Source organism: Salvia splendens, chromosome 14 (assembly GCF_004379255.2).
Source record: "Salvia splendens isolate huo1 chromosome 14, SspV2, whole genome shotgun sequence".
Lineage (NCBI taxonomy): Eukaryota > Viridiplantae > Streptophyta > Magnoliopsida > Lamiales > Lamiaceae > Salvia > Salvia splendens.
In genome coordinates, this window is record NC_056045.1 from 311,173 (window position 1) to 450,746 (window position 139,574).

At 38.2% G+C, this 139,574-nt stretch overlaps 16 protein-coding genes and 3 long non-coding RNA genes across 25 annotated transcripts; 11 read left to right on the forward strand and 8 right to left on the reverse strand.

Moving 5' to 3' along the window:
- Positions 1-3,974: 3,974 nt before the first annotated feature.
- On the reverse strand, positions 3,975-5,265 carry LOC121764940 (60S ribosomal protein L21-1-like). The gene is made up of 2 exons (XM_042160975.1): positions 4,965-5,265; positions 3,975-4,391 (listed from the first exon to the last, which is right to left on the reverse strand). Exons 1-2 carry the CDS (start codon positions 5,199-5,201, stop codon positions 4,134-4,136), a joined length of 495 nt encoding a protein of 164 aa, XP_042016909.1. The 5' UTR covers positions 5,202-5,265; the 3' UTR covers positions 3,975-4,133.
- Positions 5,266-5,692: 427 nt separating this feature from the next.
- LOC121764939 (glutamate receptor 3.3-like) lies at positions 5,693-10,362 on the reverse strand. 4 transcript variants are annotated; one of them, XM_042160971.1, is made up of 8 exons: positions 10,213-10,362; positions 10,008-10,090; positions 9,285-9,556; positions 7,875-9,217; positions 7,512-7,789; positions 7,402-7,433; positions 6,893-7,299; positions 5,693-6,295 (listed from the first exon to the last, which is right to left on the reverse strand). In XM_042160971.1, exons 3-8 carry the CDS (start codon positions 9,553-9,555, stop codon positions 5,840-5,842), a joined length of 2,787 nt encoding a protein of 928 aa, XP_042016905.1. In that variant the 5' UTR covers position 9,556; positions 10,008-10,090; positions 10,213-10,362; the 3' UTR covers positions 5,693-5,839. The 4 variants fall into 4 exon arrangements, with proteins under 4 accessions (XP_042016905.1, XP_042016907.1, XP_042016908.1 ...); XM_042160973.1 differs by having other exon boundaries at positions 10,238-10,256; XM_042160974.1 differs by lacking the exon at positions 10,008-10,090 and having other exon boundaries at positions 10,213-10,336.
- Positions 10,363-14,168: 3,806 nt separating this feature from the next.
- LOC121765741 (probable protein phosphatase 2C 27) lies at positions 14,169-16,913 on the forward strand. Its single transcript, XM_042161952.1, has 4 exons — positions 14,169-14,796; positions 15,169-15,363; positions 15,933-16,138; positions 16,216-16,913. The coding sequence occupies exons 1-4, from the start codon at positions 14,605-14,607 to the stop codon at positions 16,772-16,774; spliced, it is 1,152 nt and encodes a 383-aa protein (XP_042017886.1). The 5' UTR covers positions 14,169-14,604; the 3' UTR covers positions 16,775-16,913.
- Positions 16,914-17,087: 174 nt separating this feature from the next.
- LOC121763372 (protein seele-like) lies at positions 17,088-20,420 on the reverse strand. Its single transcript, XM_042159380.1, has 9 exons — positions 20,262-20,420; positions 20,144-20,170; positions 19,630-19,709; positions 19,464-19,536; positions 19,227-19,281; positions 17,764-17,815; positions 17,611-17,635; positions 17,417-17,508; positions 17,088-17,324 (listed from the first exon to the last, which is right to left on the reverse strand). Exons 1-9 carry the CDS (start codon positions 20,364-20,366, stop codon positions 17,276-17,278), a joined length of 558 nt encoding a protein of 185 aa, XP_042015314.1. The 5' UTR covers positions 20,367-20,420; the 3' UTR covers positions 17,088-17,275.
- A 1,416-nt stretch (positions 20,421-21,836) lies between these two features.
- On the forward strand, positions 21,837-24,750 carry LOC121765167 (F-box/kelch-repeat protein At5g42350-like). Of its 2 annotated transcripts, XM_042161214.1 has the most exons (3): positions 21,837-22,025; positions 22,527-22,568; positions 22,789-24,750. In XM_042161214.1, the coding sequence occupies exon 3, from the start codon at positions 22,885-22,887 to the stop codon at positions 24,589-24,591; it is 1,707 nt and encodes a 568-aa protein (XP_042017148.1). In that variant the 5' UTR covers positions 21,837-22,025; positions 22,527-22,568; positions 22,789-22,884; the 3' UTR covers positions 24,592-24,750. The 2 variants fall into 2 exon arrangements, with proteins under 2 accessions (XP_042017148.1, XP_042017147.1); XM_042161213.1 differs by lacking the exon at positions 22,527-22,568.
- Positions 24,751-24,774: 24 nt separating this feature from the next.
- LOC121765166 (U-box domain-containing protein 44-like) lies at positions 24,775-28,757 on the reverse strand. Its single transcript, XM_042161212.1, has 3 exons — positions 28,417-28,757; positions 26,906-27,466; positions 24,775-26,813 (listed from the first exon to the last, which is right to left on the reverse strand). Exons 2-3 carry the CDS (start codon positions 27,458-27,460, stop codon positions 24,927-24,929), a joined length of 2,442 nt encoding a protein of 813 aa, XP_042017146.1. The 5' UTR covers positions 27,461-27,466; positions 28,417-28,757; the 3' UTR covers positions 24,775-24,926.
- Positions 28,758-31,559: 2,802 nt separating this feature from the next.
- LOC121765086 (epidermal growth factor receptor substrate 15-like 1) lies at positions 31,560-39,751 on the reverse strand. The gene is made up of 13 exons (XM_042161134.1): positions 39,383-39,751; positions 37,338-38,601; positions 36,455-36,670; positions 36,157-36,377; positions 35,661-35,735; positions 35,462-35,533; positions 35,269-35,367; positions 34,526-34,597; positions 34,312-34,426; positions 33,382-33,450; positions 32,910-33,204; positions 32,726-32,801; positions 31,560-32,438 (listed from the first exon to the last, which is right to left on the reverse strand). The coding sequence occupies exons 1-13, from the start codon at positions 39,515-39,517 to the stop codon at positions 32,037-32,039; spliced, it is 3,111 nt and encodes a 1,036-aa protein (XP_042017068.1). The 5' UTR covers positions 39,518-39,751; the 3' UTR covers positions 31,560-32,036.
- A 4,831-nt stretch (positions 39,752-44,582) lies between these two features.
- On the forward strand, positions 44,583-52,587 carry LOC121765570. The gene is made up of 6 exons (XM_042161770.1): positions 44,583-44,662; positions 44,882-44,962; positions 46,773-46,853; positions 48,664-48,744; positions 50,555-50,635; positions 52,446-52,587. The coding sequence occupies exons 1-6, from the start codon at positions 44,583-44,585 to the stop codon at positions 52,585-52,587; spliced, it is 546 nt and encodes a 181-aa protein (XP_042017704.1).
- A 4,402-nt stretch (positions 52,588-56,989) lies between these two features.
- Positions 56,990-65,897, forward strand: LOC121764937 (Fanconi anemia group J protein homolog). Its single transcript, XM_042160969.1, has 28 exons — positions 56,990-57,433; positions 57,580-57,649; positions 57,743-57,818; positions 58,750-58,814; positions 58,889-58,933; positions 59,022-59,122; positions 59,199-59,340; positions 59,725-59,786; positions 59,860-59,933; positions 60,017-60,087; positions 60,196-60,283; positions 60,377-60,449; positions 60,524-60,625; positions 61,346-61,442; positions 61,529-61,622; positions 61,704-61,787; positions 61,876-62,032; positions 62,145-62,341; positions 62,607-62,651; positions 62,864-62,892; positions 62,970-63,091; positions 63,216-63,263; positions 63,365-63,489; positions 63,576-63,895; positions 64,114-64,942; positions 65,032-65,106; positions 65,324-65,443; positions 65,515-65,897. Exons 1-28 carry the CDS (start codon positions 57,040-57,042, stop codon positions 65,536-65,538), a joined length of 3,729 nt encoding a protein of 1,242 aa, XP_042016903.1. The 5' UTR covers positions 56,990-57,039; the 3' UTR covers positions 65,539-65,897.
- A 528-nt stretch (positions 65,898-66,425) lies between these two features.
- Positions 66,426-67,718, reverse strand: LOC121764952. Its single transcript, XR_006042667.1, has 3 exons — positions 67,637-67,718; positions 66,659-67,526; positions 66,426-66,585 (listed from the first exon to the last, which is right to left on the reverse strand). It is a non-coding gene; the product is annotated as an uncharacterized LOC121764952 (long non-coding RNA).
- Positions 67,719-68,701: 983 nt separating this feature from the next.
- LOC121763750 (HMG1/2-like protein) lies at positions 68,702-70,364 on the forward strand. The gene is made up of 7 exons (XM_042159827.1): positions 68,702-68,856; positions 69,334-69,426; positions 69,546-69,603; positions 69,673-69,717; positions 69,806-69,886; positions 69,975-70,058; positions 70,154-70,364. Exons 1-7 carry the CDS (start codon positions 68,810-68,812, stop codon positions 70,178-70,180), a joined length of 435 nt encoding a protein of 144 aa, XP_042015761.1. The 5' UTR covers positions 68,702-68,809; the 3' UTR covers positions 70,181-70,364.
- A 1,401-nt stretch (positions 70,365-71,765) lies between these two features.
- Positions 71,766-76,329, forward strand: LOC121764790 (cat eye syndrome critical region protein 2 homolog). Its single transcript, XM_042160815.1, has 9 exons — positions 71,766-72,447; positions 73,235-73,274; positions 73,349-73,427; positions 73,560-73,605; positions 73,695-73,793; positions 74,464-74,532; positions 74,615-74,963; positions 75,058-75,212; positions 75,391-76,329. The coding sequence occupies exons 1-9, from the start codon at positions 72,019-72,021 to the stop codon at positions 76,057-76,059; spliced, it is 1,935 nt and encodes a 644-aa protein (XP_042016749.1). The 5' UTR covers positions 71,766-72,018; the 3' UTR covers positions 76,060-76,329.
- A 2,913-nt stretch (positions 76,330-79,242) lies between these two features.
- LOC121765317 (probable serine/threonine-protein kinase PBL21) lies at positions 79,243-82,812 on the forward strand. Its single transcript, XM_042161411.1, has 7 exons — positions 79,243-79,980; positions 80,065-80,197; positions 80,307-80,342; positions 80,490-80,677; positions 80,946-81,135; positions 81,748-82,133; positions 82,310-82,812. The coding sequence occupies exons 2-7, from the start codon at positions 80,116-80,118 to the stop codon at positions 82,601-82,603; spliced, it is 1,176 nt and encodes a 391-aa protein (XP_042017345.1). The 5' UTR covers positions 79,243-79,980; positions 80,065-80,115; the 3' UTR covers positions 82,604-82,812.
- A 2,082-nt stretch (positions 82,813-84,894) lies between these two features.
- LOC121765875 (catalase isozyme 1) lies at positions 84,895-88,163 on the forward strand. Its single transcript, XM_042162156.1, has 8 exons — positions 84,895-85,021; positions 85,325-85,421; positions 85,820-86,097; positions 86,274-87,050; positions 87,305-87,394; positions 87,608-87,675; positions 87,765-87,858; positions 87,950-88,163. The coding sequence occupies exons 1-8, from the start codon at positions 85,007-85,009 to the stop codon at positions 88,007-88,009; spliced, it is 1,479 nt and encodes a 492-aa protein (XP_042018090.1). The 5' UTR covers positions 84,895-85,006; the 3' UTR covers positions 88,010-88,163.
- A 6,166-nt stretch (positions 88,164-94,329) lies between these two features.
- LOC121765044 (cyclin-B2-3-like) lies at positions 94,330-97,479 on the forward strand. Its single transcript, XM_042161088.1, has 12 exons — positions 94,330-94,502; positions 94,595-94,679; positions 94,825-94,960; positions 95,070-95,126; positions 95,235-95,283; positions 95,637-95,798; positions 95,883-96,026; positions 96,237-96,326; positions 96,420-96,641; positions 96,726-96,824; positions 96,905-97,083; positions 97,176-97,479. The coding sequence occupies exons 2-12, from the start codon at positions 94,616-94,618 to the stop codon at positions 97,318-97,320; spliced, it is 1,347 nt and encodes a 448-aa protein (XP_042017022.1). The 5' UTR covers positions 94,330-94,502; positions 94,595-94,615; the 3' UTR covers positions 97,321-97,479.
- An 82-nt stretch (positions 97,480-97,561) lies between these two features.
- Positions 97,562-98,584, reverse strand: LOC121765045 (1,4-alpha-glucan-branching enzyme, chloroplastic/amyloplastic-like). Its single transcript, XM_042161089.1, has 5 exons — positions 98,441-98,584; positions 98,265-98,336; positions 98,100-98,158; positions 97,851-97,958; positions 97,562-97,782 (listed from the first exon to the last, which is right to left on the reverse strand). Exons 3-5 carry the CDS (start codon positions 98,139-98,141, stop codon positions 97,657-97,659), a joined length of 276 nt encoding a protein of 91 aa, XP_042017023.1. The 5' UTR covers positions 98,142-98,158; positions 98,265-98,336; positions 98,441-98,584; the 3' UTR covers positions 97,562-97,656.
- Positions 98,585-98,819: 235 nt separating this feature from the next.
- Positions 98,820-100,894, reverse strand: LOC121765047. Its single transcript, XR_006042710.1, has 6 exons — positions 100,681-100,894; positions 100,534-100,596; positions 99,640-100,234; positions 99,426-99,533; positions 99,221-99,335; positions 98,820-99,146 (listed from the first exon to the last, which is right to left on the reverse strand). It is a non-coding gene; the product is annotated as an uncharacterized LOC121765047 (long non-coding RNA).
- A 1,637-nt stretch (positions 100,895-102,531) lies between these two features.
- Positions 102,532-105,812, forward strand: LOC121765043 (DEAD-box ATP-dependent RNA helicase 38-like). 3 transcript variants are annotated; one of them, XM_042161087.1, is made up of 9 exons: positions 102,532-102,654; positions 102,740-102,899; positions 102,988-103,281; positions 103,544-103,771; positions 103,869-103,934; positions 104,373-104,789; positions 104,905-105,016; positions 105,350-105,435; positions 105,539-105,812. In XM_042161087.1, exons 2-9 carry the CDS (start codon positions 102,756-102,758, stop codon positions 105,599-105,601), a joined length of 1,410 nt encoding a protein of 469 aa, XP_042017021.1. In that variant the 5' UTR covers positions 102,532-102,654; positions 102,740-102,755; the 3' UTR covers positions 105,602-105,812. The 3 variants fall into 3 exon arrangements, with proteins under 3 accessions (XP_042017021.1, XP_042017020.1, XP_042017019.1); XM_042161086.1 differs by having other exon boundaries at positions 102,544-102,654; positions 102,736-102,899; XM_042161085.1 differs by having other exon boundaries at positions 102,553-102,654; positions 102,750-102,899.
- A 22,073-nt stretch (positions 105,813-127,885) lies between these two features.
- LOC121764943 lies at positions 127,886-128,538 on the forward strand. Its single transcript, XR_006042665.1, has 2 exons — positions 127,886-128,265; positions 128,349-128,538. It is a non-coding gene; the product is annotated as an uncharacterized LOC121764943 (long non-coding RNA).
- The last annotated feature ends 11,036 nt before the right edge of the window (positions 128,539-139,574 follow it).

Below are 139,574 nucleotides of genomic sequence, written 5' to 3' on the forward strand. Positions count from 1 at the left end.
TGAGAGGTGAAGAGTTGGTGAGACAGTGATAGTGCACTTCCCCTGCACAGGTGCTAATTCCCCATTGGCTGTTTGGACATATCGTTTGTGGATTGGGTAATTTCAAGGAAATCCGACTCATCAAAGGACATGGTGTCGGTTGCCCCACAGTCAAAGATCCAGTAATAGTCTTTGGGTCCTATGTTAGAGGATGAAGAGTACGCAAGGGCTTGAAGTGTTTGCACAAGTAATTGAGGGCTGGAATTCAAAAATTTGGGTTTTGTTTTCAGAATTTTCGAGACTTGGGGATGTTATTTGGGTCTTTTGGACAAATGCGGGTTTTTTGTATAATATTTCGGACAATTGGGGTGAGTTAGCAAATTTCTGAAATTGCTTAGGTGGCTTTGACATTTTCAGAATTTTTTTTTTAGGGGGGAGGGGTTTTGTAAGAAATGTTTTGAGTGGAGTCGGATCTGGGAGAGTGTATAAGTTTGGGGGGTTTTTTGCAAAGTGTGGAGGGGGTTTTTAGAAAATCCCACACAAGACTCTTCATCAGCGGCTCTTCCCCCACATTGCTTTCTTCTTGTCCCAAATTTATTTCTCCACCGCTGCCTCCGACGCTGCTTCAGGAGCAGCCGCTGCCTCTGCTTCAGCCGTCGTCGCTGCTCTAGCCGCTGCTGCCGCCGCTTCAGACGGATGTTGCTCACCCGGAGACGCTGCTTCAGCCATCGCCGGCGCTGCTTCAGATGGATTCTGCTGCCGATGTCAACGCCGACTGATGTTGCTGTTTTCACCGCCGTCGTCGACGACGCTGCTGTCTATGACGGGTGGAGCTGCAGACACGTTACTCCTTCGGCTGTTCGCCTGTGTTGCAGCAGTCCATTTCGATCCTTCGCCGAGGTTCTTCGGTAGGAAGAAATTTTGGCTTTGGTTTGTGTTGGATTTGTACAAATCAATTAGATTTGAGATTGTCTCGATCAACAGCTCGAGAGTGGATATTTTGTTTACCTCCATTTGAGGTTTTTTATTGGTTTCCTACTCTGATACCATCTTAAAGATGGTAATCGAGAGAGGCATAACAAGATTGGTAAGGCATATTAGAAGATAGAAGTAGAGATATATTTCTTATGCAAATGTTTGTTGTTTTTGAACTACTCATCCCCCTAATATTTATAGGGATATTGAGACTCTTCAAATACATACTTGGAACTCTACTTTGCTAGGAACAATACAACATTGAATGTACTTTAGGAACTTCCACAATAATAAGTAGTGGGCGAGCCATTTATGTTTTGTATTTCCAACAGCACGAATGATTAACATGCGTCAAATTAATGCATATCATTATTACAAGTTTGTCCAACGAACTACATGCTTCAACCAATCGAAAGAAATTGCGTAAAAAATTCGGGCTGGGACTTCTATTCATTGAATAAAGGTTCAACTCTAGACGTTTTATATTTACAAGTGTTGAGAAAGGCTCCTCTTTTTATTCATTCAGGTATATACAATGGTATGAGATTACACGCCTAAATAGGCAAGGAGATTATGTATATATGGTATGATTTTAATATGATTTACCCTAGCAATAAATCAGGAAAGAATCACTCTACATTGATTTCACAATCTTCTCATAATCTTCGCATGATTCTTGCTGATTTCTAACACTCCCCCTCAAGTTGAACTATGGGATCTCCTATTTTCAACTTGCCCAATACTTCACTGAAGCTTCTTGCATCCACTGCCTTCGTAAGAATATCTGCCAACTGATCTCTTGAACGAACAAATGGAAGATCTATCACCTTTGCTTCTATATTCTCCTTGATGAAATGACGGTCCACCTCAACGTGTTTCGTCCGATCATGTTGTACTGGATTCTCAGATATGCTTATCGCTGCTTTGTTGTCACAAAAGAGTCTGCACGACTTGTTTGGCATCAAATCAAGTTCTGTCATTAACTTCTTTATCCATAGGATTTCTGTCAATCCACTCTTGATCCCATGGAACTCTGCTTTTGCACTTGACAAAGCCACCACCTTTTGCTTCTTGCTTCGCCATGTCACAAGATTACCTCCCACGAAGGTAAAGTACCCTGCGGTAGATCTTCGGTCATTTGGATTCCCTGCCCAATCTGCATCGGTGAATCCGTGTACTGCTAAGTTCCCATGATTCTCGAACAATATCCCATGTCCTGGAGTTCCCTTCAAGTAGCGCACAATTCTCAATGCTGCTTCCCAATGATCGGCTTGAGGTTTATGCATGAATTGACTCACTATTCCCACAGCATATGCAATATCCGGCCTCGTGTGAGAAAGATAGATAAGTTTACCCACCAATCGTTGATATCTTGTTTGGTGCGTAAGCTCTGCCCCTTCGGTGTCAGACGAAGACCATCACCTGCTGTGACAAAGGAGTCGGTGAGTACCGAAACATCATAAATCAGAGGAGACTATACAAGTTTTTGGGGGGTTTGAACCCCCAATTCGAAGGGACAAGAAGAGATATCCTCAAGGAAAGCCCAACCCCTCCAGTAGATGTCGCGTATGGCTGGGAGAAAAGGGAAGCCATGCGACTCAAAATAATGCTGTCGGCGAACCCCGATCCAACCGCCGCAACAAATGGAGTAGGGCTGGGATTTGGAGCCCGAAACACACGAATCCAGACCCAGCAGGCCCAGCAGCCGCCGATCCGCTCCGGATAACACCACGTCGCCACCAACAACCGCCGCGGAGTAACCAAGACCGACAAAACTAAGCTATGGTGCTCAAACTGTGGTATGAACAAACACACCCGGGAAACTTGCTTTAAATTGGTTGGTTTCCCGGATTGGTCGGAGGAGAATCAAAAGGGAAAAGCCAATTCAGATTATTTAGCTAAAAACGAAAAGAGAGTTAAATTTTAAGACTGGAAGTGTACGATTCAATCAGTTATTTAATCTTGGCATGATTTTATTTTAAGAAACAACTATCTACTTTGGCTATGCTAAATATGTATTAATCAAATTTGACTGATTAGTCAGATTTTAAATTCATATAATGTAGTTTGAGAACAAAAGATAACAAACTTAATGTAAAAGATCAAAAAGTTTTTTAGAGCAAATATAAATGACTACTTTTGGACTTTAGTCTATAAATTATAATACTTAGTGTTTATAATTAAAAGTGGATATTTTTGGACATATTTATTTGTTATTAAATTTTTAGATTATGATTGTCTAATTTTAATCAATGGTTTTTATTTACTATTTTTGATGCATAATAATTTAATGTAGTAGCAAACTTTTAAGGGAATATAATGGTGCATGGTGAGATACTAGTTTTTATTACTCTACTACAATTTAGTACTTTTTCTAATTTTAATTCTAATGATACGTTACTTGTTCATGTATATTGTTGTGAAAGAATAGAGCAAATTGTGTAATCGAGATAAACAGAAACATAAAGAAACACAGAATTTACATTGTTCATCAATATTGTGTGGATACATCCATGACAGGAAACGGAGGACATACTGTATTCCATATTGTTTTCTGATTACAGAGTTGTAGGCACACAGTAGACGGGCTAGACCCAATATAACAATTAAGTCCTAAAACAGAAACATAGCACAGCGAGACCCCATTTGGCTAGCGGCAAACTATTAAAACTACTCAAAATGATTGGTTTGAAGCTTAGACAAGAGAAGATGCCAAAGTACATTAATACTTGAAGAAAAGGGGGGATCTGTTAATTGAGTTAGGGTTTTACCTGGTTTTATCACATATTCAGTAGTATGTCTGTTAATTTCTGTTAATGACTTAATGTTAGTAATAATCATATTGAGTTTCTTTTTTCCACTTTTCATTTCATTGAATTGGGAAAAAATTAATATAAAAACATGATATTGTACTCCAAGATTTGACAAAGATTTTAATACGTAAATGAGAAGTAGAACAATAGACTTAGCATAGGTATAGTTGTTGAATGTGAATATGGCGCCTTCTGTAGCGAGATGAATGATTTAAACAAAACAGTGATTATATGAAGAAATATAAATTCAGACATCAAAATCCCAATTTAAGAGAAATGCAAGCACAGCCAAAATTGGTCTAAAAGAAAAAAAGGGCACACAAGTTAACTGCAAAAAGGAAAATAACAAAACATGGTGAGGCTTGTTTAGTAACCACCCTTGAGATCGTTAACGACATCGTACGGAATGGGAGTGACGGTCTCTAGTGTAGCACCCTCGACCATGAAACCGGGCTTGGGTCCCTCCGGCTGCCTCTTGGTGCTGATGATCTTGCCCTGAGCCTTGGCCTCAGCCTTCAACTTGTCGTTCCTCTTTATCCTCTCCTGGATCTCCTCATGGCACCTCGAGGGTTGGACGTGCTCCACACGAACATGGATCCTCTTCCGGATGATCCTGTTTCCAACCTTTACCACAAAACAACACACTAAATTTTAACCCGAAATACGGAAACAAGCTTAAAAACATACAAGAAAATCACCAATTAGAAATACTAATATAACTATATATTCGTGGAGTATATGTTTAAACCAACTAACAAAGCCCCAATTAGCCGAATTAGGATATACAATGTTCAAAAGAGATTCAGTTTCAAACCTAATCTATTAATATAAATTAACATAAAATTCTAGTAATTGCAGAAATTAGAATTCACCATGGAAACACCATTTAGGAAAACAACTATAGCACAAATTTATCATTGCTTAAACATACATGAGTATGATTCATGGAGTATATCACAAACTTGTTTAAACCAATTAACACATTCCTAGTTAGCCGAATTCAAAATAGATTCAGTTTCAAAGCTCGTTCTATTAATCTATTAGGATTAATATAAATCTCAACATAAAATTCTAATTGCTTAAATTGTCAATTCATTCTATGACTATCATTAGCAAAACCGATAAATCAAAAAACAAAACTACTGGAGTATGCCCAAAAATGCAGATCATTCAAAAAGAAAAAGCAGCATAGTATACCTGTTTGTTGACTTCGACGCCGACGGCGCGCTTGGTGACGTTCCAGACGTGACCGGTGCGGCCATGGTAAAACTTGTGGGGCATACCCTTGTGGATAGATCCGTTTACCTTGACGTCGACATAATCGCCGATTTTGAAGATCCGAAGGTAGGTAGTGAGATGAGTAGGACCTTTCTTCCTGAAGGCGCGGGAGAAGGAATCTCTGGTGCGCGACCTCAAACCGTGACCCGCCGGCATTTTGCTATTTCTCTCAGAAATGAAATGCAATTGGAGTCGACAGCGGCGGAGATATATTAGGGTTTTTACACTTTATGCTATTCCAATGGGCTATGGGCCTTTTCTTTTAGGGCCTTGTGGCCATTCCATATAAATATACTTACAATATAAAAATATTAAATACTTTATGTGTTAGTACTATTTAAAACACAAATATAGGGAGATCGATCAAAGTATAATTAATATTAAGTGCATAATTAGAGAACAAATCTCAGTTATTTGATCAAAATGATTTAGTTCATTATATGGGCGTTTTAGTTTACGATATGAATTTGAAAACAACGAGTAAACCAAAACAATTTCCACTAAATTCGCATTTTAATTCACTATAATTACGCTTTTGTTCACTCCTTCGCGTAGTGAACTAAATTCGTGATCTCTAGTTATGTATTTAAGTAGTGATTTCCCTAACTCTAAACTTTGTCTCATTAAATTGGTGAGCTACAAAATCATTAATACAATGAAATAAATAGTTGTAAACTATATGCCTCTATAGTATATACAATTTCCAGTATTTGAAATTATTCATATACTCACAACACTTCTCATATATAAGCTTCAACATTGATGAGCATAAATAAAATCACGTGTTCATTTTTTTAACTCTTTGTGTTGAAGCTGTTTCTGTTGGAATCCCTCTGATCCCTTTCGCTTTGGTTGTTCTCCGACAACGACATCTCCAGCTTTCTCCGTTTCCGATCGCGTCGGGATATATCCTCCTTCTCATCAATCAACGACAGCAACGTTTGGATGCGTTTGGAGCGCGAGCTGCTGCCCTCCGACGAAGTGAGCTCGTCCCTGGCAGCTTGACGGTACCTGTTGATGATCTGGATAAAGTAGACGACGAGCGCAAGGAAGCACGCGATACCACATAGTAGATAGAGGCCCCAAAAGCTCTTTAGATGAAGCCGGTCCGATTCCAGCTCCGTGTTATCCGAGCTGCACGTGCTTGTCGTCAGCCACTTGTCGTGGATCCGTTGAAGGTCCCCGTTCTCGGATAGGGTTAGGATCGCGGTTGATAGGTCAATGGCCAGAGGAGAGTCTCGTGGAAATGCCTAGATAAATATGAAAGTTAATGCAGAACTGGTAGAAACGTATGGGAATGATTAAACTGGTAAAAAAAAGAACTCAACTAATTGAGAACTTAAAGAGTATAAACACTCGATGCAAAATTATATATTCAAAGTCTGTCTTTTAAGTTCAACAATGAAAGCAAAAGAAAATCCTAAACTTATGGAAAATAACTAAAAATGAAAATAAGCAAAAACGGAAAATCTAATTTTGTAGAAGGAAATACAATCCCTCCTAATATTTTCAATCTACTAATTCTATTAACTAGGAAATAGATAAAACCTAAATAATAACTTGCTTAGCCTCCAAGTCATATATTCTAGAACTGCATCAAAAGTTGTTAAGATTAATGATGTTTCCGTAGACGGTGCAACGGGCTCGACCTAGACGGTGTAGATGGATTTTACAACGAGAAATTCGGGTTGTAAATCCATTTACCAATGAAATTATGCAATTTTAATAGTACTACTTTCTTGGTCGAGGTAGGTTTCAGTCATAAAATCGTCACTCTAACGAGATGAAATCATGCAAAAATAAATCATATTTAAAAGTGATGCAAAAGGAAATTAGATGTTACTCACAAATCCCCAGCCACTTTTGGTGAACTCTTGGCCAATAATCCTGAACTGGCACTGGCTTGCCAAGAAAAGTTCTATGTACGGCCGTTCATCGACAATAGCAGCAACGCCTCCTTTCTTGGGGCCGCGTTTAAGAGCCATCGCATACTCTTCCGGTGATCCGAGAGGCCTAAGCCTCGACTTGGGTATGCCAATCCCTTCGCTCAGATAATGCTCCGCGAAAGAGCCCACTTGGTACCCAATAGGGTCGTCCCCGTCCCTCAAACTATCAATCCCTTTGATCGGAGAGTAGAGCTGCTGTACTGTGAGTATGGACGTCAAGCTCGCAGTATAGCTTGAGTTGATGATCAGAACCACAAAGAGCCATATGATCAGCACTGCACGCCCGAGGGTGCTCACCGTTGTCTCCCCTGTTTTCGATGAAAGGATATAGAATTTAGTGTTTGAACATAAGAAGCAATGTGAGTTGAGTTCTAATTTAGGAAACTGATTATGGGTATATGCCTACTCACTGTGAGCAAAAAACAGAGTTGAGAGGCTGAACCTGCAACGAAAAAAAGAAACGGGTGTTAGGTCGATCGATAGTCTGATTTCGTCGTACATTCTTGTGAGAAAAGCTTACCAGAAGATGGTTATTAGCTGCTGCTTTGGCGTCCCTCGGAACTCATCATTCATCCGATGCTCCAAAATCCACACGACGATGCCAATGAAGACAAAGAACGCTGCACTAACCGCCCACAGTTGAGGCGAAAACGGCCTCAAGAAAGCCCAAGCGCCCGTGTTCCGTTTGCTAACCGAGGCCACCACCACAAGTCCAGATGCAGCATACGGCTGAGTGAAGTCCGCAGTTTTTGTCCGGTTTGTTGTGATTGCAATGTCTCCAACCACGCCATCGAAGAACTATCACAAGAAAGCACGATTTAAGACGCTCGATGCCAGCCTACATACATAGTACTATATGATTATATGAATTCAAGTAACTTACTCCCGTGGTGATCAATTTCACGAGCTCATTGTAACTCGGATTTTCGATGCCATTTCCATAGGGGACGAACTGATATGGGACGGCATATGGCAGCAAGTTTACAGCAGCTGTGAACACATCTATGCAGAAGCCTTTCGAGTTATTGGTGCCTTGGACTTGAGACACGAACTCTTTGTAACCAACTCGTCGTGGCACGCCAATCCTCAGTTGCTTCCCGTTGTTCGGGAACACCCAACCACGGGGCGTCCTTATGGATTCCCCCGGCCAAAGCACGCTCTTTAGCTGATTACTCGAAGTAGACCGGTTGGGAGGGTGCGTATATAGAGCTTCGGGAGCCTTAGTTGATAGTCCTGAGTAGTTAGACCAGTAACCAACCCGATGGAGACCAGTCCCAACGACGTTTATAACTTCGTATGCAGGAAGAACGAGGGTCCTGTCGTCGGTAAACTTGACTCGTCCCGTTAGACCTACAAAGTCACTCTCCATCAAAGTCTTAAGAAGGAGAGGACCCCCGTCGAAAATGACCATTTTGTCGAGATGCAATTTACTCCCTTGAGTCGAAAGCAGGTTCGAATCATTAGAAAACGAGATACGCCCTCCTTGATCGAAGAACGAGTCGATAGCATGAGCAAGCAACCAAGCAGCATCGTAAGCATACAGACCGTACGTGCTTAGGCCCAACGAGCCACCGGTCACCTTGTTCCACCGTGCTGAAAAAGCCTGTTTCCTCTCCGAATCCGGAGTGTATTGCCGTAGAAAGATCACTCCTTGCAGAATTTCCATCATGCCTGCAGATTGAAAAGGCGAAGCAGAATCCACGGCAGACGCAAGCCAATCCGTGGCGATCCAGACGTAGCCATCGTCCATCATCCCAAGATAGTGCGCCACAGAGAACACCGTGAATCCAGTAGGCGGATATGTATGCAGGACGATGACACGAGACTCTGTCAGCGCAACTTTCACGAGTATATCCATGATGTCGCTCCGGCTCACAATCCCGGGAGGAATCCCTGCTTTGTAGGAAACCCGACAGCGCCTAGCTGCAAGGGCATCATCCAGAGCAGACAACCCGTTTCTCCCGTAGTCATCATCAAGAAACACAACAATCACTTCCTTCCAACCATAGTTTTCGACTATCTCAGCCACAGCAGTCATCTGATGCAGATCACTCTGCGTTGCCCTAACGAAGTAGGGGAACTGGAGATTCGAGAGAGTCGGGTCTGTCACAGAGAACGACACAAAGGGCGTTGTCAGCTCGTTACCAACGTGCAGGATAGTATGCGCAACCACAGAAGATTGAGGGCCGATCACTGCAAGAATGTCGGTCTCCATAAACCGTAAAGCTGCACAAAGAAGATAGATTTGTAAGACTATGACATAAAAGATAAGGTTGGGGAGATGAAGGGATACCTTCAACCAAGCCAAGAAAGCCACTGCAGTTGGAGTTTCGAAAGATGACATTGAATTTGGAGCCTTTAAGCACGCTCGAGTTGGCATTGATATCTTTGACAGCCTCTTCAAGGGCGAGCTTAGCCACTCTCCCAATCGTTGAATCGAAAGTGAATATCGCTCCAACGTTCACAACAACCGGTCTTGAAGAAGTATTCACACTCAAGCCATCGGATGACACTCCAATTCCTAGAGAGAGTGTCGAAAGCAAAACAATCCAGAACACACTCATCCTACAAACACACACACACACACTATGATCACTTCTCAATTCCAGAAATGCTCACATATCCCCAGCAAGAATCACTTCAATCAATTATAACCAAAACACCCAGTGTCTCTCCAACAAACTCATCACCTTTAGCACTTGAAATCCCCTTTCAATTTTTTACAAAACACACACACACACACACACACAATGAGGGATGATCAATCAATTAGGCAACTTTACAGATTCCCAGCAAGAATGAGTTCCAAGATTTATAACCAAAACCCTCAAAATCATAGTAGCTAATTAGAGAAAAGAGGGTATCCAAATCCAGCACCTTTAACAGTGGAAATGCACACAGACAACAAATTGCTGAATGTTACAGAGACATTTAGAAATGTACAACAAGAACTAAAGCTAAGAAGAGAAAACAAAAAAGTAAAGAAAAAAAACAGATTCTGAGCTAAGAAGCATACCTTGGAGCACCAAGATTGCAACTTTGGCAAAAATTATACTAGGAAAAGTAGTTAAGAAGCTTCATATTCCATATGATGCTTCTCTGGGAGTTTTGGAGAAGTGCAGTGAAGAAGCCATCAAAGATAATACCACCCATCAACCAACTATACAAATTAAAAAAAAAAAAACAGAAACAGTGCATCATATGGGTCATGAAAAACTCACCCATGTCCAAGGAAATGGAAATCACCTGAACCATGACCGTGGATTTCTAGTGATTTCTTTTTTTCTTTTATTCAAGATTGGGTTTTTGGGCTGTTCACGTTTTATAACCTTTTATGCAATAAAATTATATTGCACCGATGACGAACTTGAGTATAATGGAAATGGGCTTTCAAGAATTTGTTGAATTAATTATAACAGCCGTGTAAAACGTTTTGGATTTTATTGAAAGTTGGAAGGAAATAAGTTTTGTGGTGGGGACATGCTTGTAGTAATGATAATGATACGAAAATTGTTTTTTTTTTGATGAAATTATGCTATTTTCCAGCAAAAAATAATCATTGAGGGGGTGGAAAAAGTCGTGATTACTCAATTAATTATACAGCAGTATGTGTTAACAATGAACATCCAATAATTTTCTTCTTTACAATTATATGGAGTAACAGAAAACATAAAAAATGAGTATTTTTTTCAAATACTTTTTAAGTTGCTTCAGATTAAATATAGAGACAAAGTTACGTGTTAAATATTTGTGTGATTGTAGAGGGTACAATAATATGTTGGGGAAATGAATGTTAAGAATTAGAATTTGGAACTATATTTCCGACTAATTACTTGACTACTTGAGTACTAGTTGGTGTATGGTAGAGAAATTATTGTGTTAATTTCAATAAAGTAATCAAAATTTGGCTTGAATACTATTGTTTTCAAAATATGGTGTATCTGTTTCTAAAGTTTCAACCATGGTGCCAAAAACGTGCAAAAAAAAAAGAATTATCAATTATGAGGCCAACAATTTTGTATCGCTTACATAGTTTTGAAAGGGCAAAAAGAGTCGATTCGCGTCATTTTTCGCAATAAATTAAGAGTAACATGAAATTAAAGTTGAAAATATAGAGCTGAAAAAGCATTTATTTCGAAACTTATTAATTTAAGTCGGTTACATATATTTCTATGCTATAAACAATTTGCATATATATATATTATATATACCTCAACCTTGCGTATTGGTTTCACCTTCAATATGATATACTCCACTGCCTACTTTTTACTTACTACTCCACTTCCCTCTTAATTAACTAGCATTGGCTCATTTTAATTATATATTACTTATATAGGATAGGATTATGATAGTATGATATTTAATTTGAAGGAGCATTCTTTTCCTCAATACCTAAAAACGTCAGCAGAACCCACCCTTTAGTTTTATTTTATTTCATTTCATTTCACATGTCCCTTCAGTATATTGTTAACAATAGTAATACCAAAAAAATGATATCTTTATTCTTTCAATATCATAACGAGACAACGATGTATTACGCGATTTTGCAAGTGTTATAAAACTTTAAGTGATCATTATCAATCCATAGCTCATCAAACTTTAATCTATTATGAATATTAAAAAAACCAAAGTATGAAGTAGGAGCAGGGACGGAGATAGCGTTGGCTAAACCACCGCTCAAGCGGGGGCTTCGCCGGAGCCGGAACCATTTATATTTACCAAAGACTTAATCTTTTTGTTGTATTTTGGGATTAGAGAAAGAATAAAACTGCATCGGCGAAGAAGAAACATAAAAATGCAGATGAGAATATCTTTTACCAGAGTAGGGAGGAGGAAGAAGAAGAAGAAGATGATGCGGCGCACGTTTTTATGTTTGGATCAATTGGGCCTTTCTTAAATGGGTTTTGACTTTTGATAAATTTTATCAAATGACCCAATTTAAATGGAGTAAATAATTTGGTTCATTAACTTGTTACTATTCGAAAAGTTAATGAACTAGTTTGGTTCTGAGACTAATTACTTTATTTTATTAAAATAATTAGTACATGACATTATTTAATTAATGCCTTATTATATTTAATTGTATTCACCTAAATTATACACTAGTATATACATAACATCAAATTAAAAATAGTTATTTGAATACTATTTGAAATACATAACATCAAATTAAAGACCAAATAACAAAATTACAACAACTAAATTAGTTTTTATTCTAATACCTCTTTTTATAAATGTATTTCGATCTAATACCTCATTACTCTTAATTTTTGATTCCTCAACATTTATGATTGTTTTCATATTTCAAACAACATAGGAGTATCAGATTTTTCTAATTTGATTGCATATTATTAATTTTTGGTTTGTTTGATTTATTACAAATCTATAGGAATAACAAATTGAATTAAATAAATATAATAAATATATATTACATTCAATTTTTTATAATATTATTATTTTATTAAATTTTAGCACCGGCTAATTTGTATTTCTGGTTCCGTCCCTGAGTAGGAGCTAGTAACATTTATCTCTTACTATTATTTTTTAAGATAAAGATGTCCACTATCAACTCGGTGACCATTCCATATACACTTTGAAGGGTAAAGTAAAACAACTTAGTCTAATAATTTAAAATTACACCATACACAATAAAAACTATAATAATAATAATAATAATAATAATAATAATAATAATAATAATAATAATAATAATAATAATAATAATAATTTGATAACCCGATTCACAATTTCCATATTACTCGAGCGGAGAATGATATGCTACATACCTTATGTGGGCTCTTTATGTGAGCATCACTTTCATTTGACGCACGAGTTTTTTTTAAATTAGAAATTGCAATAACATTTTTTATGTATTAGAATCGAACGGAGTATATAAATCGAAACGAACAACGTTGAACATGAGTTAATTGAGAGTGGTGCTCATATAAGCAGCCCACATAAAGTAGATAGCATATGAGTATATCCCTTAAATTCATTTATCACTTATTATTATTATGAATCCGACAGATAGATAACTTTACAAACTCTAATGTTGATAAGGATGGACTATTTAACCTCACCCACACAGCATCCAATCATTCATCGCCATGTGGCAAAGAGAATCCTATGCGCCGCTTTAAGAGCATCTCCAATGACGGCTAGCGGACCGGCTAGCCGATTCCCGGCGCTGGCCGGTCCGCTCGCCGAATCATTGGAGTCGACTAGCGCCAAATCGGCGAAAAAATCGGCGTCTGCTTGCCGATTCTCGGGCGCTGGCCGATCCGCTCGCCGGTCGGCTGGCCGCCATTGCAGGCTCCCGATCGGCCAGCCCAATTTTTTTTTATTTAATTTTCAAAACACTATATATACGCGATTTGCACGTCATTTTCTACACGACCGGCTACAAGGCAAAGAATCCCACGATGATCCTCGAGGCAGTAGCTGATTATCGGCTGTGGATTTGGCATGTATATTTTGGGGCAGCCGGGTCGAACAACGACCTCAACGTACTCAACTCGTCGCCCTCTTCAACGAGCAGTGCCATGGCATCGGTCCGGCCATCAGTTTTGTTACCAGCGGCAACCAGCATGATTTGGGCTACTACTTGGCGGATTTAATTGAAGAGTTGGGGGCGCGTGGGACTACACGGCGGTAGCTTTTTTTTAATTATGTATTTATTTTAATGTACTTTTTTTAATTTAAATAAAATTATTGCATTTTCCCGTATCTGTGTCTTAAGTTTAATTCCGCATTTTGTGTGATTGTAATTTATTTGTTTTTTTATAATTTTGTTTATTGTGGCTAACCTATTGCTTGTCCAGTTGCTTGTCCTGATGATGTGGCAGGAGGAGTTGCTTGTCCTAATGATTTGGCATGATGAGTTTTTAGTGCTAATAATATGGCAGGAGGAGTTTGTGACTGACTTATGACTGACCTATTACCATTGGGGTGCTCTAACGGCCGCCAACGAACTACCCTCACAAAACCGCAAACGGCAGATATATTCCATCATTCCTGGCCGTTGCGCTCTTCCTACCCGCGCAATCCAACGGCTGGGATTCCACCCCACCAACTAACCAACATAAAATTGCCACGTTCCGGTAAAGCGAAAGCCGCTTACCTGCAATCGCCGGTCACCAACCGCAAGAACAAAATCTCTCCTCCATTTCTGAGCTTCCTTTTTCTCTCAATTTTCGCCCAATTTTCATCCTTCTCTTTCCCTTGTCGACCGTACGAATCCATTTTTCCCTTTTTAATTCGTTGAAATCTTCGTTTTTTACTAAATTTTTTCATTCTCTGTGTTTGGGGAAGATGAGTTGATTATTATTTAAGTTGGAGGAATGCATGTATTTGAATCAATTGGATTTTTTGTTTTTCTTATAAAGAGGATTATGCATGATCTATTAGTCTGAAGTTTGCTTTATTGAATTTTGCTTCCAATTTTTGGGGGCATTTTGGATTCTGATCTAATGCTTAATTTAGTTGACGAATTGATACATTTTAACTTAGGAACTTGAAGGTGTGGTTTGAATTGATGAGTGTATTGTGAACGGTTGATGCTCATTATTTAGTCAAAAAGAAGGGTTGATCTTGTTTAATGTCTTGGGAGGAATATGGCTGGTGATAGTGATAATTCTCCTCAATTTAGTGATCTAGGAGGTGTTTGTAGTGAGGATAGTGGTGAGGTTTCTGTGGTGAAAGACGAAACTTTGGAAAATGAGAATGAGTCGAAGCAAATGCTGAATCGTAAACCACCACGCCATTCGATGAACACTGCTGCGTTTGTGTCTCCTGCAAATTTGATGGTAAATACTCATTTCTGTGATCTGATGCAACAGCTACTTTATCATGTGCTTGTGTGTTTACTTATGAAGGATTGTGGCGAGTTATTATGAGTTGACAGATGCCTAATTTAGTCGACATTCCATACTTGGTTCGTATATATTGGTACTTTGGTTTATGGCTGGATATTGTAGTTCTGTATCATGTGTATATAACTGGGATTCGGAGAGGCATCTACGCTTACCTCAACATTAGCAATAACGAGGGTGTGTGGTCGATGTTATGAAGTATGGAATATTTTGATGACTTTCATGTTAAACTCTTCATGAAAAATGTTGGCTATTCGTTTCATGTGTGATGAGTGCTTACATATTCTATGTATCTTTACCTATCAGGATCTTAATCTTGGAGGGATTGGAATGAAATCACCTCCAGAGATAAAATCGAGCTTCCTACCAGTTCTTCGGTCTGGAAGCTGCGCTGAGAAAGGAACGAAGCCATCTATGGAGGATTTACATATCTGCATAGATGACTTGCCTCAGTATTTAGGCGAAGTTGCAGATATCCCTTCGCCTGGAGCTTTTTACGGGGTAAGTGGAAACTGAAATGAAGAGCGTATTAACTAACTTCAGATTGCAGTAAACCCATGGCGGCCTAGAACCTATTGTGTGACATAGACTAGACCGTATGGTTGCTTTAGTATTGAGACAACGATTTGGCATTACATGGACATTTGTTAGGGGAATTACGTGTCGGGTCCATATCATGTATTCATGTGTGTATCGACTATGGCTTGAACTACTATTTGTTTGTTAAGGACAACCTTATTCAGTTTCCCACCTAATTCCAAGTGTCCTTTAGACTGTGGATCATTAGTATGATGCCTTGAGGTTGATTATGTCGTCTTGTCTGTCTCGTCTCGTCTCATCTTGTCTGATCCTCTTAGTTTTATATGATTACTGAGTTCTATATTTCATAGTAGGCATTTGGGATCAGACATGATGTAGTTTCCCCCCTAATTTTAACTATCCTTCTTTAGATTGTGATGTTTGAGTATCTTCGACAGGTGAAGTGCTCTCATGGAGCATTAACACTCTTTTAACCTCTGTTCTTTCAATCTAGGTTTCTTTAATTATTGGTCACATTTTATGCGAAGCAGGTATTTGATGGCCATGGAGGTATAGACGCTGCATTCTTCGTCAGGGAGAAGCTTCTTAAATTCATCGTTGAAGATCCGTTCTTCCCTGTTTGTCTGGAAAAAGCAATCAAGAGCGCGTTCCTCAGAACAGATTATGCATTTTCTGATGATAGTTCCCTCGACATATCGTCTGGCACCACGGTGTTGACTGCGTTCATATCCGGGAGGTAAGATAAACTACCTAGTTCGTGTATGGTTGTGTATAAATCGACTGCAGAGTTGTAAGGTTTTGTTCCATTTGCAGAAAACTGATAGTTGCCAATGCGGGAGATTGTCGAGCTGTGCTGGGCAAACGCGGTAGGGCCATTGAAATCTCGAAAGACCACAAGCCCAACTGCAAATCCGAAAAAATTAGAATCGAGAAGCTAGGCGGAGCTATATACGATGGCTACCTCAACGGCCAGCTTTCCGTGTCGCGCGCCTTGGGCGACTGGCACATGAAAAGGCCGAAAGGGTCGGCCTCTCCATTGAGCGCAGAGCCGGAGCTGCAGGACATGCTGCTTGGGGAAGACGATGAGTTCTTGATCCTAGGGTGTGACGGCCTGTGGGAGGTGATGAGCAGCCAGTGTGCGGTCTCGATGGCCCGGAAAGAGCTGATGCTACACAACGATCCCGAGCAGTGCTCGAGGGAACTGGTCCGGGAAGCGCTGAAACGAGACACGTGTGATAACCTGACTGTCGTTGTTATATGCTTCTCACCCGACCCGCCTCCCCGGATTGAGATCGCCCCCTCCCGAGTGCGGCGGAGTATATCGGCAGAAGGGCTGAATCTTCTAAAGGGAGCTCTGGAAGGCAACTTGTGAGTGAAATGGAGTTTGGGTGATTGATTCATGGGGTTTTAGTTCCTTGGACAATTTCTGCCACTGAAGTGTTGTATTAATGGGATGAGTTTAACCACTATTTTTTTAGCTGGTAAAAGATGATTTCTCCTGTTGTACCTTAGCTTATCGCCATGTTTTCCTAGATCGATCAAATTTATCTTAGTCATCATATATATTTATTGGTTATAAATTTTTTATTGTTATTAATTAAGTTTACTTATTTTATTCACTATAGATTTAATAACATATCCTAAAACAATCAAATCTAAATCTACTTTTATCAAGACTTGAAAAATATAACAAGATAATGATAATATATTTCTTTTCAAGTGTTAAGTGTAAGTGACAGTTAAATTTGATCACATGAATTCAGAACAACAAAGTAAAACAAGGCAATTTGGAGGTGAGAAATTCACAGCCTCTGAAGCCTCGTAGTTTCTTCTACCAAAACGCCCGGTTTCGCAGAGCCACCTCACGCAGTTCCTAGAGTTCTTCGTTGCCGGTTTCATCTTCCATCGTTTCCCTATTGCCACTGATAATAGAGACTGTCAGCTGAAAGTCCGAGCAAAAACATGTATATAGTCGTGTATCATGAAAATATATGATTTGGATATAAAGAATTACCTTGTCTGACTACAATATCTGCCGATGTCTTGGCAGAGGACCCTGCTTACTTCTCCGGCGTTAACAGATCCTTTCTTTATCCTCTCTGAAAGCTGTTTCAGAAAATATGTATGCTATCAGTGAAAAATTTCTTTAAGAAAGGCAGAGAGAACACACGCACATAAGTAGAAAGGGATGTTAGGATAAAGATTCACCTCATCTTCAGTTTCTTCTAGTAACCTATGTAAGAAAAAGAAAAGAAAAAGCAGACATTATTAACCAAGCTTGAGCTTTATGTGATCCCGGACAATGGGAAAATATAAAGATCGTGCCTGACATCCAAACTTTGAACAAGCACATGTCTTTACCTTCCACAGAAAGATGAAATGTCTTTTGAATATGCACGAGCTTCTTGTTTATCTATCATAGAAATATTGAAGAACAAGATATTTGTCAGAAAATTATGGGAACCTTAGTGCTATACTAACAACAAAACTGAAAGAGGGTTATGAAATGCAATTTCAGCCTAGTGAATGATAAGAAACAATGAAGGTTGAATCATGAATATCGAACATCAAGTTGGCTAAATTTCTTCCAAGTAAAGTGCAAGGCCATCACCACGGACCCACATCAAGTAAATATCTCTACTCCTCTCTCCTACTAATTCCTTTAATGCACAAAACTCCACTAAAAACCAAGTCATGTCATGCTCTCATTTTTCTCCATTCTGATAAACCAAGTCAGACTACGTCAATCAAGTTCAATGAGTTTTGGTACCACATAAGTAGTTTGTTTCTGGAGATGACCATAACCAATGATTTGGGGATCTACAATTTAGAATAGATTAGCAGGCTAAAATTTTATGTTCTTGTTCGACAAAACAACTCATATTAAATGAGTTTTCTCTGATTTCTAAATCAAAAGAACAACCATTTTTCTTTAATACGATTCAACTGATTCTTACCATCTATCACATGCATCTCTCTTATTCTTAGTTTTCTGCAGAGTGTCCAAAATATTTCCTAAATCTAATTTGACATCTACTGGCTATGTTGGAACTTGGAAGCATCAATTTGGTTTGTTTCTAGACCAATCATAGTAGTCTGATATGTAAGTTAACATAGTCACAGATTCTCTAATAGCATTCGCATATCCATATGATCTCCAGATGGGATTCCAGTTACCATGCTTGCTTCAAATAAGCAGTCAATCTTTGGCAACAAGTGGTAAAAGTATAACATAATTAAAGTACCATATTTATTTTCCAAGTTCCCAGGCTTTTAGTATATATTCCATGTGGCCTCTGTGCACAGTGAAAGAAAAAAAATGAGAGGAAGGAGAAGGCTTCAGTGGATCACAAAAGATAATAACGCTTTCATTATCGGATTCATAGTAGGACGTAGGTCCTCGACTTAGCATTAAGAAAATGATTATCAGTTCAGTTATTAATCTTGGAGTTCAGAACAGCGTTGACCATGAATCATTCAAGCTAAGCTGAGCATGTATTAATGTATTGTGTGGATCTGGGGTCTGCCCTTTCTATCAATTAAAATAATAACATGACAAAGAACTTTACCAAAAACATACAATCATACATCACAAGTGTTTTACTTTGCTTAGAGGTAAGTTTTTCCAAAGTTTTTTTAAACCTTCTACATAACTGACAAGTTACTACTACTGAAACTCAAATTGTCGGATATCTGGCTAGAGTCTACATGTTCAGCCAGTGTGGAGTGTGGACTTATGCAATTCAAAGACACAGTTACAAAGGCATAATGAGTTGGCAAAATGAATTAAATGTGGATTTGTCAAATGAAGGTTGCGTACATACTGGTCTTAAGGTTATCCCAGTCCTTAACCTTGATCCATTGTCTGCTTGAATCCACCTGCCAGTAAAGCAAACACAAAAATTAACATCAGAGTAATGGCATGACATAATAGACTATCGATTTTACATCTTCCATGAAATCTTAAGATCATTATCAATAAGATCGCACCAAAAGTTTTGGTTTGAATTTGTAGATTATATTGTGGCATTTCAAGAGGAAGGGGAAGAAGGGGTGTGTACCTTCTCCAGAGTATAATCCTGCATGTTTTCGCAGAGTCCATCAAGAAGTTCAACAACTCTCAACTCGCTGACTCTGGGAGAAAAATGAGGAAGCAATAAATTTGAGCATTAGAGACTATACACAAGGAGCCACCATGAATTAGAAGAGCTCCATTACCCATAATACCTGTAATCTATTAGCTTCCCTTGTCGCTGACCTTTAGAGTCCAAACGGTGTCTCATGTCCAAATGGTTTCTCGGTTTTTCCTGCACACAAAACGAATCAGTTTTACATCAAAGCAGTTCCTTGTGAGAACTATCATCGCTGCAAATACAATTTCAAGTGAAATAGCCGATACAACATTGCAAAAACAAAAATGCAGCTACTGTAGCTCTAATCAGCCTCCTAGTAGAGTATTTTTTAATCTAACTTCGAGTTCTTCAATACATCTCCGCACATTGTCACATATGCAACCCTCATCTCAAAAACAACAAATCTATTATGAACAAATTCAACTTTCACACTAACAAGTCACAAAGATTCAGTTGAAAATTCACTATTTTATCCATCCAGCCGTAACATTAACCTCACAACTTCAGTTCTCATAAGTTTAACATTCAGTTACTTGAAACTGAATGCCGCATGATTAGAACCAAATTGAAAACATAACTACTCAGAAAACGATTATGCAGAAACTTACATTTGAGAGTCCGCGCTCCAGCTCCATCTGCAAGACAACAACAACAACACAACAAAATTAACAACCAAAAAAACAACTGAAATTTTTAGATTTAAAGCACAAAAAAAGAGTTACACACAGCAATTGCATTGCAGGCGGCGCATTTATCGTCAATTCCATAAGCTGCAGCTGCGAAAATCGAAATAGTGATTAACAGGACTGAATTCATGTTGAAATTCGCCATTTTTGCTCTGAATTATCTTCTGCCGATTGATCTCTACACTGATTGAATACAAAAATAAAATGCATTAGTGCCACGACATCATATGAGTGTGGTGTTGCATCCAATAAGATCGTGCCACTTGGTAAGTTCTTTTCCTATGTGGGATTAAATAATTCATTTGGATTTGAGGTTCAAATATATGGGCTCGGCCCATATCCATATACGTATCAATGTATAGCCCTTGATTGTAGTATAATTTTATTTTCTAAATATGCTTTAGAAGTACAAATGTGGGGTTAAATACAATGCATTTAATTAGCTTCCAAAATCAACCATATTAAATTATTAATCAAAATTGTAGAAGTTGGGATATCATAGACATATTTTCCTCCTTGACCAAATGAATGGAAGCGTTATGCTCGTGATTATTAGCAATTCAAATTAAACATCATAATTTGAATCGTATTACTAATTAATAAATTGATGATCTCATGATTAAAATATTATAAAATTCAAATATTTGGGGCCATATGTATATAGTACTACTAGTATTTGATTATATAATAGAATGGGCTTTTCCTTATTGACGGCGAGCATCACGCCCTATCATTACACTACACGTGGAGGGAATTATAGTCTACTAATCATAATTTACTCTCTCACTTAGTCAATTAATTACCACTGTATAAAATTCACGAAAAGAGAAAAGGAGGATACAACAAAGTGACAACCCATCATTATTCATTAGTAGAATAGTTGTCACTAATCTAATCAAGTCATTTTTATTTTACAAAATTACATTTGGAAGTTAAAAATTTGTATTGGCTGTGTATTTTATTCATACTAATGTTATTTAGTTAAAGATACTAAATTTTTTCGTCACGTTAATTAGATTGTAAATAGTAGAATATACTTGTAGAATACTATGATTTGTAGTTAAGAAATTTCTATCTTTCATCTAAAAAAAAAGTATTCGAATAGATTTTTAAATCTTTAGAAACAGTCAAACACCACGAACAGAGACTTTTGATTCAAACACTTATAAATGAAACTGTAATGATATTTAAATTTTAAACCAGTGTATATATTTCACTGTAGTCAAATTGCAATAAATTTAAGTGTCAAATACTTTCCTCGCATTTAATTGAATTAATAATTTCCTAATTCCACTTCTAAATACAAAAATCACCATAGAAAGTAGGAGTAATTTAAGCCTTGAGCACCGCACCTAACAAGAAAAGGAGAAAATGGAAAAAAGAAACAAATCAAGAAACCACAAAAGCCAAAACAGAAGAATTGAAGTTGAATAATACATAGATCTTTCACATTATTATATGAATGAATGGAATAAATACAAAAAAATAAGTGTCAATTTCAGCAATCATCATTTGATCTGGTTTGGTCGAGCCATCAATGTCACTTTACTGAAAGTTTTTCATTCCCAACTAACACAATTTAAAATAAAAGAAAATTCCCATCATCTAACATAATGTTTTTTATATTTCTCTTCTTAATTCTGTAATGGACAGTCACTACCATAAATGCTCTATTTTTAATATGCTCAAACTTCAGAAAGATTTGAGCTTTTGCACAGATTGGATCTGAATGGGGGAGACCCTTTTCTTTTCTGACTGAATCTTGAATTGGGCTCTGAAAATTTAGCTCCTTTCAATTTCCAAGGTCTGTTTTTTATTTTTTATTTTTATTTTCCATTTTTCTCTGCTTTCTCTCTCTGTGTTTTTTGAGGTGGTGATGTTGCTGTTTTTCTACTTATTTTCTTGTTCATATTTAAGATGGTTATCTCGTTCTTGATTGCGGTATTGTAGCTCTAATTTTTGTCTCTGTGTATTTTAGTTTGAAATTGGGATAATATCATATGGAGACAAAAAAAATTCTGTTTGGTAGTGGAAACAATTAGGGGCAAATGGCATTTCTACTTTCCAAACTAATTTTTGGTGTTCTTGGACAATTTTCTCAGAACTTTTTTTAACTATTCATATATGGGATATTGTAATTATTTGCATTTTCTTCATCAAACTTAAAATGCACAAAGCCAGTCATGATCAAACTCCCAAGTAGAATTTCATTCATGTTTATTGTCTTAATTCAAACATAGTAGTGCTTGATTTGATCCTAAATTTTGTCTTAGCTCTGTGTAATTCTTGAATTTTAATGTCTCAGTGTCAAAGAAATATCTCTTATCAGCTAATGGATGAAGGAATAGTGAGTTATCTTCTTACTTCAAATAAACTATATTTGCAAGTTCTTGATTCTTGATTATTGATATTCCATCTGGAATCAAAAGTCTGATGCTTTTCAGACTGCAAATCTGTGTCCTGATTATTTTTATGTACATACCACTTTGGTATGTTATTCCTGTTGATGTTCGTATTCCGTTGATCCTTGGAACTGTAGTTAAATGTTATTTCGTGTTGTAATGTAGGTCGATGAACAAGGACGAAACTAGTGGTACCTCGATTGCTTTGAGGTAGACCCCAGGAGAACTTAGTGATCCGGTATTTGACAAAACCGTCTTACAATGGCCTCGGGAGAACTGATTGATCAGGAACGCGAGTCTTTGAGCGTGTCCAAACGTCTAGTTAGAAGTATGAGCCAGAAATGGAAAAGAATGGGAAACAGAAGCGAGGGTTGTGTGGAGGGTGATGCAGCTGGGGTGTCGTTGAGTTGCCTGACTCTCTACGGTAGAGTTGGAGGGTGCAAAGTAGGCGCTGACACGGGCGAAGAATTTGGGGAGACAGGGTGTAGGAGGTGGTCGAGTGGGAGTGATGAAGGAAAGGGATACATTGCAATGTGTGGAAACGAGGAAGCAACAGTCGATTGCTTTTCATATGGTAGGAAAGAGAAGCTGTGGAGGAAGAACAACCGGAGGCTCTTGAAATCTCAAGAGAGGGATAGCTTGAACGCTCACCTCCCGGACGATGTTCTGGAGATGTGCTTGGTTAGGCTCCCGTTGAGAAGTCTCATGAACGCGCGTCTTGTCTGCAAGAAGTGGAGGAGCTTGACAACGACTCGTAGGTTCATGCAGACGAGGAGGGAGTGCTCGTTCGAGAGTCCGTGGTTGTTTCTGTTTGGCATTGTTAAAGACGGATTCTGTATGGGAGAGGTGCACGCGTTGGATGTTTCCCTAAAGGAATGGCACAAGATCGATTCGCCTGCTCTCAAGGGGAGGTTTCTGTTCTCTGTCTCGAGTATCCTCGACAATATTTACATAGTTGGGGGTCGTTCGAGCCTCGCCAATTCCGGTAGGGTGGATCGCAGCTCGTTCAAGACACATAGGAGCGTGATATTGTTCAACCCGTTAAGTAAATCATCCCGTAAAGTTGCGTCCATGAACCACCCTCGTTCATCTCCGGTTCTCGGGATCTCGGAGGTTAAACCGAATTGTTTGATAATCAGAAACCAGGTAGCTCAGCCGGAGAGACGTTTCCACAGGTCGAGAGTTGGTGGTGTGTCGGATGTTTACGAGGATCCTCACCGGCTTTCAGTTAGACGCCAGACGAGGAGCTCTCAAGACGAAAATGAGAGCTCCGCGTCATTCCACAGTGTCAAGCCGCACGTACAGCAAAAGCTGGAGAATGTTCGGCGCAGTAAAGAAGGTCGAAAATTTGTTCTCATCGCCGTAGGGGGTCTCGGATCGTGGGACGAGCCGCTCGATTCGGGTGAGATCTACGACCCTGCTTCAAATAAATGGACCGATATCCCAAGAATCCCTCTAGACTTCGGTTTGGCTTGCTCCGGCGTCGTTTGCAACGGGATCTTCTATGTCTACTCGGAAAGCGACCGGCTCGCCGGGTACGACATCGAGCGGGGATACTGGATCAGGATTCAGACGACCCTGACTCCGTCCCGCGTACACGAGTACACTCCGAAGCTTGTCTCGTGCAAGGGCCGCCTCCTTATGCTCTCCGTATCGTGGTGCGAGGGCGACGGGCAGATCGGGAGGAGGAACAAGGCGATTCGGAAGCTTTGGGAGCTCGATCTCGCGAACCATTCTTGGAAGGCGGTCTCCGTGCACCCGGACGCTCCAATGGACTGGAATGCTGCGTTCGTGGCCGATGAAGATCTCGTCTTCGGAGTCGAGATGTTCAAGATTTTCGGGCAGGTTCTCGAGTTTGTGACAATGTTCGATGGCAACGGCTGGAACCACGTCTCGAGGAACCACGCGGCCCGTGACATCGACGCTTCGTCGTGCATGACCAAATCGATGGCTGTGCTGCGCTTGTAACTCAGGTAAATTTGAAGAAATGAATCGTGGCTGAATCATTCTTTCTGATGAGATTGCTAGTTTTTGTCACAAGTTTTCTCTTTTTTTTTTATTGTTTTTTGTGTTTGTATTATTGTACAAGGATGTAAGTTGGTCCTAATGTAATTTGTCCACACATCATTGAATGTTTACTACACATCAAGATAATAAATCCAAAAAATTAGTGCATAATCATTGATTCAGGATTTGTAACCATAATACAACAATGAATTATTTCCAAAAAGGGGAAGAAAAAAGAGAAGGGAAAAAATGTTTAAACAATGATACAAAAAAAAAGAAAAAAAAAGTTACAGTATCTACTTGTTTGCAAAGATTCCTGAGAAGTTCGGGATCTTGTCTACACGCCTCAATGCGCGCTCGGCGATCTGTCGGGTCAGGTAGTCTCCGTGTTGGAACGCGTCCACGAGCGCTGAGCAGACGTTGGGACTGTCCGATACTTCGCTGGTGATCTCGTTGTTTCTCAGCAGTCGCTCCACTGCCCAGACGGCCCTCCTTCTCAGGCTGTCCGTCCGTTTCTCGACCAGCACGTCGAGTATAGGCTTCACTCCTTCCACGTCGAGCAACGCCTGCACGCCATTGTCTATGTCAACCTCGTCATCCAACAGGGTGCACAGAGCTGCGAGCGATGCCTCGACCACGTTCTCGTTGGTGTGGTCGAGCAGCGCGGCGAGCTTGTCCACGGCCTGCCCTTCCAGGATGCAGAACGTCTCTCTCAACGAGCACGTGCCGCGGTGGACCTTGCAGAGCCCGGTGATGATCGGAGGCTTGCTCATGCAGGAGAAGATCGTGGCACAGAAGCCGGGAGGGGCAAACTCCGGCAGCCTCGTCAAGTTCTTCGTCTCTTGCGATAGGTTTTCCAACGCCATAGCCGATACCATCTGCACGTTGTCGAGGCCGTTCATTTGGAGGAGGTCGATGAAGAGGGCGGCGAGGTTGTGCTCGCGGCAGAGCGGGCGGGCGGCACCGGACTCATCAGATAGGGCGAATGTGATCCTTGATAGAACCTTGACGAGCCCTTCAAGATACGGAGTCATGAACCGGCTCCCTCTGGTCTCCCCTTGCCGGATCCTTGTTACTCTCGAGATGAAGAGCTCGAACGCACCCTCGGCCAGCATCCGCCTCGTAAGGCCGGCATCTCTCTCCGGGAGATCGGCTAGTAGTCCGACCGCTGCTGCCTGCTCCTCGGTTATCCCTACGTTCTCCGACGTCACCCTGATCAGGCTCCCGAGTGTCCCAGACGCGCCGTGCAAGCAGTCGGCCAGCTCCTGCCCCATGTGCGGCGAGAGGTTCCGAAGAAGCTTGATCGGTGCGAGCCTCAGATCTCGCTGAGGCGTCTCGACAAACTGTACCAAGCTCATGATAGCACCGGAGCTTTTGATGGCGGAGACAACGCTATGCACGGTGGAGGGCGATGCAGTGAGGCCGACGAGCACTTCGAGGAGCTTGCACCCGATCGCAGGGCCAGTGTTGCTGATGAGATGTAGGAGGTTATGAATGACCTCCTCCGACACGAGACTCTGGTGGTCTGGTCCAACCTCGATCGAGTCAAAATGGTAGCCCGAGTTCACCACATTTGCAAGAATCGTAGCCGAAATCTCCTTCAGCCGCATCGGAAGCTGCTTGACCCCGACAGTGAAGAGATCCTGAACGAGGGGCGGAAGGATATCCGCCTCGATCAGAACCTTCGCGCTTGTGTCATCCGACGAGATCTGGTTCAGAGCCTTCAACGCGGCCTCCCTCGACTTCACATCATTACTCTTCATCAGATTGATCAGCGAGAAACCGGCTGTCCTGGCCACGAACACCTTCACCTCGTTGTCCAGCACCAGCTCACCGAGCAATGCTGCCATCGACAGTTTGGTTTCCACAGATCCTTCGAGTAGCAGGTGCAGAAGGGGCTGCAATCTGCCGCATTCGGCCATCTGTCGCACGTTGTTCTCACAACGAGCGAGGTTTTCTAGTGTCTGTTCAGCCTTTTCGACTGTCAAGACGTCTTCCGAGTTGCTGCTAGCCATACCTACCAAAATGAGAATAGCTCCATTAATAGATCCAATCTTCTCACATAGCCTCTCTGATTTAGAGAGCTCATACAGCAAAGCAACAGCTTCTTCTCTCTCTTTCGACTGCTCGTGAGATAGGAACTTCACCACTGTTCTTACCGTGTCACCTTCCGCAGTTATATCCTGCAAAACCACGACACTATGAGCGATGCGAGCTAACAGAAAACCAACCGAGGCAGGCAACTAAAAATGCACAAGTATCAACCTTCGACAACCTTATTATCATCGTTGTCCTCCACCACAATCTGAATCGTTTCCAGAGCTTTGCTCCGGACCCTCTGACTGCTGCTCTTCAGCATGTCAACAATCATGGGTATCAGCTCTTCGTGGCGGATCATGTGCTTGTTCAAGTGGCTTTTCAGGCAGAGGCCCTGGATGAATTTCAGAGCCTGTATGATATCACTCTCCGGGGTCGACAGGGATAAGGATCTACGAGCCATGTCGACCTGAGCTGCCTCGCTCCTTGCATTCCATTCCTCAATTGTGTTCCTCAATGATATGCTCGGATTCAGTTCAGTGCTTCTCAACTCCCTCAGCGTTAACGGGCACACCATCTTCCTGCTGTTCTCCCTGCACTCCTTGAACCATTTCTCAATGGCCTCTCTCTCGAATGTCTGCCCGTTTTCCAAGGTCACGGGATCCCGCATCACCTGCTTCGTCAAGGGGCATATAAACGCATCATAGATCGGTTCCAGATATAACCTGTCAAAATGGTGGCTGTCGTCTGATTGAACACCCTTCTCGTAGCTGACGTACCAGTTCCCGTCCATAGAACCCTAGAAAGAGGAAACAAGATCATCAACACAACAAACAAGCCATTTTCAATTTCATTACATCAATTTTCCAATCTAGACAACGCGTTCGTAGCTCATATCCTGTCTGCAAAACTCATTATCGGGTTTATACCCACGAAAATTATGTAAAGAGGCATGTAGGAGCCATAGAAAATCCCACATCAAGTTAAACTCAAAACTGAACAATATATGCAGATTTACATAAAACAAAACAATCTGTTACACATGATGCAAATGAAGGTCCTAAAATCAAGCCTCTTCAACTTTATGACATGCTCTCACTTCGATTTTCAATCCAAAAAATGCATCCCTAGTTCCTATTCCGGCTAGGATATTTGTAGGGGAGCTCGTGATCGTGCTTTAGATCATCCCCGAATTCCAAATACAAGACATGAAGCAAATTCTACTAATAACAAACCTAAGTTTTCATCTACAACATCTAGTACAACTCTCAAGGTGAAGATTTGATGAAAAGCCACTTCACATTACATCCTTTCACTTCGATTTTCAGTTCATAGTCTGGATCCGGCCACGTTTAGACAACAAGAAAATATCACCTACAAAGAGCAAAACAAGTCCTAGAAAGAAAAACCTAAGCTTTCATCTAAATAAATCTAGTACTACTAATTTACTAACTTGCAGGCTGAAGAGTGAAGATGCTTACAAACAACTGTGATCACACAATTGCTAATTCTCAGCTTCTAACACCAATTCAAAGAAAAATTGCAAGAATTCTCAATCCACTCCACCTAAACAAGCTGAAATTGAGACCTAAACCCTAGAGAGATCGAGCAACAACCCAACCACAAATGCTCAAAATCAAGAAACTCCCAGTTCAATAAAATAAAATTACCCCAGAAAGCTCCACAATCCTAGAACACTCAATCAGCATCCAAAAAGCTAAACATTGCAATAGAGGGTATATCGATTACCTCAAATAGAAAATGTCAAGAACACAACTTGGTGGTGGATGGGGCAGAAAAACTCCAAATGGGTGTCCGAGAAAATCCAACCAAATTGCAAAAAATCAAAACTTTGGACTCCTTGAATCATGGGGGAAGTAGCGGAGATGGGGAAAGAGAGTGTGACAAATATTAAGGGGAAAAATGAAAGGAAGGAAACAAGAAAGAACGTTTTGTTGGAGAACTATACTACTATGATGTGTTGACTGAGAAATGAGAAGTCAATTATTCGCAGCTGCTGCATTTTTTTAGAAAGCAGAAACATAGAGCTCTGTGTTTGTGAGTGTCAAATTTTGGAGTTCACGAGAATAGAATTTTGTGGTCGGAATCAGTTATGCGTTTCTTTTCGAGGGAAAATTAGTTGTCTTCGTTTATGTGTTCTTTACTAAATTTGGATAGAATAATGCTATACGGCCACATTATGGCCAGCCATAAATTAAGTAAATAATAAAAAAAATTGATTTTTTTTTCAAATTTTTGGTTTAATACTATTTGATTTTACTTTTATATCATCTTCATTATATGTTGCTCAACATGTTAGTGTTGTTCTTTCGTAGTTTTTGCTCAACTTATTACTACTGTCATTTCTTGATTGTTGCTCAACGTATACAGTAATTCGTGATATTAATGTGTTTTACGTAATGAAATTCAAAGATAAGTATCAACTCACAAGTCCATTCACACACATATAAGTTTATATCGGTAATTCTAATTTTTTTATACATGTAAATGGACTAAATTAACTTTTTATGGCCGGCCACGTTATGGCCATTTAGCATCACTCATTTGGATAATGGAGTACTACTTTCTTTGATTTGTGAATATGAAAAGTTAAATGTAATCTGTTTGCCCTTGATAGTTCGTAAATTCAGCCATCTCACCATTAGGGTATCCACAGTGGTGATAGCCCAGCAATAGCTCAGCCACAAACTCCTCCTGCCACATCATCAATACTAAAAATCCTCCTGCCACATCAGAAATAGCTCAGCCATAGCCTAGCCATATCATAAATAGCTCAGCCACATCAATAGCCACATCACTAATAACACAATATACGAAATTTAATTTACGAGACATATACGGGAAACATTAATAATACTATTTTAATTTTTAAAAAAGTACAATAAATTTTAAAAAGTACTAAAATTTTAAAAAAGTACATTAATAATAAAAATTACATTAAGAAAAAAGTACATTACTTAAAAAAAATCACTCGATGGCTCCCTCGATTCCGTCGTCGCCGTCGCCACCGTCACCGCCGTAGCCGCCGTAGCCACCGTCACCGCCGTCTCCGTCGCCACCGCCTCCGCCGCCTCCGTCGCCACTGTCACCGCCGCCTCCGCTGCCACCGCCGCTGTCGCCTCCACGCAGATCGTCATTCATGCTCTCGAGCAATGTGAAGAGAAATCTCTTCTCCTGGGGGTCCGTCGCCGCTCGCCATTCGGCTAACGTCTTCACCATCATCTGGCGCGTTTGTTGACGCGCGAAGTACTTGAGATCCTCTGTAGACTGGCGGTCAAAGGGGGATGCCGACTGGACCTCCTGGGAACCCCCGGCGACCCCCCTCGCCGCCCGTTGCGCCCGCTTTTGCCCAACAGGGCGAGGTCGGCGGCCGAACGAACGAGGGTTGGGGAGCACCTGGTCCGTCTCGGGGAGGTCGTGGGAACCACCGCTGCTGCCGCTGAAATCCCCGGTATAGTTCAATCGTTGCCGTTTCGGCCAGCCAGCATCGACACCTACTCGGAATTTCTCATAGTCGTTCAGCACAAGATAGCAGTTCCAGTAGGTGAAGTCCTTATACAACCCGGGCTGGGGGAAGGCTTTCTCCGCTATCCTCCTGCAGTCGTCCTCCATTTGGCCACTACTCTGCATGCGGAGGGCGTTGACGGCAGCCCTGATTTGGTTCCACGCCTTCCGGCAATCCTCCCCGTTGTGTGGCCTCCCCTCCGGGCAAAATCGCTGGTAGGCTGCTGCTACCTTGCCCCACATGTTGACGATCCTCTGGTTATTAGAAACAAGAGGATCGTCGCAAACACTCACCCACGCCCTTGACAGGGCAACGTTCTCCTCGTCCGTCCACCTTCTCCGTGCCATGGGGTCATCCTCACCCGGCTGCGACGACTCCCCGACCTTCTTTCCCTTGCCCTTCTTCTTTGGGGCGCCACTACCCTGCACTGCTCCCCCCGTTTGAACGGGAGTTTCCGGAACTCCGAGACTATCAAACCCAAAATCCGCCAACGAAAATTCATCAAAACCGCTCGGCGTGAACTGCGCATCCGTTGGGGTCGATGTGTGCGACGAAGCAGTGCTGAAATCAAAACTGGGGCGATAGACGTTCCCCTGCGTCACCTGCGTCGCCGGTACTCCCCCCGGCGTCCCCTGCGTCGCCAAACCTCCCCCGGGCATCATCTGCATATTGGGTGCCCACCCCGGCATCATCTGCATATTGGGTCCCCAACCCGCCATCGCCGGGAACCCCCCCGGCGGACTACCTCCGGTCGGCATCCCGGGTAGCATCTGCTGCCACGGGTACATGTTGTAGTACCCGGGCATCTAATTCCATCCGCCTCCAACATTAATTGGGGGAGTTTGAGAACCACTCGTCCCTGAACTAGGCTCGTTGTTTAGATCCATTTCTCGGTGTTGATCTTGTATAGAAATTAAGATAGGGAGAGTACTCGTTAATACAAGTGGTGCGAATGAAAATGAAGTGCAAATCGAGTATATATAGTGTCTCGAAAATTTAAAAAAAAAAACAAAAAAACCGATGGGCGATGCGCTGGGCGATCCCGACGCTGCAATGGCGCTGAGCGGATCGCCCAGCGCATCGCCCAGCGCCCGTCGACCGCCTAACGCTAGGTGATTTTTAATTCCGAAAAACCGCTCGGCGGTTTTTGGAAGCTGCAATGGTTCGCCTAGCGACCGCCTAGCGCCGGCGCTCGGCTAGGCGGTGCGCTAGGCGCCATTGTGGATAGCCTAATAACTTTGGATAAAATCTTGCCTCTTCTCACACAAGTTTTGGTATTTCACTATTTGGTTGATAGTTCGTGTAATAAAGAATGTGTCTTCCGAAATTCCATCAGAAACCAGAACTGCTAACTGACAATACCAAATTCAGCAAATCATCAGAATATAGATTACAAAGGAATACATCATGTTTTCAGTCATCAATTACAACATAGTAGTATTAGATCATTTCTTGTACATTCACACACATCCCAAACCCCAAAGAACAACACAAATGGAATTAACAAAAGTGAAAAAGAAACAAGAATCCCAAAACAGAAGTAAAAGAAACAGTTCTTGGGGAAAAATAATGAAAAGAATACAAGCAGCTCTTGTCTTCAGCAGGAAAGGGCGACAACGAAAATTTCCCAAGAAAGCTTCAAATGTTGCGTTCCTGCGTCTTGTGGTCATCTTTTACACCGTATACGCGAAGCAGAACGTGCCCGTGCCTGTCGTTCTACTATCTTCTTTCTGGAGCAATATCATACTACAAAACTTTGCTGATTTCTGCAGTGATCAAACGCAGGTAAAATCTCAATGCTGCTGCTGTTTTGTGTAATTTCACGTGTACAGTCCCGAATCGTCTAGAATTTTTCTTTACTGGTATCTGAAGAGACCTTAAACGGGCCACTAGAACCGAAGGGGTCGGAGTCATCAAATGAATAATTGCTGCTGTGGTCAAAGCCCCTCGAGCTACTTATGGAGTCAAACCGACCATAGGTCTCTCCACGGGGAGATGAGGCATGATCTTGTGTGCTGAACGAATCATACCTTGAGAAACTCTCGAACGGGTCTCTTGAATCATTGCCATACCTTGGAGAATCACCGGCCCTCGTAAGTGGGGTGCTGGGAACAGAATCCTCAAAGAACAGGTTACTCTTTGGGAAGGCACTTTCTGCACGAGGAGAGCTGCTTCTTTCTGAACTTGCACCAAAATCATTAGAACCGAAGAAATATTTTTCATCGTTCTTTGCACCGTCCGGATCCTAATAGTAGTGATAGTAGATTAAACAAGATATGAATAATGATAGTCAGAAAGGACTTAAAATCCAACGAATGCTTCACTCGAGCTTGCACTGGATGTAAAGTTCCATTTAGAAATGACTATCAAGTCTATGCACATTTCACATACAGATCAAAGAATCATTTTTCTTGCAAAGATATTCCACAAGGATTACCACGTCATGCATTAAATTCAACAAAAGTTGTGTGATAAAATCGTCAGTCTCATGAACATAATAAATAAGTGAAAGCAGGCAACAAAACTACTTGCCTTAGTATTGAAGCCCCACACCGAATCAATATCATCATTGTTATCAAAATCTCCCCAAGAAGGTTCATCAAAGCCTCTGCAGGTCAAGGAAAAGGATCAGGAGCATGCATTGAAGAAACTCACAAGATAGTTTGATTATTAAGAAGGCTGTGCCGTGTGACACTGTATTGCAAAAAAATTAGACCTGTTGGTTTCAGCATCTCCATCAGAGCTTTTTCTGAAATGACCCTCTGAGTATTCTTTAGACGGACTTTCATATGATGTTGGCCTCTCTGGGCTTCCACGTGGACTCTTTGACTCATCGGCACTGAAAACTGATTCTGAATCGAAGGCACTAGGCCCGGCAACAAAGGGTTTCTCAGGCTCAGAAGCATTGGACGGTGAATCAGGGGGGGAATAAGTATGGGTTGGAGAAGATTTTTCTCTCTCAACAGATGCTGGCTTGCCCTTTTCAGGAAGGGCAACATCAAAAGAAAATCCTGTAAGAAAAATAGGTATGTCATCTATAATGCAAGACTATTTTTAATAATGCAAGAATTCATTGTAAAAGCAGACTTCAGATTAAGAGGTCCTTGACAATTATGTGGGAATGAGAACAGGTATGTGTAATTGTGTACGGAAGTGCAATGGCAAGGGCGGGGTAAGAGATGTCAAACCTTCATCATCAAACTTGTCCCAATCTTCATCCCATACCGCTGCTATCTCTGGGATCCCAGGTTGCCAACCTTAAGAAAAAAATAAGAATAAATTTAATGGCCAGGCAGTGACAAATTAAATTAAATTAAATTAAGCATAATGAATTAGATTCAGTTATGACAAAATGGATGACGTGGATAGAAAGTAGAGGTATTAACACAAATGCTTTATTAAGTGATAAAAACTCGACAAAAGTTGATTCAATGTTCATGCTACATATCTGGTGAACCTCATGTTTGGAGAAGTTATTGAAACACTGTTTGGTTTTTAATTTGACTTATGAAGTAGCCACTAGTCAGTGATACTAAAAAACTGATACTGCATTTCGTGCTCTAACAGTAATCCGTAAATTGCTGTTCCTGATTCCCTTAACTCAAACTCTAAGACCACTATAAGACTAAAAATCGCAACCAGAACATACAATCTCTCTAGCTTCCATACATTGCTTAGATATCTGAGATTGCTTCAAGCCTTCACCACTTCATTTCGTGGCTTTCGTGTCCCCTTAGCCTTATATTCATCAACTCTCTTCCCTCCATTTTTTATTTAAACCTTTACACTAGTTCCCATCTCAATTTTTTATTGGCTAATACAATACTGTTCTGCTACCAAACACCTATAACATGGGAAAACGAGCTCTATTTCTTCCTTAGTTTTTTTGCCACTAAATTTTCAGCCTTTGTTTTTGGGCCATATGAAATGTAGTGAAAACTGAATCCAATATAATCTTCACTAGAACACCAAATTTATGAATGCAAAGGAAATTATCAGATCAAGGAATAAAGCATGCAGTTCTTTAGTTGGCGTGAGCAACATTGATATCATTTTCAGTATGAGAGAGAGTGAAGTGGTCATAAAATGATGCGAAGTCATGGTCAATATAAGATTACCTTGGGGAAGCTCAATTATTGCCGCAGACTTGACTTCTACAGAATGTTTCTTGCAACGTTCAGCCAATGCTTTTAATAGTTCCTCAAGATCGGATTGTATACGATCAGCACGCACCTAAAACCAGGTGGCAGGTACATAAATTAAATGCAACTTCAAACAGCTGAAGGGCATGTAAAAGACCAAACACCATCCTAGCTAAGCGACAGTACTAACCTGAAGAATACCATCAGCACTTCCACCTTGTTCCATTTTGGTAATTGCTTGTTGTAACTCCATCTTCCGTTCCTATTAATATGTAATATTGGTTCTGAATCAATTTAACAATAATCGTTGAGAGGGAGATGAATTCAAGTAGGTTACACAACCACATTATGCATCAGAGGGAAATTCAGAGAAGTCCACAAGAAATCTGAGCATTTCAGAAATATGTGCTTTTAGAGTCGCAATGGAAGGAAGGAGGTTACGAATGGAAATAAGGATACATTAATACCACATAGCACTAGCAGCAATTAGGACAGCAATTAGGATTTCCGGCCAGGCCGGGAAAGAAAATGTCTAAAATAGGGTAACAGTGATATCAAACTGAATCTGGTAATGTGGCTGTCAGCCTGTCAGTGGTCCATACGCAGTAAGGTTTGGTGAATGAAGACAATTTATCTTGTGATCTCTCAACATAATGGGGATGGGTATTGTAGATTGAAAAGACCAAGTCAAAGACTTTCAAGAGCAAAAATGCAAAAAACAATAAGGGAGCAACTCATCTGAATTTCTTCACAACCTTTTCTATTTTACAAAATACACCTTAATGAAATTCTAAGTAACTCAATTATAAGCTTAGACAAACTCCACCTTAATCAAATTCTAAGTGGCTGAGCAATTATAAAGCTTGTATGGTCAGCCAAGCAAACAAGTAGATAATACAAACAAGATCAGCAGTAGGATCAAAGTAGAATTGCCTGAATGTCACGAAAGGAAGCCTCTTCAATAGTTAACTTTGAATGAATTTCTGCAACTTGTTTGTACTTTTCTTGATATTTCTTCTCCAGCAGCTCAGCCTGGATATCAAATAAATTCCCTCAAATAATATTGTGAATACTTAAGTGCAATGGAGTTGACTGCTTAAGTGTGTATCTTGAATTTCAAACATACCTCGCCCTTGTCAGCTCTAGCCCTTTCTGTGATTTCATTAAGTCGATTATCACATCTACTTTTGTACAAAACCTGAAATATAATTTTGACAAAGAAGACAAATTATTGTAAATCATATGCATCAAAACTAGGTAATTGTGGTTGTATATAATTATGATGGCAAATAGCAAGCATAAGTTTAATGAATACAGTGACGTACAAGGTCTTGCATTTTTGTTCGATAGTATTCAAGCTTCTCTCTGGAATCCAAAATCACATTCTCCTTGTTGTCAACCTACCAATCACCACAAGAAACTTGTTAGACCAAGTTTATAGAACTTGGTGCTCATAAAAGATTAGTATTCAAGCTGTCAAAGGATGTATATGGTTGGGATTAGACTGAAGGCGGGATAATTATTTTTCTTAACCAACTGACAACAAAAGTTTAAGTCAACAAATATGGCATGCTCATTAACATCCTTACACAAGGTACGGATCCTCATCCAAATCTATTTTGACTTCAGCAAGTTTGAGGTGAAAAATCACAAAATATCTTACCAATAGGATCTTTTCCACTGGAAATACAGATAAATAGAAACACAATGGAGGCGCACAAATCTTCAAGAACACTCAAGACAACAAGACAAAGTATAAAGACCAGAAAGACTTGAAGTCGAATAAAAAAAAAGATAATCCTATGGAATGGCAACAGGTACCTTTCCAGTAGTTTCTGCTGCTTCCTGACCCCCAACATCCAGAGAATTGACCAGCCCATTACTGTGTTGATTTCTATGTGAATTATCTAATGTACGACCTCCAGCATTCTGGTTATATTGCCTTGATCCATCAGCCTGAGAGACTTCTGGCTGCATTGGTGGTCTTAAACCAGCATGCGTAACTGGTTGAGCACCAGGCATGCCCTGCTGTGGTCTTATTCCTAAAACCAAGAGAAATCAGGCATAACAGTTTGAAGGACGCAAGTTAAAATTAAGACAAGCGCAAGTCAATCAGTACCTGAAGCATTATTCCATGTCATACCACCATAAGCTGTAGGTGGACCTGCCAAAGTTACTAAAGTTTCGTCGAGCATGACACTATTTGGGATCACAGATGGAAGAGGCTTTCCTTCCCTGTACCGCTCCATCAAATAGAGTGCAACACAGAACTCCCTTAAAGAAAGCATGCTATCACTATCTTGATCTGATAGATCCCAAATCTGCTTTAAGACCTCTGGAGATGATCACATATATATTGGTAAGTCTGTTTGTTATCTAGTAATATGCTGGTATATTTTTTATGTTCTAGGCCACTCACACACCCAAAAAAGGGCGAGAGAGGAGAAATAGAAATAATAAACAACGTTCACAGCACAGAAAACCATAGTTGGACCACTCAGATATCTATAAATTTGAATTGACAGAAGCATCTGGGTAGGAATTAGCATGACATCTAAATCTGCTCCGAGAAATGTTAGCACTTAGGAGCTTTACAATAAGTTATGGAGTACTCCATATGACAAAATTTCAAATGGTTTATGCATATGTATAACTCCATAATCAGCAAGCATCAAGGTGATTCATGAAATTCAACAATATTTCCAGAAAGTAAAGCATAAGAATACAAAGGACATTCCATCAGCAGTCAAATAGTAAAGAAGAATTCCGAAGTGTACAAGTATTTTATGAATATTAGGTGGCATTCCAGATTACCAGATAAGTTCATCATGGAATGGTGATATTTGATAAATAGGTAGGATGTGCATAATCATAAAACTTTTGTAAGAAAAATATCACTAACTAAATTCAACCCTAATTGTTTGAGTAGAAACCATTTGCAAGCTTCAATTCATACGTAAATTCAAGAAGAGGAGTATGAATATATCTAATGAACTTCATACCTCTTGGCAGTCTCCAACCCAAGAATAGGTTACGTGCCTGTTCACCAGTAATCTTCCCATCTCTATCAGTGTCTACTTCCATAAAAACTTTTGCATACTTTTGAATGTCAGCTCGTGTCATTTTTGGCCATGAAATCTGTGAGGGCTCTGACATTGCATTCCCCATACCTGTTATGGATCCAGGTGTCAAGCCTGAGGAAGTGACTTGAGTTGGAGCCTGCTGATTAGGCTTGGGGACATACTGTGTCTGTGCAGCCGGAACTGCAGCAGGTTGTTTTCTGAGAGTGCTCTGTAAAGCTTCAAAGGGATCAGACTTAGCCAAAGTCTGGGCACTCGAACTAACAGGGTCAACAGCAGAAGATGTAGGCAGGCTACTTGTAGGTTGTAGTGGAGCAGAATAAACTTTTTGGGATGAAGACTGATTTGCAGAGAACAGGTCACTAGAAAACATGGCAGATGAATTAGGCCCAGTACCTGAACCAACTGATGCTTTAGGATCCTTGGCACCTGGGAAGGATGCAAGTGGGTCTTGGGAATTTGGAGCAACTGATGATATGGATGAATTAACTCCTCTATCCGAGACTTGTGTAGCAGGTCCAACGGAAGACCCAACTGACAAACCATTATTTGTGTTTGGAAGGCCAATGCCAGTCATGCCTCCAGAAATATATGGACCACTAGCCGCCTGAGGTGGACGTGAAGCAGGACCAGTAGGCATGGATATAGGCGGTCTCATCTGACTACCTTGTGAGGGGAAAAACTGTGGGTTCACGTTTGTATTTGGGGGAACCTGGCCATACTGATGGTTCAATGGACTGGCGGGCTGTCCCTGTAAAAGCTGTTGGTTCACTCCCATACTTGAAGGTCCCGTCCCAAACTGTTGGTTCATGCCAGTAGGAGAAGGCACCAGTCTAAGTTGTTGGTTCATGCCTGAAGTTGACAGAACTGTTCCAGATTGATGGTTAAAGCTTGAAGTAGGAAGAACAGGTCCTCTGAATCCAAGATTTTGAGAAGATGGCTGGGGAGTTGCACCGACCTGTGTCAAAGGTGAAGCAGCCACTGGGCTTGGGTGTGGTCCAGGTGTAGCAGGTACATTTATTTGGGGGGGTGGGATTTTGGCAGAAGCCGGAGTATATAAGGCTGCCTTAACAATATCTCTCGTCAATTCTCGCTTGCTTTGAGCCACTGTAACAAGCTTAAGAGCATTATAAAACTCAGGACGACTGAGAAAGCCAGTGCCATTTTGGTCAGCAAACATCCATATCTGCAGCAACAAGTTCAATATTGCACAAACATCAGCACGTTATAATCATCAAAAAATCAGGATGAGCAGGGGGCTCTGTGGCATATCTGCTAGCTGGGTTACTCAATTACTCTTAACAATCGCCAAAGTGTAAGACAGCTAACATCAAGAACATTTTAATAAGTTAACATAATGGTCCTAGTATTTAATTGCATCCCATCCCACTATTGGTTAGAAAGGTGAGAGGTTCAATCTATGCAAATTGCTGCAATGAATGATGCAACCCCTGACAAATATCAAAGCAAAGCCCTCCAATCCACTGATACCAACTTCATATATCATGGAGGTACTGTGTTTACCCAAAACCCAAAAGACAAAAAGGAAAAAGTGAATTATAACATCATAATTACAACTTTACAAAATGACTAATCACGTGCCATCTCCCAAACATGATTATCGCAATCAACAGTAAGCATATAAAAGACCATTTTAAACCTCTTCCATTATTGAGTATAAACTTCCAGACATAAAGTAGGCAATCCAACTCCATTGCTCAGCGTACTACAACCATCGCTATTACTCCCACAACTCCATCACTTAATACAGCTCTGAAAACCCATACCAGTACTAAAAAATGACCAAAACTTCTAAACATCCACATCCCCGGATATTAGATGGAAAAAGTTCAAACTTGACTAACGGAACCCAAAACACGCCAGCCGAAATTACTAACTTATAGTTGGTAAAACTCGCAAGCTACCGAAATTGAGCTAACTACGAAACATGAAGTAATAAAATTAACCTGCGCAAGGACTTGTCTGGGCAAATTGGATCCCTGCAGAAAAGCCACCGCCTCAACTCCACTGATCCGGCCGTCGCGATCCGCATCCGCCTTCTGGAAATACTCCTCGAATTTCTCCATACCTACTCCCGACATTTCCTATGCCCCTTCTCCAAACCCTAGATCACCACATTACTCCATCGATATCACCGTCCACCGGTATCTGCAGCTCCAAGCTCACAACCAATTAGCTCAAACAGGACTCATAATTGGCAATTTGTAATCAATTGGTGGAAAAATTAGGGGAATTCAACGTCGGGTCGAAGGAGAAAAATGGGGGAGATGACGCGATTGGAGAGATCAGGGAGAGACGATTTAACGATCAATTAACTTTACTGGTCGATATATTTTTTTATGGGGAATTTCACAAGGTACAACATTCGGTACCCGAATGTACAACATAGTTTTGCACGGGTTTATTCATAATCATGACATATTATTAATAATAATCATTTATTATTGCTGTTGCTAGTTGTCACGTGTGTTTGTATGAAATTTAGCTTGCTTCATATAATAATATTATTTACTATGGGATGTACTAATAATTTGTTATAAAATCAACTTTGTTTATTTTTAATTTTATAGTTGTTGATAAATATACTAATTGTGTAACCGTGACAATTTATGGATTTAATCATATTTTTATACTTTTATCTAACACAAACTAAATAACATTAACAAGACTATTCTCTTCTATATAATAAAGGAGGATATCATGAGTAAATATATCATAACATGAGCTGAAATAGTTCTTGATAAAATTAAAACATTTTACGTGCTTTGCTTTGAAGATCTATCACAAAAAATGATAGCAATGGTAGGCAAATAGATCAAAATAGGCGACACTTGTTAAGCATAGCAATCTTGCTATGCCAAAATAGAGTTAGTCAAGAATCTTACCTAGAAAACTCCAATATCATTAATTTATTACACGTAGATAAAATATGGGCTTAATATGACATGCTACTACAACTCAATTGATAAGATATTTTATCAAAATAAAATGTTGAAGTTCGAACAATCTTTAATGCGTGATTATGAAGTCGGGGAGGAGTTGTAATAGTACAAAAAAAGTTAATTGCATTGTACTATTTGAAGTGTTTTAAGTCCACCCTAATTATATCTTGAAATAATACATTATTAATACAAACGATTGTTTATTGTTTATTGCCATTGTTGGATTCTGAATTTAGTATTGTTCAATAATAAAGTTAGGTTTTTAAAAAATATTCAAGTAGGATCTGCTAGACCCTACTTGAGCGCCTTGTAGGCGACTATGCTGTGGTGGCAGTGTCACCATTAATTTGTTGAGTTTATATCACTCAATATTTTCTCTTTCCTTGCGGAAATATTTTATTCACTTTATAATGTTATTGCTTCCATCCTCTTATTCTTGTTCCTATCGCCGCCATTGATGGAATATTTGCTTCCCTCCCCCACAATTTAATGAATGGCATTTTTTCTTATAAATCTTGTTGAATTAATACTTTTGCACATCTTCAATGGATTCTGCAATTATTTTTTCTCAATCAATGAGTTTCTACGGAATGCTTCTTGAAATTTTGTGAACCTGAAATCGACGTTGCAATATTTCATTATTTGCAATAAGAGGGGTTTAAAAGAATGCTGAGAAATTTTAATAGTGAACTAGTTTTGAAATCCTTTCTCTTCCAATATTCAATTTGCAATCACAACCATGATATAACAGTTCTTGTGCAATCTAAACTCATGAAATGGCTCATATGAGGGGAATTTGATTTTATAAAGTGCCCAACAAAATTATGGTTTGCAGATAATAGAGGATAAAAGTTAGGAAATGGAAAGGGAAGAACGAAGATGACAGTGGATTTTGCAGGGAGATGCAATCATATAAAAATAAAAAGGTTCAGTGGCTTAAATTTGTATAGTAATCGGTGGAAAATCTGATTTAAACTGGTTCAGAATGATGGAGAAAACAAAGTGGGGAAAATATAATACTATAAGAAAAACTACTAAAAAGAAAAGAAAATTGATTTGTAATCCACGTCGGATGTCGCTCATCAGTAGCTTAGGCCATCCACAATAGGAATAGTCCACCAATAGCCCAGCCATGCCCTAGCCACTGCCACATCATCAGCACTAACAATCCTCCTGCTACATCATCAAAACAAGCAAATAGCCCAGCAATAGCTTAGCCATAGCCTAGCCACATACCATTCATATCACTACTAACAAATATGTACAAAATGAAATAAATAACAATCACACAATATATGGAATTAAATTTACGCCACAAAAACGAGAAAATTAACTAATATTAATAAAATTTAAAAAGTACATTAATTTAAAAAAATTACATAATTAAAAAAAAAAACTAACGTCGTGCAGTCCTCCACGCCCATAACTCTTCAATTAAATCCTTTTGGAGTCGAATATGAGTCTCCGTTTGGCGCATGTCGGCATGTGCTTGGAGGCGGCCGTCTTCATCGTGGGGTACCCCACTCCGTACGTTAGGGGCGGCAACGCCGTGGCTTGGACCAGCTTCATTATCGTCGTTGGCCCAATCAGTCAGTTGTCCACCTTCATCTTCGACAATCATGTTGTGCATGATTATACAGGCGTACATTATATCAGCAATGCAGTCGACGTGCCACAAACGCGTTGGCCCCTTAACTGCCGCCCATCGAGCCTGGAGCACACCAAATGCGCATTCCACGTCCTTGCGCGCCGACTCCTGCCGTGCCGCAAAGTAGGCCTTCTTCTCATCTCCTGGGCATCGGATCGTCTTCACAAAGACGGGCCACCTAGGGTATATCTCATCCGCCAAGTAGTAGCCCATATCATGTCGGTTGTCGTTGGCGACAAAACTGATGGCCGGACCGACACCCTGACACTGCTCGTTGAAAAGTGGCGACGAGTTGAGGACGTTGAGGTCGTTGTTCGAACCAGCTATCCCAAAATGCGCATGCCAAATCCACAGCCGGTAATCAGCTACGGCCTCGAGGATCATCGTGGGATTCTTTCCCTTGTAGCCGGTAGTGTACATCCCCTTCCAGGCGGCGGGGCAGTTCTTCCACTCCCAATGCATACAATCTATGCTGCCTAACATCCCTGGGAACCCATGTTGTTCCCCGTGCATCCGCAGCAGATCCCGGCAGTCATCGGGGGTAGGGCTTCGAAGGTACTGATCACCGAATATTTAATCACGCCCTGACAGAAATACTTCATACACTCCAGGGCAGTCGTCTCACCGATGTGGAGGTACTCGTCCCACCTAAAGCGGAAATACAGATATCGTTGCTCCAATCTGTTAACAATACGCATAAACAGGGACCTGCGCATCCTAAAACGGCGCCTGAAAAGGTTGGCGTTGAACCGCGGCTCCTGTGCGAAGTAGTCTTCGTATAGGCGCTGATGTGCAGCTACGTGATCACGATCAATCACCGCTCGGCGGTGTACCACTGGTCGAGGTCGAGGTACCGCCGGCTGCAAGGCCCTCTGCATCCATTGATCAATCTCACGGTTCGTATAGGCATCTAGCGCTTCGTTCATTATACGCTCGTACTCCTCAGCATCCCCACCACTCTCACCACTACCACCGGCGTTACTCATTTGTAGGTGTTGATCTTGTACATAAATTAAGATAGATAGGGTACTCGTTAATACAAGTGGTGCGAATGAAAATGACGGGCAAGTAGCGTATATATAGTGTTTCGGAGAAAAAAATTTAAAAATTCGCGCTAGGCTGTGCGCTAGGCGATCCGGACGCTGCAATAGCGCCTAGCGGATCGCCTAGCGCACCGCCTAGCGCCACGGAACCGCCGAGCGCTAGGCGGTTTTTTTTCGCAAAATCCGCTAGGTGGCTGCAATAGATCGCCTAGCGCACCACCTAGCGCCGGCGCTCGGCTAGGCGGTGCGCTAGGCGCTATTGTGGATGCTCTTAAATAAAGCGCGCAGCAGATCTAATCTCTCAGTAGTATTATATTATGTAAATAGTGACAACAAATTTGAACGTTAGAGACATATCTATTGATATAAAACAAGAAAATCAAGCACAACAATATTACAACAGTAAACATATCAATATATTGTCAATAGTAATGATAAGTGGGAATATTATAAACTCAAAACTATCAATTTTATAATCATTATTGTCAATTTAAAAATGTAAAAATAAGTGAAAATTTATTTGTATATGAATAATACTCTTATAAATAAATTTTATGAAAAAATATACTCCCTCCGTCCCATATAAATTGGTCATATTTCCTTTTTCGTCCGTCTCATACAAATAGTCACATATCCATTTATGGTAATCTTTTTCTCCTTCTTTTTAACTTTTTCATTTATGGGTCCACCATCCACTACACAATTTCAATTATTTTTTTCTCATTCTCTCTTACTTTACCAAATTACGCATTAAAACCCGTGCCAACCCTAAAGGGTCAATTTCTATGGGACGGAGGAAGTAAATAAAATGAATAAAATGCTTTTCATTATGATTTTAGAAGTGTTTAATGGTTAAGAATCTTAGTATTCTGTCCCACATCGGTGATGTGACAGAGCCTAGATTACTCTCTTGTACTATATATATGTGGCATGTGTTGAGTAATAAATTAGACCAAATACCTACGTCTACACCTAAAAAAATATAGACATAGTGGAGAAAGTAGTAGTTAGTACTCTGTCCCACATCGGTGATTTGGGACAGAATACTACTCCCTCCGTCCCACTTAAAATGACACGTTTTCCTTTTTAGTTTGTCCCAACTAAGATGACACATTTCCTTTTTTTGGAAACTTTCTCTCTCCAATTAATACACTCAACCACTTTTTCCAACTCCTATTAAAATATTCATCTCTCTTTCTCTCTCTATTTTAATACTTACACCCACATTTTCTTTCTCCAATTAAACACATTAACCAATAACTCATAAAATCTCGTTCCGACCAAGGAATATGTCATCTTAGCCGGGGCAGAGGGAATAATATTCTTAACAAAAACATTGTACCAACTAAATGGATTTTAATTTTTATGTTTAAAAGTAGCTGCTAAGGATGAATAGAATGATGGAGTGCTAGAAAAGTTTATGATTTGTATTTTAGATTACTGCCAATTTTGCTTTGATTTCACTGCCATGATATTTACTTCATTGTCTTTTGTAGGTCGTTGCATTCGGCACATGTATGACTATGGAGCTATCATCTTCTTAGGAATTGATAACTTACGATCCATTTTCCTTGATAGTGACAACTGTACAAAGTTAATTGAATTCATTTCTGATTCAACTTATCTAAGTGGTTGTGCAAGTCTTTTAGGCTCTACAACAACTTTGAAGAATCACTGGACAGTCTAAAATCCTTAACTATGCTAGGTTATTGTTGGGATTTCCTTTCCTAATATGTAAGTATTTCTCTCATATACTCTTTTGTCGACGAGGAATAGTGTCTTACTTAGTAATTCCTGGTCATTGTTTAACAGTTATGATATTAAAGTTGTTCAGAAGAACAAGTTCAATGATACAAATGAGTTATCGAAGAACCTTTTAAGTGGGAATGAGTGGTATTGTCAGCAAGCCTTTCAGGCTCTAAACCAGGCTGCAAGTAGATCTTCTTCTTCCTAAAATTTGTTTCTCCAACTCTACTTCATGTATGCATAGTTTGTTCTTTCCTATATTGTTCTTTCAAGTGGTCAGTTGTATTGTCTTTCATGCCATCCGGTGTCTTTCATGTCATCTAGTGTGACGCTTCCTTAATCCCATCATTTTGGTCATTGGTGGATAAATATTGGCGCTCGGCTAGGCGGTGCGCTAGGCGCTATTGTGGATGCTCTTAAATAAAGCGCGCAGCAGATCTAATCTCTCAGTAGTATTATATTATGTAAATAGTGACAACAAATTTGAACGTTAGAGACATATCTATTGATATAAAACAAGAAAATCAAGCACAACAATATTGCAACAGTAAACATATCAATATATTGTCAATAGTAATGATAAGTGGGAATATTATAAACTCAAAACTATCAATTTTATAATCATTATTGTCAATTTAAAAATGTAAAAATAAGTGAAAATTTATTTGTATATGAATAATACTCTTATAAATAAATTTTATGAAAAAATATACTCCCTCCGTCCCATATAAATTGGTCATATTTCCTTTTTCGTCCGTCTCATACAAATAGTCACATATCCATTTATGGTAATCTTTTTCTCCTTCTTTTTAACTTTTTCATTTATGGGTCCACCATCCACTACACAATTTCAATTATTTTTTTCTCATTCTCTCTTACTTTACCAAATTACGCATTAAAACCCGTGCCAACCCTAAAGGGTCAATTTCTATGGGACGGAGGAAGTAAATAAAATGAATAAAATGCTTTTCATTATGATTTTAGAAGTGTTTAATGGTTAAGAATCTTAGTATTCTGTCCCACATCGGTGATGTGACAGAGCCTAGATTACTCTCTTGTACTATATATATGTGGCATGTGTTGAGTAATAAATTAGACCAAATACCTACGTCTACACCTAAAAAAATATAGACATAGTGGAGAAAGTAGTAGTTAGTACTCTGTCCCACATCGGTGATTTGGGACAGAATACTACTCCCTCCGTCCCACTTAAAATGACACGTTTTCCTTTTTAGTTTGTCCCAACTAAGATGACACATTTCCTTTTTTTGGAAACTTTCTCTCTCCAATTAATACACTCAACCACTTTTTCCAACTCCTATTAAAATATTCATCTCTCTTTCTCTCTCTATTTTAATACTTACACCCACATTTTCTTTCTCCAATTAAACACATTAACCAATAACTCATAAAATCTCGTTCCGACCAAGGAATATGTCATCTTAGCCGGGGCAGAGGGAATAATATTCTTAACAAAAACATTGTACCAACTAAATGGATTTTAATTTTTATGTTTAAAAGTAGCTGCTAAGGATGAATAGAATGATGGAGTGCTAGAAAAGTTTATGATTTGTATTTTAGATTACTGCCAATTTTGCTTTGATTTCACTGCCATGATATTTACTTCATTGTCTTTTGTAGGTCGTTGCATTCGGCACATGTATGACTATGGAGCTATCATCTTCTTAGGAATTGATAACTTACGATCCATTTTCCTTGATAGTGACAACTGTACAAAGTTAATTGAATTCATTTCTGATTCAACTTATCTAAGTGGTTGTGCAAGTCTTTTAGGCTCTACAACAACTTTGAAGAATCACTGGACAGTCTAAAATCCTTAACTATGCTAGGTTATTGTTGGGATTTCCTTTCCTAATATGTAAGTATTTCTCTCATATACTCTTTTGTCGACGAGGAATAGTGTCTTACTTAGTAATTCCTGGTCATTGTTTAACAGTTATGATATTAAAGTTGTTCAGAAGAACAAGTTCAATGATACAAATGAGTTATCGAAGAACCTTTTAAGTGGGAATGAGTGGTATTGTCAGCAAGCCTTTCAGGCTCTAAACCAGGCTGCAAGTAGATCTTCTTCTTCCTAAAATTTGTTTCTCCAACTCTACTTCATGTATGCATAGTTTGTTCTTTCCTATATTGTTCTTTCAAGTGGTCAGTTGTATTGTCTTTCATGCCATCCGGTGTCTTTCATGTCATCTAGTGTGACGCTTCCTTAATCCCATCATTTTGGTCATTGGTGGATAAATATTGGCGCTCGGCTAGGCGGTGCGCTAGGCGCTATTGTGGATGCTCTTAAATAAAGCGCGCAGCAGATCTAATCTCTCAGTAGTATTATATTATGTAAATAGTGACAACAAATTTGAACGTTAGAGACATATCTATTGATATAAAACAAGAAAATCAAGCACAACAATATTACAACAGTAAACATATCAATATATTGTCAATAGTAATGATAAGTGGGAATATTATAAACTCAAAACTATCAATTTTATAATCATTATTGTCAATTTAAAAATGTAAAAATAAGTGAAAATTTATTTGTATATGAATAATACTCTTATAAATAAATTTTATGAAAAAATATACTCCCTCCGTCCCATATAAATTGGTCATATTTCCTTTTTCGTCCGTCTCATACAAATAGTCACATATCCATTTATGGTAATCTTTTTCTCCTTCTTTTTAACTTTTTCATTTATGGGTCCACCATCCACTACACAATTTCAATTATTTTTTTCTCATTCTCTCTTACTTTACCAAATTACGCATTAAAACCCGTGCCAACCCTAAAGGGTCAATTTCTATGGGACGGAGGAAGTAAATAAAATGAATAAAATGCTTTTCATTATGATTTTAGAAGTGTTTAATGGTTAAGAATCTTAGTATTCTGTCCCACATCGGTGATGTGACAGAGCCTAGATTACTCTCTTGTACTATATATATGTGGCATGTGTTGAGTAATAAATTAGACCAAATACCTACGTCTACACCTAAAAAAATATAGACATAGTGGAGAAAGTAGTAGTTAGTACTCTGTCCCACATCGGTGATTTGGGACAGAATACTACTCCCTCCGTCCCACTTAAAATGACACGTTTTCCTTTTTAGTTTGTCCCAACTAAGATGACACATTTCCTTTTTTTGGAAACTTTCTCTCTCCAATTAATACACTCAACCACTTTTTCCAACTCCTATTAAAATATTCATCTCTCTTTCTCTCTCTATTTTAATACTTACACCCACATTTTCTCTCTCCAATTAAACACATTAACCAATAACTCATAAAATCTCGTTCCGACCAAGGAATATGTCATCTTAGCCGGGGCAGAGGGAATAATATTCTTAACAAAAACATTGTACCAACTAAATGGATTTTAATTTTTATGTTTAAAAGTAGCTGCTAAGGATGAATAGAATGATGGAGTGCTAGAAAAGTTTATGATTTGTATTTTAGATTACTGCCAATTTTGCTTTGATTTCACTGCCATGATATTTACTTCATTGTCTTTTGTAGGTCGTTGCATTCGGCACATGTATGACTATGGAGCTATCATCTTCTTAGGAATTGATAACTTACGATCCATTTTCCTTGATAGTGACAACTGTACAAAGTTAATTGAATTCATTTCTGATTCAACTTATCTAAGTGGTTGTGCAAGTCTTTTAGGCTCTACAACAACTTTGAAGAATCACTGGACAGTCTAAAATCCTTAACTATGCTAGGTTATTGTTGGGATTTCCTTTCCTAATATGTAAGTATTTCTCTCATATACTCTTTTGTCGACGAGGAATAGTGTCTTACTTAGTAATTCCTGGTCATTGTTTAACAGTTATGATATTAAAGTTGTTCAGAAGAACAAGTTCAATGATACAAATGAGTTATCGAAGAACCTTTTAAGTGGGAATGAGTGGTATTGTCAGCAAGCCTTTCAGGCTCTAAACCAGGCTGCAAGTAGATCTTCTTCTTCCTAAAATTTGTTTCTCCAACTCTACTTCATGTATGCATAGTTTGTTCTTTCCTATATTGTTCTTTCAAGTGGTCAGTTGTATTGTCTTTCATGCCATCCGGTGTCTTTCATGTCATCTAGTGTGACGCTTCCTTAATCCCATCATTTTGGTCATTGGTGGATAAATATTGGCGCTCGGCTAGGCGGTGCGCTAGGCGCTATTGTGGATGCTCTTAAATAAAGCGCGCAGCAGATCTAATCTCTCAGTAGTATTATATTATGTAAATAGTGACAACAAATTTGAACGTTAGAGACATATCTATTGATATAAAACAAGAAAATCAAGCACAACAATATTGCAACAGTAAACATATCAATATATTGTCAATAGTAATGATAAGTGGGAATATTATAAACTCAAAACTATCAATTTTATAATCATTATTGTCAATTTAAAAATGTAAAAATAAGTGAAAATTTATTTGTATATGAATAATACTCTTATAAATAAATTTTATGAAAAAATATACTCCCTCCGTCCCATATAAATTGGTCATATTTCCTTTTTCGTCCGTCTCATACAAATAGTCACATATCCATTTATGGTAATCTTTTTCTCCTTCTTTTTAACTTTTTCATTTATGGGTCCACCATCCACTACACAATTTCAATTATTTTTTTCTCATTCTCTCTTACTTTACCAAATTACGCATTAAAACCCGTGCCAACCCTAAAGGGTCAATTTCTATGGGACGGAGGAAGTAAATAAAATGAATAAAATGCTTTTCATTATGATTTTAGAAGTGTTTAATGGTTAAGAATCTTAGTATTCTGTCCCACATCGGTGATGTGACAGAGCCTAGATTACTCTCTTGTACTATATATATGTGGCATGTGTTGAGTAATAAATTAGACCAAATACCTACGTCTACACCTAAAAAAATATAGACATAGTGGAGAAAGTAGTAGTTAGTACTCTGTCCCACATCGGTGATTTGGGACAGAATACTACTCCCTCCGTCCCACTTAAAATGACACGTTTTCCTTTTTAGTTTGTCCCAACTAAGATGACACATTTCCTTTTTTTGGAAACTTTCTCTCTCCAATTAATACACTCAACCACTTTTTCCAACTCCTATTAAAATATTCATCTCTCTTTCTCTCTCTATTTTAATACTTACACCCACATTTTCTCTCTCCAATTAAACACATTAACCAATAACTCATAAAATCTCGTTCCGACCAAGGAATATGTCATCTTAGCCGGGGCAGAGGGAATAATATTCTTAACAAAAACATTGTACCAACTAAATGGATTTTAATTTTTATGTTTAAAAGTAGCTGCTAAGGATGAATAGAATGATGGAGTGCTAGAAAAGTTTATGATTTGTATTTTAGATTACTGCCCATTTTGCTTTGATTTCACTGCCATGATATTTACTCCATTGTCTTTTGTAGGTCGTTGCATTCGGCACATGTATGACTATGGAGCTATCATCTTCTTAGGAATTGATAACTTACGATCCATTTTCCTTGATAGTGACAACTGTACAAAGTTAATTGAATTCATTTCTGATTCAACTTATCTAAGTGGTTGTGCAAGTCTTTTAGGCTCTACAACAACTTTGAAGAATCACTGGACAGTCTAAAATCCTTAACTATGCTAGGTTATTGTTGGGATTTCCTTTCCTAATATGTAAGTATTTCTCTCATATACTCTTTTGTCGACGAGGAATAGTGTCTTACTTAGTAATTCCTGGTCATTGTTTAACAGTTATGATATTAAAGTTGTTCAGAAGAACAAGTTCAATGATACAAATGAGTTATCGAAGAACCTTTTAAGTGGGAATGAGTGGTATTGTCAGCAAGCCTTTCAGGCTCTAAACCAGGCTGCAAGTAGATCTTCTTCTTCCTAAAATTTGTTTCTCCAACTCTACTTCATGTATGCATAGTTTGTTCTTTCCTATATTGTTCTTTCAAGTGGTCAGTTGTATTGTCTTTCATGCCATCCGGTGTCTTTCATGTCATCTAGTGTGACGCTTCCTTAATCCCATCATTTTGGTCATTGGTGGATAAATATTGGCGCTCGGCTAGGCGGTGCGCTAGGCGCTATTGTGGATGCTCTTAAATAAAGCGCGCAGCAGATCTAATCTCTCAGTAGTATTATATTATGTAAATAGTGACAACAAATTTGAACGTTAGAGACATATCTATTGATATAAAACAAGAAAATCAAGCACAACAATATTACAACAGTAAACATATCAATATATTGTCAATAGTAATGATAAGTGGGAATATTATAAACTCAAAACTATCAATTTTATAATCATTATTGTCAATTTAAAAATGTAAAAATAAGTGAAAATTTATTTGTATATGAATAATACTCTTATAAATAAATTTTATGAAAAAATATACTCCCTCCGTCCCATATAAATTGGTCATATTTCCTTTTTCGTCCGTCTCATACAAATAGTCACATATCCATTTATGGTAATCTTTTTCTCCTTCTTTTTAACTTTTTCATTTATGGGTCCACCATCCACTACACAATTTCAATTATTTTTTTCTCATTCTCTCTTACTTTACCAAATTACGCATTAAAACCCGTGCCAACCCTAAAGGGTCAATTTCTATGGGACGGAGGAAGTAAATAAAATGAATAAAATGCTTTTCATTATGATTTTAGAAGTGTTTAATGGTTAAGAATCTTAGTATTCTGTCCCACATCGGTGATGTGACAGAGCCTAGATTACTCTCTTGTACTATATATATGTGGCATGTGTTGAGTAATAAATTAGACCAAATACCTACGTCTACACCTAAAAAAATATAGACATAGTGGAGAAAGTAGTAGTTAGTACTCTGTCCCACATCGGTGATTTGGGACAGAATACTACTCCCTCCGTCCCACTTAAAATGACACGTTTTCCTTTTTAGTTTGTCCCAACTAAGATGACACATTTCCTTTTTTTGGAAACTTTCTCTCTCCAATTAATACACTCAACCACTTTTTCCAACTCCTATTAAAATATTCATCTCTCTTTCTCTCTCTATTTTAATACTTACACCCACATTTTCTCTCTCCAATTAAACACATTAACCAATAACTCATAAAATCTCGTTCCGACCAAGGAATATGTCATCTTAGCCGGGGCAGAGGGAATAATATTCTTAACAAAAACATTGTACCAACTAAATGGATTTTAATTTTTATGTTTAAAAGTAGCTGCTAAGGATGAATAGAATGATGGAGTGCTAGAAAAGTTTATGATTTGTATTTTAGATTACTGCCCATTTTGCTTTGATTTCACTGCCATGATATTTACTCCATTGTCTTTTGTAGGTCGTTGCATTCGGCACATGTATGACTATGGAGCTATCATCTTCTTAGGAATTGATAACTTACGATCCATTTTCCTTGATAGTGACAACTGTACAAAGTTAATTGAATTCATTTCTGATTCAACTTATCTAAGTGGTTGTGCAAGTCTTTTAGGCTCTACAACAACTTTGAAGAATCACTGGACAGTCTAAAATCCTTAACTATGCTAGGTTATTGTTGGGATTTCCTTTCCTAATATGTAAGTATTTCTCTCATATACTCTTTTGTCGACGAGGAATAGTGTCTTACTTAGTAATTCCTGGTCATTGTTTAACAGTTATGATATTAAAGTTGTTCAGAAGAACAAGTTCAATGATACAAATGAGTTATCGAAGAACCTTTTAAGTGGGAATGAGTGGTATTGTCAGCAAGCCTTTCAGGCTCTAAACCAGGCTGCAAGTAGATCTTCTTCTTCCTAAAATTTGTTTCTCCAACTCTACTTCATGTATGCATAGTTTGTTCTTTCCTATATTGTTCTTTCAAGTGGTCAGTTGTATTGTCTTTCATGCCATCCGGTGTCTTTCATGTCATCTAGTGTGACGCTTCCTTAATCCCATCATTTTGGTCATTGGTGGATAAATATTGTACCAGCTAAATGGATTTTTAATTTTTATGTTTAAAAGTAGCTGTTAAGGATGAATTGAATGATTGAGTGTTAGAGAAGTTTATGATTTGTATTTTAGATTACTGCCCATTTTGTTTTGATTTCACTGCCATAATACTTACTTCATTGCCTTTTGTAGGTCGTTGCATTCGGCACAAGTATGACTATGGAGCTATATTTTCTTAGGTACTGATAACTTACGATCCATTTTCCTTGCTAGTGACAACTGTACAAAGTTAATTGAATTCATTTCTGAATTCATTTCTGATTCAATTTATCTAAGTGGTTGCGCAAGTCTCTTAGGCTCTACAACAACTTTGAAGAATCACTAGACAGTTTAAAATCCTTTTTTAGAGATGTGAAGGTAATGCAGTAGATGCATGATTTACTATCCAATATAGTATGAGTGAGAGTGAAATGGTGATGGAATACAGCAGCACTTCCACCTTGTTCCATTTTGATGATTGCTTGTTGTAACTACATCTTCGGTTCCTATAATGTGTAATATTGGTTCTGAATCAATTTAACTGTAATCATTGAGAGGGAGAAAAATTCGAAAGTCCACAAAAAATATGAGCATTTTAAGATATATATATATATGTGCTTTTAGAGTTGCAAAGGAAAGAATAAGATGTTCCAAATGGAAATTAGGATAGGACATCACATACCACCAGTAGTCCAATTGTTTGGTGGGCAAATACTTACAACACTTGTTAAGCATAACAATCTTGCTATGCCAAAATGGAGTTAGTCAAGAATCTTACATAGAAAACTCCAATATCAGTAAGGGCATGTTTTGTAGATAGGTTTACGATGGATTGGCCATTTTATCCACTTAAAACCTAAGTTTTGTACTGTGGTTTATTTTTGAAAAAGCCCAACAAACCTGTTGAAATTATCCCGGCCCGGAGTCAAAAGTGCCCAAATTCACTGTTAGACCATCCGCAATGGGCGGACGATGGCACGCCCGATGGCGCGCATCGTCCGCGCCATTCATCGTCCGCCCCCACTGTGGGTGTGTGGCATAGGCCGCGGACAATAGTCGAGGCCTATGCTTCTGGCGCGACTTAAACCGCGGACGATGGCCATCGTTCGCTCCATTGCAGACGTCGCGGACGATGGCCATCGTCCGCGGCATCGTCCGCCCCATTGTGAAGGCCGCGGACGATGGCACGCGGTTTCGTTTTTTTATAAATAGCGTTCATTTGTAATATTTCATTTCACACGATTTCATCTTCGAAACTTACATTTACATAATTACTACGAAATGGATTCAAGCCCCAATAGCCCTACGTTTAGCGGAGAGGCGCATTGGCCGGGTACAGAACCCGGCGATTATCGTTCGTTCGGCGACAACACCCATTACGATTCCGATTTAAATACGGAATCGTATGGGTTGTCTGATATGGAGCCGTCGCCGCATCGGCCGATCCCGCCCCCGCAGCGACCGGTGCCGCCAAGGGGAAGGCGAAGCGGAACCGGCAGCGGGCGCAGAAGTTGCCGCCTCCCGGTGACTGTGATGAGTACGCCCCCGGCCGTACGAACTACTCCGGCGACGAAACTCTCACTTTGGCCCGGTGTTGGGTAGATATATCGGAAGATCCGATATTCGCCAACAACTAGAGACAAACCGCGTACTGGGAGCGCATCGCGGACCTCTACAATTCGGTCAAGCCGCCGACCGCGTACAAGCGCAAGCGTGAGCAACTCCGCAAGCACTGGGATCAAATCAATAAGTAAGTGAACTTGTACTCGGTGGAGTTCGAGAAGTGCGCGCGATCACAGGGGAGCAGCGAGAGCGTGCACAACGTGCGCTCTAAAGCGATGTTGTCGTACCTGTCGATGTTCGGCGAGTTCAAGCAAGAGGCCATCTGGGCGCTCTTGAGGGAGAAGCAGAAGTTCCAAGGCGGAATTCTGCACACTGGTGCGCTGAAGAGGATGAAGGTCACCGAAGCTGGTGACTACACGAGCAGCGGCAGCAGCACTAACCCGATTGACCTCAACCGGACGTACGTGGATGAAGGGAGTTCCGGCACACCGGTGTCCTCCCGGCGTCCTCCCGGCATCAAGGCTGTGAAGGCCAAGGGGAAGGCGACCGCGACGTCATCGTCGACCGCTGCAACCCCTGATCCGGACCCGGATGAGCTCCCGACGCAGACGTCCACCGCGTTTGCGTCGTTAGCTACAGCGTCGATGGCAAGGACGATGTTGCAGACGCACAAGGTCCTCAAGAAGTGCACCGACCCCGAACAAGCCGAGTATCTCCGTGCATTACTCGATGAGTTGCGTAGGAAGTTGGGAATTGACTCGACTTAGTTTTTTTCTTTTTTTAGTTGAATGGTGTAATTTTTTTTTATTAAAACTTCGCCGCTTGTTATTTAGTCGTTTTTTTTACTCGTTACGTGTTATTTGAAAACAGTTAAATTAATTAAACAAAACAACAAAATGATGATGTGGCGCGTCATAGGGCGCGCCTTAGGGCGCCCCACTGCTGATGGTCTTAGATCTAGAAAAACAATCCATCAAAATTTGATGGATTAATGACTGTTTCACAAGGATTTCTCCATTTACCCCTCAATTTCATTCCCCCATTTCTCTGCAACTGTGCTATTTCTCCTTGCTCCATGGCCGCCGGCGTTCGAGCCATTATTGTTGCCATATGCGAGCTGGTTGACGTGGCTTCCCCCATCTGCAAGCACTCTCTCTCGAACAACCATTTTCCTCTTCTCAGTCTCTTTCACGTCTCTCGGCCATGACCTCTATGCCATGGGCGTCGGAGTTTGAGTCATGGTGTCGGCGGTAGTGGCGACGCCCACAGAAATAGCCAAAATCAGCGGTGACGGTTTCTAATGGAGATCTGAGCCTCCTCGATCTATGGCCGCCATTGTCCTCGACTTGGCGGTAGCGCCGCACTCGGCTCTATTGGGGACAATGATGAGTTGCCTGTAACTTGTTGGGCACATAGCCTATTCGATTTTGGGAATTCTTCGTGTTCATTTCCGGATTTTGGGATGTTATTTGGTGGCGATGATGATCCCATGTTAAACTCTCTGAGCCTTTCATGGGATCAATGTAGTGCCCCACTTTGTGTTAAATTCTAACATTTGGTTGATTTTGTGTTCAATTTGGGATGTTACATTCAACTGGGACATATTGGTCTCTTGATTCTGGTATTTTGGTGTATATTTCTAAATTTTAGTTGAATTTAATTAATTTTTAGATTCTAAAATTCTAGATCGAAGGTCATATGTTTCTCAACTTTGGTTGAGTTCATTTCATCTTTTTTTTTGTGAATAGGTCGTTTCTTTTTTGAAATCTGGATGGTAGTAATGAGGGTAATAAGGTCATTTCAAATTGTACATGAATAATAACCCCAAAACTATCACGGGATAACTATCATGGTATATCACTCCACTCTACAAAACATTAGTACACGTAGATAAAATATGGTCTTATAGGCTTAATATGACATACTACAACTCAATTGATAAGATATTTTATCAAAATAAAATGTTGAAGTTCGATCAATCTTGAATGCATGATTATGAAGTCGGGGATGAGTTGTAATAGTAAAAAAAGGTTAATTGCATTGTAGTATTTGAAGTGTTTCAAGTTCACCCCAATTATATCTTGGAATAATACATTATTAATACACACGATTGTTTATTGCGATTGTTGGATTCTGAATTTTAATACGGTTCAATAATAGAGTTAGGTTTTTAAAAAATATTTATTATTTTGTGTAAAGAATGACAACAAATTTGAATCGTTGCGGGCATATCTATTGATATAAAACAAGAAAATCAAGCACAACAATATTACAACAGTTAACGTATCAATATATTGTCAATAGTAATAATAAAGCACATCTATGTGGCAATATTATAAACTCAAAACTATCTATTTTATAATCATTATTGGCAATTTAAAAATATAAAAATGAGTGAAAAATTAATTGTGTATAATACACTTATAAATAAATTTTATGAAAAAGCACAAATAAAATGTTTTTCATTATGACTTTAGAAGTGTTTAATGTTTTCAATTATGACTTTAGAAGTGTTTAATGTTTTCATCATAGTAGTAAAACCATTAAAAACGTGGATTTTACTATTTTCACCATATCAAAATTACGAAAACAAAGTTAAATTTCTTCCATTTTTCCCTAAAAAAGAAAGATTTTCCCGCCAACGAAATTCCCTCCCACTCTTCATCAGTGTATCCGGGCACACTTCCTTCCACCAAAATCTCACACACAGAATCGAAAATGGAGGATTCCACTTCGCCGTCGGAGAAACCTAAAAATCTCAAATCCGCCCCCAAATCCGGCGGCCGCAGCTCCACGAACACGATCCACATCGGCGGAATTCCGGTGGAGTTCCCGTACAAGCCATACGGCACTCAGCTGGCGTTCATGAACCGAGTGATCTCCACCCTCGACCGGGCTCAAAGAGAGGGGCACTGCCACGCGCTGCTCGAGTCGCCCACCGGCACGGGGAAGTCTCTGTCGCTGCTCTGCGCCGCCCTTGCGTGGCAGCAGAATCAGAAGCTGAAGAATATTCGGAATAATTTGACCCATTCGAGCTCTAGGGCTGACCCGCAGGCTGTGAGCGACCCGATTAATCACGGAGGCGGCTTCATCCCTGAGACTCAGCCATCAGGTATTTAATTTGTAAGATGAAAAGGAAAAAGTGAGATTGATGAGTTTAATTTTGACTGGGTTGGGTTTTGTTTGCATATTGTTTGGATTGAGTTTTATTTTACAGTATAGTTCTATTTTTCATGTTGTATCATTGTATCTATTCAGGGAATCAACCGCCAGCCACCAGTGCCAAAAAGGAGAAACAAAGATTAGCACCAATCATCTTTTATGCATCGTAAGCTTCATTTATCCTTACACATTTTGTACAGCTCAAACAAAAGAGCAATGCTAAGCAAAAACTGAACATCAATCTTTTATGTTTTATTAGGAGGACCCATGCTCAAATCAGTCAAGTGATCCGGGAGTATAAGAAAACACCGTACAGGGTCTCCATGGCAGTTTTGGTAGGATCAATACCTCTTTAACGTGCTATCTTCAGCTTCGAGCGTATTTGATATAATTGAGATTCCATTTCATAGCTAATCATTTATAACTTGGATTCCTATATTGATATTCCATGTACTCTAACATTCTTGTTCACTCAATAAACATACGTCGAAGCATTGGTTTTGTTAGAATCTGGGTGAATGTACATTCAAGGATGAACTGCCAAATATTTTCAGATAAATGTCAGGAGACAGACTATAGGATGACAAATGTTGGTAAAGTATGATGATCTGTTACCATTTGTGGTCAGAGTCGGTACAAATATCAAAAAGTTTATTGCGTTTAATAGCAGACATGAACTAGATAAATGTATAAGTGAAAGGTGAATCTTGATTGTCTGCTGAATGTTTCTTGAGTGAAATCTATGTCGTAAGGCTTCCTTGTATTCAGTAAGAAGTCATGGAAAGTTCTGAAGGGAGAGGCTCCAAATCAGGTGATTTGAATGTTGGTGTAGTTGATGGTGCAAGGGAAATGAAGTACCAATTTACTGGCACTATATATAAGAAACTAAACAAGGGAATAGAGGAGTGTAAAAGTGCTTTGATAGTCAGATAATGTTGATTATGTGTTGGCATGTGGTAGTATTTCTTATTAATGATACTTAATGTTATTGGTAAAGGTTTTATGGGTCAATACTGCTTGTCTCACTGCAATGTACTTTTTTCATTGTATATAAACTAGTACTACATTTTAATTTTTGCATGAATCCACCCAACTTTGAAATTACTAGCATTGCTCACCTAGTTACATTTGGGCTTGACTATAACTTAAAACATTGTATGAACCTGACTGGTATTCAATGTTACTATATATGAATTAAAGTGCATTCATTCTTAAAGGGTTGCTACTTGCTATCTATCTTTGCTTATTCATTTTGTATTTTTCCAGGGGTCAAGAAAACATTACTGCACCAATCCCTACTTACGTGGTGACGAGAAAGTTGATGAACAATGGTCATTTCCTTTTTCTTAACTATTCATAGCATTCTTCCATTTCTCTTCTCTCTAACTTCTGTTTATAATTTCAGTCGGTTGCTACTGAAGAATAAAGAAGATTCATGCCCTGAATACAAGTACGTCAATTTTTCTTAGGTGTGTTATGACCGGTTCTATTCTAGCATTTGCAATTTTGATTTCCTCAACAAACTCCTTTCCTGTCAGAAATGTTCATAAAGTCAGGGGTCATCCCTCTCTTAGGAAAGGTGGTTGCTATGAAGTCCATGACATTGAAGATCTTGTCAAAATTGGGCAAGAAGTTAAAGGTCTTATCCCTTTTAGTTTGTGCCTATGTGGGAAATTAATCACGTGAAGTGTCTAAAAGAGCTCTTCAATGTTCAGGCTGTTCATATTTTGCGGCACATTCCATGGCTGAAGAAGCAGAACTGATCTTCTGCCCATATAACTATATCATCAATCCAATCATCCGGGAGGGACTGGAAGTTAATATGCGCGGGAGCATCATTATTTTAGATGAAGCACAGTACGTTTAATCTTAATTAATGGTCCATGCTTGTTAACTTTTTACAGGCAGCACATATTTGGTCAACTTTTTATAGGCAGCACATATTTGGTCAGAGCTGAAGTAAATGATAACTGTTTCTATGCTTCTCCTTCATCATGAACTATACATAAATATTTTCATGGGACTGCTTCTCGTTCATCTTGAAATTAAATCTGTACGAGAACAAATGTTTATTCTTTGGCAAAATATTTTTTTATGTGAGATTATAAAATTTGAATATGATACAATTGAGTTTATATAATTTGAATCTGATCCCACACAATTTGATTTATATTATACTTCTTAAGTATTTACCTAATGCATTTTATTCTAATAATTTTGTGACTTCTTCGAACCATCCAGCAATATAGAAGACATAGCTCGTGATGGTGGTAGCATTGATCTTGAGGAGGAATCTTTGCTCTGTAAGTTATGTGCCAATTTATTTTTAAAATCATTTCCTGTACCATTATCTTACATTGCTTTGTGTTTTTGAAGATTTGCAGACAGAACTGGGACAGCTGAGCCTGAGTGACGACACGACTTACCTACCCTTGCTTGAGATGACACAGGTGATATTTATAAGTTGGCCCTTCATTCATTTCCCAAACTCCTCTTCTTAGTGTATTAAAATTCTCTAATATGATATATGTAGGACATATTGAGTTGGATGGACCAAAGAAAAACTACACTGACGAAGCGTGATTTCCAGCACCATTTCCGCTGGTTAGTATTCAATATTATAACTGTGGTGGCTATTTTTTATTTTCTTCCTTTGCTGATGGGGGACATCTTCTCATTATTTTGTTTTTTGTCATGTAATTACCAACTCAGTTGGACCGGAGATAAAGCTTCAAAAGAGCTACAAGAAGCTAATATATCCGTGCAAAATTTTCCAATCTTGCAGCAATGTGCCAAAAAAGTAATTATAATTATCAAAATTCAGTGTGATGAATCTTCTAATGCTATTTGCCATTTTTTGCTAAACTTTGTAATGATTTGCATCACTCCGAAGGCAATCCGAATTGCTTCAGAGGCTGAGCCAGATGTTTCTCATTTAACTGGGATGGCATCGCTAGTCCTGGAAGGTAATTTAACTCCACTTTCATGTTTTTCGTATTCCTAATGCAATAAAGTTTTATAATTGGTTGTCATCATACAGGGTTGTTCTCTTCACTCAGCTATTTCTTCTCTGAGAATGGCATCCATGTCCACAACTTTGAACTGGCATTGCAAAGAGTTGCGAGGAAAGATGAAGGCAAAGGTCACTTTCTTTTAATGCTTAAGCTCTCTGTTTTGCTTAGGCAGCTATGTCATATATTGAAGGATGATGAATTTGGCGCATTGCCCTGGTTGATCCCAACAAATGCAAATTCTGAAATAAGAGAAGTATGGTCTTGTTAAATTGTTATAGAACTCACACTTTGAAAGAGTGGACAAGGTCTGGTATTATACTATATTGCATGGTGAAAATTTATAGGGTTCCGCATTCTTCATTTTCTTAATAGTATGTCAAGGTTTCTTATGGAGGATGGTGAATATTAATAAGTTTTTAAAATCAAGTGAACAAAGTCTATCTTGATGAAAATTTTCCAAACTTTGAAAACGATAATCATAATCAAAATGAATATAAGTTTATTAGTTGTAGAAGTACATGAGTTCAGAATTGGTTCTCATGTATTTATTCTTATCATTTCTAGCAAGGACTGAAGTCTTGAATGCTAGTTGATACAATGAAGTCTCTCTTGACAGTTGACACTAATGCCCTTGAATTTACATTTTTATAATTATGATGTGAAAATGAGTTCATGATTCTCCTCTTCTTCTCCTTTTGGAATTATATGCAAAATGAGTATGATCAGTTATTGCAAAATGTACATACTGAGTTACTTGTTGTTTGCACTCTAGAGTTCAGGAAACTGGGCTTTATCTATCTTTAGCTGATTTAAAAGCATAATGCTATTAGTGCGTGGAAATGTTACAGGTGGTTGGACCAACACTTTCAGTTTGTGGTGCTTGAATCCTGCTGTCGTTTTTAAAAGCATTGCTGAATCTGCACAATCAGTGATTCTAACTTCAGGGTAAACATATTTCAGGACATTAATCATTTTCAGGAATACATATGTATATATTAATATATAATATTATATTTTCGCTATCTTTGCAGAACTCTTTCACCATTGAATACTTTCTCATCTGAACTTGGCGTTCAGTTTGGCACTTGTCTGGAAGCCCCGCATATCATAGATGTTGATTCGCAGGTAGACTGACTATTTCTGTTCAGAATTGGTTTTGTTTTTCCTAGACTAGAGAGCTTGGTCACTAATCATTATCTTCCACAGGTGTGGACAGCTGCAATCTCCACTGGTCCTGGTAACTATCCACTTAATGCTAGCTACAAGACTGCAGATGATTATGCTTTCCAGGTATTATGCTAATTATAACTATGCTTGAAGTCAAAAGAATCTTGTTTTTTTGGTGCACATGAAAATTTTCCGTGTTCATGTAAAAAAGGATGCAGTTGGCACATCTTTGGAGGAGATATGCAAAGTCGTTCCTGGTGGTTGTCTAGTTTTTTTTCCTAGCTACAAGCTATTGGATAAACTAAGCACCAGATGGCAGGAAACGGGCCAATGGTCCCGATTAAATGCTCAAAAATCTGTTTTTGTTGGTAAGCTTCTGATTGCTGCACACTAGAAGCATGCGTTTTATAATTGGACATGGGAAAGCTAATTTACTTCTAATTGGTGTTGTTCTCTCTTCCCCTATATAATTTGTTTCAGAACCAAGAGGGAGCAGCCAAGATTCTTTTGAGGCTACTCTAAAGGACTACTATTATTACATAAGTCATGGCACAAGAAAGTCGAAAGGGAAAAAGATTAGGGGCAGAACGCTTGGCCTTAAAAATAGCAACGCGGTTGAGTCCACAAAAGATATTAAGAAAGAAGGGGCAGCTTTTCTAGCAGTTTGTCGAGGCAAGGTAATTCATTGCATATTTTAAAAACATGTCTGTGTATGGGCATCCATTTGTTGACCAGTTTAGTTAGTCCTATATATTCCTTAAATAACCATTAAGTTGTTCAAGTACAAAGAAGAACTTTTTGAGCACTGATCATTGTACAATAGACACAAGTGGATGAGTATTCATTACATGGACAAACACAACTACCTGCTTATCTTCAGCTGTTGAATTTTGCTTGAGAGATATCTTTAAGAAGCATTCACATCTAATATGATGATTACAGGTGTCTGAAGGGATGGATTTCTCGGATGACAATGCTCGAGCTGTTGTATCCTTCACATTCTTTTTTTCAGATTGGATTATATTACCGATGAACATTACTGCCATAAAATTAATTGGGGGATAGGGTGTGCTGAATTGGCTGATGATTTTTATTTAATTTTTAAGTCTGTTTCTACTTTGCCTGATGTCCTGTGTATTTTGCATCTTATCAAAAACATGACACGCCTGTCAAATTTTGCTGTTCCTTAACTATGCTAGGTTATTGTTGGGATTCCCTTTCCTAATGTGTAAGTATTCCTCTCATATACTCTTTTGTTAACGAGGTATAGTGTCTTACTTAGTCATTCATGATCATTGTTTACAGTTATGATATTAAAGTTGCTCAGAAGAAGAAGTTCAATGATACAAATGAGTTCTCAAAGAACCTTTTAAGTGGGAATGAGTGGTATTGTCAGCAAGCCTTTCGGGCTCTAAACCAGGCTGCCGGTAGATACTCTTCATCCTAAAATTTGTTTCTCCAACTCTCTTTCATGTATGCACAGTTTGTTCTTTCCTAAATTGCTCTTTCAGTATTTCATTGCCATGATACTTACTTCATTGCCTTTTGTAGGTCGTTGCATTCGGCACAGGTATGACTATGGAGCTATCATATTTTTAGGTACTGATAACTTGCGATCCATCTTCCTTGCTAAATTGTACAAAGTTAATTGAAATTTTGAAATTTGTAGTAGTACAAAGTTAATTGTTTTCTGTATGCAGACGAGCGGTTCCAGAGAGAGACAAATCGAGCATACTTATCTAAGTGGTTGCGCAAGTCTATTAGGCTCTACAACAACTTTGAAGAATCACTAGACGGTTTAAAATCATTTTTTAGAGATGTGAAGGTAATGCAGTAGATGCATAATTTACTATCCGATAAATTATGAATGAAGTTAACATTATATTGGTCTTCTGGCCTTCTTGAATGCAGCTTCATACTGGAATAACAACTTCATCACAAGATCTGGTGGGAGACAGTGAAAACATAATGCCCATAGATATGAAGATGGAAGCAAAGAAGAAAAACAATAAAGTAGCGAATGCTAAATGTTATCAAAAGAAAGCAGAAGCGAAAAATGCATCCATTGGTGAAAAAGCTGCTCGGTTGAACCACCCAACATTTTCTGCTTCAAGATACGATTCTCCGTCCAGTGGAACTAGAACCGAAGTAGTTATTGTACCAGATGATGACGATGCTCCTACTTGCTGCAAGTACATTGACATAGAGTGTAATTCTGAAAAGCGATCCAGGTATACCTCATAGCCTTTACATTGTGGCAGTTCTCTGATTTTTGATAAAATACTCAATCAGACAATTATAGTATTGATTGCTGTATCATCCTGTTTCTTAGTAGTTTTATTTTAAACCAATATTTATTGGGTTTCTTCAATTTATTGATTCACAAGATATAACCAAACGGGGCATACTTTTTACAATATCGTTGCTGACATAAATGCTACATATGCAGATCATCTGGAACACGTTTGGTGGAGTCGTCTGCAGATGATCCTGAGCTTACCGTTGTTAAAGAAACGCCAGGGATAAATTGCAGGGGCGAGACAACTACTGAGGTCTACTCAAGAGATGATTGTGCAAGTCCGAGGGCAACCCATTTATTTAGTGCATTTCCTCATCGATCTTCTTCTCATCCAAGATCTGTCCAAAACTGTCTTTCTAGCCCTACTCTCACATGTTCAGAAATTGCCACTCCCGAGCAAGGAACTGCTTCTAAAGTAGACAACCAAGAACCTGAAGCAGAATCACGCTGGAGTGCCAATTCAAATTTCGGAAAAAGAAGAAAGATCAACTGTTTGTCATCAGTCAGCCGTCTCCATGAGTTTAGCAATCCTGAAAAGGACTGCCGAAAATTTAAGCCATCTCTCTCAACACCGAATAGTCCTGCTGTATCCCGTATCTCTTCTGATCACAACAGAGACGAGGGACTACGATTATTCTGCTCACACTGCAAAAACCCATTGGGCCTTCCAGAAAATGATTTACTAGTAAAGTGCTCTCACATTTCAACATCAAAAACTCATTTGATATCTCTTCTGAAGAAGGCTTCGGAACCTGAAGCTTTAATACCGTCAAGCGTGGATGTTTTGGTATCTGACGCGCCATCAGTCCATCCACGTGTCCTCACATCTCAGGAAAGTGCTTGCGGGCAGGGGATTTGGTGCAAGGAAGATGGATGCGTGTTCAACTCTATATTCTGCCCCTTCTGTGACCAGTCAGACAACTGCATTGGTGTTCATGTGGTGGCCACGGATGAATTGAATACGCAGTTCCAAAATAAGGTTCGAGTCTTCATGTTCTTAAAGAAAACTAGTTTCTTCTTTTGTCTGCAACTTTAGACTCATATGTGTGCTTGTTTGATAATATTCAGATATTATTCTACCGGGATAGCTTGGAGATCAAGAAGTTTGAAGCAGAGATGAAGAAAGTTGCAAAATCAGAAAGGGTAAACACTAAACAATAATGATACTTTGTAAATTGAAATTATGCAGTGAAATGGGGTGTATAGCATGTGCATTAGAGAATACGAAAATACACGATTCCTAGTGAGCAGTGATTACATACATCCTAGATTTCCAATTTGTCTTGATCTGATTCTTGAATGAGAACCAAGGCATCTAGAAATGTTTATCTACAAAACCTCATGTTTTACTCAATCATAGGTTTCGCCTTCACATGGTGGCTCAAGTGTGGTTGAAAACACAAGTCCCAACGTGTTTGAGAAGTTTGCATATACTTCACCGGTTCAAGCTTCTGGAGGTTGGAGGTGCCCGAAATCACGGGTAAGAACACAACAACCATCACTTATACTACAGATGACCTTGTTGAAATGACCTTGTTGGTATTATTGCAGATGCGCCTGCCAAAGAAGGCATAGATTGTTACGATGCAGTGAATTAGTAGAGTCTACGGTGCAAATTGTGGAAAGGATTTGGACATTGGTAGGAGTACATTATTACCTCATGAAAATAAGGTATTGAAGGTGCTATATGTGTGAAGCAGATGACTGTATGAATATGATTTTTGTTCAAGTTTCTATGTAAATGAAAATCACATTGCATTAGTAATGAAATCTAATGTAACTATGTCCACCAGCAATGCATAGTAGAAGTTTAGTTTTTCTAATTTTTGGCTGCAAAACATTTGGGGTAGAGAGTTTTTGCAATGACTGAGTTTTGTTGTATATGTATATATATATATATATATATATGTTGGCATTTGGATATTCTTTTTGAATACTTATTTGAATTTTTGTAATTTTGATGTTTGAATATGTTGTTGATGGAATTAGCTGTTAATGTCTGGATGGATTATTACTTTCATCCAATTTTCCTTTAACATTTAAATGTTTGGATGACCATATTATTATCTTTTGAAACGACATACGAATTGTAAAAATAAGTTTCGAGAATTATAAGCAGGATGTGATCAATTGCTAAGAGCATCCCCATCCGTGCTCTTAAATAAGAGTACGGAGGTGGGCCCAGATTCACTTTTACTCTCTGTTCTAAAAAATCACATCCCCATCAATTGCTTTAAAAATCAATGGTTTTTTTTATTATGAAATTTTAAATAAGATGAAGTGATGGAAATTTAAACATATATCTCTATTTGTATGTTAGTTATAGCAGCCAAAAACTGGATACTGAGGCAGATATTTTAATAAAAAAATAAAACCAAGTAGTCCACTAACAAACAAATATTAGTGCTATATAAAAATCACAAGTTCATTTGAATAAACGAAACTGTAGCTAATTTAATATGTCGAAAATCAAAGTGTGCACAATCTAGGGCATGTTCATGAATACACGAGACGAGACTGTCAATTCTTGAAGCACTGTTAATGAGGTACAAACCCAAATAACCCACATATCCTGTCATTTCCAAATACTTCAAACACAAATTTAACGTAGACATTCAACATCTGCAAAATAAAACGCATGCATTAATATGTGATTTTTGTAAATATATGTTCAAAAAGTAAAGATGAATATTACTTCAATCTGCCTATATGGAGCCACTAGGAGGCACAACCGTTGGAGTTGGTCACGTATGCACCATGGCATCCCGGAAAGGAGTCCAACATGATTGAGTTTACCATCTCCTTCTGTATAATTGAGTTCGGTAAACTTAGGAGTGTTACTAAGTTGCATCACTCGGCCTCAAATAATGACCCCTCAAATACTCACTCCAGTGTCAAATAAACTAAGCTAATCGTGTCGCGAATTAAAATGAAACCGTCAAACTTTCAAGAGCAAGAGAATTTGTGACCAAAGTCTTGATCGTTAGCACGCATGTTAGATAGAAGCAAGTCTTTAATGCAGCCAAGACTGTGTAAAAAAATGGTATTTGGAAGTCTAAGAAATTCAAGGCTCACACTAAGGACACCAAATATGTGAATTTTTTCAGCTTTTTTAGGCAAGGCAAACTCAAAGCACCTCTCACACTTGTCATCTTCAACAAATGACATGTCCACCTTAAACTCGATTGCCTCTATATGAATTCAAGACATGGTGGATCATACTTTGGTGCTTTGATAAATTAAGTCGGTACTGATTTGTTGTACCGTCAGTCCATATAAATTTTGGGAAATTGATATGAGTGACGTAACAATGGAGATGACGCCAATGTTTTGAAAGTATGCTAGTAGCTGTACTTTCTCGAATGCCCAGAACAGAGATTATATATATTAGAATATCAGTCGGCAATTTGCTAATTATAGTAGGGTTAGGATTAGGGTTTAGGATGATAATAAGGAAAAAAAATTATATGCACCAATTAATCTTCATCAGATAATTGAGTAAAAGTATTTCTTACCTTGTTCACAAAAAGCTCTAGGAATTAATGGTTGGAAACCAAAAAACCCTAATCACAAAGATAATCCAAATCCAATGAGCAACAATTAATTGATAAAAAAAGAAGACAACATCCAAATTTTAATAGGGAAGAAAATTAACATGAATAATATACGCAACCTTGAGTGGTACTCACAAAGTAATCAATGAAAGCTTAATTGGGAATGAAGAACTTTAATGGAGTTAGGGTTATAGATACAAATCCTAGAATCAATGTATATTGGCTTGTATAGGTAGGTATATTCCGTTTTATATTACAGCTGAACTTATTTTTATTAATACGTTAATTTCATATTTCAATTTATAATTTAAATTAATGAATACACAAGTTTTATAAAAAAAATTGACGTTTTTTTTAATCATAATATTTTGTTAAAGGAAGACATATTTGTGATAATTCCTTATTTTGAGACAGATTTTATAGTTTTTACAAAATAAAATCAGTTAACAAACAAGTGAATAAAATTAAAATCCATACCTAGGAGTATTAGTGAAAACGAAGAAACCTGGCAAAGGGAAAGAGAAGGGCTACACTACAAAATGCTAATGAGCTTTTATTACTTTATTCCATTAATATTATATAGTATTATAGGAATATAATATACTCTATATCATTTCTGTATAATATATATGGAATAATTAGCATAATATAGCTAATTGGCCTTTATACTTTATTTGTATAATATTTCAATTAAATCATAAAATTTGATTACATTTTACTATTAATATTAAAAAGTTAAGTTATTTTTTTTTCAATTAGCACACCGATATACAATATAATATAGCAGTAGTAATATTTTTTGATGTGAAGTTCAAAATGTTAATGAAATAAGGAGTGTAATGATTTATTATTTTTTTATATATTTCAACTAAATAAATTTATTTTGAGCACTATCAAAGGCGACATTCTATATACAGAATTAAGAAAAATTAAAATTTCTTGAATTCATATTCTTATTTAACAAATTTGATCGTATTAAACACATAACTTCATTTTGTCTCGGTAATCCATTAAACACATTTTAACCTCTCAATTAATCGTCGTTTGGCTAATTATTATTATTAGTTAAATTAAACTATATGCATTAAACTATTATATCCCGCCAAATCACCCGCGAGAATTATATTTTTCATTATATTTTGCTTTATGCTGTACTACCATATTTAATTAATTAAATTAATACACATTAATGAATAATCACACATTTAATTCTCACTCAACATCTTCTGCATCTCATTCTTCTCGCCAAACCCTAATCATCGATTTCTGCTGTTTTTCATCTCAGATTTCAGATGAAGGCAGGAAAATCTAATGCCGTTTCCAGAAAGCCGGATAGCAGGTTATTAACGATCTTAATTTTGCTTTTCTAGTTCAATTATTTTGTTTGATTGCACTTCACAATTTTTTTTACTGTTTTTAATTAATTTGATGACTGCGATTCCGTGAATGGAGCTATGATGCCGCGATTAATTTTATTAGTTAATCATCGTTTATGTGACTACTTTTCGAGAATTATTTTTCAGAATTTAAATTGAAGAAAACAAAATTTGATGAATTTAGCTCAAGGTTTGATTTTGTTGTTTGGTTGCATTAATCTGGTTCAGTTAATATATAATTGAAGTTATTGCATATTTTTTTTGTAAATTTCATGTTATTTGAAGGTTTGGTTGTCTTGCTTGCCACATTAAGTCAGTAAAGCCTTTAGAATTTCATGTTTTTTAGATTTCTGTGGATGTGATTATGATTCTAGTTGTTTTATTCTTTGATTCTTGAGCTCCCCTGCTTTAGATTGAGGTCCTTTTGATGATTATGCTAGGCTTTCTGTGAAAAAGCAGACGAAGAAGGAGAAGCAGGCTGCGAAGGACCCCAACAAGCCGAAGAGGGCTGCGAGTGCCTTCTTTGTTTTCATGTATGCTGATTTCGTGCTCAATCTTTCTTCGTTTTTCAGAAGCTACGTACTCAAAAGTGTTTCCATTTGTAATTGAGTCGAAACGACATTTCTGATAATTCTGTGTTTTGTGATTACAGGGAGGGCTTTAGGAAGGAGTACAAGGAAAAACACCCCAACAACAAATCTGTTGCTGCTGTAAGTGTCTCTTTTTCTCGATCCGATCATAATGTAGAATCTGATAAGAGTCGAATTGGGATGTAACAGGTTGGTAAAGCTGGTGGTGATGAGTGGAAATCTATGAGTAAAGAGGTAACTTTTTGCTCTTGATTGATGAATGAGCTTTTGCTTTTTGCATATCAATCAAATCCCTTTTCCGTGTGCAAAACGAAAAAAACAGGACAAGGCCCCCTTCGTTGCAGTTGCAGAGCAGCGAAAGGAGGAATACGAACGTCAAATGAGGGCATACAACAAGAAGATGGTAAAATCATACCATCATTGGTTAAATGCTGGTAGTGCATTTTTTGTGATTCTTTTCGAGTGCTGAGTGGCTTTTGTTGATCTCATAGGCTGGCGAGGAAGATGAGGAGTCGGACAAGTCTCAGTCTGAGGTGAATGATGATGAAGACGAGGAGGGGAGCGGGGAGGTTAGCGTAAGTGAAGCTCGATATTTTCATTCATCTCTTGCTCACAATTTTTGGGCAAAATTTGGGTACAAGAAACTTAATTTTTTTGTGAATCTATATAGGAGGAAGAAGAAGAAGATGACGACTGAGTAAATTTTGAAGATGAGTATGCTTTGCTTACAGTCATATATTGTATATGGAAACTCTCCTTCCACATCTCCACAACATAATTAGGACAAAAATCTTTTAGTTTAGCACTGATGCAATGTTTTGAATCTGCTGTAAAACTTATTTTCAGGCATTTATTTGGAGCTTTTTGGTATCTTGCTTTTATTTTGCTCTTCTATCCCTATATTTACTTGAAGATGATGATATGCTTTTCTTCATTGAAACAAAATTTTGGGTGGTTATTGGTTTTGGACATACTTTATATTAACTTTGATTGATTTAATATTACTGAATATTAACATTAGCTGGTAAAATGTTTGGTGTTAATTAGTAGAATTTAATTTTAAAGAAATCTACTATATATTAATATAGAAATCACTTCCATTTTTTAATCAATGATTTAAATTTAAACACATATAGCTTCCAATTGAAGTTTTTAAAAATTATAATGAAACATATTTGTGGCTTGGAGGGACATGTGCAGAAAAATATTTCCCAAAAAAAACTAACATTGAAACTTGTAAAAAAAATTGCCCAAGTAAAATTATCATGATTCGTTTAATTACGTCCCTAACCATTTGCAAATAAGGAAAATAATATTTTCTAAAAAAGCGATGATCTTGTACAAAGTGAAGGCATATTCTGAAGAGATAATAAAGCAACAATATTTAACATAAGAATGATTTAAATCCAATAAGGGAAGAATTTATTGTAATCCTCATCTTCTCTCAGCGCCTTTTTGACAGCATATTTAGCGCAAGCAAGTGAGCACTCTTTGTTGCACTCTGCCTCGTTGAAGATCTTTATTTGCATGCACTCGTTGTAGCAATCGTCCATGCAATACACGTTCCCGTTTTTCTCGTTCGCCACCACCGCCGTTGCCTCCAAAGCCAAGGCCAAAGCCACCACAAGCACGGCGCCGATCTTCCCAATCTTCATCTTATTTGAATTGTGTGTAAATTTCAACCTCTATGAAATAAATTTGATGTGAAGATATTTTGTGACAAGGGGATTATTATGTGGGTATATATAGACACAAAAAAAAATGATAATGTTTTCATATTTATTTAATTGATTGTGAGGAGTTCATGGCGGCTTTTCGTGAAGGGATGTGTCTATTTGAGTATTTCCAATTAATTGAATAAAAACATATACTACTATGTAATTTGAGATTATTTCAATAACAAAGAAACTTTCAATAGTTTGTTACGGTAGGGTTAAAATTAATAGATACACCTTTTATAAAAAGGGTTTGATGTTTGTTTCTTCATTATATGAATATAAATATGTGAATGATTAACCTAATTTGGCCAAAATATAGGAGTATTTTATGATCTTCACTCAAACAAAGATTTCATTATATATATACTATTAAGAACAAAATATATAGACAAAAGAAGATTTATAATCCTTTTCCCAATACACATTGGATTGAGCCTAAATATATACTATATGGATTTTCAAATATTTATAATCCTTTTTCCCTATACAGATTGAGCCTAAATATATATTGTACGGATTTCCAAATCGTCGTTGTGGTTGTGGACCGATTCGATTCGATTCGATTCGAACTCCCGGTGCGAGGCTGGCCCACTCCACCAGAATCATTGAAACGGCGTCGCACATTAGCCCCATTCACAATTCATCACTTTCACACCCCACACGTGCCGCAACACGCCTCTCACGTGACGCCAAAACACAACCAAAACTATAGTCTTTAGTAGAAGTAGTAAAATACAAAAAGAGCCCGAACTGAAAAGCGAAAAAATAAAAAAAAATGAAAAATTAAAAAAAAGGGTCCCCTCCAAAGTCCAAATCAATGGGTAAGGTAGCAATTGCAGAAATGAAGAGGAAGAAGAAGAAGGGGCGACCGCCCAAGGCCCAAATTCCCCTAATTGCCCCTCGCAATCCCATCATTCTGGACTCCCCCCCAATCACCTACAGCCGATCCCACCGCCGGAACCCTAAATTCTACAATATTTCGCTGCGAGATCGCGACGCTGACGACGACGACGATGAGCGCAAGGAGAAGAAGGTCAAGCTCGTCGTCCGCCTCCCCAAATCCGACGACAAGGAGACCCCCAAAATCAATCAGAAGGATTCCGCGCATTCGGCGTCGGAGCCGGAACCCGACCCGGCCTCCGAATCCGAACCGGATTCTGGCTCCCCCGCCTTCGAGGATCGAGACGCGAAGAAGCGGAAGGTCAATGACGTCGATCACGGATCTGAAGGCGCGGTTTCAGCTCAGGTGGGGGTGAATTCTGCCTTAATTACCCCCAATTTTGAGAATTTAGGAATCAGGGAATTGGGAGAGAGTTTTTCCCATCTGAAAACTAATGATTTTCGATGTTTTGGCAGTTTTTTTCGTAAACGGAATTTCTATTTTGGGAATGGAATTCCGGAATTTGAATGCTGGGGGTTTCTGTGTGGGGATATTTGAATGAGGTTTTTGGGATTTCGCGCGGAAAAAAAGATTTTACCTTTAATTTTCATTCCTCTGACTTCTGAAGGTCTGAGAGAGAGAGGGGTGACTGGTGAGCTGTGATTTGACTGAGTCAAAATCTATATCTACGTTTTGAATATACAGAATAGGATATTTATTTCTTTTATGTGTGTGAATTTATTTTCTACTCGTTTCCATTTACCGCCTGCATCTTTATAGCTGGATTCATTTTTCTTCATTTAGTGTTGCTAATCTCTTCTGCTTAATTTACTGGATTCTTTGTATGTAGAGATATACATACAATATGTGTGTATGTATGTATATTGTGTGTGTGTTATCTAAAAAGGCCATTTTGTGTCTTGGAAAGGGTTTCAAGTTTGTCTTTACTGTCAGTTGATTGATTATTGTTCTGTAGTTAGTTGTTGCAGTTTTTTTTAAAAAAATTCTCTCATTGTGTACTTATTGATGCTTGCTGCTGTTCATTTATTTCTGATTTGCTGTTCATTTCCACTGTTCCTTTCATTCTTGATGATTTCATTGAATTTTGAGATGATTATTTTAGTGCAGTTATTGATTCTATTATTATCTGCAGGAGAAAAAGGATGTGAAAGCGACAGACACCCAGCAACATGGTCCTAATCACATCCCTTAATTTTCTTGAACTTTGAATAATTGAAAATTATTGTAAGTAATTTTTTGTGGACAGGGTCTCCATTGGAGTCTGGTCCCACTCAACCTTTGCCAGACAAAAAGTTGTTGGTGTTCATTCTTGACAGGCTTCAAAAGTATTGTTTTTTTTTCTTTTCTGTTCCTTCTTTTGTGTTTCTTGGATTTTTCCAAAAAAATCTGTTTGTGGACTGTCTGAAATGTTTCGGTTTCTTACAGTTTACCTGTGCTGCTTTCTTGAACTTGTGTAGGAAGGATACTTATGGGGTATTTTCTGAGCCTGTGGATGTCAATGAGGTGATGATATGTTTCAAGATAGATCTTTAGTGATGATGATGAGGTTTTTATGTTGTTAGCAGCTCATGTGAAGTTAAATTTCATTGCAGCTGCCTGATTACTTCGAGTATATTGACCAACCGATGGATTTCGGGACAGTCAGGAAGAAACTCAATCGCGGGGCTTATAAGAAATTGGAAGAACTCGAGGTTGATTCTGAGTTTGAAGTTGCTTATGAATTGTTTGTATCTGCTCTGAAAATAAAGCACTTTGGATAATTGGCTTCATCATTGATCTTGCCATTGTATTTTACCTACAACATGACTCCTTTTCTTGATTTTCCTGCAGCCATATTGATTGATTTGTTACGATTATTATCTTTAGCATATTTTATAGTCTTGAATCTTGTTTACTTTTAAAATGGTGAGCCTCGTTAATCTTTTGTGGTGAACGACCTTTTGTTTTTCTGAATGGGATATAAATAGGAGTATGCCCAAATTGATATTGGAACAGTCTTTGTCTGAAGAAGCATTGGTGTCGATGGGACTGGTTTAGCTGCTACTGCCACTCTCTTGATGCATTCTAGCTCGTCTATTAGAACATGGCTGAAATTCGAGCATGCAACTGTTTGGTGCTTGAACCTGATTCTTTAGGGAGATTATGTCTATTTACTTGTTTGTTGTTAAATCACTGGAGAACTCATATATATGAAATTTGCCTAACTTTTCTATTTCTTCTATGTTTGGTACTCCTATTTATCACATTTGCCTGGTTTCAAATGTACCACTGGATTTTCTTTTGTAAGTTAAATTTTGCCAGACTTCATAAACCTATGTTTTTCGAACTAATTGCCGATGCTCCCTTTAATTGTAATTCCAGGCTGATGTGTTTTTGATATGCTCAAATGCTATGCTGTATAATGCTCCAGACACGGTCTACTATCGACAGGTTTCCACTGTCTTCCTCATTCTGTTTATTCGTTTTTGGCACCCATCATTCTGCCTCTATATGATTCAAGGGGCAATTTTAGGCACGATCGATACAAGAAATTGCAAAGCGAGATTTTGAGAATCTGAGACATGAAGGCGACAATGGTCAACCACAGCCTAAGGTTGTTCGTAGAGGCAGACCCCCGGGTAACAAGAACCAGAAGAAATCTCTCGAAACATCCCCACTGGATCGTGTTGGAGCTGACCCGCCATCAGGTGCAGCTCTTACTAACGTGGAAGACAAGGCAACAGGATCTAACTCTTACAATCTGAGAAAGGGGCCTGCATTGTATAGATACCGGCCCAATGACCCATACGTGTCATCATACCGGCCAAGAAATGGCGAACATTACCCTGAGTTTTCGGGAGACTGGAATAACGAATTTCCAGGTACTTGTATTATTCACCAATCATAATCTGCATTCAGTCAATTCTTTTGCCGATTGGTTAATAATGTTATATTACCTTTGTTTCTGATTTGCAGCATCCATTTTAAGGGCTGACATGAAATACGGCAAGAAACAGTTTACCATTGATGAGAACAGGCGTGATACATATAGGGAATTCCATCCCCTGTCTCCGACTAACAATCCGTCAGCTTTTTCCAACTCCGGGGGAGATATGAAGCAACTCATGATGGTACGTATGCTGCAGAACTCTCTGTCTTTATTCGTTCACACTGGGATCCGTTGCAAATGTTAATTCTTGCTTACTGCTACTCTACTAGTATCATTTTCTTAGTTTTGTGGAATAAGCGTAATCCGCAGGTTATATACTCATTGTACAAGTCCGTTAAAATGCTCGTTTGAGCATGCAGGTGGGCCCGCAGGAGTCCTTTGCATACGCTAGAAGCCTGGCCAGATTCGCTGCAAATCTTGGCCCTGTTGCTTGGAAAGTTGCATCGAAGAAGATAGAGTATGTCTTGCCTCCCGGGACAGAATATGGTCCTGGTTGGGTAGCTGAAAACGGAGCCACTGCATCACAGCCACCGCCTTTTCCAAACACCCCTGACTTCAGAGCTCCTGACCTAAGCCCTTCCGTTCCACACGGCCTTTCTGAAGAGATGGTCGAGGCCGTCAGGAGGCTCAACAGCCAGAACGAACGAGGCTTACAAAGCAACACCTCTCCATGGAAAACGCCATTTCCACCAGTCCAGCAGAACCATATGTATCATCAGCCTCAGATTCAGAGAAATGGGTTCGGTGGAATGCCCGGATATGATGCACAGACGTCGAGGCTGTCCGTGCCGGCAATGGAAGGGTTTCAATTCCCTTCTCAGGCCATAAACCCCATGCTGCAGGAGATGCCGGCCGAAGGCGAAATGTGGACGTTTGGCAGGTCGTCTTGGCCAGCCGTGCCAGCTCAGCATGGCCGGAGCCTTGCAGCTCCGCCAGACCTCAACATGAGGGTCCTGGCCGGCTCGCCGAGTTCCAGCTTGCCGATAGGCTCACCTCAGCAGCAGCCAGATTTAGCATTGCAGCTCTAAAAGCTAAATTCTTTTGCCATTTTTTTGGAAGGAATGAAGAAGCTAATTTTATGACTTGGAATAGGAGACAGTTTGTAAATGTTTTTGTATTTCCTAATTGAAACTACAGGGTTATTAGTGTAATTTCAAAGGTCCGATGATAGGGCAGAAGGAAAGTATATTTATCAGCTTAATTTGGATTTAAAATATCTGTTGGGATGTAATCAAATGATAACTACTAGTACTATATTTTTGGTTAATTTAGATTATAAATATGTCATTTTTGATTAATTTAGATTATAATATATCAATTCTCTATATATGTAATTAATTTATCTATTCTTACGTGGAGTATTATATTAGAGTTTGTTAATCTTTCAAGACTCAAAATATGCACATAAAAATGGGGCAAGTAATGTAGTTTGAGAAGCCCATCCCTTAAAAAATAAGAATAGATAAATTAATTACAAAATATGGTCTGGATGAATGATCTAGTTAGCGAATTGTATGGAAAAGTTGGATACAATTGTCCAAAAGAAATATACAATGAAATGACGAAAACTATGATCCCTCAACCACTACCGCCCTCGGCAAAATGGATAAGCTCAGCACATGTACGTGCGCGTGCGCACGCACGTACATGTTGAAGTTTTGTTGTAGAGCTATTTTAGATGATACAAGGAAATAGAAAAAATTCACCAAAGACTTTATAATGAATTTAAACAAGATTTTGTTTTTATTTGTTTAAAAAGAATCTTATCTCATTTGTTCACATGTAATGTCAAATGGGCTGTCTGAGAAACTAAACATGCCACTCAATGATTAATGGTGGTCCAAATTTTTTTGATCATGGAGAATGTGACCCCTCCCTATGAGCAATCATATCTTACATACTTTAAATATGAAACAAGATGAACACTGAAATATACCAAACTCATTTTGGTATTGATTAAATTCATAGTATATTAGTTATACAAAATAATAATTATAAATAAAGTATAGGGTTTATGGGTTTGAAAAGTACCTTTCTTATTTTTCTAGTTGAACTATTCGGGGTGTCAATCGTTTAATAACGATATAGATATTGATTAGTTTTGGAGAAACATATCCTAAGGCCACTATACAATTAGTTTTTGGCTCGACAAGTCATTGGACGATTTTTATTATGGATTAACAAATTTTTGGAGATTCATGATTTTTAATTAAATTATTTCTGTCTTTTATTTCTGTGAGGTGTATAAATAAACCAAACCCTACTTATTTAAGAAGTAGCCTAGGTGACTATTTCGTTGCAAATCAATGGCATTGTACAATCGAAATTAAATGTCAATAAAAGAACTTATGGAGTTTATAAATGACTTATTGTAAACAACAATTCAATCACTTTAAATGCATTTGATAATCAAATAAAAGTGTTAGGAGCACCAAATTAAAAAATAAACTTGCAACCCAATAATTTGAGAATTTGTAAAACTACCAATCTATTTTGTCCACTTTTCAACTAAAGTTGAACCAATAGATATGTGAAATTTTCTTTTGTATGGAAAATATCAAACCAATGGAAATAGTTCATCTAATTTTGCAGAACCAATTGCTGGGATCCATCACTATCCTTGGAAACGGTCTAAATAAATAATGTTAAATAGTTAGAGGTATTCATTTTCAATCCTATAAGAGCTTAAACATTTTTTGGTTATTTTTTCTTGATTTAGTGAGATACAAATATGATGTCACTATCATCTTTTTAATTTGGACCCATATTGGCTAGTTTAATTAATTTCACTCGTGACTTTGGGAATTCAAAGTGACAATGAATATTTATTTGAATATTCTTTACATTTATTTTTTTGGAACAGTTCATGTGACTCATATATTACTTCTGAAATATTTTACTGGATATATTCATCTTGTGTACATGAATGAGTGTAGAATTTAAATCTCATCGTTTCCCTACCTTTAAACTAAAGAAAATGAATTATGATTGCTTAAACTACATGCTTTGAATCCAGTCTACCATGTTCTGATTTTGTTATCTACTGAAATAAATAGTGACTAATTAGAGCAATTACGTATTAATTTAAGTTTATTTAATGTTGCCTAGGTTAGTAGGTTACTCTATTACTGTTGATGGTCAATGACGTAAATTGGTAATGAAAATAAATGTATTTACACTTCACACTCGTCGAATTTTAACTTTGTAAATTATTAGTAATGTTGATAATAATGAGAATTGTGTGTTTTTGTGTAGTAACATATATGTATATATGTCTACTCAATCTCTCAATTTGGTTAGTTTAATCTTGCCACAATCACTATTTCTATAAGTACTCAAAATAACTCGACTTAGCATTAATAATGAAATTTAGGACTAAAACGTCTTAAAGCAAAGCCATGTCATAATTCTCTATTACCTCACTGTTAAATTTTCTTAAATCATCATACCCAATACAGATCCCAATTTTGACAATAATCAATGTCTCTTTAAAGTACAACTAAAGTGTGATTTCTTTATTTTCACATTCTCATTGTCAACAATTTATGCCCCACCCAAAAAATAAAATAGTGTAAAATTGAACCCCAAATCAAATCTATCCTAACAATTTGAAAATAAAAAATTGCCCTCTAAATCTAATATAATGATAGATAGCCCCCCAAAAGAAAAATATTCGCATGCAATAGTGTAATTGTGAATACCCTTTTTCCAACCAATCCAAATCTAGCCCCCCTTTTTGTCTACGAACTGTCTAAATTCCACCAAAATGTAATTACCAAAATGGCCAATCATTAATCATTGACTTAAGCAAGATTAGATTTATACATATCCACCAAAATTCAAGGACATTATAGTCATTTTGGCTGTCAATACAATTCTTGAGATTAGACTAACAAGAATTAAGCAACTTAGCAACACACATTCTTCAAGTATTAATCCTTATAGAAAGTCAAGAGTATTATACAAATCGAGACTAAGGGCATTATGGTCATTTCAGCTGCCAGCACTTAACATACCATTCGATAAAATTAAACGGAAAAGAATCACATCATACACTATATCTTTTAAGTATTGACTGACACTCAACAAAAGTCATACGGTTACGCGGATCTAGCATCAAGGGTACTATTGTCATTTTAACTGGTACAATAAATATCCTAACCTCTATAAAATCGAAACTAGAATTGGATTACACACACACTTCCTTTTGAGTACGAAACCTTCGTAAAAATTATATTACACTGATACACCTCGATTAGTTCATATATCATTTGAGGCTATCGACACCGTGGGCACGCACATCGCACGCAACTTGCTGAATCGTCGAACAACCAGGGGCATTTTGGTCATTTCAGCTGTCCCATACCCAAACGTTTAAATGCTAGCTGTGTATGAGAGTGACCTCAAAACACTCATCTGAGTGCTTTTATTGCTCTGCTTTCCCCAAAAGGCCCACAGTCTACCCACACTACTAAACAGTTCATGGGAAAGAAAAAGATTTGATTTTTTTTAGAGCCAGAAGAGAAAGAGGGGAAGAGAAAGAGGAGGAAATTAACCGTTGAAGGCGGCGCTAGGAAAAGGGGCTGTAGCGTTGGGAGGGGGGAAAAAGCTAACTTGAATTTTCTGGGTTTTATTTGAATGTGCTTAGTGTAAAGAATATTTTTGTAAAAAATCAGTCTTTTTCACACAGTGATTAAGATATGTGTGTTTGTGTGTGTGGAATTTTGAATTGTTATTGAAGTTTGACATAGATCTGTTTAGGGAGATTTGAGCTTGTGATGCTTTGTTTCTGGGGATTTGAGTGGTTGGATTGTAGGAGGGAATGTGACATGCTCCCTCCCTCTCTCTTGCAATCTCTCTCTAAATCATAGTAATTGTATTCCGTTTTTTGATTTTTTTTGCTACTGACAGTGTGATAGCGTCTATAATGGAAATGAGGGATTGATTTGGTATGTATTAGGTGAATTCAATTGGGATTCTGTTTATAGAATCATTTTTTTTTGGGAAAAAGGGATTTGATAGAGGAAAAACAGGAATTCCAGGTCTCTAAGCTTTAGAGAAGAAGAAAAAGAAGAAGGAAAAAAATGGGTTGCTTTTCTTGCATAAGTCATCCCAGTAAGGATATGAGGGACTATAATGGAGGAGATATTGACACTAATTCATCGGGTTCGTGCATTCGTGTATTTTTCAATTTGAATTTGTGGTTTCATTGTTGTTTGTGCGATAAATGTGTTTTGATTATAATGTGCTTATTTGGTTTCTTGAAAATTTGCAGTTGGTGGGAAGAGAAAGGCGAATATGAGTGGCAGTGGTAAGAATATGAGCATATAGCTTTTGAAAATTTGAAACTTGGCCATTTCTTTTGTAGTTTTGGGTTGTTTCTTTGTTTAGGGAGGTGTTGGATCTTGATTGATTAATGCATTGTCTTACTGTTTCTGTTGTTGTTCGATTCTTGAAGTGAGTGTGAAGAAGGGAGGTGCTGCGAGGGCAGAGGGCAAGGACGGAAACAACCCCTCGAAGGGCAATGCTGCTCGTAGCTTCACCTTCAAAGACCTTGCTCTGGCCACTCAGAACTTTAGGGAGGCTAATCTGATAGGCGAGGGAGGTTTTGGGAGTGTTTACAAAGGCCGTCTCGAATCTGGCCTGGTAAAAATCCCATATTTTCTTGTTTCTTGTGATATTGAATTTTACTAGTTTGTGTACATAGTTTGAACGAAGAAGAATCAAATTTAGTGTTTTAGTTAGATGATAGATGCAAGTCATGCTTAATTTATGGAATTTCTTGATCATACGATGACTATCATTGGTGTTTCATGAACGGAGAAGAATAGAATTTGGTGTTTTAATTAGATTATTGATTCAATTTGTGCTTTAAACATCATTTTTTGATCTCACGCTGGCTTCCAACGGGCAGGTTGTTGCTGTGAAGCAGCTTAATCTTGAAGGGCTGCAAGGGAATCAAGAATTCATTGTGGAGGTTCTGATGCTGAGTCTGTTGCACCACCCGAACCTCGTGAACTTGATCGGTTACTGCACTGATGGCGACCAGAGGCTCCTTGTTTACGAGTTTATGCAAATGGGCAGCTTGGAGAACCATCTGTTTGGTACATATTTCTTATCCAGTTGCATTCTTAGTCGAATTCGAGAGTACTTGTTTTTTGTACTATTATTTTCAAAAGTTGCAGTTTGGACCACTCTCTCATAATTAGTCTTAATTGTTGAAAACAAATTGATTGTGACTCATAAAAGAAAAGGGAGATATCATTCAACTAACTTCACTAAGCACTTTTTAGTCGACTTCAGTTTTTTTTTTTGTCTTTAAGCTCCTTTGACGCATTTTGTTTTCTACCGACTAGTCCATGTCAGTTTCTTAGACGTACGTTGAGAAATGAATATGAATTGAGCTACAATCTAACTAACTTCACTAAGCACTTCTTAGTGACTTATGGTTTTTCTTTTCTGCGTTTTTCTCTATCGACTGGTCTATTTCCCATTTCTTAGACTTACATTGAGAAATGAGCGTATTGAGCTACTAATTAGGTATACAATGACGATGTCTGTTGCTATCTTCTTGTTTTAGTTTGTCGTGTAGAGGTGAAAATGAACTCAAGTATAAACAGAAACTTGATGCAAAAGACGTCTCACATAAGCTTTCGTTTCAGTTTAAGCATCTGTGATGAATGGTGTGAGTTCTTATTTCTTGTTTTCAAATGCAGAGCCTACTCAGACGCCGCTCAGTTGGAGCATGAGGTTGAAGATTGCGGTTGGCGCTGCTCGTGGCCTTGAGTATCTTCACTGCAAAGCGAATCCGCCTGTTATCTACCGCGACCTGAAATCTTCAAACATACTGTTGGACAAAGATTTCAATGCCAAGCTGTCGGATTTTGGGCTTGCCAAGCTAGGGCCGGTTGGCGACAACACTCATGTCTCAACACGAGTGATGGGGACCTACGGATATTGTGCCCCAGAATATGCCATGAGCGGAAAGCTCACCCTAAAATCCGACATCTACAGCTTCGGCGTAGTTATGTTGGAGCTCATCACCGGACGCAAGGCCATCGACTGCACCAAAATCCCGGGAGAGCAGAATCTTGTCATGTGGGTGAGTTCTTCCTTCTCTAATCCCTAATTCACGACGTAAGTCTGCATGCTCTTTGTCGTCACACGAGACGAGGTCGACGTAACTTTGGTATTTGAAGGACTAGACGATCAAATGAGAGCGAGATTGTGTGGTTGGCTAACCTATTTTAGCCCTATATCGTTTCGTTTTCTTTGCAGTGTCGGCCTTATTTGAAGGACCGGAGGAAATACGTACAAATGGTGGATCCTTTACTCGAAGGGCGATTCTCGACCCGGAGCCTCCACCACGCCGTTGCAATCACGGCAATGTGCCTTCAAGAACAAGCCAGCTTCCGCCCGTTGATCGGGGACATCGTGTTGGCACTCGAGTTCCTAGTGTCACAAGCGGACGATTCTCGGAGAGGTCGGTCCCACAGCCGAACCTCGTCATCGCCATCGCAGGTAGATAAGGCTGATTCAAGAAGGCAAGATCTCGAAGATCCGTCGATTTGAAGTTCCGGCCTCGTCCGTAGATGAAACCCTCGTCTCCGGGCGGGCGACGAAAAAAACATGCTTAGAGGTGCTCTTGATGTTGCCTTCTTTGGCAACTAAATACATATAGGGGTTTGATCATCTTGTCATAGTGTTATTTTACTGTAAATAATTGTTCATGTTGTTGCTAACACAGTTTTTTTGTTTTATTTATTTTTGGGATTTCTTGAGTTTCTCTTGCCATGAATTTGTGGTTTTCTCGAGTACATATTATTCAGAATTTCTACCGTATCGTGTTTTCGTGTTGTGTTTTATTCGTGCTGGTTAAAATTGTTGAATGTGGCTCAACCTGGTTTGTTTTTCTGTTGGGTCGGGCCATATTTTTATAGCTTACGACAATGTCCGGATCAGCTGGTCAGCCCATTCCAGTTTTATTAATTGGCCCAATATTTTTGGGCCGTGCCCATTGCTCCTAAAACCCACTCTATCGGACTGGTTTTGTAAAAAGAGTCCATTTGGTTTCAAGAGGGCTATGGATTAATTATTGAGATTGTGTATGATAATTAGTACATTCAAATAGTATTTATTTAGATCAACCCATTTAAAGGAAAAAAACTTTTTTAGCATTAGATAACCATTTAGCATCACTCTACTTTTTTCAAGATTTTGGGGGAAAATAAAAATGAAATCTTGGAAGAGAATGAATATCAATTTCGTGGTCGGTAGGAGAAGAAATTGCCAAAATAATTTTGGATTAGTGTAGAAACATCCAATTTTCATGTGGTTATTTATATTGCTATGTGTACAATTTGACAACCAACTCTTAAAAAATTCTGAAAAACCAATCAATATTCTTTTTCAGAAGGGAATATTTTGCTTTCACACTATGAATATCTTAGGCAAATCGGTCCCAGGGTAATAAATGAGATTGGTTGTAGATATTAATAACTGTAAGAAAAGAAAAAAAGAACTATTAAATGAGATTGATTGTAGATATAAATAACTACAAGAAAAAAAAGGAAGAGGTGGATAGGTAGACAATATTTATAGGATAAAGTAGTAAATTAAATCACAAAATTTGGCCAAATTCTAGAGAGTTTTATAAAAATTTAAAACTGAATTTAGATATATGAAGTTTAAATTTTTCTCAATTGTTTCATTTATGTATAAAACATATTTTTAGTGATGCTCAAAACAATACTCCTATTAATTATTAAATATAAGAATAAATGAAAGAAAAAAATATGAGTACTTATTTTAATAAAAAAACATCATATAGAGCATCACTGAAAGATGTCGTTTGTATTCAAATGAGATAATTATTTTGTTTTCTAAATTTTATGATTAATATATTTCATTTTCAAATTTATAAATATGATTAAAATTTGACTAAATTTCATGCTTTAAGTGGCTATTATCCATATTTAAAACACATTACATAAATCCAACATTTAAAAATGGGCATAAAATATAATCATAGTACTATTGTGTGACTTTTGTATATTCAACTCATTATGAATTAATATAGAATGTTAAATTTACCATATATATATAAGTGATGAATTTATTGTCACGTTTTAAACGTAGTAAACAAGTGAAAATTTGGAATTACAAAACAAATGTTGTGAACTGAAGATAAAATGCAGCCCATTGGAAGCCCAAACAAAACAGCCTTTTCAGCCCATCAATGGAAGCTTTTCATCTAGAGCACACACTCTAGGCTGATGCCACATGGCGCGATCGTAACGGTGGATATGTTACCGCCACTCGAGATAAACTCCAAAAACTCGGATAAGAAACAGCTACTTTGGCTCATCTCGTCCTCAATAAATACTCCATTTTTTATACTCCTTTAATAAAAATTTTCTGTATAATTCTAATCGTAATTATACGTTAAATTCCATGCCACATAAAATAACCTCATTAAATACTGATAATTTAAATATTGAACGTAAGAAAATATTTAAAAAGGAAAAAAAAAGAATGTGCGTGGAATGTAGTTGGCTACATTATCAATTAAGTAATAAATAATTCTATCCATTAAAAGATAGTTCAATTTGAATGATCGTATAATTTCATAACTAAATCTTAGATGGATAATTATATTAGAATGAAACTTACTTAACAAAAGTGACTGTATAATTGGAATTAAAAGTGAGGTAAATACAAATCAATAAAAGATTATCCTCAGAATAAAATAGCATACAATATAAAAAAACTCATGATTTTGAAAGGATAATATTTTCGAAGTATAGAAAATGGAAACGCGAGCCATGTAAAATACAGAAGCAATATTAAAATAATAAATAAAATAATGAAAATGGGGTCCCTACCTACTATATAACTATAAATCATCTCTCTTCCTACTTAAAAACCGCTAAACTTCGATATTCGAAAAAAGCTCTTCTTTTTCTCTCTCTCGAGATGGATCCTTACAAGGTACGAATTTATGAATTTCGGTTGATTAGGCCGTAGTCTAGTAATCTTCGTGTTGTTTGATTGAATTTATGCGTCGATTTATATGCAATGATGATTTCGAGGTTAGCTGATTTGCAGGATTTATCAAATCTAGCTGTCTTAGTTTACTGAATTTCTAATGTGCTCCATTTCTTTTTCGAGATACTTCTGTGAATCAAGTTCGTTTTGGTTTGGATTGTAGCTGCGTTTTTTGAGAAAAATTGGATGGGAATGCTTGAGTTTTAGCTGTATTGATGTTTGACTATATGGTGATGATTCGTGCAGTACCGTCCGTCGAGTGCTTTCAATTCATCGTTTATGACCACGAATTCTGGAGCTCCAGTTTGGAACAACAACAACTCTTTGACTGTTGGAAGTAGAGGTATTTTTTCACCTATTTTTAGTGGAAGTGAGATGCATGAATCCTCTAAATTCTGCACGTTTTGTAAGTGGATAGTGAAGATTTTTAATCCATGTGTTGCTGTTTTGTTGTTTATGTTTGTTGATTTTGGATTAAGCAGTAAAAAACTGTCTGTATGTGTGACAGTGTGTGTGTGTGTATTTTTTAATTTTATTTTTGAATAATTGTGGGAGGGATATGGATTGTTAATCTCTGATACTGTTACTTAATTCTCTCAGTTATGGTGTTTTGCTCTACACTTTCCGTAGTTGTAAGGGTTAAGTTTCGAAGTGAAATCTATACACCTGTATTTTACCGGGCTTGAGTTGAATGTGTCACTTGTGGTGCAAGGGTACTGATGAGTATCGTCTCTGTGACAGGTCCAATCCTTCTTGAGGATTACCATTTGGTGGAGAAACTTGCTAATTTTGATCGCGAGAGGATTCCAGAACGTGTTGTCCATGCTAGAGGTGCCAGTGCCAAGGGCTTCTTTGAGGTCACTCATGATATCACACACCTTACTTGTGCTGATTTCCTTAGAGCTCCAGGTGTCCAAACACCTGTTATTGTCCGTTTCTCCACTGTTATCCATGAGCGTGGTAGCCCTGAAACTCTTAGGGACCCCAGAGGATTTGCCGTGAAGTTCTACACAAGAGAGGTAAAGTTGTTCTCATGCCTCTCAGTTTCTTATCATATTAGAAGGTTCATTATTCATAATTTCATACAAATGAGTTCTATTATAAAATATACTCCATGGTGGCATTCCAGAAGATTTGTTACTTTGTGGCTCAGTTACATGACTAATTTTGTCTGTTTTTTTTTTCATTTGTTCAGGGAAACTTTGATATGGTGGGAAACAACTTTCCCGTCTTCTTTATTCGTGATGGAATGAAATTCCCTGATATGGTTCATGCGTTGAAACCCAACCCAAAGTCACACATTCAGGAGAACTGGAGAATCTTGGACTTCTTTTCTCACCATCCTGAGAGTTTGCACATGTTCACGTTCCTCTTTGATGATATTGGTATTCCACAAGATTACAGGCATATGGAAGGCTCGGGTGTAAATACCTATACTCTGATCAACAAGGCTGGGAAAGTAAATTATGTGAAGTTCCATTGGAAGCCTACTTGTGGAGTGAAGTCTCTGTTGGAGGACGAGGCTGTTAAGATTGGAGGCACCAATCACAGCCATGCCACCCAGGATCTTTATGACTCGATTGCAGCTGGCAATTACCCCGAGTGGAAACTTTTTATTCAGACTATCGATCCTGATATCGAAGATAGATTTGACTTTGACCCAGTTGATGTTACAAAGACTTGGCCCGAGGACATCATTCCCCTGCAACCCGTTGGTCGTTTGGTGCTGAATAGGAACATTGACAACTTCTTTGCTGAGAATGAACAACTTGCGTTCTGCCCTTCTCTGGTTGTCCCTGGGGTTTACTATTCTGATGACAAGCTGCTCCAAACCCGTATCTTTTCTTATTCTGATACTCAGAGGCACCGTCTTGGACCAAACTATCTGATGCTCCCAGCTAATGCTCCCAAGACTGCCCATCACAACAACCACCATGAAGGTTTCATGAACTTCATGCATAGGGACGAGGAGGTATTATATTCATATACACTATCTGCCACACAAACAAGGGACTTGAAGAGTTCATATAAGCATCTCTCATATAACATCATTAAATAGTTAATATAAAATGATTCTACAATGTCTCCAATCACGTGTTTAAAGAGATTGTAGGCTTCTGGTTTCCTTTAAGTCTAATGCATTCTTTGCATGTTACATATTATTTGTAATTGAATTCTTCTGCATTCCTACTTCATGCTTTAATTAGATGGTTCTGCTCTTTCCAGGTGAACTATTTCCCGTCCAGGTATGATCCAACCCGTCATGCTGAGACGTACCCCATCCCTTCTGTGGTGTTGACAGGAAAACGTGACAAGGTATGCATCGCTGCTTGGCGTTAATCCTCTTTGTCTTGACTTATTATTATCTTTGAGACTTTGGATTCTGGTTTCCCTAAAAACTAGCAGAGATTCACCGAGTCACTGTGCTTTGTAGTCTCTCTGAGGCGCCAGTATTCACTTAGAAGTGTTTCTTTCACCGACTAACAAACCATTTCTGTTGTGATCTTAACTTTTCATTGATCGATACAGGTAAGCATTGAGAAGGAGAACAACTTCAAGCAACCCGGTGAGAGATACCGCTCCTTCACACCAGAAAGGTATATCACTTACGGCCCTCCCTCTTTGAAACTCGAAAGCATAATTAGTACACATGAGCTCATTTCATCATTCATCATTTCTCCTTCAGACAAGAGAGATTCATCAAAAGGTGGATTGAGGCGTTGTCCGACCCCCGTCTCACCCACGAAATCCGAAGCATCTGGGTATCTTACTGGAGCCAGGTATGCCTTTGCACCACCAACCCTCTCATCTGTTGTTACCTTTGTGCTAAACATTGAGCAGAAACTCACGCGCAGTCCATCTCGATTGCAGGCTGACAAGTCTCTCGGCCAGAAGCTTGCCTCTCGTCTCAATGTGAGGCCGATGATGTGAAGGTGAAGGGAAGGGCTCTTGAATTATTTGAGGAAGAATTGGTTGCCATGGCTTAGTTTGTTGTGTTATGTAGTGAATCAAAACTGTGTGTGTTGTCATAAACCAACCATGAAATACTTTGATATTAATAAATGTGAGATATCCATAATTGTTACTGCTGTCTTATTTATGCGATGGAACATTCTACTTATCCCATTCTTAGAGAGAGAGAGAGAGAGATGGTTATATTTAAATTGCATACTTCCCAGCTCCAAGTTAATTAATTCATATTTTCTGTTTGGTGTACATTTCAAATTAAATGAATTATTTCCTCTTTTCAAAAAAATTCCAGTTACTTTATTCTTCTTTTTTCACTAATTATTTTTCTACTTAAAGTTTCTAAAATTATTTTAAAAATTCATGTATGAAAGAAACGCATCGATCATAATCATGGATTGATTGATTACCAACCACAAATATAATTAAAAATACTTAAATATTTTAGTGGAGTATATCGGTTTTCACTATTTCAAAATCTCCTCCACTGCCACCTACGAAATTCTACTAACACCATCTTTTAACAAAAAAAGGTTTATTGCTAATCATCATCTATGTGACACATCACGTACAATACCGATTACATAAAACACACCAACTAATCGGACCAACCTATGTTAGAATTGATTTGTCACATGATCAATTCTCATGGTCCTCAAGTTAGAAAAATATACACTTCGAGGCCCAGAGTGAAATGTTGAAAAAGGGTGTTTTTGAAACTTCTGATTTAGTGCGATGGAGAGTTCAACATGGAAGCCTCCCGAGGCTTGAGCTCCTAAACTTACGACATTGCTACAAACTACAACAACTCTATTGGATTTCTGATCCCTCAATGGTCACGATGGCTAAAATTGAATTCGTTGACTGCAATCCCGTTGTTGTCGCTTTTGCCACCGAAATCTCTCTTTATAGTTAGTTGCTCCCTTTCTTATTTTTATTTGTGAGATGAGAAGTCATAGCTAGATTCTCAACTTGGATGACAGGTTAGCCTTCCCACTTCATTTAATTTGCACAAATCTCATCAATTCATATCTTTCTTAACTAAAAGGGTTGTGGTTGTGATTGAATCTTCACATGTTTTTATTATATTTTAATGCATTTTTTTATATAGATAAGTTATTGTATTATCTCCTAATATATCTCTTTGTAGCTAGGTTATACAATTTCTGAATGCATGTTCTTGGGTGAAGAAGTTCGTCTTCAGCATTGGAAGGCACATGTGATGATGGTGGTGGTGTTGGTCAGTCTCCCGACCCCTCCTGGATCTGTCATGGGATCCCCGGGCACAAATACAATCCTTTGGTCAATTTACTGAAAAACAAAGATGGAATTGAAACCATAATCAATATAAAAAATGGTCAATAAAATGTAAATGTACAAGATTGTTTATTGTAATTCATATTCTAATCCCAAACTAGCTTTTTATATTTAGACAAAATTGGATAAGAAGAATAAAAAGCGGGAAGAGTAAAAATGCTATAAGTGGGTTAGGCCTGACCCATTCTTTTGTTCGACATAATAATATGTTAAATACAGATAAAGAAAGTTATTGGTTTGTATATTAAATCATTCATTAATATAAACTTATCAAAATCAACCTAGAATAAACATAATGGGCTATTTCAGCCCATAACTATAAATCCCACAAATTATATCCAAAAAAAACCAAGACACATTACCAAAATCAAACAATCCATAACAAGATTCAAAGCTTTCCTGGGTAATGCAGTGTGACATTGTGGAAGAAGAAACAAATTTTCGATAAAAGTAATGAATTAGAAGAACCTTTGCATGTAATAGGAGATGTTAATTTAAGTTTAAAATATTTATTAATTTGATGTGGATGTTAGTTAACAGGAAAATTAATGAATATAAAAAAGAAGTTGTATGAATGTTTGGAACGTAGGTTTTGAAAAGAATTAATGATGCATATCTCATCAATCAACAAAGCGGGAGTAGTTAAGATGTAAATATCATAGTATCTATTTTCAAATTAAGATGTTATAATCAATATATAGTAGTAGTAGTAGTAGAGTATAATACTAATGTGTACGTATATATGTCGATTCTCTAGAATGTCATGATGGACAAAGGATGTATATATGTCGAAAATCATGACATGCACGAGCTAACGCCTCTACATCACAAGACACTAGAGTCAATGCCGTAGCAGCAGCATTATGAATGATGAACATAGCCAATTTTCGTTAAAAAAGAATAAGAGAAAAAGAGACGCATAAAAATATTCATTGAAAAACATAAACATTAGTTGATCGAGTGAAACATACCGTGTGTACTTAAAGAAGAAAAAAAGGGGAAAACCTAAAGAGAGAGTAAACAAAGATATATAGTGATCGAAATATAAAAAGGGTTGTATTAGTTGGCCTTTTATAGTAGCTTACGTCGACCCTTTCCTTTCCAACATCGGAACAAAGTAACAATCTTTAATCGAATTAAATAAAAGAGGTTGTAACAATGGACTTTTATAGGTTGTACCAAAGGAAATGAATAAACAACCCTAATCTCAAGATGATCAACTTATATATAAACCTAATCTAAAAAAAATCCTATATTAGAAATTGATAGTTTGAAAAGATAAAGATAGACTAGGAAATTTTTGATTAGGATTGAAAATAAATGTCCAATATAATTGACAATTTATTATTTCGATATATTGATGTGAAAAATAAATAAGAGCAAAGAACTCCAAAAACCTACGAGATATATCCTAATCTAATAAGGATATATCTTGAAATCTGAAAACAAGGATGGTTCCTTGAAACCTTAGACTTGGGATTGATGATCAAAATCTGAATCCACCATTGCATCCATTGGTCAAGCTCATTGTATTGTTTTGAGGAGTATTTTTTTTGAGAGATTTGTTTAGAGTAATTTGTGTAAGAATTGGAGAGGGATGGTGGCGTACGTGTGATTTAGACAAAGATAAATTATTTGTTGCTCCCTTTCTTATTTGCCACTTCATTTAATTTGCACAAATCTCATCAATTCATATCTTTCTTAACTAAAATGGTTGTGCTTTGTGATTTGGTGGGAGATTAAAGAAGAGATGAATTACGCGCCGGTGGATTGATCATAGGGGTGGCAAATCGTGCGGATTGGGTCGTTATCGGGTTGACCCGATAACGACCCAACCCAATAAGGCCAAACCCGAACCCAACCTGTTAAGGAAACCCCAAACCCGAACACGAATCCGACCCGCCACCTCCAAACCCGGACACGACCCAAACACGATAGCGACACGAACCGCTTTGGGTTGACCCGACACGATAGCAACACGATATCGACCTGAACACGATAGCAACACGATAGCGACACGATAGCGACACAATAGCAACACGATAGCGACCCGACACGATAACAACACGATAGCGACACGAACCGCTTTGGGAGGTAATTCTAATTTCTAAACCCTAATCTATTTTTTTATTATTTTCCTAAGTAAAAGTTACTAAATTAAATCTAATAAAAAATAAAAATAATAAAATAATAAAATATTAATTTTTAACAGGTTACCCGCATCCGACCCGCACCCGACCCGAATTTTTCGTGTTCTTATTGGGTCAACCCAATAATGACCCGTATCCAATAAGACTTGATCCAAACCCAATTATTTCGTGCGGATTCGTGTCGGATTATCGTGTCGTGTCAAAAATTGCCAGCCCTAATTGATCAAGTTATATGGAAGATAACCGACCGGGTGGATCAGTTAGCAAATGTCGTTGCCACTTGATCAAGACGTTCTCTCTCGTCCCCACCGCAAATATATTTATAACTCCCAAACTCGCACTACTTTAACAGTAAAGCGGCAAGTACGGGGTCGATCCCACAGAGAAACCGGTGCGTTGAGTGTGTGAATAGTGAACAGGGTCGGCTGCTGTCACGCTTTAAGTTGGGAGTTTAAAACTACTGGATTACGCTAGGTGGAATGTAAACTAACTACTGGATCAAGTAACTCATCATGCTGGAAAAAAGACTTTACTACCTAGGCTTGCTATGAAAACACAAAACACTTTGTCATTCATCATGATTAAACACTGGATCAGAGACTTTAAAGTTGAACTAGATTGGAACAGTAAACAAGATGACGAAAATAAAATAACTCTAATTTTTATACTCAATGCTCAAAACAGTACTGTGAATATGCGGAATACAAAAAATCGATTCTTTAACTACGGAACAACACGGAATTAAACTAAGCTAACAACTTCAGAAAATAAGGAAGCGAGTAGATCCGAGGAACTCTCGGTTGGAAACTTGAGACAGCGCCGAACAGATATTGAGTACTCTGTCGCGCTCCCTTCTGTCGCTCTCTGTCTAACTGACCATTTCGCTAACTACGCTATCTTTAGAACTGGAGAACTGAACTAGAACGGAAAGAAAAAGATAAAAAAAAGTAAAAAGGAAGATCAAAAGAAGAAGCTCCTCATTATGGTGGCACATCCTCTATTTATAAGCTCGTCGCAACAATCTCCGGCTGGGGTAACGTCTTTGGCAGTGAATATTCGTCCTTGCTGGGATTGAGCGTCTCATCGATTGATACGTGCTCTTCTTCTAGAATGCAGGGGTTCTTCAATAACGGAATGGGGATTTGGCTTCGTCCTTGCGTCTTACGCATCAACACGTGTCCCATTCTAGAATGTCGTCCTTGATAACCGATTGATGATCGCCATCCAGCGCATCAGCCTCACGTGTCTTTCTTCTAGAATACAGTGGTCCTGCCTAACTGCTTGATCACCCCCTTAATCATTCCACCCGATTTTTGGCCTTTTTCGCCTTTTGTACCAACTTGATCAGCTTGGCCTTGTTGCCCTTGGTCAAGCGGCATTCCTGCACAATTAACACTCGCTTTGCGCGATAAATTGATCAAGTAGCATACATTTTACCCCTAAACCGATGCATGAAATAGGTCTTATCATGATTGAATCTCGACGTGTTTTTATTACTCCATATTTTAATGCATTTTTTTTATATATATAGGTAAGTTATTGTATTTATCTCCTAATATACAATTTCTGAATGCATGCTTTTGGTTGAAGAAGTTCGTCGTCAGGCATATGTGATGACGGTGGTGGTGTTGGTCAGTCTCCTGACCCCTCCTGGATCCGTCAAGGGATCCCCGGGCACAAATACAATCTTTTATTCGATTTACAGAAAAATAAAGATCGAATTGAAACCATAAATAATATAAAAAATATAAATGTACCAGATTGTTTATTGTAGTTCATATTCTAATCCCAAACTAGCTTTTTATATTTATGATGCCATTATTAATAAATAATGATGGTACTACGACATTGTGTCATTATTCTGAGAAATTATGTTGTCATGGAATTATGTCTTGTACTATAATTAATCTCCTTTGACCAATCTTCTTGTTTCAAATATTAATACAATAAAAAATGATGATTCTAAGAGTGGCTTAGTTGAGCTTTTTAAGAGCTTATGCTTAGTTATTTTCTTTTAGTTTTTATAAGTTAGAATAGAATTGTTTTCACAAATCTAAATTAATATGCCTATTTTTCTAAAAATTAGATGCGTCACACTGTCGAATATTGCTACTCCTATACATGGCATCTTCTACAAATCTTGCTACATATTTGCATAATATCGCTTGATTTTGGCCTCCAGCCAATTCGTTAGCCATGAAGATTATATATTATGGAAAAGTTTCAAGAAATTGTGGACCTCCAAGCCCCTTGGCCTAGCGGTAAAGGGTGCTGGATACCGCGTCCATCCTGGAGGTCTCGAGTTTGAACCCTGGGTGACATTATATAATATCGCAAAATATGTTTATATCTCAACTTGAGATACAATGATATCATATATCATAGAAAATATCTTCATCGACAACCTGTGCACAAACTATATTTTCATTGATTTTGGAAAAATATTTGCATCAGCAACCCATATATATTTACATAAAAGAAACATTCAAGTATTTTTTCCACAATTTATAAATATATAAACACAATATATTATATTCCCAATAGAAATTAGTAAGTACTCCCATGATTAAATTTCATACTAAAAACGGTTGGGAAAAGAAAAGAATGCAATTAAATAATTACCATTTGCATAGTAAATGGAGAATTAAATGAAAAAAATGCATTTTGATTTAATAAACAAAGACTTAAAAATGTTTCGGAAAAGTGAACATGGGAAGAGCGCTGCATCGAACGGCTCTGATTCACTAGCCGTTGTTTTCAAAAATATGATCCAAAAAAGAGCAAAAAGAATATGAAAATAAACAATAAAGACATGAATCCGCTGTTTACGTTCTCTCCAAATCCTCCCCAACTGGCATTTCTGGGATTAAATTGAACCAGAAACGCAGATTTCACACAGTACACACACTGGTGTGGATAAATTGGGAGAGATTTTGTCTTCATTGATTAACCAGAAACGCAGATTCTGCTGCGGAGTCCTTGATTTGGAGGTGGCCCCTTTTTTCTTGTTCATAAAAATTTAGTCGTGAATCTTGAATTTTATATGGGTTGATGATTAAAGCTTTTTTTTTTTCATTTTCAGTAGCTGAATTTGAAAAAAAAGATGATGAAGATGGGATCGGATGAGAATTTTCCGGGCGTGATCAAGCCTTCTTCAAACGCTCAAGGTAGTTCGAAATTTGAAAAAAAATAGCATAAAGTAAAATGTGGGATTCAATCTTTTCCAATTCTGGCCATGGGTTGCTTCAACTTGAAAAAGTTGGAATCTTTGACAAAAAATTAATGAAGTGAATGATTAATTTGTGTTTATAGGGGGTTTGAAGGGTGGAGTTGGTAAATTTGGAGTTTCTGTGGGGAATAACAGAAGGGCTTTGAGTGTAATCAATAGGAACATCATTGGAGCTCCTCCTTACCCTTGTGCTGTTCACAAAAGAGGGGTTCTGACAGAGTATGTTTTTTCATGAATTTGATTGTTAAGAAGGTGTTTTTTGTGTTTCCATTTATGATGTATGTTTTGGTTATGTATTGAGTGAATGCTGGGTGCTGATCATGATCAGGAAAAACGAGGCCGGTGGTAAGAACTGTGTCGGTCCAGTGCATCGTGCTGGCACAAGGTTGTTGATGGAGATTTGCTGATTTCTTAGCTCTTGAATCTTTATCTTGAGATCTTTTGATAGTTATTAAACGATGTAGTTTTGGGGATATCTGTTGTGTTGTTTTAGGAAGTTTGCTTCTGGATTGGCTGGAAAAGCACAGCATTCCTCACTTGAGGTATGTGTTTTTTATAAATTTAGGAAGAAAGTTGAGATTTTAATATATAGAGTCGAATTGAGATTTTTATTTAGGTGGTTGAGAATGATGCGTTGTTTTAGGAAGAAACATTCATCAATTGATGTTTTTTTTTATAAAAGGAAAAGAAAAAAGTAGTGTGTCCAATACATTAGTCTTGAATTGGGATTTTACTAAGGTGGATTGAATAATATGCTGTTTTAGGAAGCAGCATTCATCAACTGAGGGTAGTTTTTTTGTATTTAGAGAAATATAAGAAGAAAGTGGAGTTTTTAATATATTAAGGTGATTGGATTGGGATTTTATAATGTAGATTGAATCATGTGTTGTTTTAGGAAGTCAAGCCATCATCAGTTCGTCGAACTACTTCAAGCACAAACCAGCCCCACGACTGCATTATTATCGATGCAGATGATGACTACAAGAATTTGGATGATCATGATGTGCCAATGTTTGTGCAGCACACAGAAGCTATGCTGGAAGAGATTGATCGAATGGTACTTTGTTTTTCTTGCTGATGATATTTGTATTTAAGTATCTCTTTGGTTGCAGTTCTTGAACTTGTAAATGAATTTATATAGGATGTTGAAGTTGAAAAGGAAGACATCGATGGGGAGGAGGACGAGGAGGAGCCAGTAATCGATATAGATAGCTGGGACAAAAGCAATCCACTTGCAGTTACTGAATACATTGATGATTTATACACTTACTATAAAAAAATGGAGGTGAAACATCTTATCTCTTAAGTTGCTCGATAACTCTAATATTCGAGTTTTTTGTGTGTTCTTATTTGACATAATGAAATTTTATGCGAAGTACTGTTACAAGAAATTGCAAAAAAGTGAACTGTTTTGCTCTTTTCTTGCCTCTCCTCGTGTAATGATGTTCGATGCCTATCTCCATTTCGTGTTTTTAACTCTATAAGCTTCTTGCAGAGCTCAAGTTGCGTCCCTTCAAACTATATGTCACGCCAGTCTGATATCAACGAACGAATGAGAGGCATCCTCATTGACTGGCTGATCGAGGTAAAAACATAGAATTATGTTAAATTTCGAAGACTAATGTAATTGCAATTTCAGTTCCTCATCAAACATTGATATAATGTTATGTCTGCATAGGTGCATTACAAGTTTGAACTGATGGACGAGACGCTGTATCTAACTGTCAATCTGATCGATAGATTCTTAGCCCTCCAGCCAGTGGTGAGGAAGAAACTGCAGCTAGTTGGTATCACTGCTATGCTCCTAGCTTGCAAATACGAGGAAGTCTCTGTCCCCGTTGTCGAGGATCTTATTGTGATATCCGATAAAGCCTACTGCAGAAAAGAAGTCCTAGACATAGTATGAATCTGCAAAACTAGAAACTTATCTTTTTTCACTAGTTTTGAACTCATTTTTTTCTGATGCAATTATCAATGTATGCAGGAGAAGTTGATGATGAGTACCTTGCAGTTCAATATGTCGTTGCCGACGCCCTACGTGTTCATGAAGCGTTTCTTGAAAGCCACACAATCTGATCACAAGGTTGGTTTTTTGAAATCTTCTTGAAATCTTGGACTTTGGATTGATGATCAAAATGGATGATTCTTGCCTTGTTGCTGTAGATGGAGCTTCTGTCCTTCTTCATAATCGAGCTCTGCCTCGTTGAGTACGAGATGCTGTGCTTCACTCCATCGATGCTAGCAGCTGCTGCCATCTTCACTGCTCAATGCACTCTCAGTGGATGCAAGAAATGGAGCAAGACGAGCCAAGTGCACACAAGCTACACTCAAGAACAGCTCATGTAAGGCTCTACTATCTCGTCTAAACTGATGGAAAAATGATGATCATTCTATATGCCATGGGGAATTTACTCAGATTCTTGCATTTTTGTAGGGAATGCGCTGCACTTATGGTGAGCTTCCACCAGAAGTCGGGAACCGGAAAGCTCAGCGGTGTGCATAAGAAGTATAGTACTTCCAAATATGGCTATGTTGCAAAAATCAAACCTGCTAATTTTCTCATTGATGATGAATACTGACTTGTATTGATGATCAATGCTGTGTAGATTGACACAATCCGACACTGTGTTATGCAATTTTCTGTCCAAGAAAATTCACCATTTTTGCTATATTTGGTGTGCATATATGTTGATGGGATATTTGCCTAATTTTCAGTGAAGCTTTCTTGTTTTCTGGTATCTGTGCAAAACTCTTGTTTCCGTAGATGCTACATTAGTTGAAATATATCACGAGGTGTAGTTTCATACACTTTTATAAAAGAGGCATTCATTCCAACATTTAGTAACTAAAAAACAAAAGTTTCATGTTTACTAAATCTGTTATGTTGCCATCTCCCATCGCCCCCGTTTCTAGCACTATACATCATCTTCATCTTCCAAGGCGCGCGTTCCTGGTACTAATTCCTTAGCATTGTCGTTGCTATCTTCATCACCTCCCTGAGAGACTTCTTTTACTTCTTCTTCTTCAACTCGATAGTAAACCTGCAACAGATGATATTAGAAAATGAACAACTTTTAAAGAGCACAAGAAATTCGCATTAGAAGCATACCACACATGTACGAGGCGGAGAGAGAACTTTGAAGGAATTGGGACGATTGTTAAAATTTGTTTCAGGAACACCTTCGGGGCTTGTGAAATGGTCTGAATCATGAGCCACCTGTGAACAAATTCAGGCATTATGAATATAGAACCAAATAAAAGTAATCTATATTGCTTAAATTATGTCTCCACTATTTGGAAGCAGCATTTTTCGACTTGGTAACGCTATTATCTTGTTCAAAAGGTGAGCTTGTCTAACCAAGGGGGACTGTGTTTCTGTGTCCACCAAAGTCCCAAGCATCACTGTCAACTTTATACCTGCACATGAAATGTGTATCAAGTAAACCACAATTATTACAACCAAGTTATACTCCACCGAAATGGCAAGAGATAAGCAATTCGATTGCATAATAAAGGAACATACCCTTCCTTCGTACGTATTTTCTGGGTGAAAGTTGAACACAAATACCAGATCTCCACGTTCAAAAACAATGACCTGTAACAAACAAGCCATCAAATTGGAGATATTTTTGGTACTGGAAGCAAGACGAGCCAAGTGCACACAAGCTACACTCAAGAACAGCTCAAGTAAGGCTCTACTTTAACTGATGGAAAATGGGATGATCAGTCTATGTGCCATGATGAATTTACTCAGATTATTGCATTTTTGTAGGAAATGTGCGGCGCTGATGGTGAGTTTCCACCAGAAGTCGGGAACCGGAAAGCTCAGTGGTGTGCATAAGAAGTATAGTACTTCCAAATATGGCTATGTTGCAAGAATCAGACCTGCTGATTTTCTCATTGATGATGAATACTAATTTGTATTGATGATCAATGCTGTGTAGATTGACACAATCCAACACTGTTTTATGTAATTTTCTGTCCAAGAAAATTCACTATTTTTGCTATATTTGATGTGTATATATGTTGATGGGATACTTGCCTAATATTAAGTGAAGCTTTCTTGTTTTCTGGTATCTGTGCAAAACTCTTGAAATATATCACAAGGTGTAGTTTCATACACTTTTCATAAAAGGGGCATTCATTCCAACATTTAGTAACTAAAAAACAAAAGTTACATGTTTGCTAAATCTGTTAAGCTGCCATCTCCTATCGCCCCCGTTTCTAGCACTATGCGTCATCTTCATCTTCTAAAGTGCGCGTTCCCGGTACTAATTCCTTAGCACCACCCGTTACTATCTTCATCACCTCCCTGAGAGACTTCTTTGTTTGGCAGTTTTGCTAGAGATGCTTCATATCCATCAATCTTGCTTTCTTTTACTTCTTCTTCAACACGATAGTAAACCTGCAACAGATGATATTTAGAAAATGACCAACATTTAAAGAACACAAGAAATTCGCATTAGATGCATATCACACATGTACGAGGCGGAGAGAGAACTTTGGAGCAATCCGGCCGGATGATGTTGAAATTTGTTTCAGGAACACCGGGTACACCTTCGGGGCTTGTGAAATGGTCTGAATCATGAGCCACCTGTGAACAAATTCAGGCATTATGAATATAGAACCAAATAAAGTAATCTATATTGCTTAAATTAACTATTTTGAAGCAGCATTTATCGACCATGACTTGGTAACGCTATTATCTTGTTCAAAAGGTGAGCTTGTCTAACCAAGGAGGACTGTGTTTCAGTGTCCACCAAAATCCCAAGCATCACTGTCAACTTTATACCTGCACATGAAATGTGTATCAAGTAAACCACAATTATTACAACCAAGTTATACTCCACCGAAATGGCAAGAGATAAGCAATTCGATTGCATAATAAAGGAGCATACCCTTCCTTCGTACGTATTTTCTGGGTGAAAGTTGAACACAAATACCAGATCTCCACGTTCAAAAACAATGACCTGTAACAAACAAGCCATCAAATTGGAGATATTTTTGGTACTGGAAGCTAAAAATATCCTGCAACCATCATCCGTGCTGCTTACAAACTGTTTTGGTGATGCAAGAAATTTAAATTTTTTATCAAGCAAATTCATGACTCTGTCAAAAGCATTCAGAAACTGCATTTATGATCACAAGTGAAAAAACATTGGATTGAGATGCAGATATCCGGTGAAGTGTATCTAATATATTATAACACTCTCCTAGTGTGCAAGTTAATAATCTCAATCAATGTGAAGTTTCCAGAAGAGACCAAGTGTTGCAAGATAAAATTTAAAATCTCATAAGTTAATACTTAAAACATATGATGCAGAAAAAGCATAATTGCATGGTTCCAGCATGAGATTGTCTCGAACAGCAGAACTATGGAAAGCATTAAATCTTAAAATGCTCGGTATCCACGAGCTCCCACTGACGTCTGCATGTGTCATAACTCCAGCCATTGCCTTCTCTGGGGAAGTCAATCCAATCTGGATGCCCAAACTACGATAGGATATTGACCACAAATTCAGTAGTGTCATGGAAAAGAAGTACCTCTTACCATCAAATATAAAAGGTATATAGTTGTAGTCACTAGTTAATTAAACTGAGTCGTCCCAACAGACCGTCAAGACAGCTCTATGAGCTACCTATTTAGAATCAATTTATCTTCGTTAACCTAGCTAAATTATCTTATCCACAACTTTTACAATACTCATAAAAAAGAAGCTCCAAACCGAGCAATATATATCTATGGTCAACATGCATCATTTAGGGGAAATTCTTGACTTTAGGCCACTTACCTCATTTCCCACGAAATTAAGGTAACCCTCTCCTCCTAATGCCATAGTTAAGAAATGAATCATCTGTAAAAAGGATCCACAGTTTCATACACTGTACTTCACGGGACAAACAAAAACCAATCTAATTGTACAAGACTACTGAATTACCTGCAATTCCACGCTCAATCATCGTTCAAACAGGACATATGATTTCTAATCACATTGAAATGAGATGAACTTATCAGGTCAATATTTATATGGTGTCGCATATATTGGTGTTTCATTTCGACAATACTCAGTGTTTCATTTCAATATTCATAATAGTCATGCGTCTAAGGAAGAGAATTAGGGTTTGGTGCCGCAAGAAAAGAGGGGAAAACCTTATTTATATGTTTTAATTATGCCTAATGTATTTTAATTATCAGATTTAATCTAAATAATGAAATCATTAGATAATGAGATTTACGTAGTATTTGAATTGCTTTATTGGGCCAATTTTTAACTTATTAGTTATTGGGCTTATATTTATTTTCTATTAAGCCATTGTAACTGAGCAAAAAAAAAGACAGGCATGTATTAATATTTGTATAAATTTAGGTCAAATTTTCAGTTTATTTGCGGTCCATTGCGGTTATATGAGAAAAATCATTATTTTTCGCTAATCTGTTTTTGTCTAATGTAATTGCTATGTAAATTTCTTAAATTTTCCCTATTTTATGATTTATTTTTATTATTGAATTTATTATTTACTTCTATTCTAATAATATTAAATTTTATTTTGTGTAGCTTATATGGCTGGATTTGTTGAGTGTCTCATAATTATAAATGGAGACGTCATTGAGTAACATAGTTCGTGTAATTTAATTTGAATGAGAGTAATTTGGATTTATCGAAGAAGTGTTTCAGAACTTAATCTTTTGTTTTGAAGTATGTGAAGTAATAATACTTATGAATGTTATTGTTATTTAATGTTAATATTATTTATAAAAAAGTGTTTCAAAACTTATGAATTTTTTGCTTCAGAGTTTTGTTTGTATGCTTATTAAAATGTACTGTGTTTTTGGTGTTTTACTATGTCATTGAAGTGTAATCGTTCTATTTATATTAAACATTTTACACTGTTCTATTCCAATCAATATTTATTTTCTTTTCTCTTTTAAATTTATATTTAATTAATTGGAATATTATGTATTTATCCAATAAAATGCTATTATACATTTCTTATTTTAAAGTTTATGCAATGATATTAGAATTTTTAAACTGTTGGTTTCTAATCAATATTTTTTTTCTCTTTTAAATTTGTATTTAATTAATTGAAATATTATTTATTTATCTAATAAAAATGCTATTATACATTTCTTATTTTTAAAGTTTATGCAATAATATTGATTCTTATTTCCATTGATTAATTCAGTTGATGCGAATGAGAGTTCTATTGCTACCTCGACTTACGAATTGGATTATTTATTTAGTGAATTGTTAACTACTGTTTTGTAATTATGATTTTACCTATTTTGTAATACTATAAGATGATGATAGTAGCACTAATTCCACTGTCAATGTTGTTTACAAATAAGTTTACTCCAATTATTTGATTTTTTTCTCTTTAATCTCTATTCACACATATTTTCTTTTTTTTTTGTATAGCTTATTTAACTAAATCATACTCTTTGATTATTAGTCCCACATCTATTCTTTGTCATTTATTTTACTTCACTTATATCATAAATTAAAATTGTATAAAATCGTTTGTCGAATTTAAAATATTTCATTTAGAATTAGACAAGATAAGTACAATTCTGTTTTTATAAATCTTTATATTGTTTTAAATTCTTTTTTTATATTATTATTATTATTAGAATTTGTATTCATTATTTGAAAATCTTAATACTAGTACTACTGATAGAATTCAATCGATTATAAAAGGAAATCAGTTATAATTTAAAAAGTTTCCAAATATTAATAGAATTCAATAAAAAAAAAATCAATTATACTAGGAGTAGTATATAAATTAATATTCCCCTTGAAAGACTCACCCTATTCCCCTCTCTTCTCTCTCAATTTCGGCTGCGGAATTCGCCGTCAATCGTCTCTACTTCCGTCCCTTGATATCGCCGGATTTCCTTTCACCCTGCCTCGCCGGTCAGCTATTCAATTTCTGAAACTTTGATTTATTTTAGTTGAATTATATAAAAGGCATCTAAAAAGACTCATACTTGGCAGCTAGTCTCTAGCAGCGTCGCATGGCTCACTCGTGGGCGGATGTCGCCGATGAGGAGGCGGAGAACGAGACTTCATCGTCCAATATCACTATCAAATTGGACTCATTGGTTGTGGATGAGTCCAAACAAGGAGCACTCGGCCTTACAAATTCCACCATTGAAGCGGTAAGCGCTCTCTACTTTTATTGCTATTTTGCAATGGATGATAATTGTGGGCTTTTATTTGTTTCGTGCTGCTATTGATTTCCCGTAGGTTACGTCCGGGGACACTCCATATACCTCGGCTAAGAGATTCGAAGACCTGAACTTGTCACCTGAATTGCTCAAGGGGCTTTATGTTGAGATGAAGTTTGAGCAACCTAGCAAGATTCAGGCTATCAGTTTACCCATGATCTTAACTCCTCCTTACAACAATTTAATAGCTCAAGCTCATAATGGATCCGGGAAGACCACTTGCTTCGTGCTTGGTATGTTGAGCCGAGTTGATCCGAATGTCCCTCAACCTCAGGCTCTCTGCATTTGCCCCACCAGGGAGTTAGCCATTCAGGTTTGTTTTGCTTGCTTGTATAACTTAGGTTGTTTGACTGGGCTGGGTTGTTTGACTGGGCTGGGGGATTCATATAGGTCTATATTTTGTTTGGGAAAAGCTAAAGAGGGTGAAAAAAAGACTGTTGTTTTGCTGTGGCTGCATAGTTGTGTCTTCCACTTTATTAATTCAATCAAGTGCTTATAATTATGTAATTATTGCAACCCGGACTTGTTTCATATTTATGTTATGGTCTTTGAGCAACACTGATTAAATTGTCCAGAATATGGAAGTGCTTCTGAAGATGGGGAGGTTCACTGGGATAACCTCAGAATTAGCCTTACCATCTGATCAAGCAAACTACATGCCAATACAAAAGAGGCCACCTATTACAGCGCAAGTAATCATCGGCACACCAGGCACAATCTCTAAATGGCTGCAGCACAAGAAATTGGGTTTGAGTAAAATGAAGATTCTTGTGTTCGATGAGGCAGACCACATGTTGGCAATGGTGAGTTGTGCGATTTCATTTGCCTGTTCTTATTGAGCTTTTGTTCTTATGGTGTTAAATTGTTAATTGCACAATTACCTTTTATTATCATATGCAGAGTGGATTCCGAGATGAATCAATCAGGATAATGAAGGCTATTGCTAAATCCACTTCCAATTGCCAGGTTGGTTGTTTAGTACAAAATAATCATGTTTATTATGAATATACTTCTCTGTTGCTTATTAGAGAGGATGCGTTTTAACCACTTTGCATTGCTTACCGAATTTGGAGTTACAGTTATTATATATTAAAATACATAATGCAAGTTCCCAGAAGATGTTCCTTGTCAATTTTATCTCTCTACTTCACTATGAATCTTTTACTTCATTTTATAGTTATATATTTCCACTAGTGTCACACCTAATTTTGTAACACATTATGCAATCTGTTCATATGCTGCCATCTATTGGTCATGTTTGGTGTTAGGGACATTGGTACAGAAGTGAAGTTATATTTAGCAGCTTATGATACAGAAAATGGAAATTATTTAATCTCAGATTCAATCTTCATTTGCGACTGAATTATATTTTAAACTTTTGTGGTGTTGTGGAATATTGGTCAGGTCCTGTTATTCTCGGCTACCTTTGATGATGTTGTGAAGGGCTTTTCATCCAAGATAGCTGGAGAGATCTTTAAAGGACAACCTAATCAAATGTTTGTCAGAAAGGAAGAACTATCTCTGGAGTCTGTAAAACAGTACAAGGTTCATTGTCCTGACGAGCTTTCAAAGATCATGGTGATTAAAGACCAAATACTTGAACTTGGAGAGAAAGTGGGGCAGACAATTGTCTTTGTCAAATCCAGGAATGTTGCATCTATGTTGCACCAAGCTTTGGTCAAACTTGGCTATGAGGTGACTACGATCCAGGGTGCTCTGAATATAGAGGACAGGGACAAAATCATAAAAGAGTTCAAAGGAGGTCTGACCCATGTTCTAATCGCAACTGATGTTCTTGCTCGAGGTTTTGACCAGAGCCAGGTGCTGCTACTGCTCATCTCTTTTGGTATTTTGCTTCAGCGTGTATTATAATAGCAATTTTTTGCTTAACTTGGATCTTAACCTCTTATAATAATTCCATATTATTTTTATGTAGGTTAATTTGGTTATCAATTTTGATCTTCCTGTGCAATATGGTCGTTATTCTGAGCCTGACAATGAGGTTTACTTGCACCGGGTTGGTAGAGCTGGGCGCTTTGGCCGCAAAGGTATTTCATTGTTAATTATGCACATTGTTTTCTTGTGTTGGTTGATTTGGCATGCTCTTTGACTTCAATCATGCAGTATAAATCCTGGGGTAGTTACTAGAATGGAGGACTGATGTGGTTGTTAGTGTCAATATTTGCTTGTTTACCCATTTGATGTGTGTGGTTGACTATTTGTCATTTCATCATCTGAAATGGTATTTGCTTGGAATTTTTAAGGATCTGAAACAATACCGACGATTCAAAAACTTTTTGTGTGTTTTAGCCCGATTATTTTGGTTTGAAACATGATTTTGATTAACCTGCTGGATAAAACTTGTATTTTGTGCTGGACAGGTGCTGTGTTCAACTTGCTTTGTCTTGACAGCGATGATATGATTATGGACAAGATTGAGAAACACTTCAACCCTCAGATCACTGAGGTAAAAAAAATCCACATAATTTGCCCTGATTTTGACTTGTTTATAACTTTTGTGGATAATAGTTTGATGACTCTGTGTATGATTTTGATCCTTTTCAATGCAGGTTGCTCCTTGGAATAGTCGGGAAGCATTCGAGGATGCTCTACGGCGCGCTGGGCTATTGTGATTATGTTTTGAGCAGATAGTTTTTTATAGTCAACCGGGAATGCATGCTTTGGTCCCCATCAAATTTCCGATTTAGTATGTAGTATAATATATGCAAACAACAATATATGTGTAATGTCTTTGTCGCAGTTGGTTAGACTTGGTGTCTTGTAATCCAGTTTTCCAAGTTCGAATCCTCTAGCATCATAAATCCCTTTTTCTATTTAATTTAATTCTAGTCTTTTTTCCTCTTTCTTTATGCTATTGTAATATAATGTGTATATTCAATTCTCTCTACTTTCTATATTTTGGAACATAATGTCGATTTTTTTTTCCTTTACACCACAAATTATGTTAAATTTAAATCTTTGTCACTTAATAATTGAAAATTCGTTTTCATTTATATTATTATTAGAGTAAAGACCAAAATTGGTTTTAAACTTATGACCATTTTACGTTTTTTGTTCTAAATATTACACCCTCCGTTCCTCTGTAGTATAGGCGTTTTATTTTTGAGGACTCATTCTGAACCCTGAACCCTGCAGAGGGACGGAGGGAGTATCTTATAGATTTTTTTGTCCTGAACATATGAAATTTTGATCATTTTGGTCCTCCGTCAACATTTCCCTTAAAAACTAACGGTCAACAGGTTTATTTCCAATTTTGACCAAATTAAACTTTTAATTGTGATTTTTTTAGTCTCTAATTAATTCCCTAATTATTTTTATAAATATTCTAAACCCCTCTCAACTCAACCCCTAAAAATCCAGTCTTGAAGAAAAAATCGGCATCCCAAATTCAAGTATCAGCGACTGATTTTGATCCAAGTCTCCTTCAACAGATCCAATCATCGCCTCCCACGTGGCAATCTGCGTTTCTCAGCAACGCCGCGATCTTCTACTTGGGCTCCCCTGTTCTCCTCTCCGGATTGTCGCAGCCCGGATTTGCGGCGGCGTTCTTGCTCGGAACCCTCACGTGGCGCGCGTTTAGCTACTTGGGGTTCCTTCTTGTGGCTACTTACTTTGTCATTTGTGAGCTCCGTTTGTTTAATTGGGTGAATTGTGAGTTTTCATTAATGTTGTTTGAGCTAGATTGTTTTTGTTTTAGTTGTGAGGCTGCTGAATTTGTTGGAATTTGGAATAATGTGTGTTTTTGCTTTGACTTATGGGTCAAGATTTGAAATTTTAATCAACTATAAAATAAAAGTTAGACGTTTGATTGTTCTGGAATTTTCTTCTTGCATAAGGCTGTTTTTTTTGTAGAATTACAAGCTAATTAGGGTTTGAAGTTTATTTTGTGTGTTTAATTCTAATGATGGGTTTATAAAAATAATTATAAATATTTATAAATATTTAGAATATTCTAAATATTCTAAAATATGAAGCTAATTACTCCTTCTGATGATGTGTTTAGAATATTTATAAAAATAATTAGGGAATTAATTCGGGAGTAAAAAATCATAATTAAAAGTTTAACTTGGTCAAAATCGGGATTAAATCTGTTGACCGTTAGTTTTTAATGGAAATGTTGACGGATGACCAAAATGATTAAATTTCCATATGTTTAGGACAAAAACGTAAAATGATCATATGTTCAGGACCAATTTTGGCCTTTACTCTTATTATTATTACATAAAAAATGAAAATATTACATATTAATTATTTCGAGCTTCCGACGTCACCGTTAGAGATGTCAAATAGGCCGGGCCGACCCAGCCCAGCCTGGACCCGGCCCATCAATTAAATGGTGCGGGCTTGGGTTGGGCTTAGTAGATTAATTGGGCTCCAATTGTGCCTTTTTACAAACCCAGGCCGGCCCAAGCCCAAGCCCACTCAAAGCCCCGACCCAGCCCAGGACCAGCCCAGGCCCAGCAGAATCTAATTATGCACTTGATTTTATACTATTAGTTCTTTTAATAAGTTATTTATGCATATACATATATCAACCTTGTACGTGTATATTATGTATACGAGTGAAGATGAATATCATTCCTACATAATAACATATCCAACAACCATATCTCCTAGTTAATTTATTACTAGATACGTAATTATGGAGTATTAAATTTGTATATTTGTTTTCTATAAGTACATAGATTAGTTATTGACTAATTTTTAATTCGTATACGTACATAATACCCTTAATTTTTTAATTGGACCAAACCGGTTTTATTTGAACCGGTTTTATTATTATTTATATTACGTATTTACTAAATTACTCATTATTATATTTTATCTTAAAAAAATTAGTTTTTGATATTTAAATATCACATCCAACTATATCGATCATATCTAATGTTCCTAATCCATCATATTTACATTTGCTCATAATACTCCTCTCCACGTCAATTTTTTTATAAATTTTCCTTTTCTTCTTCTTCTCAATTTTGTGATACTGCCATTTGCATACTCATCAAACTTTTTTTTTTTGCGGTCATTTTTCCCAATTTGATGCTCTAATTCTTTCTTCTTGCTTGCTTATTTTTGTGTATTAATTTTCATCGCCACCAATAAATTTAGTCATTTATTGAGGCATATTTATCAATTAGTTGCAAAAACCCACGACCAATTAATAATGCTTTTATACAAGTTTTGAGTCAATTGAGATATCAATTTTTGTAAATAAAAAGCTTCGGACTAAAGAGACGAGGTCACAAAATATATATACTTCAAAAGAAATATGAAGAGAAAAACAACGAAAAAGGAGAAAAATAATGTGTTGATATGAGATGAGATATATAATTTGCAAACTGAAAACAACTAAAAATAAGTAAAGTGGATAACGCGGTATATAATTTATACAAACACTCACAAAATCCTCGAACCTATCGCAGGAAGATTCTCCGTATATACATATCAATTTATAATCTAGCTTCCATTGTAGCATATGCATATGCTAATATGCAACATATAAATTAATATCTACTTAACAAATTCTATCATCTAGTCTAGATATAATCAAAGAGAGTCCCATTATTCACAAATCCACTCTTAATGGTCGAACTAGAGACCAAATCTGGACACATGATCTGGAATTTGATGAATTAAATGAGATGATGTAGTGTTGTTATATCTCGTAGTTCATTGCATACACAAATTACTTCAACACGGGGGTATTTACGTCATTTTGTAATTAGAGTTCACAGATTACAAAAAATTAACACATTCACATTCCGCCTCCCGCCTTTTCTGCTTGTTAGAAGAAATCACGGAAGATCACAATCAGAGGATATTGATTTATTCTATACCATACTTAGAAGATATCAAATCAATGTAATTATGCTAATTAGGCTTTCCTTATGTGGATACTCCTAAGTCTATATAAACCTTGTACCTATGTAAATCAAAAATCAGTGAATAACATAAACCTGTTTCCCGATTTCGATCTCTTTCATCACTTCTCTCAAATCCTCTCTGAAAATCAACAATTCTTCATCCATCATCTCCTGTCGATTCAGCTGAAAATAGCCAAGCAATTGTAAGGCAGAGCAACACCATTTTTGTGCTTATAAACAGTAGCAACTATCATCATATTGCGCCGCAGTAAACACGGAAATGTAAACTAAATCGAAAAGAAAAGAAGCAGAAGATTTCGTGAAGAATACCTCTAAGAATTCGAAGGTAGGAGTTTCATAACTGAATTTGCGAAGAGAGAGAATTCAGTTTGGGACACAAGAAACGGCTAATGGATTCTATTGGAATTTATACGGTGTATCGTAATTCTTTATCAGTTGTTGCAGATTTGCGTTGCGGCAACAGTCGACGCTCGGAGTTTTCTGACTCCACCGCTGCCTATGTCCGCTCGAAGCTACATCATCGTCATCTCCTTTGCGCTGCCTCTGCTCACTATGTTGCTCACTATGTTCTTTGCTTTTGCTAGACTCACCACCGCTGCCTTTGTTGCTAAGTACAAATACCTCTTGAATTCTAAACTGATGGCAATAATTGGTTAAAAATGCTATGAGCAAGTGTGATTGGTGCAGAAAAGGTAATGCAGATTCTTTGATTACTCAATCCATTTGTCTAACAATTGGGGAGAGTTTTGACTTTTTTGAAGTTAAATCTCTTCGGTTAAGACTGCAGAAATGAAATATGCGTAAAAACAACTGGAATGAAGTAAAAACCTAGAATAATAAAGTAATTATGTTTTTGAATGAAGTAATAAATCTATTGGAATAGATTATACTAATGTTTATAATGAATAAAGTAAAAACCTAGTTCAATGAATTCGAATGAAATATGTGTTAAATCATTTGAAAACCACTGCATGCAATGAACTAAAAACCTATTTGGATGAAGTAACGACTCATTTAAATGAAGTAATATGTAATGAAGTAAAAATTTGTTCATTTTCAATACATTACGTACTATAATGAAGTAATAAACTTACTCGAATGAAGTAAAAACATTTTCATTTTTAATTTATTAGATAATGAACTGAAGTAATAAACTTACTGTAATGAAATAAAAAACTACAAAAATGAAGTAATACCTAATGGAAATAAATTTTGCATTGGTATTTTTCAATTTATTAGCTTAATATCTTATATGTCAAAGTCCTCCGCCATCAATTAAAAATCTAGTTCAATGAATTCGAATGAAGCATGTGTTAAATCATTTGAAAACCACTGCATGCAATGAACTACAAACCTGTTTGAATGAAGTAACGATTCATTTAAATGAAGTAATATGGAATGAAGTAATAAACTTACTTGAATGAAGTAAAAGCCAATGAAAATGAAGTAAAAACTAACTGGAATGAAGTAAAAACATTTTCATTTTCAATTTATTAGATACTAAACTTACTGTAATGAAATAAAACAACTACAAAAATGAAGTAATACCTAATGGAAATAAATTTTGCATTGGTATTTTCCAATTTATTAGTTCGATGTCTTATATGTCAAATTCCTCCACCAGTAAGTAAAAATGAAGTAAAAATCTAGTTCAATGAATTCGAATGAAGCATTGTGTAAAGAAGAGTGCCAATCGGTTTTTGTAGATCATCCATAATCTAAATTCTCCATGAGATTCAGAAGGTAAGCTTGAGAAGTAATAAGAATTCTGATCTCACTAAGTGATCGGAATTCTTCACGTTCAGCACATGAAGAAATCCAGCTATAGACTTATACATACATACATGAGGTTATAACTTCATCTAGTACGTTATTTAGTTCATTACAATTATAATCCTTCGCAAACTACGCATACAACACAGTTCAGCTCATATTACTTCATTACTTGAGGTTATAACTTCATCAAATACGTTATTTGTTCATTACAATTATAACTCTTCGCAAACTATGCATACAATACAGTTAAGTTCATATTACTTCATTATTTGAGGTTATAACTTCATCACGTGTGTTATTTAGTTCATTACAATATTAATTCTTCGCAAAATATACATACAACACATTTCTCCATTCGTTCTTCCCCACTCCAAAAAATTCCTTCAATCTACCGCGATGATTTCCACCATAAATCCTTCAAAATCGAACCAGATGACGATAAATTGTTCTCGTAGCTTCTGTAGCCCGAATCAAGCAAGATATGCATTTCTTTTTCGAGCAATTCTCCCAAGTAGTATTTTATTTTCCAATGTAACATTTGTTAGTAATCTGAAACAACTAAACAATACGAAACAAGAAAGAATAAGAAACACACACAAACACAACAAATCATGAAGTAACTCAAATGTGGACTTGACAACCAATCATGAATTAACACACAAAGAATAAAGTAAATGCACGTATGAATAAACTAGTAAATGAAGTATAATATAGAAAATTAAATAATGAAGTAATAACCTAGTTGAATGAACTAATAATCTAACTGAATGAAGTTATAGCCTAGTTGAATGAAGTAAAATCGAAATCTAAATAATGACGATTTCCACACTGCTCTGCAATTTCTTCATCTTCTCTACCATCGACAATAGCTCGTCCAGCATCCTCTCCAGCCCATTCCCATGTGGCTCCATAACCTAATCAATTATCTCCTTCTACATCTCCTTATTCACTACTTTTCCAATATTGAACATCAAGTGCAACACCATGTTATCCACCATCCTCTGCGTCACTTCATTCCACATTCACATTACCATTAAAAGTTTTGCTAAATTAATGGTTGGACAAATAAAATATGGAATATAATAATTTAATATTGTAGCTGTATGCTTGAGAACCCCAAAGAACCTCGGCAAAATCTATACACAATACTAATACTGGGAGAGAGAGATTAGAAATTAATGGGATGATGATGATGATGATGATACAGCTGCTTTATTTCCATTTAAGAGAGGGAGAAGCTGCTGACCTCATCCACTTACACATTTCTTAAATACACTTTCTTTCATCATCTCCCATTTTATATCGTTTTGCTTTTTATGTCTTTCTTCACGGGATGGGATCAGTCATTAGTGAACACATTGTACCTTCTCCCACCCTTCTCTTTCTTTCGCTTTTTTCCATAAAATTTTAAATATTCAAAAACATTGTAAGATCTGAAAATATTAAGTATAAGTTTGGAAGGAGTAGATACAAGTCATACAACCGTAACAGCTGCCATTAACCTTAAAACATGATTGACAAGGGGTTGGGAATTAGATTTATTAAAAAATAGTGTGTCCACGTACGTATTATTTTAAAATAAAAATTAAAATGAACGAGGTTTTACAATCCATTTGTAATAGGTTTAATAGGTGAGGTTTTTTTTGCGTGTTGAGAAGTTTTGGGCACGAGAGGGATGTGTGTGAGCTGATGAAAGACTGCTTCAATATTTTCTTGTGGCGGAGGGCTGTTATTTGGTGGCGTGAACTACAATATTTCGATAATTATTTGAGTAGAAATTAAAAATTGAATTTAATCTTTTGTATGAAAAGGCAACTAGTTTTCAACTTGTGGTCATTAATCTTTGTTGCCACAAAAAAGGTAAACATTAATTGTATCGTATATAAAAATCAATAGAAGCATGAATTAATTGCATATAATTTCAGTTAAGAAACAATTGTTTGGGATGATAATTGAAATAGATAAACTTGTTATGATTAATGCGGTTAAGAAAAATTAAATAATCTATCAGATGATTCGGAGCAAATTTTGAAATGGGTTGAAATATGTAAACACGCATAGTAATAATTAGATAATTAAGTTAAAACGCAGATAATAATTTAAATTAAAATTGCTTTCCACATAATCTACTGTACGAGTAGATTCTAAACTACTGGCCAAACCGTATCCGACTATTTATTTAATCATTCTTGGTTTTTTAAATTCTTTTTACACGTTAATTAATTTATTATTATTGGCTGCACCAAACTATTTTACGTTTCATTTATGGCTTTTCTCAAATTAGGAAACTATTTCATTCTTAATGTGTGGTCTGCAGAGGCTCCCATGCCAATAAATGTGTCTGGGAACTTGGTAATATGGAAGACTTGTACAATTTCTACCCAATTAGATCTCAAAACCAAACAACCATTTGGAATCTATTTTTCCTTTGCTTTTTGTTTACTCTCTTTTACCTACTCACGGGTCTTTATATTTGAGTTGGGAATCTATTGCTGCAGTACATTTCTGCAGCGTCGTGTGGCTGGGACGGCCGACCGCGTCGAACCCTTCCTGGAAGAACTCTTCCCGGGCTGCCAAAGTATTCGCGATGTGGAGAAATAACGGTTTTCCCATGCGGAAACGGCGACGGAAGTACGTATCTCCCCAAACCGGGTTATCGCAGAAGTAGTCGCGTACTAACCTTGCGGCGGCTTCCTCCCGGTTACGATGGATGTACGTACGGGAGCGTCGTTGGGGCGGCGCGGCTTCTTCCGCCTCCCGTCGTCGATCTTCTTCAAGTGATTGTTCCAATATTTGACGCATTTGTTCATAAGGATCCATTAGTTTGATTAAATTTGGGAGAAGGAAAATATAGTTGATTTGAGATGAAAATTGGGGTGGAAATAGAGAGGAATAGATGTGTGTTTGTGATTGAAATGAGTATGAAATAGGAGTATTTATAGAGTAAATAAATAAAATAAAAATTAAAAAAAAAATAAAAAACGGATATAAAAAACGGTCTCATTACCGTTGCAAAAAAAAAAAATTATTAAATTCGAAATTAAAAAAAATGAATTATTGCTTCACCGGACGAAGCCCACTCGCGGGGCAGCGAGTGGGCTTCACGCGTCGAATGGGAGGCCGCCACGTCGCCTCGGCGCGTGGCGGAACGTTCCGTTCCGCGTTCCTCCGGAACGGAAAGCGGCACGGCATAGGAATGGCGACGGCACGGAACGGCGACGGAACGCACCCCGCAACGCGTGCCGCTGCGGAACCGTTCCGCCGGAATGGCATAGGAACCGCAACGGCACAGCGTTGCGGGTGCCCTAATGACTGATCCCATCCCGTGAAGAAAGACATAAAAAGCAAAACATGGAGCTGAGATATAAATTGGGAGATGATGAAAGAAAGTGCATTCAAGAAATGTGCAAGTGGATGAGGTCAGCTTCTCCCTCTCTTTTGTATGAAAAAGGCAACTAGTTTTCAACTTAATCTTTGTTGCCACAAAAAAGGTAAACATTAATTGTATCGTATATAAAAATCAATAGAAGCATGAATTTATTGCATAGTTTTTCATAATATTCTTAAAGATAAACTTTGAAACCATTTTTTATACATCTTGGATATAAAAATATAAGATTAAATTTGGATGTAGTCAAGATTGAATGTTGCATTCATGATTTGGTTGGAACTTATATAGATATTAGACTATTACTGTTTAAGTCCATCTAAGTCCATCGGAAATATCTAACAAATTGAAATGTATAGTTTTTCTAAAATTATTTGATAAAAAAAAATAATATCATTGTAAAAGTAATAAATATTACTGATATGAGTTGTGATCAATGTCGAACCAATTTTAAAGATCTAATTAGAGACCAAATTATGGCCATTAGATCTACTTTTTTAATGAGATGTGTTGCTGTGTAAAAAAATTTCGATCTTCATTACAAGCCCATTTTACTTCATTGTATTAGGTTTATTACTTCATTCCGTATGTAATACCTTGAAACTACAACATGTTTTTATTTGCTTCTAGTAGGTTTTGAAATGATTCAACATATGTTTCATTCGAATTCATTGACCTGGATTGTTACTTTATTCACTTTAAAAAATGCAATTTATTCAAGTGAATTTATTACTTCATTCAGAAATGTTATTACTTCATTGGATAAGGTTTTTACTTCATTCCAGTAGGACTTCAAATGCTTTTACACATACTTCATTCAAATAATTTCCATGTGTTTATTACAACATATCAGCAGCGTGACGGTGGTGATAGACATTGTAGAGAGAAAGAACAGTACACGACAGCGAAACCGCATTTACATACTAGAATGAAGTAATAATCCTATTGAAATAAAGTAAAACCTATTGGAATGAAGTAATATATTCTGGAATGAAGTTCAATCTTCGTAACATGTTAGTATAACTTATTTGTCTTTGGATGAATTAAAATAGGCTCGTGATGAAGGTGAAAATAATTTATAAATTTGTGCATCTCATCTGATGGGGTACGAACTAAACCCTAATGGCAAGCCCAATAACAGTGACGGCCCATCAGCCCAGAGCCCAAGAAAGAGTATCTGTTCGGCACCAAAGAGTTCGGCACGACCAAAGAGTTCGGACTCAGCCTACAGCTCGGTAAAAGCCGACCAGTCAAGCTCTCCTCTCAGATCGGCAAGAGTTGATCGGTAAAGTCCAGCAGTTCGGTCTCAGCATTCGACCGAACTAGGAGTTAGTGGACTCATGAAAGGCCTCCACGACCTCCACTATACCCACGATCTATTTAGTGGTATGAAGCAGTTATTGAGCAGTTATTGCTCACCCACGATCTTGTTAGTGGGGCTGCAAACCACGATCTTAGTTCAATGTATAAATAGAACTTAGATCAGATAGAAAAGGGTTAAGCTCTCTAGAGATAAAATACGATATAGCAAGTCTGTGTTGTAAGCTGTAATCCCAGATCAAGCAATACAATCTTGCCCTCCCTTCTTCCCGTGGACGTAGATTTACCTCAGTAAATCGAACCACGTAAATTCTGTGTCATAATCTTCATTCTCTACCAGCATTTACTAAGATCAGAAATTCGCGGATCCATCACTGGCGCCGTCTGTGGGAAGCAGAGAACAAAATTTGTGATAAAGCGAATTTTTGATCCATTTTTTCCACCCAAAAAATGCATACCAGATCGCAGAATACCCGTATTCCAGCCCGTGAGAACCAGGAGGAAGCCAATCCATCCCATAGGTCGGGAAAACAGCCTAGGGATAAATCCACCACCAGTTCTCATGGCGAAGGAACAAGCCGCTCCAAAAATCGTCCCACTGAGTCTTCCCAGCAGCCCGATTTGAATGAGGCTGTCAAGCAGTTTTTGGCTGAAAAGCAGGAGGAATTCTTAACCTTCCTGCGAAAAAGCCAAAAGCAGCCGGAGACGAAAACGACGGATTCTCCTTCTCCCTCCGCACAAGAAAGTCACTACCGCAGTAGTGTCGCATCTCCCAGGAGAAAGAATCCTCAACCCCGACATATTCCTGTTCCTCCTCGGTACCGGAATCACAGGAGAACTCAATCTCCTCCATACCGACGAGATATCGGATTCGCCGTGTACGGAGCACTGAAGACTCCGTTCTCGGACGACATCACCCGAACTCCCCTACCACAGAACTACCGAACTCCGTCGATGACTTACGACGGGCTCGTGGACCCTCACGATTTCTTGGGGCGCTATCAATATAACATGGCGAACCAGGGTCTCAACGAGGTCCACATGTGCAAGCTGTTTCCCGAGCTGCTCATCGGGAACGCGAGAAGGTGGTTCGATAGCCTCCCCCAGGGCAGCATCAGATCTTACCGAGATCTAATGGATGCCTTCCACAGGAGGTTCTTTCAGAAAGCGGAAGCCCGAATCACTTCGGCTCAGCTGCTTTCCATTCGTCAAGGTCGCGACGAAAAAATCAGCGACTTTATGACAAGATTCCACAAGGAATGCCTGCAAGTAGACGATCTCAACGATCTGCTTGTCATCTCGGCATTCCAAAATGGAATCTTGCCCGGAGCTCTCTACAGGAAGCTCGTTGAGTGCGGTCCGCAGACAGCTCAGGAAATGTGGGACATTGCGGACCAGTACTCCCGGGCCGATGAGGCAGACCGTCGCAAACGGTCGTTAGACAGCTCATCGTCCCGAGGAGACAGAAGGAAGCCCGATCATAGCGATCAGGGGCATCCTCGCCGGACTCCATTTGAAAGAATTCAAAGGGCTCCGGTGCAAGACAGATTGGGACCTCGTCTCAATCCCGAGAAGCCGCCCGCTCAGTTCGTACCGCTGAACAAGCCGAGAGCGGAAATTTTCGAACTGCACTCTGACCTATTCGAAAAGCCAAAGCGGATGACGAAATCAGCCGCGCGCCGACCACAGGATAACTACTGCTCCTACCATCAAGACCACGGTCACGATACTGAGGAGTGCAGAAACTTGGCTGCAGGTATCGATGTTCTTGTGAAGGCAGGGACATTGAAAAAATACCGAAGTAAGCAGCCAAAGAAGAATAAAAAGCAGAGTGGTGCGAACTGCGCTCCTCAGGATTCGAAAAGGCAGCCGGATCCCGAAGACGATGACGAGCCGCAATATGATGGAGTAATCCAGACTATTGACGCGCTCCCTGCCGGGAAGACCAAGTCGTCCCTAAAGTCAGAACGCAGAGGCTCCAATCGAGAGGAGCCAACGCATAAAAGGCTGAAGCAGGACGAAGTGATTACGTTCTCGGCTGCTGATCCCGTCCCGGCCATCTCTCCTCACCAAGACGCCATTGTCATCCAAGCCGGAGTGGCAAACAAACTGATCCACAGGGTGTTTGTGGATACAGGAGCGTCGGTTAGCATTCTTTTTAAAGAGTGCTTCGACAAACTAGAAGTGGACCCAGCTCGGCTCAGTCCGGCTCCGCTTCCCCTGAAGAGCTTCACTCAGGAGGACACCCGCCCTGAAGGTATTATCAGCCTTCCGATCACGGTGGGGAAAGCGCCTACTAGCTCCAGTACGATGATTGAGTTTTTCGTGGTGAAAGCTCGGTCCCCGTACAACGTCATCCTGGGAAGAGACTGGCTCAACACAGTTCGGGCCGTTTGCTCCACCTATCACCTCACCATCAAGATCCCTACTAAAGGAGGGATAGCGGTCATTCGAGGTGACCAAAAAAGAGCAAAGGAATGTCTGCAAATTGCGCTTAGAAGTGCCGAGCAGTCAGATCGGCACCACCAAGCATAGCAATCACAGCAGCCGGAGTCAGAGGCGATGACCGAAGTCATACCGGAGCCGAACTCGATGACAGTTCAGCTGTACGAAGACGATCCATCCAGAACGGTTAAGATCGGCTTCGCGGGAACGCCCCTACTTCGGGAAAAAACCATCCAGCTCCTCAAGGAGTATAAAGACGTCTTTGCATGGTCTCCGTTGGACATGACCGGAGTGCCCCCCGAGGTAATCACTCATCGGTTAAATATTGATCCTTCAGTCCGGCCGATAAAACAGAAGCAAAGACTCTTTGCGGCAGAACGAAGTCAAGTCATCCATGACGAAGTCCGTCAATTATTGAAGGCGGATGTGTTATTCGAAGTGAAGTATCCTTCGTGGGTGGCCAATCCTGTCATGATCAAGAAAAAGGAAGGAGGATGGCGGATGTGCATAGATTTCACCGATCTAAATAAGCACTGTCCCAAAGATTGCTATCCCCTTCCGAACATAGATAAAAAAGTAGAAGCTTTGATAGGCTTTGAAATTTTTTGTTTTCTTGATCTGTACAAAGGATACCATCAAGTTTTAATGGATGAGATTGACGCTTCAAAAACGGCCTTCATTACTGATTTCGGCATTTTCGCTTATAAAAAGATGCCATTCGGTTTAAAGAATGCCGGAGCCACTTATCAAAGGATGGTAGACAAGCTTTTTCGGCACCTGATTGGAAAGGAGGTCGAAGTGTATGTTGACGATATAGTCGTCAAAAGCAAAAGCACTTCGGAGTACGAGCACAACCTCAAGTCCACTCTCAACGTGCTCAAGAAAGCCAACCTCAAACTTAATCCCCAAAAGTGTACCTTTTTGGTAGATTCGGGAAAGTTTCTGGGTTGTTGGGTTTCAAAGGACGGACTCAAGGCAAACCCCTCAAAAGTTCAAATCGTTCAGAACATGGCAATGCCGAAGTCCATACATGACGTGCAAAGGCTAACCGGATGTCTAGCCGCACTGAATCGATTCCTTTCCCAAGCAGCCGAAAAGCAACTGCCGTTCTTCAAGGTGTTGAAAAAGGCACCAAAGTTCGAGTGGGGAGCCGAGCAGAAAAAGGCCTTTGACGAGCTCAAAAGTTATCTAGCCGAGCTTCCTATTCTCTCTGCTCCAACCGAAGCCGAAGTAATATTCTTATACTTAGCGGCATCGGATCAAACCATCAGCGCGGTGCTTGTACGAGAAGAAGGCCTAAAGCAGCTTCCCATCTACTTTACAAGCCGAGCATTAAGAGGTCCAGAAACAAGGTATCAACCTCTGGAAAAAATTGCTCTGGCATTAGTAAATGCAGCAAGGAGACTGCGGCCATACTTCTATGCTCACAAGGTATGCGTCTTAACTGATCTGCCACTTCGGCAAGTGTTGACCAAACCAGAAGCATCAGGCAGAATCGCCAAGTGGGCTATAGAGTTGGGAGAGCACACAATTGAATACCTACCTCGGAAAGCCATCAAGGGAGCCTTGGCAGATTTTCTTGCAGAAGCAAAGTTCGATCAAGCAATTCCTGTTATTGCCGAACAGAAGAATTCTGCCAATGCCGAACTAGCACAGCCCTTGGAATCCGAAATAGAGCCGCCGGACTGCTGGAGCGGATTCGTAGATGGAGCTTCAAACAAGATGGGAAGTGGAGCTGGTATTTTACTTGTCGCTCCCGACGGACACGAGGTAACCTACTCACTTCGGTTCCTATTCCCCACTACTAATAATGAAGCCGAGTACGAAGCCCTCCTGGCCGGACTCCAGTTAGCGCAAAGTCTGCTCGTCAAATCTCTCAAAGTCCATTGTGATTCACAAGTCATAGTAAATCACATGTTGGGTACAAGTGAAGCCCGTGACGAGAGAATGAAGAAGTATTTGGACAAAGCGCAAAGCATCAGCCGAAGTTTCTCCTATTTTCGGATAATCCGCATTCCCAGAGCGGAAAATAGCCGAGCAGATACCTTAAGTAAGTTGGCCTCAGATCCGAACTCAAAGGCGGAATAATTAATGCATCGAAGCATTGATGAAGCCGAGGTACATTCAGTATCCAGCTCGCCGAACTGGATGACGCCGATCTTGCAGTATCTGGATCAAGGACAATTGCCCGAGGATAAGAGAGAAGCTCGGAAGATCACATGCCGAGCACTTCGGTACGAACTTCATGAAGGAGTCCTCTTTAGAAAGTCTTACCTCCAGCCGTTATTGCGGTGCGTAGGACCAGAAGAGACGGACTACATCCTCAGAGAAGTTCATGAAGGATCGTGCGGTAGCCACATCGGAGCCAGAGCTTTAGCTAAAAAAGTTCTGAGATGGGGATATTATGGGCCAACCATGGTACAAGAGGCAGTGCAGCTCGTCAAGAAGTGTACGAAGTGCCAAATTCATGCAAATGTCCCAAGGATGCCGCAGACCGATCTATACACTATGCAAAGCCCTTGGCCTTTCATGCAATGGGGCATAGACATAGTGGGACCACTTCCTCAAGCTCCTCGGCAAATGAAATTCCTTATCGTTGCCGTGGACTACTTCACGAAGTGGGTGGAGGCTGAACCATTAGCTACGATAACGAGCTCAAAGGCATTGGACTTCGTCTGGAAGAACATAGTGTGCCGATTTGGCATACCCCACATCCTCATCTCGGATAATGGGACTCAGTTCACCGACAAGACGTTCAAGAATTGGTGCCAAGAGCTGAACATTCAACAGCGGTTCACTTCGGTCTCCCATCCCCAAGCAAACGGACAAACGGAAGTAACGAACCGGATTCTGGTGAAAGGGTTAAAAGCTCGGTTAGAACAAGCCAAAGGACAATGGGTAGAAAATCTCCCTCAAGTCCTGTGGTCCTACCGAACTACACCCAAAACCTCCAACGGTGAAACCCCGTATAGTCTGGTGTACGGCACTGAAGCCGTAATTCCGGTGGAGATCGGCGTACCCAGTCCCCGAACTCTAAATTTCTCCTCAGAAATGAATGACGACGGACTGAGAGCAGAGCTAGATCTCGCCGAAGAAAGAAGAGAATTGGCGTGCATAAAAGCAGCCAAGTATAAGGAGCAAGTAGCCCGGTATTATAACCAAAGGGTGAAAAAGCTTCAATTTCAAGTGGGAGATCTCGTCTTGAGAAACAACGAAGTAAGCCGAGCAGAAAAGCTGGGCAAACTCGAACCCACATGGGAGGGTCCATATCGGGTGTCAGAGGTCCTCGGCAAAGGGTCTTATAAATTGACTCACATGTCAGGAGAACAAGTACCCCGAACATGGCACGTCTCCAACCTCAAGAAGTTCCACTTGTAAGAGACAAAGTCCGGTCAGTCTGTCTTGTGTCTAGTTCGGTCATAGGGGTACATGTTTTTATTTGTTTGTTTTTACTTGTACCTTTTACTTGTCGTTTTATAAAAAGTTTAAAGTTTTTTCTTTCGTCTTTTTCATTTTTTCTCTATGTGTTTTGTCTCTATGTGCTTGTCGTCTCTTACAAATGGTACCAAGGTATATCGTTCTTTAAAGACTGATCCCCTTTTTAGATCGATTATTAAAGACTATTGTGAATCCAAGCTTCTAAGGAGGATATAAGACCACAAGTCAGCTTAACAAGCAGTCCGTCTGAAACGAACTGCAATAAGCCAACGATTGTGAGTCCAAGCTTCCAAGGAGGATACAAGACCGCAATTCAGCTTAACAAGCACTTCGTCTGAAACGAACTGCAATAAGGGAAAGTCCGATCCACGCGATAAACCTCGCCGAATTAGGACGACCAAGTTCGGTCAAAGAAGTTTACCTCATAAGACCGGGGACGACCATGTCTGGTCAAAGAGGTTTACTGCATAAGACCACTTCGGTTAACTGGGAAAGTCCGATCCACGCGATAAAACTCGCCGAATTAGGACAAGGGAAAGTTCGATCCCGGCGACAAAAATCGCCAAATTAGAACACAAACCAAGTCTGGTCAAAGATGTTTATTTCATCAGACCAAAGACGAGTCCGGTCAAAGATGTTTATTTCATCAGACCAAAGACGAGTCCGGTCAAAGATGTTTATTTCATCAGACCAAAGACGAGTCCGGTCAAAGATGTTTATTTCATCAGACCAAAGACGAGTCCGGTCAAAGATGTTTATTTCATCAGACCAAAGACGAGTCCGGTCAAAGAAGTTTACTTCATAAGACCAAGGACCAAGTTCGGTCAAAGAAGTTTACTTCATAAGACCGAGGACAAGTACGATGAAATTTTTTCGCTAAGCTGTAAATACACTGTTAGAAGCGAAAACAAAATTTCATTTTTCAAATCTTGTTCGGCATACAACTCAGCTACCCTACAAAATGGCGTTACGCTATTACAAAGGACTATTCTACTGTCCAGGATTGCTGAAGTTAAGCCACCTATCTGCAAAATCCTCTGGAAGCCGAGTTCGGTTGTTCCGAGCAGATGAAGAATAAGCAGGTCGACGAGATGCTATCCTCGACCCAACGCCTCTTCCCCGAGCCCGAGAAGTCCTAACACCTCGGCGATGAAGAGTCTCTGCAATAATCATCTGCTGATCTTGCTCGCTCATAGTCACAACTCCTCGGCGAATGTCAGTCCGTCCCTGTCTTGACGATTCCGGTTGCTCCTGAGCCCGTTCTCGTCTTGACGTTTCCGGCTGTTCCGGAGTTCGTTGATGACTGGAAGTAGGATTTTGAACAAGGGAACCAGAGGCTTGATCTGGAGTGCGAGCATCTGTTGGCACGACATGCCGAAGGAATCTTTCTATGGAGGGGCGCCGAGAAAGAACAATGTCGTACCGAGAAGCCCAGCGCCGTAATGATTTCACAACTTGTTGGCAAGTCGAGCTCTCCAGCGCATTGTCCCTCCGGAGTACATGATATTCCTCCCACAGTTCGTCAACTCGACTCTGAACATCTGATATGGTCAATCCCCCGCGCACACGGATGTAATCCTCGTACGCAGTCCTCTCAGCAATGGTCGTATTCAGCTCGGCCTCCAGATCCTTCTTATCGGACTCTAAGTCCTTATTATCGGCCTCCAGCTTCACTAAACGAGCCAGAAGCTCGTCATTCTTCGTCTGATCGGCTATAGCTCTTTTCTCAGCTTCGTCTAAAGCCGAAGAGTACAGCCGTTTCCAGTGAAGTAACTCCATCTCCTTGAGTACAAAGCAGCTATGTTAGTTCGGCAGCTGTACCGAGCAGATAGTAAAATACAACAGGAATAAAGGCGAGTACGAAAAGCTATACGAAGACAAGTGTAGAGAATTTTTCATTCACAAGGAAAATTTTTTACACTAGGAGGGCTTCAAGGCCATTTTACAAGGAAGAAACTAGACTAAGAGAAGGGAGACGAAATCATACTCCGCCAGCTTCGTCTCCGGCTCCTTGGTCTGGTTCAGCTTCTTTCTCCTGAGCTACCTCAGCCTCGGCCTCGCCTCCTGCCGGCCTCGCCTCCGCCTCCTGATCGGCTTCCTTCTCCGGATGCCCGGCCCGCTCAACTTCGGCCTCCAGCTCCAGCGGCTCGGCCTCACCCTCTCCGTTGTAAGTCGAAGCGGGTGAAACGGGTCCCACGGAGGCAAAGATAGCCTCCAGGTTCTCGTCCCGATCAGCTCGACAACTCCGGACTCGGTCTGCAGAAAGCAGGACCGAGGATGAAGCGAGCTCCTCAAGGAGCGGCAGATTCTGAAGCCGAGCTGCTATCTCTCGGCTGTACAGAGGCAGCACGACGTCGGCCCCCTGCTCGCCCTTATCGGCAATTAGCCTTACCAGGCTACCGACAAAGGCCGAGAACTGGCTGCTCAAAAAGAGTTTCTCCGTGTAAACACGGAGAGCCTCCCCTTGGGCAACCACGGCAGCAGCATCGCTCCGCTTCGTCTGCTCTCGCTGGATGACGAGCTGGTTTTTGGCAAACTGAGCTTCATCCTGGGCCGAAATCCTAGCAGCTCGGGCCTTCTCAAAGTTAGCCTCAGCCTGTTCGGCCCGATGACAAGCAGCCGCCAACTTCCTCTGCATCTCGGCATAGTCATTGGACGCTTTGGAGAGTTCGACGGCGACGAGCTTGGAGAGCATATCGTTCCTCTGAAAATGAATAAAGAAAAAAGTCAACAAAGGGGCCACAAAAAATACAGGAAAAAAAGCAAGGCCAGAAAATCAAGAAGAGAATTCACCTCGGCGAAGTCCGTGGGCCATAAAAACGGCTCACAGATATGTTCCGAAGGAGGCGCCAAGACCACGTCTTTCTCTGGCGCTCTCGGGGGCTTCTGGGCCTTCCCCCTCCCCTTTGCCGAAGTCGACTCCGGCTTCTTCGGATCCGAAGAGGTTTTTTGCCTTTTCGGAGTCCTCTCGGCATCAGACGCCGAGCTGGTGGTTTTCGGCCTCTCCGGCTCCTTGGACTCCGAAGATTTGCGGCTAGCCTTACTCAGCATGTACACTGCCAAAAAGCAAGAAAGCAAAGTCAGATTTTCTTCGTTAAAGCAGTAGAGCATAAAGATAAAGAGAAATCCTCACCCTCGGCCTCTTCGTCCGAAGACGAGATGTCGAACACGACGTCGCCCTTGACGAGCTCAGACTCCGTGTATTGTTTCCTAACTATGGGAATCTTGTTGAGCTCGCCATCGAGCTCGTCCAACGGTTCAGGCCGAGGGTGACGGATAACGGACTCCGGCCCTCTCCAGGGAAAACTAGGAGCCGCGGTCCTATCATAGTAGAAGAAGCGATTTTGCCACTTCGGCCACTTCGTTTTACAAAAGGCTCTAAAGGGCTGTAAAGGGATCAAGTAAAACCAAGACCCCTTCCTCTTAAATTGAAAGAATTTAAGGATCGCCTTCAAAGACAAATCCCTTCCTAACCTACGGAGTTCGGCAGCGAAGGCCGACAAGTGCCTCCAAGAGTTCGGAGTCACTTGGCCTAAAGGAAGCTGAAAAAAATCTAGTAAATCTATAAAGGCAGAAGGGAGGGGGAAACGAAGCCCGCATTCTAAGCAGGCCTCGTACACGGTGGCGTACCCCTCCGGCGGGGAGTCAGCCCTATGATCACCGTCAGGTACCACCGCCTTCCCCCCAGGAAAAAAGTATTTTTCGGGTAGGGATATCACAGTATCCTTACTCAAAATACTAGGGAAATACTCTACGGTCTTCTCCCCGGACTCTTTCCGGCCAGAAGACCCCTTATCCCCTTTCCTACCGCTACCCGACTCCGAAGAAGAAGAAGACATTTTTCTTACTTTTTGAAGGTGAAGAAAGTCTGAAGAAGCTCTTGAAAGCGGAAGAAAATTTCTCGAGAAAGAGAGAGTATAGAAGACGCAACAGCAAAGGTGTTCAAATGAGGAAAAAGGAGCATATTTATCAGATTCGGGAAAGATTTCGAGATCGTTGCGCCGTTTCGAATCCCACCTTTTCAGGATTCAACGGCCGGATTTTACTGTCGCATTTAATGCAGGCACGCGCAAGGCACGTCCCCTGACGTCAGCCTCCCCCTTACCATTATCCAGAATGCCGAAGTGACTCACCTCGCCGAAGTGATTCACTCCGCTTTTCGGGGGGGGTAGTGATGGGGTACGAACTAAACCCTAATGGCAAGCCCAATAACAGTGACGGCCCATCAGCCCAGAGCCCAAGAAAGAGTATCTGTTCGGCACCAAAGAGTTCGGCACGACCAAAGAGTTCGGACTCAGCCTACAGCTCGGTAAAAGCCGACCAGTCAAGCTCTCCTCTCAGATCGGCAAGAGTTGATCGGTAAAGTCCAGCAGTTCGGTCTCAGCATTCGACCGAACTAGGAGTTAGTGGACTCATGAAAGGCCTCCACGACCTCCACTATACCCACGATCTATTTAGTGGTATGAAGCAGTTATTGAGCAGTTATTGCTCACCCACGATCTTGTTAGTGGGGCTGCAAACCACGATCTTAGTTCAATGTATAAATAGAACTTAGATCAGATAGAAAAGGGTTAAGCTCTCTAGAGATAAAATACGATATAGCAAGTCTGTGTTGTAAGCTGTAATCCCAGATCAAGCAATACAATCTTGCCCTCCCTTCTTCCCGTGGACGTAGATTTACCTCAGTAAATCGAACCACGTAAATTCTGTGTCATAATCTTCATTCTCTACCAGCATTTACTAAGATCAGAAATTCGCGGATCCATCATCATCCATAAAAAATTATATCTAAAAGCCTAAGTTGGTATGGTTTTGTGATTCGGAAATAAAGAGTGAATTTGCGACTCTTACTTCTATTATATAGTATCAACATAAAAATCAATATCAATATTTTAACAGTATTCATTGTTTGGGACGAAAGTGAGATAGAGATTACTGATTACGTCCATAAATTGCAGCATGGTGGTAGCATAATCTATTTTAACCGTGAGTATTCATAATTGCATTCTCACACAAAAATATTCATAAAGTAGACTATTATTCTCCTTGTTCACGAATAAGAGTCCTGTTTTTTCATTTTGGTTCATCTGTGAATAAAAATCCTGGTTTATAATTACTATAAATGATAAAAAGGTCTCACATTCCACTAATATATACAAGTGAGACCCATATTTCATTAACTTTCTTTCGCCCAATATTTCTTAACATTTATTAAAACCCTTGCATGGGTAAACCCAATATTTCAAAGCATAGTTTCCATAATTTTTACCCGAACTGCTGTTTATTTTCATATATATGATTTTTAGTCTTATTTTCCAATTTACTTGTAACTTATTTTCTAACGATGATCAACATATCTATATCTAATTTCTATTACACATTCTCTAATTTTTTTTCTCTCTCATTATTCATCTATATCTCTTTCAACTCTCTGTTGCTCATGTTGCAACAATTTTCGGCCATGCGGATACTAAAAAAAATACTCGCGTTGTCCCAATTAGAAATAAAATATTTTCCCTTTTGGATTGTCCCACTAAAAACGAAACGTTTCTTAAAATATAAATAATATTTTCTCTATTTTTCCATCTCTCTTACTTTACTCTCTCTTCAGTAACTCACAAAATAACGTTACAAAAATCACGTGTCAAAATCAAATATTTGATATTTAATAGGACCGATAGAGTATCTAAAACTTGGGCCCACCAATTTAAAATTATTGGCTCTGTCAGGGAGCATGGGTAAACCCAATATTTCAAAGCATAGTTTCCATAATTAGCAAATAGTGAAACGATGCAATTCATAAAAGTGAAGGTCTTTCTTGTGTAAATCTCGAAACTCAATCAATTTATGACGAGAAACACCACTCACTCATGCATTAACATATATATCAGCTTTAAAATACTTATTATAAATGGACACAAAATTAAGTTGTTCTGGCTACACCTGAAACAATTTCTCATGCCCACAAATTGTATCCCTGGGAGATATAGATTAGAAATTAATGGGGTGGTGATGATGATACAGTTGCTTTATTTTCATTGAAGAGAGGGAGAAGCTGACCTCATCCACTTACACATTTTGAAATACACTTTTTTTCATCATCTTTCTTCACGGGATGGATTAAGTCAAGTTATTATTCTCTTTCTTTTACTTTTTTCCAATGTATTCATTCTTTGTTTATAAAATTTTAAATATTTAAAAGATATGAAAATATTAGGTATAATTATCATTCTTGAAAGAAAAGTATTTAGCTCAAAAATATATATATTTTTTTCCTTTCGTTGACATATTTGGTGATTTGATTAACATTTAATTGACAATATTTTTATCTTTCAATTTTAAATAATAAAGTAGTTTAAATATAGTTATCATTCTTGAAATAAAAAGTAAATTATCTCAAAAATATGTTATCCAAGATTTTTTTTCTTTCGTTGTTAATTATTTTAATTTCATTAACATTTCTTTGGGGCATTCAATGTCAAATATTACTGTATTAAATATTAATTATAGTTACCAGCTCATTTGTAAATTCATAGACTTATTCTATAAAAAATTATCCATAATTCACTATATTTTTTTACAATATAAATTTAATTATTTTTATCAGTATATATTCAGGCCCTCATTTCTATTTCTCCCTCCGTCTATCTTTCTATTTCTCCCACATTCCGACCACCTCTCACAATGGAGAATTTGAGCGCCGATGAGTTGGCCCGTAGGGCAATCCAAACAAGGGAGAGAATGCTCTTTCTGAGGGACCTTGAGCGGCCAGAGATGGAAGAACTACGGGATGTTGGTACAAGGCTGCGTCAAGCAGTCAGCGCTGCCTCGACACTTAACCGCATTCACGTTGCTCACACAAAAGATGCGGAAAACCTAAGAGTCCTCTTACGGAATGATCGCAATTGGACAGGCACTGCAGTCGTGTCTGCCTCTTCCGGTAACTTGGTTCAGTTAATCAATCACCTACGTGAGAGGTATGGCACCCGCCTCAACGTTGAGTGCACGGGAGATGAATAAAAAGGTATTACTGCACAGTACTTGATTTCTAAGAATATTATAGTTGAAAAGTGTCTAAAATTTTCACTTCTTTTTTGTTTCACACAGAGATTCGGAAGGAAGAAGGGGAAATTAACAAGGAAGACATGTCTCCCCAATTCAACCCATACTCTTATCTCTATCTCCCTTATCGTTTCATCTTTGATGTTTGATGTTTGTTTGACCTAAATTAGATCTTGTAGGAGTAATATTTTCCTAGACTACTCCCACGTATCCATATCACTTCTTATTGTTTGGATATCTCTCTCTCTCTCTCTTGTGTGTGTGTAAAATGATTTAATGATTTTTACACTTTATTTTGACAATAATCACCTCACTTTCAAAAAATTTATGAATTGATATCCAACAACAACAAAAAAAAAGTAATCTTTTTATTTGTGTGTGTGTGTGTGTGTAGAAGTATGTGTAAATGTGGAGTCTTAATTATGAAACAATTTTTGAAATGAATAATATATAACTATTTTATAAAAAGAACGATTTGGACAATAAATTGATGCAACTTTTTCTCCTTTTGCTGCACCATCTTCACTCCAACTCACCTTCCCATGATCCCATCAATATACAAATCACTTAAAAAGTAGTACAGTATTATATATTAACAATTGTAGAACCCAATAAACACAAACTCAACCAAGAATAACTGTTTCTCTTTTTCTACATCTGTTGTCCACAGTGGTAATAGCCCAACAATAGCCCAGCCATAGCTCAGCCACAAACTCCTCCTGCTACGTCATCAATACTAAAAATCCTCCTGCCACATCAGAAATAGCCCAGCCATAGCCTAGCCATATCATAAATAGCCCAGCCACATCAATAGCCACATCACTAATAACACAATATACAGAATTTAATTTACGAGACATATACGGGAAACATTAATAATACTATTTTAATTTTAAAAAAAGTACAATAAATTAAAAAAGTACAATAAATTTAGAAAAGTACTAAATTTTTTAAAAAGTACATTAATAATAAAATTTACATTAAAAAAAAGTACAATTTACAAAATTACATAAATAAAAAAAACTAACTCCGAGCAGTCCTCCGCGCCCATAACTCTTCAATTAAATCCTTTTGGAGTCGAATATGAGCTTCCGTTTGACGCATGTCGGCATGTGCTTGGAGGAGGCCGGCTTCATCGTGAGGTACCCCACTCCGTGCGTTGGGGACGGCCACGCCGTGGCTTGGACCGGCTTCATTATCTTCGTTGGCCCAATCCGTCAGTTGTACACCTTCATCTTCGACAATCATGTTGTGCATGATAATACATGCGTACATTATATCAGCAATGCAGTCGACGTGCCACAAACGCGTTGGACCCCTAACCGCCGCCCATCGAGCCTGGAGCACACCAAATGCGCGCTCCACGTCCTTGCGCGCGGACTCCTGCCGTGCCGCAAAGTAGGCCTTCTTCTCATCTCCTGGGCATCGGATCGTCTTCACAAAGACGGGCCACCTAGGGTATATCCCATCCGCCAAGTAGTAGCCCATATCATGCCGGTTGCCGTTGGCGACAAAACTGATGGCCGGACCGACGCCCTGGCACTGCTCGTTGAATAGGGGCGACGAGTTGAGGACGTTTAGGTCGTTGTTCGAACCGGCTATCCCAAAATACGCATGCCAAATCCACAGCCGGTAATCAGCTACGGCCTCGAGGATCATCGTGGGATTCTTTCCCTTGTAGCCGGTCGTGTAGAACCCCTTCCAGGCAGCGGGACAGTTCCTCCACTCCCAATGCATACAATCTATGCTGCCTAACATTCCCGGGAACCCATGCTGCTCCCCATGCATCCTTAGCAGATCCCGACAATCTTCGCGGGTAGGCTTGCGAAGATACTGATCACCGAATACTTCGATCACGGCTTGACAGAAATACTTCAAACATTCCAGGGAAGTCGTCTCACCGATGTGGAGGTACTCGTCCCACATGTCTGCCGCGCCGCCGTAAGCCAACTGCCGGATTGCCGCAGTGCACTTTTGAATTGGTGTGTGACGGGTTTGCCAGCAGCATCGTGCCTGAAGTTGAAATACAGATATTGCTGCTCCAAGGCGTTAACAATACTCATAAACATGGCTCTGCTCATCCTAAAACGTCGCCTGAAAATGTTGGCGTTGAACCGCAGCTCCTCTGCGAAGTAGTCTTCGTATAGACGCTGATGTGCAGCTACGTGATCACGATCAATCGCTTGTCGGCGATGGACAACTGGCCGAGGTCGAGGTACCGCCGGCTGCAAGGCTCTTTGCATCCATTGATCTATCCTGTGGTTGGTATATGCCTCAAACGCTTCGGCCATTCTACGTTCGTACTCCTCAACGTCCCCCCCACTACCTCCACTACCATCACCCGCGTTACTCATTTCTCGGTGTTGATCTTGTATTGAAATTAAGATAGAGAGAGTACTCGTTAATACAAGTGGTGCGAATGAAAATGAAGTGCAAATCGCGTATATATAGTGTCGGGAAAATTAAAAAAAAAAAAAACCGCTGGGCGATGCGCTGGGCGATCCCGACGCTGCAATGGCGCCGAGCGGATCGCCCAGCGCATCGCCCAGCGCCCGTCGACCGCCTAGCGCTAGGCGATTTTTAATTCCGAAAAACCGCTCGGCGGTTTTCGGAGGCTGCAATGGTTCGCCTAGCGACCGCCTAGCGCCGGCGCTCGGCTAGGCGGTGCGCTAGGCGCCATCGTGGATAGCCTATAATACTATAATTACTAGCCGAGCGCTAGGCGCCATCGTGGATAGCCTATAATACTATAATTAACTGTAGCCTTATATGGAGAGATTCATTTCTTTAATAAGGAAATCTATTGGACTATATGAAATATGTAGCCCCACCTTGACTTCATTATCGCAGCTTGCTTTTTTATTGACAATACTACTACTAGTTATGTTGATGAAAACTACTTAATCATGGTTAAAAGTCACAAAAGGGTCCATTATAAGAAAAAATAAAATGAAATATCATTAGTTTTTTATATGAATTTTCAACCCAAAATTCTACGACTTCTACTTTTCTATTTCATTTCATTGACATCATGACTATACAAAAGTTGGTTTTTAGACTGATGATAAACAATCAAATTTTGTACTAACTAAAATAAGATTATATTAGTAATTTTGATGTATTAATTATATATTAAAATAATAAATATAGTTAGTAGACAAGTTAACAAGACTTTATTAGTCTTCGGCCTCATTTTCAATTTTTTATTTTTATATTTGAATTTTCTCTATATTATTGTTTTCAAATTTGAATTAAAATATGCATTAATTACATTTCATGATTCTAAAAAAACTATACACAAATCATTAATATATGACTACAATATTATACATTTTCCAAGTAGTTCATATATTTTAATTAAATACATAAATAAACTAGTTTGTTGCCCAAATAAGTTAATCTTTGGTTGTACAAAATTTGGTCACATAGCTTTACTGTTTCATGAAAGCATGTAGACTTTGATATTGATTTTTTCTAAATGCTATATAGTACTAATAATAATATATTAAACAAGGTGTATATCTCATTTATTGACTAGGCAATTTTCATATTCTCTTAAACTATCTTGGTTCACTATTTAAATAGATCGATCTACGGATCGAGTATATTTTTGACTAATTATGGAGAAAAGTTGGATGAATAGCAAGTGGGTCACGAATAATATACCGTTTTCTCTTACTAATATCAAAACGATAAATTTAATTGGGTCCATTGCAAATAAATTAATCATGTAACTTTTTTTTTAATCTCCAGAAACTGTTGAATAAATAGTATCAAGACAAAACAATCAAAGACGGACCCAGGTGGGGTACCGTCGGTCCGTGAATGCTTCCGGGAAGCTCCGTATTCATCCGCCTGACCCACGGTCACTCCGCTGTTAATTATGGAGCCTAATTTATGTCCTACCATATTTAGAATTTGTTTTCTTAAAGTATTTTTTCTTGTGATATATGTTTCCTAGTTTGACTAGAATTAGGGCCCTCTAGTTGCTTATAAATAGAGGTGCTCCCTCATTGTTAAATCATTCTGAAATTATATAGTGAAATCTCTGGCTTGACATCGCCCCCAGACGTAGATACACATTGTATCGAACAGGGTAAACAATTTCTTGTGTTCATTCTTTTTCATATTCGTGATTGTCTGTGTTTATTTCCCAACAACTGGTATCAAGAGCCTAGGGTTTAAGAGGCAGAAATCACGATGGGGATCGGCGAGAAAATTGGTGTAGAGAAGTTTGACGGATCTGATTTCGGATTTTGGAAGATGCAGATTGAGGATTACATGTACGGTAAAGATATCTAGAAGCCTTTAAAAACCAAACCCGAAAACTAAATATGTTGAAGCATTTTCTTTTATAACTAAATATTTAGTCATTCATTAATCTTTTTTCAATTTAGAAGACAAAACTTACTTTATTTTTTACATGTTATTGCTGTATTTACTATTTTTCTCTTTATTTTTGTCATGATTTTTTTTCTAAGACAACTTTATAGATAATTATAGTATCAACTAGCATAGTTTAATTAAATTTGAATGTTTTGCATGTTGCTCATAATTTGTATATTTATAGAATGTGAACGTGTTCAAATAATTGAGTTTAAATGTAGGTATGTTGTTATTTTTCTCAGTGTATTGATTAAAATGTGCAAAAAAGCAACAATTAATATAATTTAGACAATAATGTTTTAAATAGACAATTAAAAAAACAACAAATATTGGAATTTATTGTTTAAGGCTTCAAGTCTTTTGTAAATTGTAATCGTTGTGACTTGTAGTCTTGTTTAAATTTATATCAATAAAATTGCAATTTTCATCCTTATTGTTTGAATTTTATTTACACACATTTCATATATAAATAAAGACTAAAAAGACAAAAAAAAAACCAACCGCTGAACCGGCCCAGAACCGCCACCGGAACCGGAACCGCCAAAAACCTATCCGGACTGGTTCAGGTTCAAGAAATTTCTGAACTACGAACCGCCGGTTCCAAACCGGACCGACGATTTTTGAACCTTGTGCATGCCTAAATGGTCCAATCCCCATCACTTTTTAGTTTTTTCCTTGTGAGTGAGGAATAAAGATGGTGCCATAGTGCTTAGATTTGCAGTGTGATGTCCATCTCTACTGAGACAGTTCTTTGAATGATGGCAAGGAACTTATCAACATTAAACACCCACGAGTATTATTTTTCGAACAAATTTTTTTTTTAAGGAGGATCAACTATGGTTCCCCATCTAGCCCCCGAAGTGACTCAGACCCCCGACCTAACGGTCGGAGGTGAAGCGTCTTACCACTGAGCTGCGCTTATTTTTCGAACAATGTTGATAGTGTTATTTTGCTGGAAACGAAGGATACAACTTAGGCCCTACTTGGTATGGTCGAATGGAATCGGGGAATGGAATGACAGTTCTACTTCCATTCCATTCTTTTGTTTGGTAAAATTTTTTCTTAGGAATCATCATTCCATTTGGAATGGTCATTCCATTCTACATGGGAATAACCATTCCATCCATTTGGCTAAAGAATGATCATTCCATTCCCATTCTACTTTTTTCTTAATTTAAATTTTAACAAAGTTTTACTGCATACATTATTTTATATATAAATTCAATATCACTCAATTTAATAATTTTTAAATTTTATGATAAAATTAAAATTTTGGAATTTTTAATTATTAAAAAAAATCCACACTACACACGCATTGCACACACTACACATTGTACACACACACTTCACACACTATGCACGCACTACACATACACTACACACACCACACACACCACACACCCTACAAATACTCAAACCACACACACTACACACCACACACTCTACAAATACCCACACTACACAATTCCATTATTTATATTCCTTACATTCACCAAGCATAAGAATGGAATGGAACTCCCCTTCCATTCCCATCCTCATTTCATTCCTATCTTCATTCTATTTCCTCCTTATTTCATTCCATCATACTAAGAAGCCTCTTAAAGCTCCGACTATAGAGTGAGTTCATATTTTTTTTCTGAGTATGCATGCATAAAAGATTTTCTTTATATTTGTTAAAAGGATTTTTTCCTCTTTATTATGGACTTATTTCAAATTCAACCCCGAATACTTTAAAGATATAGATTCAATAGTGGATGTGTTATTATGACTCATTATTTTAAATTTCTAATGAATAATTTTTTGGAGAAAAAAGCATGTCATACTTAGAAACACGTTTATAAATTAAATGGGCCGTAAAGCCCAAGTAACTTAAAAGAATTATCTCGCCTATTGTAAATGAGCCTTCTTACATTGTGTCCAAACCGCCACCGCAGGCGCCCGCCGATATATCTGGCGGTTCTTGAAGAGGAATCCCGCTCCGCCGCCCAACTTGCCGCCACCGCCAGTGGCGGAGAAACATTGGAACAAGGGGTACCCCAAATTTCATGATAATTATATATATAGTTGTAGTTGATACTATGGAATGGTAGTAGTGCAACGGTAATTCGCTCCATTAGTTTATCTGGATGCTCGTGTTTGATTCCCGTTAGCGGCGTGTTACTTCATCATGACTATTTTGTTACTTCATTTTGATTATTTTTCCTAGAATATTGTAGTTAAATGACAACATATACTCCATACTCTTCTATACAATATAGTCAGCGGCGTGTTACTTCATCATGACTATTTTGTTACTTCATTTTGATTATTTTTCCTAGAATATTGTAGTTAAATGACAACCTATACTCCATACTCTTCTATACAATATATAAACATTACCCTGGTCTAGTAGGAATATTATATATTTCGTACTTCCTCCTTTCACTTTTATTTTTTATTTATAAAATTCATATATTTTCTTCTACAATAAACATTACCTTAGTACTATAGTGTTTTAAATAAATATTTTATTTTTAAAATTTATAAAAATTGAAATAAATTGACATAGTACATTTTCTCTTTTATTCAATAAGCATTAAGTCAATTTGAATTCAAGCATTAAGGTATATTATGTTAAGCTTAATTTATGCTAACATTAGATTTTGAAGTTCCTGAGTTACTGAAATTATTTATAGTACCCCCGAATTGAAAATTCTGGATCCGCCACTGGCCACCGCCAAGCGGTCGTTGCCTTGCGGGGTCATTTCTTGAATCTTGGGCTGCATCTAGTTGAACCGCTGTCGGGGCGACATTTTTGGGAGTACGACCTTGAGTTCATGCGCGAGATTATCGCGGAGCAACTGATTCGCCTCAATATCACCTATTTGCTGCTTGTGGACGCGGAGAACGAGCTCATTCTTGCTAAGGGAGATTTGACGCAGCGGAGAATCCAACTGCTTTCACGAACGCATCTACGCATCTACAGCTGGGAGCACGAAGCGTTTCTCCACCGCCAGCTTAGTACGTTCGAGGGAGAGGTTGAAGTTCTGTATGATATGCCATATCTTGATTCTTAATTTTTCGAAGAAAACTAAAATTCCATGCCATCATCTTCTTCCCCTACTCCTATTTCTCTCCTTTCTCTTCCTCCAAGTTGTAGAACCGATATGCCATTCCACAACATATCCCACATGAGCATTGGGTCAAGCTACTACAAATCGTGAGACTCCATATCAATTCTAACAGCAAATTCAAAATGAGAATTTGGGGAAAAAACTAGAAGTACTAATGAAATTAGGTTTCTATAAAAAAGGTGGAAGTTTTGTTAAATTTGATTTGACCAATATTCTAACCTATTCTGCTAAAAGATAGAAGAGAAAGTTGCCATTAAGAAAGAGAAGAGAAATCAAGATTCAAAACACGAAGAGAATGAAAAAATGGATTGAGGTGGATGAAGCAAAATGATTACATGGATTTTATTTTTTAATATTTAGGTATATAAACTATTTAAATTTAAATTATAATTGCCACATAAACTTTAAATTGCCACATCAACTTTAATTTTTCAATTTGGGGAAAAACTAGAAAAATCTAAAGTTCATGTATTTACATTAAAAAATTAAAGTTTTGGAGAAATAACATAAAATTGTGAAAGTTCATGTATTTACTTGCAAATAACCCTTTAAATTTGGATCTCGTACATACATTGTATTTTATTTCATTTTATCCAACTATTTTAATATTTGTAATTTGTATAATTTGTAGCTTATGATTTCAAATAATTTTTTTCTTTAGTCAATATATGTCATTTGATACTATTGTCAAAACTATATGAATAAAGATTTAATTATCTAGACGCCGAGAGCGACGACCTTCCATAATCGAATTACCTTATTATGTTATCATTTGTTGCACTACATAATATATCAAATATTAATAAAAAAAAATTTTACAATATGAATTAAGGATATTGCACATGCTGGCTGCCACAGGTTGCTATTATCGGACCATCCCTATTATGAATATTATTTAATGCAATACGAAAAAAATTATGAAATTAATATTAAAATACTTCATTGAAATATTGAAATTATAGTGATTTATCATATAATTTCAACTTTTCATGACATTATCAGTTTGTGCCGCCCGAGCTATAATACTAGATTGTATTATATGTATTGAGTCAAAAAATCTCCTATAATCTGGCCCCTATTATATTATTAATAATATTTTATAGCAATGTTATGCTCCATCTCCACATAATATCATTAAATGACAATAGTTTTTTAATTATAAAATTTTTATTTTAAAATCTTATCAATATTTATTACACTACATAAAAAATAAATAAATTATACACTAGGTAAATAATATTTATAAAAGATAAACAAAATATTATTAAAGAAATAATTTTTTTTGGCAAACGATTTTTTTTTGAAATATCTAACAAATGTATACTCTTAATTCTTGTGAAGTTAAAAGTTAGAAACTAAAAATAAAAAAGAATAGTTTTAAAAATATATATGGCATAATATGAGAAAATTTTATTATAAAAGAGTATTTTGCCCAATTTTTACTTTGTAGAAAAAGGAACAAATTGTTTTATCTTCATATCATTATGATAATTTAATTAAAATGAATAAAAAAACTTTCCATTAATACACTATAAATGATTGTTATATCCAAAATTTTATTGTGAATCTTTTTATAAATTGTGAATATTCAAGAAGAAAATCAATTACATATTTTAAACAATATAAATAAATAAGAAAAATTGTAATTGTATAATTTTCCTCCTATAATTGTTAATAGGGTCAAATTAGTCACAAAAATATGTAATTAATGATGCTATCAATTAAAACTAATTTAATCTTATCCAATTCAAATTTGAAGGGCATTTTGTATATACAATCTTTGTTAATTTATCTTTATTCTTAACAGATATAGAAAAAGAGAAACAGTTATTCTTGGTTGAGTTTGGGTTTATTGGGTTCTACAATTGTTAATATATAATACTGTACTACTTTTTAAGTGATTTGTATATTGATGGGAAGGTGAGTTGGAGTGAAGAAGGTGCAGCAAAAGGAGAAAAAGTTGCATCAATTTATTGTCCAAATCGTTCTTTTTATAAAATAGTTATATATTATTCATTTCAAAAATTGTTTCATAATTAAGACTCCACATTTACACATACTTCTACACACACACACACACACAAATAAAAAGATTACTTTTTTTGTTGTTGTTGTTGGATATCAATTCATAAATTTTTTGAAAGTGAGGTGATTATTGTCAAAATAAAGTGTAAAAATCATTAAATCATTTTACACACACACAAGAGAGAGAGAGAGAGATATCCAAACAATAAGAAGTGATATGGATACGTGGGAGTAGTCTAGGAAAATATTACTCCTACAAGATCTAATTTAGGTCAAACAAACATCAAACATCAAAGATGAAACGATAAGGGAGATAGAGATAAGAGTATGGGTTGAATTGGGGAGACATGTCTTCCTTGTTAATTTCCCCTTCTTCCTTCCGAATCTCTGTGTGAAACAAAAAAGAAGTGAAAATTTTAGACACTTTTCAACTATAATATTCTTAGAAATCAAGTACTGTGCAGTAATACCTTTTCATTCGTCTCCCGTCCCGGTGGTGCACTCAACGTTGAGGTTGATTTTCTTTTGGAATCGAATCCGCGGTGGAAATGGCGGCGAGGTTGGAGGCGGAAAAGTTCACCGGCAAGAACGACTTCGGTCTGTGGAGGATGAAGATGCGCGCGATGCTCATTCAACAAGGGCTGTCGGCGGCGCTTGAAGAAGAGAAGGTGGAAGCAGGGGCCGATCTTGATGAAAAGGCGGTTGTTAAATGAGCTGATGTTTTAGCCAGAGCCCACAGTGTGGTGGTTCTGTGTCTGAGTGATAAAGTGCTCAGGGAGGTCGCGAAGGAGAAGACGGCGGCCGGAATACTAAAGAAATTGGAGGATCTATACCTGGTGAGATCTCTCGCGAATCGACTATACATGAAGCAAAGACTCTACTCATACAGGTTCTTGGAGGAGAAGGCAGTGATGGAGCAGCTTGAGGACTTCAACAAAGCAATCGATGACCTTGAAAACATCGATGTGACAATTAGCGATGAGGATAAGGCGATACTTCTTCTCAACGCTCTTCCAAAATCATATGACCAATTGAGGGATGCTATCATGTATGGAAGGGAGGGGTCCATTACACTCTTAGAGGTCCAGCCTGCTCTGAGAGCTAAGGAGATACAATCCTCTGGGGTTAAGCTCAATGATTTTGCATCCGAAAGTCTGAATATTAAAGCATCAAAAGGGAAAAAGCCATTCAAGAAGAAGTTTGAACCAAGCAAGCAATCTTCGAATGATAAGAAAGAAAGTAGAGTGTGCTATTGGTGCAACAAGCCTGGTCATCTCAAGAAAGACTGTTTCGGATGGAAAAAGAAACAAGCCACACAAGGTAATCAAGGTGTGAACACCTCTGACTGTGTTGAGTCAAATGATGCAGTAGAAGTCTTGAATGTGATGGAAACCATTGATGGAGCTTCTTGGATCATGGATAGTGGTTGTAGCTTCCACATATGCCCAAATCAAGACTGGTTTGAGACTCTTTCAGACTCTGATGGCACGGTTACTCTGGGAAATAATCAAGTATGCAGGGTGAAAGGCATAGGGTCGATTAGGCTCAGGATGCAGGATCACTCAATCAAAGTTCTCAGTGATGTCAGGCTCATACCTGAAGTGAAGAGAAACTTGATATCACTGGGATCACTAGAACAAATGGGGTGCTCGTTCTTGTCCAGGGATGGCAGAATGCAGGTCAAGAAGGGTGAGAATGTGATCATGACAGCTGAGAGGAGAGGGAGTTTGTACTATCTTTATGCTTC

Bases quoted from the DNA above. Each gene is read 5' to 3' on its own strand.
- LOC121764940 (XM_042160975.1), bottom strand. From the start codon at position 5,201: ATGCCGGCGGGTCACGGTTTGAGGTCGCGCACCAGAGATTCCTTCTCC. The intron at 4,392-4,964 runs GTATACTATGCT...TTTGTGGTAAAG, and splicing joins GCGTCGAAGTCAACAAACAG to GTTGGAAACAGGATCATCCG.
- LOC121764939 (XM_042160971.1), bottom strand. From the start codon at position 9,555: ATGAGTGTGTTCTGGATTGTTTTGCTTTCGACACTCTCTCTAGGAATT. The intron at 9,218-9,284 runs GTATCCCTTCAT...TTCTTTGTGCAG, and splicing joins CTTTCTTGGCTTGGTTGAAG to CTTTACGGTTTATGGAGACC. The intron at 7,300-7,401 runs GTGAGTAGGCAT...CATCGAAAACAG, and splicing joins AACTCTGTTTTTTGCTCACA to GGGAGACAACGGTGAGCACC.
- LOC121765741 (XM_042161952.1), top strand. From the start codon at position 14,605: ATGGCTGGTGATAGTGATAATTCTCCTCAATTTAGTGATCTAGGAGGT. The intron at 14,797-15,168 runs GTAAATACTCAT...TTTACCTATCAG, and splicing joins TGTCTCCTGCAAATTTGATG to GATCTTAATCTTGGAGGGAT. The intron at 15,364-15,932 runs GTAAGTGGAAAC...TATGCGAAGCAG, and splicing joins CGCCTGGAGCTTTTTACGGG to GTATTTGATGGCCATGGAGG.
- LOC121763372 (XM_042159380.1), bottom strand. From the start codon at position 20,366: ATGGCGAATTTCAACATGAATTCAGTCCTGTTAATCACTATTTCGATT. The intron at 20,171-20,261 runs GTGTGTAACTCT...GTTGTCTTGCAG, and splicing joins CCGCCTGCAATGCAATTGCT to ATGGAGCTGGAGCGCGGACT. The intron at 17,816-19,226 runs GTATGTACGCAA...TTTCTATGATAG, and splicing joins CTGGGATAACCTTAAGACCA to ATAAACAAGAAGCTCGTGCA.
- LOC121765167 (XM_042161214.1), top strand. From the start codon at position 22,885: ATGGCCTCGGGAGAACTGATTGATCAGGAACGCGAGTCTTTGAGCGTG.
- LOC121765166 (XM_042161212.1), bottom strand. From the start codon at position 27,460: ATGGACGGGAACTGGTACGTCAGCTACGAGAAGGGTGTTCAATCAGAC. The intron at 26,814-26,905 runs GTTGTCGAAGGT...GTGGTTTTGCAG, and splicing joins AGGACAACGATGATAATAAG to GATATAACTGCGGAAGGTGA.
- LOC121765086 (XM_042161134.1), bottom strand. From the start codon at position 39,517: ATGTCGGGAGTAGGTATGGAGAAATTCGAGGAGTATTTCCAGAAGGCG. The intron at 38,602-39,382 runs GTTAATTTTATT...TTGTTGCTGCAG, and splicing joins CCAGACAAGTCCTTGCGCAG to ATATGGATGTTTGCTGACCA. The intron at 32,439-32,725 runs GCAAGTAGTTTT...CACTACTATTAG, and splicing joins TGTGGGGCTTCAATACTAAG to GATCCGGACGGTGCAAAGAA.
- LOC121765570 (XM_042161770.1), top strand. From the start codon at position 44,583: ATGTATGACTATGGAGCTATCATCTTCTTAGGAATTGATAACTTACGA. The intron at 44,963-46,772 runs GTATTGTCAGCA...ATTGTTTAACAG, and splicing joins CTTTTAAGTGGGAATGAGTG to TTATGATATTAAAGTTGTTC. The intron at 46,854-48,663 runs GTATTGTCAGCA...ATTGTTTAACAG, and splicing joins CTTTTAAGTGGGAATGAGTG to TTATGATATTAAAGTTGTTC.
- LOC121764937 (XM_042160969.1), top strand. From the start codon at position 57,040: ATGGAGGATTCCACTTCGCCGTCGGAGAAACCTAAAAATCTCAAATCC. The intron at 60,284-60,376 runs GTAATTATAATT...ATCACTCCGAAG, and splicing joins TGCAGCAATGTGCCAAAAAA to GCAATCCGAATTGCTTCAGA. The intron at 61,623-61,703 runs GTAGACTGACTA...TATCTTCCACAG, and splicing joins TCATAGATGTTGATTCGCAG to GTGTGGACAGCTGCAATCTC.
- LOC121763750 (XM_042159827.1), top strand. From the start codon at position 68,810: ATGAAGGCAGGAAAATCTAATGCCGTTTCCAGAAAGCCGGATAGCAG. The intron at 68,857-69,333 runs GTTATTAACGAT...TGATTATGCTAG, and splicing joins TCCAGAAAGCCGGATAGCAG to GCTTTCTGTGAAAAAGCAGA. The intron at 69,887-69,974 runs GTAAAATCATAC...TTGATCTCATAG, and splicing joins GGGCATACAACAAGAAGATG to GCTGGCGAGGAAGATGAGGA.
- LOC121764790 (XM_042160815.1), top strand. From the start codon at position 72,019: ATGGGTAAGGTAGCAATTGCAGAAATGAAGAGGAAGAAGAAGAAGGGG. The intron at 74,964-75,057 runs GTACTTGTATTA...TCTGATTTGCAG, and splicing joins CTGGAATAACGAATTTCCAG to CATCCATTTTAAGGGCTGAC. The intron at 75,213-75,390 runs GTACGTATGCTG...TTGAGCATGCAG, and splicing joins ATATGAAGCAACTCATGATG to GTGGGCCCGCAGGAGTCCTT.
- LOC121765317 (XM_042161411.1), top strand. From the start codon at position 80,116: ATGGGTTGCTTTTCTTGCATAAGTCATCCCAGTAAGGATATGAGGGAC. The intron at 81,136-81,747 runs GTACATATTTCT...TTTCAAATGCAG, and splicing joins CTTGGAGAACCATCTGTTTG to AGCCTACTCAGACGCCGCTC. The intron at 82,134-82,309 runs GTGAGTTCTTCC...TTTTCTTTGCAG, and splicing joins AGCAGAATCTTGTCATGTGG to TGTCGGCCTTATTTGAAGGA.
- LOC121765875 (XM_042162156.1), top strand. The intron at 86,098-86,273 runs GTAAAGTTGTTC...TCATTTGTTCAG, and splicing joins TGAAGTTCTACACAAGAGAG to GGAAACTTTGATATGGTGGG. The intron at 87,051-87,304 runs GTATTATATTCA...TGCTCTTTCCAG, and splicing joins TCATGCATAGGGACGAGGAG to GTGAACTATTTCCCGTCCAG.
- LOC121765044 (XM_042161088.1), top strand. From the start codon at position 94,616: ATGATGAAGATGGGATCGGATGAGAATTTTCCGGGCGTGATCAAGCCT. The intron at 96,327-96,419 runs GTAAAAACATAG...ATGTCTGCATAG, and splicing joins TCATTGACTGGCTGATCGAG to GTGCATTACAAGTTTGAACT. The intron at 96,825-96,904 runs GTTGGTTTTTTG...TTGTTGCTGTAG, and splicing joins CCACACAATCTGATCACAAG to ATGGAGCTTCTGTCCTTCTT.
- LOC121765045 (XM_042161089.1), bottom strand. From the start codon at position 98,141: ATGCTTGGGACTTTGGTGGACACAGAAACACAGTCCCCCTTG. The intron at 97,959-98,099 runs GTTAGACAAGCT...ATTTGTTCACAG, and splicing joins CAGAAACACAGTCCCCCTTG to GTGGCTCATGATTCAGACCA. The intron at 97,783-97,850 runs GTATGCTTCTAA...CATCTGTTGCAG, and splicing joins CTCCGCCTCGTACATGTGTG to GTTTACTATCGAGTTGAAGA.
- LOC121765043 (XM_042161087.1), top strand. From the start codon at position 102,756: ATGGCTCACTCGTGGGCGGATGTCGCCGATGAGGAGGCGGAGAACGAG. The intron at 103,282-103,543 runs GTTTGTTTTGCT...TAAATTGTCCAG, and splicing joins CCAGGGAGTTAGCCATTCAG to AATATGGAAGTGCTTCTGAA. The intron at 105,436-105,538 runs GTAAAAAAAATC...TTTTCAATGCAG, and splicing joins TCAACCCTCAGATCACTGAG to GTTGCTCCTTGGAATAGTCG.